This window comes from Fringilla coelebs, assembly GCF_963513975.1.
Source record: "Fringilla coelebs genome assembly, chromosome: 2".
In the NCBI taxonomy this organism is placed as follows: Eukaryota; Metazoa; Chordata; class Aves; order Passeriformes; family Fringillidae; genus Fringilla; species Fringilla coelebs.
Genome location: NC_140029.1, coordinates 88,824,129 through 88,968,307, shown reverse-complemented (window position 1 = coordinate 88,968,307; position 144,179 = coordinate 88,824,129). Strand labels below are relative to the sequence as shown.

At 41.4% G+C, this 144,179-nt stretch overlaps 1 protein-coding gene across 3 annotated transcripts; it reads right to left on the bottom strand.

The window, feature by feature from the left end:
- Positions 1-40,168: 40,168 nt before the first annotated feature.
- LOC311166730 (ephrin type-B receptor 5) lies at positions 40,169-106,477 on the bottom strand. 3 transcript variants are annotated; one of them, XM_084226858.1, is made up of 17 exons: positions 106,347-106,477; positions 87,501-87,719; positions 77,172-77,236; positions 73,926-74,622; positions 61,287-61,442; positions 59,944-60,282; positions 51,269-51,393; positions 50,050-50,212; positions 49,182-49,296; positions 46,371-46,426; positions 46,136-46,255; positions 45,493-45,740; positions 44,382-44,597; positions 43,199-43,348; positions 42,874-43,067; positions 41,482-41,637; positions 40,169-40,455 (listed from the first exon to the last, which is right to left on the bottom strand). In XM_084226858.1, the coding sequence occupies exons 2-17, from the start codon at positions 87,592-87,594 to the stop codon at positions 40,347-40,349; spliced, it is 3,003 nt and encodes a 1,000-aa protein (XP_084082984.1). In that variant the 5' UTR covers positions 87,595-87,719; positions 106,347-106,477; the 3' UTR covers positions 40,169-40,346. The 3 variants fall into 3 exon arrangements, with proteins under 3 accessions (XP_084082984.1, XP_084082985.1, XP_084082986.1); XM_084226859.1 differs by lacking the exon at positions 106,347-106,477 and adding an exon at positions 105,861-105,957; XM_084226860.1 differs by lacking the exons at positions 40,169-40,455; positions 41,482-41,637 and adding an exon at positions 42,315-42,421.
- Positions 106,478-144,179: the final 37,702 nt, after the last annotated feature.

Sequence of the window (144,179 nt, the reverse complement as noted above, 5' to 3'; positions counted from 1 at the left end):
ACCCCTCTTGTTCTTTGTCTCTTGTCTCTTGACCTCCCACCATGCACTGCTGAGTAGATTGTCTGCTGATATAACACTCTGCTGAACACTCACAGGCAAATTAAAGCAGTGAGAACCTCACTGAAAATAAGTATTTTTCCCAATGGTTTGAAGAAAGTTCAGGGGTTTTCCACATATAACTCAGTGCAGAAAACATAAACACAGACAATGCAGCGAGTTACTGTGGCTGGCTACTAACTCAGTTTTACGCAGTACCTGGAACAGAGCCCATGATGACTTCAGATCTTATTAATGGAGATGGTTTTACAGGGGGAATCACCACAAAATGCTATAGTAAATATTTCTTAACAATGAAAAGGAAGATGCCCAGGTCCTGTTACCCTTGAAGCTAGAAAAGAACATGGAACTGATATTATGACATGTAGCTCTGCTGGAGGATGTAAAAAGAAGTATTCTGTTAACAAAGGGAGCAATGGAAATGTCAATGATCTGTCATGTTGGGAACCAAACCCTTTCCACTTTATTCATGCAGATGCCAGGATGATTTCCAATATAACATCAAAGTTACACTACACTTATATTTAATTGACATGACGTCTTGTCAATTCCTAAGTATCACTCAAAAAAACCCACCCAAACACAAATAACAAATTACAAAAACAAACACAACCAAAAACCAACTAACCAAACAATGGAATTGAGAAATTGTGAGGAAAATAATGTGAAGATTATGTTTTCTTTGGATCTGAAAATAGTACTAAAGAATTTGCCCATTATTCTGGCTGAATCATTTTCACAGGTCTTGTCTAATCCTGAAGATACCCAAAAAGTCTTGACCCTGTGTTTCTGCCCATGAGACACCCTGATTTCCATCATTCTTCAACAAGACATGCATGCAACTTTCAAAAATCTGGCAGCATGGATTTTTAAAGTATTTTAAACCTAGAGGGATTCATAGATTCCCTGGGAAATCTCATGTGCAAAACATGATTGCCTAGATATATTCTTGGGTTGTGTTAATGCCTTCACTTGGGGGAGATGCGGTGCTACAGCTTTTATTTTCCATATCCTGTTTGAATTTGAAGTTATGTTTTCTCCACTGGCACATAACTGAGCAGCTGCCAATTATTTAAAGCTTTTCTACTTAAAACATCCCTTTGTGGGTCCCTCTCAAAACATAATGATAAAGAGGTCAGATTCTGGGCCTCTAACGTTACCCCAACTCTTCATTATGTCAGCTCAGTAAGTCAAAACATTTGCCTCTAAAAATTTGGAACTTATGCAAAATTTTGTTTGCCAAGTCTTTTAATTTTGTTACATTTTTACATTTCAGCCAACTAGAAAAATGTTCTAAAAAAGAAAACCAACCCAGAATTATAAGGAAAACAGTAGTTAGAAATAACTTTTAGCAAATAAATAAGGGGCATTTTTGTCATCAAAACATCATGAAGTTGTCAGAGACTCCTCATTTCACTTTCGTTCACTTAGTAAAAATGCACTTTAAAATTGGACCCCATGGTGTAGTTGTTTCATTCAGGCACTGCTATATTTGAAAACTACCTTGTTCTCTGCAGTCATAGTACTACCTGGGTATTTTCAGATGGCTTTGTGACTGTGAAACTGGAAATACAATAGTTTTAATTGTAAAGGAAATTTTTCTGCTGAGCTCAAATCTGCACTTGAGAAAACAAATTTGGGACAATCAAGAAATTATTTTCCAATCTAGTTCATTTCAATGTGTTTCCAAAAATTGTTTTACAAAGTCAAAGTTAAACCTAAGTAAACTTTCTCATGTTATCTTTTTCTAAAATCTATAAGGAAACATCAAAAAAGTAGACCCCTGAAAACCTTAAGATAAGTCACTTTGGCCAGGAATTTTGATATCATTCCAGCAGTCTGCAAGACTGAGAGCAATGTAGCTCCAAGCCTTGAGCCAAGGAATTGGGCTCCAAATTGGAGGGTTAGATGCAAGACAGCCGAAATGCAATTTTTAACTGTAAGAAGACAACTGTAGGTTCAGAGAACTGTCTGACTAGAACAACCAGAATTTCTCCATTCCATCTTTCTATTTTCTTGCATTCCACATTTCTAATAAACATGCTGCTTCATGTGGGAGAAGATGAAGGGAAGGAGAAGAAATAATAATCATACTAGAAATAGAGATATAGAAGACAGACAGGAATAAAACAGACAAAAAAGAGAAAAGAGAAAGTGGTTCCCAAAAAGTTTAGATCATTGTCTGTGTTTTATGCCAACATGAAAAGAAGGAAGAGTTTCTGTACCATCATCACAGGTGGTGGTGAGAGCTCCCCCTAAAACAGCCGGAACACTGTTTGCACAGTACAGGGGATCACAGACCTGCAGGGAATGATAAATTCAAACACTGAACACGAAGGCATTGCCTCAGATTCCCATCCTTCATTTTGCACAGGCAGGATGTGTGAGTTTGGTAACACCTGACTGAGATGGGTGAAACATCACAGTGGGAGCAGAAGAAAGGCAAGGCCCCCGTGGCCCACAGCCCATTTTGCCTTAATCTTGCCTTGGACGAGTGGAGCGTGCCATGGATAGGGAGCTGTGTGAGCCTTGGAGGAGCTTTGAGTTTCACAGGATATTTATGCATCAGCAAGTGAAGGTGTGTTCCACATCAGTGGCTGAAATGTTGTTGGAATGGTGATGAAGGAGTTGAGTTCATTCAACCTTGACTTAGCTATCACAAAAAGGGAAACAACTGCTGTACACATGCCAGCAGAGTGAGGATGAGCTCCTGCTGCAGACAGCAGAGCTAACCCCCAGCATTCATTCTTTCTCATCAAAGCAATGAAGAACATCTGAAATATTTTCTTTATTAGCTGAAAGGACAGCTTGGAGGAATCTGTTTAGAGTCCCTTAAGGTTGCTCCAGAGCTGTGTACATGATTTACTTTTCATTTGAAAAAAAATGAGAATCATTCCATCTGAAATGTGGTTTCAATTATTCCTGTTCTTCTACTGCTATGTGGCTTCGTTTTTGCCAGTTTTCCTTTCCAGAAACTGTTTCTTCTTTCTGTTTGCCAGACAGTACACAGGACAATAGACATTGTTTCACACTGTCTATTGTCTAATAGAACAATGTTGGGGGGCTTCCAGGCGTTATCAAAAGTACCCAGTTCTTAGAAAATAAAGGCACTACATACTCTTTCAAGCTACAACTCAGTAAAAGTAGGAGGAAAAGAAAGGAAAGAATCAATGATTTGTTAGGTCCAACATTTCCTATATTTATGAGAATGGAAGTTCAAATTATTTTCATTAATATACACTGAAATCCTGGCACAGCAGAGATCGAAGTGGATGGGATTAAGAGGCATTCAGAATGTTCCATTTGTGGCTGAGTTTTTCCTGATCAGCATCCTTGGCCAGCCCATGGCTAAAAGGAGCAATAAAGCTGCATCTCATGATTCTCTCCCAGCTCAGAGACTGCCAGTACATATGTGAGAAAGAGATGTTTCCCAGAGACATGCAGCAAATGTGACAGGAAACCCTAAAACATTGTGACATGAGGATGGATCCAATACATTGCACACATCAGATTTTGCCAGGCCTTTTGCTTTCTGCTTTGTGCTTAAGGCACAAATAGAAGAAAACAACAGTCTTCAGTAACTGGTCTGCCAGACACGGTGTGAAGTATTGCTTTGCCTTAACCTTAAAAATTCTTAAAGATAAAAGAACATAGGAGAGGATCAGAGGGGTTAAAGGCAGATACACTATTTATGTTTCTCCTTATGACTCAGTGACTCCAAAGAATGCAGAGATGAAAAAATCCTGCACAAGCTGAGGAAGGCAGAAGGAAGAAATAGTTCTGATTTCTCATTACAGACAGAGAAGTGGCCATGAGAACATGGAATGAAACTGAAAAATGCAAGCTAGAAAAGCTATTCATCATTGAGAGGGGGGACAGTGAGTCCTGGCTATTCCCACAGTGCTTACCAGGGACAGCAATTTCCCTACAGAAGATCAGAAAAATAAATGTTGTCCTCTAGATAAGCATGTAAAGGACTCTGGGCTTTGGCCTCATTCGTGTCTCTGTGCCTGTCACTTTGTGAATATTCATGGGTGCACACTCGTGTGTACGAACTCACTTTCAGCTTCTGTAATAATATTTTCCTTTCAGCACTTATGAAAGGTATTCAGTCTGGTGGCAGTCTTTCAGGGATGCCTTTATATCTTGATGATGCTTTTAGCTGAGTGGTGTCAGATTAAAAGCCTTTTCTCATAATAGCTGCCTAATTTACTTCATATACTGTCAAATTATAGTTGACATTTCCAGTACCTGTTCATGTTGGGCCATGTTAGTATTCAGATCTCCCTGCTTCAAAGAGAAACAACATATGAATCAAGCTTCTACTCTGAGGAAAATATGAATGCTGCAGAATAATAATGAATATGTTGAACTGGTAAAAAAAAAAAAAGGAGAAATTAAATGCATTTAGTAAATTCAATAAATTAGGACTCAGAACAGCAAAGTTAACTTTGAAGTTAAGTGTGGGAAGAAAGAGAGAATAGAATTTTTGTTTATGTGTGTGTATATGTAGGTGACTGCCGACTCTGCTCAGCTATTTAGAGGGTAATAGAAGAATGGAATAGAGAAGACAATGGGTTTACATTTCTCCATATTTCTGTCTTGCATACCTTTGATAGAAGTTGCTTTATAAATGTAAAACATCTTGAAAACATTGAGCTTTTTCTCTTGACACACAACTCTTCTTCAGCATCTGTCTCTTAGAGAACAATGTCAGAATTGGTGCTTTTAGGCAACAGATGCAGCTCATCAAAAGTCCTGTGCTACAGAGCTCCTATTCCCTGGCTGTTCTGGTGAAAGCTTTCCTCAATGAGTGGAAGCACATGCAGATGCCCAATGCAGGACATATGCTCCCAATTGTGATTGCATCTTGGTCTGTAAGACCAACTCATGCAGTCAGTTCTCCTGAAAACCTTCCTCCTGCTTGGTTTCAGGAGCGTGCAAATGTAACAAGCTTTCATCCAGCTTCCTGACAATTTATCTTGCCTGTTGAGTTGCCATTAACATTTTACATTTCTATATCCTTAACCATGCAAAGATGTCAAAACACTTGACATATCCTATGGAGTGGGCCATAATTATTCATCCTAGCAATAGTCAAATTCAAGGACTTGAAATGAAGACTCATTTAAAATTCCTGTACTTTAGAGGGAGTTTACTTTCAAATCCAGCACACAAGATCTGAAGACCCTTATGTGTTCAAGCTAAGTACTGTCCAAAATTGCACAAAATACTATTGGACCTCAACACAGAAAATTGCCTTTTGTTCTTACATGTTCCAACCACAGAACTCTCTTCCCATCATGACCTTCTGTAGCAATGTCGTGTGGTCCAGTTTTACTGAGATTTGTAATTTGGCTCTTTGTGGAGAGCTCTAGAAGGAGAGGAGGATCTAGGATAAGACTGACTGTCAGACTCATTAGAAATGAGCATTTCCTGTACCACAGCATGTGATGGAATGCAGAAGTTTGTCACTTTCCAGGAGCAGCAGGTAGGGTTAAATTGTTTAGTGGCAATTTTCCATGTTGACAATGCTCTCTTCAGCCCATAAATATCCAAATAATTTACAACTGCCTCTTTCCCAAGATTGTTTTTCCCATTGGACATGCAAGCAATCAGTAGTGGTGTTGTTTCTTATTCAGACAACAACTCTGTCTGCATGGGATCTTCAGGCAATGTGTCTTCTATTGTTTTCTATAGCCAGATCTTAAGTTTTAATAATAATTGTAAAATTACAGACTCCACTGATGGCTAGCAGCTTCCAGATGTACGAGGCAAACGATGCTAATGATGCATAGCTAAGTGAATAAATTCCTCTGTTTAGAGCAGTGATGTCCTAGCAATGTGCTCAAGTGGGGCTCTTTCCTCCAAAGACCCTTTGTGTTTGCCTTGTCTGAAGGCTCTTTGTTCAGCAAAGTGATGCAACTGAAGAACACATTAAAGTGCTTTTCCTTCATTCCTCATGTGCAGGTGATGTCAGTGTTTGCTAATATCATTATATTTAGAGCTTGTTTTCAAGCTGGGAGGTATGTTAGCCTTTTCTTTTGTTAGTGCAGAGAGGTGAAAGAGTCAGTGGTGCTAAATTATATCTACTGCCTGCCAGGAAGGGTCATGGAGGTTGATTCCTCACTGTAACTAGACTATGCTGCCATATAGTCCTGGTCACAAACTCATCAAACTTTAAATTAATCACACAAACAGCAAAAAAAAAAAGAAATCTCATGAACAAATGCAGGATCATGAAAAACATATGAAAAATGGCAATGGAAGCCAGGCATATTTCTGTACATGAGGCCACCTGCTTGATTCCATCTAAAACTGCTCAGGTAATTTCTGACATCAGCCAGTGATTTCCCTTAACTTTCATCATGTAAGTATTAGGAAACTGCTCAATGTCAGGTTTTCTCAATGGTCCATGGTGGGAGACTGCTCCAGGCAGGAATTCAGCCTGCTTTGAGAGCCTCTCTCAGTTAGAGTGAACTTGTTGGCTCTCTGATTAGTGACATACAGATCTCTGCCACTTGTACTGGCTGCCTGCCCCTGCAGTCTTATGCTTCAAAATAAATTTTCTTAGCACTCTCTTAGCAGGATGTCCCTGTGACAAGATATTTCTTACTCTTTAAACATGCATGTGTCACTTGTCTAAATTAATAATGACTGCAGGTTAGTGGTTTGTATGACCTCTGAGAACAGAAATAGTTAGAGGTACACATTTTGACTTTGACTTCTCTGGAAGTAGTCTACTTTTTAACAGCAATTTCACCCACTTGGGAACCCTTTCTATATTGTGGTAAATATTTAGACAGCTGCATTTGAATCAGAACTACAACAGCATTGAGATACTACATAAAACTTCACATTTCATGGTTTCCTTTCAATTTCCCTTTAATGGAGGTTTATTGTATTTCCCCTTTTTAAATGGAAGAACAACACATCTGAACAGGTGACATCTTTGAGGTTCCAGTGAAAGTGTCCATTTATTTCATATTTGCACTTCAGATAAATTGTAGTTACAGAAAACAAAAGGAATTCAACCCTATTGCTTGCCTCAGTATCACTTTGGAGATCTGCCATCGGCTTGGACCTCAGCAGCCTCATTTGCAGCATGAACTGAATGCTTCCAGATCTCAGCATTAGGGCTGCTCTTCAATCTGAGATCCAGAAGGGATTTTAAACCTGTCAGGAACACTTGCTGGGAACTGCTGGGCCTGTGGTAGCTCAGTTCTAACTCAGAACATTATTCCACAACTATGAGGGTATTATTTACTGTAAGTAACCCCCCTCCAAATGAGATAAAAATTTCTAATACTTTAAAACCAGCTCCCTAAAGACTAAATGAGAGACTGTAGTTACATTGATTTTTAGGATTATTTCCTCTTAATATTCTTGGTTTGTCTGTTTGGTCTCCTTTTCTTTTCTTTTCTTTTCTTTTCTTTTCTTTTCTTTTCTTTTCTTTTCTTTTCTTTTCTTTTCTTTTCTTTTCTTTTCTTTTCTTTTCTTTTCTTTTCTTTTCTTTTCTTTTCTTTTCTTTTCTTTTCTTTTTTCTTTTCTTTTCCTCTTTCTCGTTTTCTTTTTCATTCCCTTTTTCTTTTTTCTTTTTCTTATTTTCTTTTATTTTTTTCCCCTTTTTTTATTTCTTTCTTCAGAATTTTGGAGTTCTTCTACTTCTGGGTTTTTTTTCTGGTCTGTTTTTTCAGTTCTGTTTACTCACTAAGCATTTTCCCCTTTCTGAAGGTCTTTTGCTTTCTTTCTTCCATCAAAATCCCTCCATCTCTCCTCTATTTTTCATTATCCCAACTTTCTTTCCTTATCCTCAGCCAGCTATGAGAATGCTGCTTTAGGTTGCTCTCCCCATCTTCTACTTCAGAAAAGAGCAGGAGTTGCAGAGGTAACCAGGGTCATGGCCAGGACTTCAGCCCTTTTGGGAACCTGGCCCCAGTGACCTTCATGGTGTAATTGAACTGCTGAATGGGGTGTTGGGAGATAGTGCTTGAATTCTCCAGAGAAGGATTTGTGAATATCACCTTCCTCACGACATTGCTACTCCTGGAGTACTTTCTTTGTCAAGAAGGGTTTGCTTACTCGAGGTATTTGTTATTTCCATGCTTTAAAAATGTCAGCAAGCCTCTCAGGGAGGAGATCCATTATCATATAATTTTGAAAACCACCACAATTGAGTATATTTAATTGCTTTCACATCTGCCATACTTTACAAGGCTTTATTTTATAGGATGAAGAACATGAAGCAAGATTTCTTGCCTCTTAGACCTCAGGTCAAATTTGTAAAATAACACTTAATGTGGAGCTAGACATTTTTAATTTTCAAATGAAAAGGTTGAGTCAGAGAACATTCTACCAAAGAGTAGATTATGAGTAAGAAGTTCTGTGTATGCTCCATATTTGGGGTTTGCTTCCCAAAGCTGAATTGCACTTGAAAATGTCTGAACAAGAAAACAATAAAATCAGTGTCCTCAAGTCTTGTTAAAAAGGTCTGGGATGAGGGCAACAAAGCTGATCAGAGGGACCAAGCACCTCTTCGATGAAGATGGGTTGAGAGAGCTGGGGATGTTCAGCCTGGAGAAAAGAAAGCTCCAGGGAGACTCATTAGAGCCTTTTAGTACTTAAAGCCTATAAAAAAAAGCATGAATCACCTTCTGCACAGGCAGATAATGACAGGACTGGGGAATGGTTTTAAATTAAAAAAGAGAGACTTAGATTAAACATTAGGAAGAAATTCTTCACTGGGAGGTGTGGAGGCACAGGAACAGGTTTCCCAGCGAGATTGTGGATTCCCTATCCCTGGAAGCATTCAAGGCCAGGTTGAATGGAGTGCTGAGCACCTGGTCTAGTAGAAGGTGTCCCTGCCTGCAGAGGGTTTGGAACTGGATGATCTTTAAGGTTTTTTCCAACACAAACCACTCTAAAACTTTATGATTCTATGAAATACCACAAGTTTTTGTCTTGGCTGAGTTACGAAGGGAAGGGAGAAAATGGAAATGCAGGAATGAATCTTCATATAAAGTTAGCTAACTCCTGATGAAATCCTAATTGAGAGAAAGTTCTTGTTAATGTAAGTGTTTAAAGATAGGACCATAGCCCACCTAGGCTTAAACATGTATTGCTAAAGCCAGGGCAAAGAGTAACCTTCCTGCCCCCTGCAATAGCTCATCACAGCAAATTCCATATGTAAATAATTCTCCTTCTTTGCACAATAACTCTGTAGCATTTCCTACCTCTACCTCTCTTGCCTATGGAGAGTTGAAAATACTAAGAACATAAAGGTAATTTACCATAGTAGTGTTTGTGATTATCATTGAAGATTGGGAGCTAATTGGTCACGCTAAAGCAAATAAAATTTAGTGTTATTGCTCCCATTTTGTATAAGATGGAATTGAGATATAGAGCTGAGCTGCCCAAGGAAATAGCTGTACTTGGCAGCACAACTGCTGTCCCATTAATGTCACTTTAGCATACACCTGAGATAAACACAATGGTGTGGTAGGAAAAAGAAACATCTTTTCCTCAATCCATCCTGCTAAATATATGCAGTCTGCTCTGGATGGGCTCAGATGAACTTGAGGGCATGCAGCCATCCAGAGGGACCTCAGCAGGCTGGAGAAATCGGCTGACAGGATCTTCATAGAGTCCAACAAGGGGAAGTGCCAAGTCCTGTACCTGGGGAGGAGCAATCCCATGCACCAACATGTCCTGGGAGCCACCAGCTGGGAAGCAGCTCTGCAGGAAAGGACCTTGAGATTGGTCCTTTTGGGACACCAGGTTGGACACCAGGTTGTCCTTGAGCCAGCAATGTGCCCTTGCCACAAAGAAAGGCTGCATTAACAAGGTATTACCAGCAGGTCAAGGGAGATGATCTTTCCCCTCTACTCAGCTCTGGCAAGGCCACACTTGGAATTCTGTGTCCAGTTTTGGACTCCCCAGTACAAATGGGCATGCTGGAGAGAGTCCTGCAAAGGGACATGAAAATTATTAAGGGACAGGAGCATCCCTTGTACAAAGAGAGATTGAGATAGCTGGGACTTTTCTGGCTGGAGAAAAGAAGGTTCTGAAGGGGATCCATCAATCTGTGCAAATATCTAAGGAAAGGATGCACAGGGGACAGAGCCAGGGTCTTTCCAGTGGTCAGCAACAGGACAAGAGGCAATAGGAACAATATGGAACCCAGGAGGCTCTGACTGAACTTCAGAAAATGGACATTTCTGAGTAAAGATAATGGGCCAACTCTTCAAAGAACCTTAAGGATTGTTAGGGAGTGAGACAGTTTGTTGTGAGTAGGCAGGGCAGGATTTTACCAGTTCTAGTCCTTTTCCTGGTCAAAAGTCAGACCCTTGATACTTAATAATTTTTCAAGGGACTATTCTTCAGCTAAGAGGACTAAGCCAAATTGTGTTTGTATGGTTTTTCTCTTAAATGGTTCTGAGAACACAAGCATCCTTGCTCCCTAAAGGAAAGGCTGGTCACAATTATCAACAGAACAGTGAGACATAAATTAGGTTTGCTTGTGTGAACACACATTCCTACCTACCCTGCACCTGAACTTACCCAGGCCCTCACACGAGGGTCATGACGGGCAGCTAAACAATTCTGAGCTGCAGAGGCTCCCCTTGCCCCTTCGTTCATCTCTTTGGACAAAGACAGACCTCTCATCCTGGCTGTCCCAGATGCCAGGAGGCAGCAGAGGTTGATGTTCCCAGTCCCTAAGGTTCTCACTCTTGTTCATACACAGCTCCCTGCCACCAGGCAATTCCTTTGAGGGCAAAGAATCAGTCTGGTGTCCACGGGGGCAGTGAGACTCTCTGAGTTCACAGGGTTTGTCCTCATGCACTCCAGCAGACAGACTGCACCCAGACACCTCACTCAAGCCAGCCTGCCAAACCTTCAGCAGACTACAATAATTCCAACTCATGCTTAACAAATCTAAATGAGTTTTCTTTGATTTCATGATTAGAGAATGGAGCTGCTGTCCTTGGTTTATGGTGACAGCTAGATGATGCTGTGGCTTTGTTATGTCTTTTTAGCAAGAGCCCTGTAACCTAACTGAGCTTCACACATGAATTTTGGGTTGGTGCTCTTTGCATGCTCCTCCAGTTGAGTAGCATGAGAGACACGAGACAACAGCCTGATTCCTGGGCCCTCACAGGTTTTTTTATTGCCAATATGCCATGATCAAATTTTCATTCAGGGATAGCAAGAACCTGCAGGGATTATTGAGTAGGCATCACAGAAATCAGATTAAAGAGATCTTATGAAGATGGCTCCTTTTCAGTCCCTCTGCTGATATACTTTTGTTTTGATGGCTCAAACAGGGGAAAAAGAGCATCTTAAGATAGCTGAAGGCCATGGGCAGCTCTTGCTCAGGGCTGGGTTTTAAGCATGTGCAGAGGGGATGGCTATTGTCAGAAAAGGACACAAGAGAGAAGTTTGCCTAGAAACTTAAAGCAGAAGAGCTTCAAGCAAATCTTCACATTCTCCTGTCACTAACACTGTTCCTGCTTCTGCAGGCAGGGAAAAAACAAACCTGAAAGAGAAAGAAAGTGAAAAGAAGTGGAGGTAAATTGGAGCCCCTGACAATATTTGGTGCTTTTCTTGTAAATCTGCTGTTTATCTTTGAAACCCACTGCTGCAAATTTGTTCTGAAAGTCCTGTGTGGAATATAAATAAGACTATGGTAAGCACAGTAGATTTATTACAATCTCTGAAGAAAGCTGCCTCTTTTTAAAAGAGGGAGTAGCTTGGGAAAGAGGTGTGTGCTTGCTGTCTTTCACTCAGCAACTCTCCATCCGGCTGTCTGTCCCTGAAGCTCAGCCAAGTTGCATCCTTAGCCAAGTGTTGCAATTCCCTGACGCTCTTTTGCACCAACATTTCCTGCAGAAGCATGATTCCCACTTGGGAAGTCTTACCTCAGGTGGGGCAGCCTTATCCCAGGTGGCACAGGGGAAGTGCCATTGACACATGAGAGGGAAAAAGAGGTGGAGGTGATGCTTTGAGTTCAGCTGAGGATGGCACAGGACCGTGGAGATGGCCCTGCCTAAGTATCATGGGTTGCTCTGGAACTCTTTTTAGACACTTTACAGGGTGACAGGACTCAGGTCAGATGTCTGGATGAAATCAACCTACTGCAGCAAAAAATGTCTGCATAAGGCTTGCTGTACCCTTCTGCATTTTGCTTCAAGTTTTTGTGGGTTTTTGGATTTTTTTTCAGTATGCTATCCCCACCTGATGTTTACCTGCTTTCTGCACTAAACTTGCTCTGTTCAGACTGCTTGGAAACAGTTTTTCCTTTCATATATCATTGGGTGTTAAGAAATGGGCATTCCAAAGATGCTAAAAGCAAACTAAAGGACACTACAGCTCAATGGCATTGGTACTTTGAATTCAGCAGCTCCAAATAGTGAGGGAAAGCACAACAGAGGTCATAGGAATCTCCTGTCATCATTAATAGTTTGTGGTCTTGAGGGAGCCATACTCTGAACTTTGACCCAATTGCAACCAGAAATTTGGTGTGTCACACCCATGATTATCACATAACATCTCTTTCTCTTCTCTGCTGAAATGTTTATGGAGAGGGACAAATTTTTAAAGCATTTTAAAATTGTGTGACTGTGGAGAAGAGTAAAGCAAAGATTACAGGAATGTTCCATCATGCCCATGTAAGGTCCTAGGGGAAAAAAGCCAGTGGAAAGCTGTACTGGCCTTTCAGTGAGGCTGAATTTGTGTGGCCACAGTTGGATGAGGTTATGTGCTTTGAATGCCACGGAGAGCAGAAGTCTTCTCCCTGTGTCCCACCCCACCTACAGTCACTCATCACCTTCCTTGTGCCAGCACTAATGCCAATGTTGCTGTGCTGCAAGCTGATGAGGACATGTGAGCTTGTTGCAGAAAAGAAACCTGAGAAAAATATCTGTTTTCAGCTGAATGGGCTCTTGATGTGGTGTTGTGAGCTGAACAAGAATTAATCTCAGCACGAGGAGGTGCAGATGACTGCACACCTGGGGCGCAGACAAAGGTGAGGCTGAGCCCCTGGGTCTGCCCACCCCACCCCAGTGGTGTGCTGCTGCATCCCCAGACACAACATTCCCACTGCTGATCCATCTGGCTCTGCTGCCAGGCTTTTGGCACCCTTCTTTTCTGGCAGTGGCATCCTGTGAGGTGGGGGATAGCCAAACAGTTTGAAACTAGGCTGGCAAAGGGACTAGCACTGCAGTCTGCTTGGTGAATGGGCACTAAACTTGTTTCTTTGAGCTTTAGCTGTCTGAGAAGTATCTCACCCTTAATTGCAGGGAGCTACACATAACAATTATCATTGTGACTAATTTTCAGGATCCATAGCACAGGGGCCACAGCATCTGTGTTTCTGAAACAACACTTTGGTGAGAGAGGGGATGATCAAGGTGAGGTGCTGGGTGCTCAGAATACAACCAGAGGGGAAAAAGCTCCAACTATTGTCAGGATAAAAAAATCTTACAATCCTAACATAGTACCTGCTGTGGACCCTGTTCTTGCAAGGTATTTGGGGAAACTGAGTGCTGCAGTGTGGGTGATTATTTCCTGTGGGTGGCCAAGCAGGTGAATCACAGGACTGGCTTGATCAGCTATTTATTCTATTAAGGCTTAGGGTGTGCATACTGTAATTGTATCTGGCCTAATCATGATTAAGACTTGCACCAAGGAGCTCATGAACATGGAGGCAGTAAAACTTGGCTTGAGAAGTGAAGTCCAGAGGGCCAGTAATTAGTAACTAGAAGGTTAGCAACTGGAAACCTTTCCTCTAAGCCCTCCTACTCTATTACCAATTAATGCCACTGAATTAATGAACTGTTCAAAGCAAATAATGAAATTAATGGAATGTGTCTGAAAAGAGGAAAGGGGTGGGATGTTAGAATACTTCCATTGTTAGCAACTTCATTTTAAAAATTTTGGTCTATTTAAGAGTAGGAAGAAAATAACAATAGGAATATTGTAATGCTTAGGGCTGGAAGCAGCCACAAGCTGAAAGAGAAGTGAACAGTTACAGAGCCAACATCCTCCAGAAAATTTTCTCCTCTCCCAGTCTGTAAAGGAGTTCATTCAGCCTTGGTCATCATATCTTAATAAATGAGGTGAATGTAAGAATGGATACAAGAACTTATTTAAAGCATAAAGAAAATGTGATCCGTGACAGTGTTTAGATTGTTTGGTTCAGGAAGATTCGAAACTGGGTGTGTACACAGAGGGAAGATTTTCTAAAACAATAAATGAGAAAGGAGAGGATGATCCTGTTCTACACATCGTGGAAGAAATCAGAGAAGTTGTAAACAAAAACAAAATTTGCTTTACATAACAAATTCAATTTGCTTCTAAAACAGTAACTTTTCTACAATGAAAAAATTTAAACGCAGGAAATCTAGACCTTGGGTTTTTACTTTGTTTTGTTCAGGGTGTTTTTCTTTTTTTTTTTTTTTTTTTTTTTGTAAGGTAGATTATGTTCATACCAATGTCCAGCAGAGTGAATCTGTGAATCTCCTGCATGCAGTGGGAGATGCAAGAGACCTGTTGAACAGCATTCTCCAGGTGAAGCCCTGCCAGGAAAGGGACAGTTGAATGTCCTGCAGATTCTCCCATCATCAGTGCTGTTATGTGCTGCTGCACAGGACACCACGCCCCAGCAGGCACACTTCACTGCCTTATACACTTGAGTGTATTTGTGAGTTGTACCCACGAGTGCATCTGATCCTGATGTTGGCATTGAAGAAGCCTCTGTCATCTTTCTGCATGGTGCATGTCACTGGGACACTGAGTGAGCTGCCATCAGGTCACAGTATGGACAAGGCCACGTTACCCTAGTTCCACAAAATATGAAAGGAAAGCATCATGTAAACTTGAAATTTAATTGTAGTGAATGGCCTTGGATAACTTGTACTAGCTCTCCTTATTTTCAACCTTATACCCTGTAGTGCAGGGCTGCCCTTTTGGTTATCTCATGCCCCCCAGCACAGCTATGTTAATTGAAAACTTCGACCATATCTTAAGGAGTAATATATTGTAATTCTTGTATGCATTAAAATAGGACTAGGTTAGTTTGCCCCAGGATTTTATTCATTTAAATGTTCACATATATTTTGATTATTCCTGTTCAAATCATTAAGTACCATTAGATTATGCATATATCATTAGAACATGCATAATATTTTTGTCAACAATACCTACATTCCTAGTGTAGGAAAGGCCAAGTGCTATCAGCTTATGTTTCACCAAAGTTGTTTATTCAGATATCTAAAAAGCACCCCACTGTCCAGCAGGAACTGGAATTTCGTGTAGAACTGTCTGGGACATTCTTCTAGATGATTACATAGATAACATGCCGAGGAATGCAGCACTGCTAATGGGGTATTAGGAAAGTAGTCATTACCATAAATGACTGTATTTTTAAGAGTGACTTTTTCTAACAGGTTTATCTAAAGAGTTATTATGTAACACAAACAGCCCACAGCCGTTGCATTTTTATGAGGTAAATCCTACTCTCAGTGACACTGTCCAAACTCATTGACCTCAGTTAGCCCGTTCAAGTGGCTCCAAGAACAGGTGACCTTTTGGCCAGCATTCACCTCCTCTTCTGTCGTCTCATGAGGCTACACAAACAGTTTAAAGGTTTCTTTCGTGTTTGAAACACAGTTTAATTTTCTTTTAAAATTAGAATAGAATAATTCTTGTTGGAAGGTCACGTTGGCAATCATCAAGTCCAAACTTAACCAAAAGTTAAAGCGGGTTATGGAGGGCATTGTCCAAATGCTTCTCAAACTGGCAGGCTTGTGGCATTCACCCCTCTCTGGGAAGCCTGTCCAGAAGGATGCTGTGAGAAATGGCTTTGAAAGCCTTACTACAATCCAGAAAACCTTCACTGACTGTCTTTCCTTCCCCCAGTAGGCAGCTGATGTTGCAGCACAAAGACATCAGATTGGTTAGACAGGACCTTCCTTTTAACTCTGCCTGATTATTTTGTTGTTTCATTGCTCTCTAAATGCCTTTCAATAGCATCCTATATGATCTTCTCCATAATTTTTTCCAGGTGCTGAGGTTAGAGTTACAGTTCTGTGATTTCCTGTATGTTCATTCTTGTAAATGGGAATAATGTAGGCTAGCTTTCAGCTTCCAGTCAGGAATGAATTCCCCAGACTTCCAAAGCCTGTGATAGATGATTTCAGCAGCTGAACAGACCTGTAAACTGAACTGTTAATTTTAGTACTATCTCTTTGTTGGAAGAGAACTCTGATCTAGTAAGAAAAGATCATTAATATTATTTGGCATTCTGCAAGATTTAAATTTTCATGACTAAAGTAGAGGGATATTTGGAATTGTTCCTTAAAATTGGTTTAATCAAAGAGATCTAAAATTCGGTACAATAATTTAAGTGATTTTAAACTTAGACTGACTGTAGGCTTTTCTAACCCTGTATACCATCTTTACTTTTACCTGTGCTACATGGTTCTGAAGAAGGTAAAAGAGCACTCACAGTTAACACCTTGAAAAATAATTTATTCACTGTTAGTTTTTATTTTGAAACAAAGGCTGTGTTTTGAAGGTTTTCTTAATTGTCCCTGAAGTATTGCCCCAGATTTATTATTTTCAATAATACTTTGAATATAACCTGTTGGCAATTCTGATTCTGTTAAAAAGCAAGCAGATATGATCTCCCTCGTTACTTGTTCCTTACGAGAGGAAAGGATGAAGTAACTGGCTGTCCGTGAAGCAAATTTGGCTAAAATAGCCACTGTAGGATGCTCTGTTTGGCACTTATTCCTGAAAGACTCCTGGTGATGTAATGCTACCTTTTCCTACAGAACTGTGTAATCCAACAAAACACAATATTTATTTATATCTGTGAAAAAAATCCATGCTTTCCTAGGATAGAATAACTGCTACATAAGAGTTTACTAAGACAGTAATTCTAATCAATATGTTCTTCTTAAATTACATGTAGGTATGGAGAAGCAAGGCAAGGAAAGCAGCAAGAGGAGAAAGGGTGTAGACAGGTTTGCTTAATTTCATGCCAGCTGAGTCCCCACAGCACATTCAGAGTGATGAACAGAAAGGCTAACAGGAGACATTAATACATGAAGAGGTTATGTGTTTTGATCAGGAACAGATGTGCTGAAATGAGACTTGAAAGGGTTGCTAGCATCTACATCTTGGGTAAGACACACCGACATCAGTCAGTATATGTTGGAACTGTTCCTGATTAGAAACTGCATGGATCACTTGCAGGATCACTTTCCAGGGAACACCTACTCCTGCAAACAATGGCAGTGTTAGAGAGACACTTCTAGTCCTTTTTGTTATGAGAATGGTAAATGTCAGTGCAACTGCAAAAACCGTAAAGAGGTCTCTTTATTCATCTAGACCAACAGACCAATTTTTGATGGAGGTCTTTATTTCACTTATAGGAAACTTCAGGTATGTATTTAAACTATTTAAAACCAGATATATTTTACCTATGTATTATTGTTGTTCATATTGTGAACTCTGCAAGTTTTATAAAGTTCTGGTCTTTGAAAGGAAGTATAAATATAAAATTTTCTGTAATCAGACTTCTGTCTTCCTACTTGTTTTTGTTCTGTTGTGATTACCCATATGCAAGCCCTTAACTTCCAGGAGAGCTGCAACTAGCTTGACATCTCTGAGCAACCTATTCTGTGAATTCTTAGAAGTATCCACAGAAATTCCACTTGAGTAGCAGCTGGGATGCATCCAAGGATTCTCTGCTAAACCCCCCCCACCAGTGTTTTGGGAATTAGGTTATCAAGCAGTCGTGGCGTCACCAGTGATCTCAGTGGAGCTCAGAACATTCCCCAGCAGCAGAAATATCTGATAGTGTGGCGCTGCTGGTATGTTTAAGTATCCAGTAAGTTCTCTGAGGTAAGAGCCACATGATGCAGTGAAATTGCTCTTGAACCCTGTGACCATGAGGAGCACAGCAGGTGTGCCTGCAGCACACCAGAAATCCAGCTCTTTTCGGTGTGCAAGGCTCAGCACAGACTGCAGGCTGTGGCTGTGTCATTGTGTTTGTGACACAGGATTACTGTCAGAATGACATTTGAAAAGAGAACTCATTATTTCCACACTGTTTTTCATGTATGTTCTTTTCTGTATGAGTTTCCCCATCTGAAGTTGCTGTGATGCTGTGTAGAAGGGCTATGTGTTCTACCTTGTCACAATTATATAACAAACATGCCACCAAAGCAGTGCCTATTCTAATGATCACTTTCCTGTCTTCTGTCCTTCTTTCTCCCTTTCTTTTCCTAAATAACTTTTGCCACAGGCCTATGGAATATTTTTGCATTGGCTACCTGAAAGGGCATCGATAAACAAAACTTCAGACACATCAGTTCCATTGGTTGCCATTTGCCTTGGGTGCCATTAAATAACTGAAATGACTCACTCTCAACAAATGCCGCTGGGTTTGTGTGTGTAAATTTTTCCAGAAACTGTTTTAAAGGCTCTATAAAGGGGGAAGAAAAAAACCTTAAAATACAGCTTAACCTATAGAGACCTACCTAAAGTGGAAGGAATTAATCCAATAATAATTGGCCACATATGCACACAGATTACAGGGCTACAAATTGAGAGCAAACACTACAAAGCTAACTGCTGGTTTTTAGAATTAATTGTTTTATTCCAGAGGGACACAGAACCCTTTCTATGCTGGTTTCAGACAGTGCAGAGTGGTGAACAGGTGACATGGGAAAACAGAAAATTCTAGGCCCATGCTTGCTTGTAAGAGGATGTAAGGTAAGGAGACAGCACACAGTGTGTCTGGATAAACCTTTTAGGACCAGGGCATTGCTCCTGTTACTGTTTAGTCATTCTGTTAGGAAGATGGGGGAATGGAAAATGAGAGCAGGTTCTTTTGCCCCTGGGTTCTCTTTCAGGTTTCACTGTGAGCTTAGTGTAAAACTGGATGACAGAAAGATTAATGAAAAGAGACAAGGAGCAGATCACTGCTGCTCACTCTGTCATCAGCGCTGCAACAATGAACAGAATAAAGAGTAGAGCAGAGGAGTTTTGTGAGACACTGGGGTTTTTTTGGCAATCTGGATCCATACTTAGAGATGTAAGTCTCGTGTGGGTTGTTTTTCTGTTTTTAATAATACAGCTAAATAAACCAAGATTATCAAAGAAGAAAGCTACCTATAGCAATGGACAGGGTGTGAGGGGGAGAACAGAACTGAAAACCATTTTGGGGTAGTAGAGAACAAAGAAATCCACACGACAGTCAGTGTGAAACTCTTGGTGTGCATATTGAAAGTATTATGCAAGAGAAAGAATGTAAAATGTTAATTAAAATGTAAATTGTTAAAGCATCAGAAAAGTTAAAAAACTTGTTGACGGGAACTCTAACAATGAATCAATGATTGGGGAAACATGCCTGACATTGAAAAGCTTACAAAGTACAGTCCATACAAGTATTAAAATAAATAAAAATGAGAAGTGGCATGTTACAAGTCTTAAGTATCTCCACAAGGAGAAAATACCAGCCTGGCAACAGCTCTGTAAAGTACCTGAGAATGATGTAACAAGAAACAGTGGCTTGGAGCTTAAGCCGATGTTAATTTTAAACAAAAGGAGTGATATTATCTGTAACAGCAGCATTGATTAACTGGGGAACAAAATTCCTCAACAAATGGTAAATTTTTAATCCTCAACACTTTCTTGAAAACAAGCTCCATCTAGACACCTTTACCCAGAGCTCTGGTATGTGGAGAGTTGTAAGCATCTAAGATGTATGGAAGGTCAGCCTATGTGATTTTAGGGCTGCTTCTGGCCTTAAATTCTGATAATCCCCTTTATTTCAAAGGGAGAGGGAACACAAACTCTGTAAACATGGGAATAGGGGTGGAGAGGAAGGATTATGAGAAAACAGAGAGGGACAGCTGCACATAACCAAGTTCAGAACTTATTATGTACAAGCATCACCTTCTGCCAAAATGGTGATAAAGCACATTTTGTCTTTGACCTTGTACTTGTCCTTCTATGCTGGCTAAAGCCAGAGGTGGAGAGCACCCTGTGTTCTGAGGAGGCTGTCAATGCTGTGCTAGTCGGCCGGAGAACTATTTAGTCTGTAGGAAAAATGTCTGTGCCTCATTAAACTGTTCCCTGTATGTTGCAGTTGAAATTGTTTTGCTCTTTGTGCTACCATTGCTTTCTGTGTCCTGCCCTGTTTTATAAAATGGAGAAGAATTCATAGAATCATTGAAGTTTAAGGGGTTGGAAGGGTCCTTAAATGTTATCTAGTCCCAGCCTCCCCTGCCATTGGCAGGGCCATCTCCCACCAGACCAGGTCACTCAAAGCCCCATCCAGCCTAGCTTTGAACACAGCCAGGGTTGAGACATCCATCCACAGCTTCTCTGGGCAGCCTGTTCCAGTGCCTCATCACCCTCAGAGTAAAAGGTTTCTTCCTAACAACTCACCTCTGCTATGACCAGAGATTGTCAGTCACACCAGGGGTTTTGCTTATACTTTGAATCTTTGAAATGCTTGTGTGCACCTTGCCGGGTTAATCATTGCATATGAAGTTACCTCTTATAAGATTGCATCAAATAGTGATAACCTACATATTTAAAAGATAATAAATCTAGTGAAGAATTTCCAGTCTCTGTTTAGATAGGTTATTGTGCTAGCAGTGGTTGCACAGTGCACAACCAGCTGAAATGCACATCATTGCAGGCTTCTGTTCCGTTTCTGGATATTGGCTGACATTATAATCCAATCTTGAGTTTTAGTGATTGGGGTCAAGACAATTAGTGTCTGCTGTCTCATAACTCTTACGTGCTTCTTTACCTCACAGATTAAAGGTACTTGCCTCGAAAGTTACAGTTTAGGATTCTAGGCACAACTCTGTGCGACAGAGGCCATCCTGTATTTTATGGAAGAGTGGACTGACTAGAGCAAGGCCCATGTATGAAATAACTGTTAGGATAAGGTCAAAACTAATTTTAGATAAAATTTCTAATTTTTGGTACATAATATTTGATGATCTTTCCTTTTCTAGCAATGCTATTTTGATTGTGGCTGGGGTTGGGGTTCTATAACAAGAGCACAAGCCAAAAGAAGGCTCCAATGCCAGAGCCCTTTGGTGCCTTTTGTGCAAGAACCCATAGACCCTACATTGAGCTGGTCACTAGTCACTCTTTACTGATGGAAATTCTGTGCAAATATATGAGTAACAGCACTGGTGCAAGTGAAAAACAGTCTAAAGACATACCAATATTCTTTTGTGTTGCTGTAGAATTTCTCAATCAGCTTATTCTTCTCAGTATTTTAAAATTCTTCAAACTGTTTTCACATTTGCAAAAGTAAAATCTCATCTTTTCCTTCCTGTGTTTCGAGATACATGTGCTGTCTTTCTGAGTGGTAATCTGATTGAAATGTTTTTTTTTAAGCAAAGGACTAAATACTACAGCCTTGAGTGCTGTAGATCACAAGTTAGGAAGACAATAGAACAAAAACGTGTGAAGAGAGAAAAAAAATAGGAAGACAATAGAACAAGAAAGTGTGAAGAGAGAATCTTTCCCAGTGAGAAAGATTTTATGTAGGAATGTTTGTGCTAGGTTTGGTGTCTGGGATTTACTCAGCTTTTTGAGCAGCTTTTGGCACCTGTAGTGATGCCTGTGCTGCCTCGGTAGCATTTAAAGCTTGCTCAGGTAAATAAGCTGGAAGACACAGTTGTGACATCAGTTTAAAATCCCCAAGAAGGATAACATTTTCAGCTACTCAGAGAGAAGAACAGCTGTATTTGCTCTCAGCTTAATAGCTGAGCTGTTTGGAAGTGCAGCACACACAGAGCAGAGATGTGGAACTTGGGGCTGTGCAGCCTGTATTCAGAGCCGTGATGCATTTTGAAAATGTTTTCATTTGTATCTCCAGTGAGAGGCAGAACGCAGTGAGTGTCAATTTTCTGGCATTGGTTTAAATACTTCTCTGATGTGTAAGAAAGAGGGCTCATGCATCAAGTCCCTTAAAAAAATTGCTAAACCCATTCAATCCTGGCCTTTGGCATGTTGGACAGGTCCACACTCTCACTAAGGAAATACAAAAGCCTGCAATCACCCAGATCACAGCTGATTGGAAATAAGTATATATTCAGTGTCTATAATAAGGGAAGCAGAATTCTGGCACAAATGAGTGTAACTAATCTTTGAGGGATTGGCCTAGATGAGTTTCTTTTTGTGTAGAATCCAACTTAACTCTGCATTAGAAACACAACTCTGATTAGATAAATGTAAACGTTCTTAAGGGGGTCTCAGACATCTGATTTGAGCAGAGTAGTTTTAATTTCAGAATTGCTGGAAATTTTCTAATTGTTGTTATTCAGAATGAATTGCCATAAAATTATTAAAGAAAGTGTCTCATAAAACAGCACAGCTTCATATTTGCTAACATGGAGCCGTCTTGGGTTAAGAAAATAAAAAACAATTTATGTTTTGCTGTTATGGCTTCTGAACCAGAACTGCTTCAAGGGAAAATGTAATTTCAGCCGGTATGTAGGACACAGATATCAGAACTTTTCTATGTCCAGGTAGAGATAAAATAAATTTCTGTTTGACTAAGCATTTTCAGCAATGATTATCGTCACATTTGGCTGATCTGGTTTTCAGAAAAGCTAAACTCCTGTTAATTCTGATGGAGTACTTAGCCACAGAGCAATAGAGATCACCCATATAGAAAACATTTTGCTATTTACAAGGAGTGCATGTCTGCTAAACCCACTCACCCTATTGTGAGTCAGTGGAGAGAAATTATGCAGGAGCTGATGCTTATCATGATCCGATTGAATCACCTCCATCATTCCTTTCTGCTGCTGCCTGGAAAGTTCTATTGTGACTTTGGAATCTTGAGAACAAGCCCAAATCATCTGCTCATTTATGTAGGTGATTTTTTTTTAGTTACAAAAGAATGTAATATGTTTTATTCAAAGATGGCAGGATTTTTGTGGGGAGAGAGGAACCTCACTGAAAACTCTCTTTAAGGGGTCTTCAGTATCTCAGAATGCAAATCATTATGTACAGCAAGATATTCTTTTCTTCGAAAAGATCTTTTGGGCAAATCTTGTTCTATAAGTACCTGCCCCCTTCTGTGCAAATGGCTTCACTCCGAGCAGCACACAGGAGCTTGTATGGAGGGGCTCAGGGGCCAGAAATGTGACACAGCTGAAGAAAATGTAATTAAATTGGGCAGACAAAAAATGCTACCTTTTTTTAAAAAATCAATTATTTATATTACAAGAGCTCTGTTAGCTGATACAGCATTTTCAAACGAACCAAGAGAGACTCATTGTCTGAGCCAGGGTGCAGTCAAGCCTGGGAATGAGAACCAGGTGTGTAGTTTTATGGACAAACTCCCTGACATTTAGAGGTAGCAGCTGCATTCCAATGCTGTAAATCTGGCCTCATAAAGCCTGTGCACTTTTTATACGTGGGGTCTGATATACCCCCAGGTGTCAATGGTTTAGCCAAAGAACAGAGTTTAGGGGGAGGGCAGGTTGATGTTTGTAGCCACTTGAACTAAAACCTAGTTCAAATGGCTTGTGTTTAACTGGAATTGGCAAATACATGCCTTCTCCAAACAGAGATAAGCTGGACAAGTCTTTATACGCCAAGTTCAGGCAGAGATGAATTTCTTCAAGCCCTCCCTGTTCTCCACTCAAGTCTCTGCTGCAGCCTTGTGTTCATTTATTCTCACTGCAGCAGAATGGCTACATCCTCACCACGGCCTGCCCGTGGTCCTAGAGTGACCAGCAAGAATGAGAGTTTCAAGTTTATTTAAACATTTGAGGGAGTCATTTAAAGTAAACCTTTTTGTGCTGGGTCGGGCAAGGCATCTCACAGCTCAGCAAATTGTTTTCTAGTGTTAGAAAAAAATAAAATAAACTGTGGTTCCTGTCTCAGACCAAATTCATCACATTTACTTTCAAAAACATAAATCACCACTATATGCCATCAGATCTACTGCTATTTCAATGCTGGGCTTGTTTTCTCAAGGACAGTATCACTAAATCTTTGGGTGAGGAAGAGAGAAGAGAGAAGAGAGAAGAGAGAAGAGAGAAGAGAGAAGAGAGAAGAGAGAAGAGAGAAGAGAAGAGAAGAGAAGAGAAGAGAAGAGAAGAGAAGAGAAGAGAAGAGAAGAGAAGAGAAGAGAAGAGAAGAGAAGAGAAGAGAACCTCTCCAAACTAAAGCACTGCAAAAATAAACTGGTCAATATTTTGCTCCTGCTGTTCTCCTTGAAAAATCCATGTTGCTCAGCTCTGTGTCCTGGACAAAATTACATGTTTATCTTTTGCAGGCCACTAACACACTTGTCAGAACTGTTGTTACCTAAACTATCAGCCAAGTCAATCCCAGCTGGATATCACAAGGCAGCTACCAAAGGGAGCAGATGTTCTGTTTGCTCCAATGAAAGCAAGTGAAGTTCTCTTCTTGGTTAAATACTATGACACTGTTACAGTATTTAAACAAACATAAATGGAATGACAGCCTCAAAATCAGGAAAGTCTAAATGACAGTCAAACTGAAATGATAATTAGTGACCCACCATCAGGCTTTAAGGATTGCTTTAAGGATTAATAATTAAACAATGAAAAGATTTCACAATTGCATGAACTTCCAAGAAAAGTGACAGAATCTCACTGCTTGAGTCATCTTAATATGAATAATCAGTGAGTAACACAATCAAACAGGTCTGGGAAGAATAAATCTAGTGAGGCATGAGCAGAGATTAATTCCTCTATTGAAAGGCAAGAAGGACAAAAACACAGGGAGCTTCTCCTTTTTCTCTTCCTTTGTTGAGTGGGACTTCATTACAGATTAGCAATAACATTTCAGAGCATGAAACTACCAGTCAAGTGGTATTTTGATATTCTTCAATATAATTTTAATAAAAATATATTTAATGTTTCCTTAATAAAATCATCGGGCTTTAACCATTCTCAAAATTCGACTTTAGCTACCTGGGGAAAAAAAAAATTGTAACAAAAGGATGTAGTTTCTTGATTCCTGAATACTTTACAGGTAGTACAACAACACACACACATTCTTCCACAGCCCTGTTACAAAAGTTCATGAGATCTGTACAACTATCCACTCTTATGTGGATACACATACCCAATCAGGTGATGAGCACCTACATTAAAATTCACTCCAAATAACATAGAATATACTCTACAGAAATTCTGATGAAAGTTTTAATTAAGGGGTATTGCATTTACTGCGTCTTCACAAAATTTTAATAGTAGAATTTAAAAATTCACTGTAGGCATTTTAACATAATGAACATCCTGCTGAGAATAACGACAGAGAACATGTTAGGCACAGATGCAGACAATTTTAAGGCAAAGGTAGAATTATACAGACAGTGATCTTATCCTGAAAGATAAAGCAGTAAAATTGATTTGAGTGCCTCAAAAAAATCCAGGGAACTAAAGAAAATAATTAGGCAAACCCAGAAGATACAGGTAGAATTACAAAACATCCTTCAGCACAAATACAGTTCTATAAACCTGTGAAATAGTCTTTTTAAGCACAGAAGCACAAACATTTGTAACCTTAAAGATTTAGACTTCAGCAGTGGCAAAAAATCTGATTTTTTGACTACCCAGGGTAGGTCGCAACGAAATTACTTTCCAGACTTTCATGTCTTTTTTCTTCTGAGAAAAAAATATTATCTTAAGCTTGATTTTCGTCCGTATTTTAAATTTCCTGCAATTTCATTTTCAAAATATTAATTATTCTGTAATCAGCTCCCAGGGTGGTTTTTAACTAATCTTATAAATAATTCGGACTAAATCTGATTGAATTCTTGACTCTCTGTGGGAGTAACAAGTGACAGTAACAAGTGATCAATTTTCCTGAGGAACCTACTGAACTGAGGGACACCTACATTGCTGCTATCTGCATTTTGGCCCGTTCCTAACACTGAGGCTATCACAGTCTGCATGCATAGAGAGAGGCTGCAAAGACTTCAGAACAGCCCCCTTTCCCATGAAGTGCTCAGAAACCATGCAGAAACACATGAAGGGAACTTACAAGGCTTGGCAGAAGGGTTTCTCTCATCTTTTTGTGAGAACCTCATGGAGGATCAGGACCTACTTTCCACAATAGGTTGAGGGTAAATGATGAGCCCTATATCCTCTTTCAGTGTTTCTTTGGGACACGTGCATGATACCTCTGTTTCCTTGAGCAGAAAGGCAGCAAAACAGAGGTCCTGGGCTGTGGTGGGAGATGTTTATATTACCCACTGAACCATGAGGAACTATGACAACCATTTATCTTATCTATCTCTTTAATAAATCAGGAATTGCAGTGCTGGTAAGGATGAGTAGCTGACAGCACTACCTAGTGCTGTGCAGAGCCAGTGAATGCTGAACAAGTGCTGACTCTATATTCAAGTATGCTCCTGTCTCCTCATCCTTTTCAGCTCTTTCTTCTTTGGTTTCTGTATCACATTCTGGAGATGCAGGTCAGAGAGACACAGCTCTTTTCCTAATTTTGCTCTCCAGCCTTATATATCTGTGGTGTGATACCTTGTTGGCAAGACCTGCTGCTACCCCGATCTTGCCCTTTCAGCATGTTTGTCAGTAACTGCAGGCTTGACTTCTCATTTTCTTAAGCACAGCCCACCTCATTAAAAGCAGGCAGAAGGGTTTTCATTCCCTCCTTATGAAAAGCATGATGATGCATGTTGTTAGTACTTTTTCTTAGCATATCACCTTATTTTACATAAGTTAATAAAGAGATGAAGAAGAAGCTTCTTTTTTTGTTGTTGTTGTTGTTGTTTTGATTTTTTTTTTTTAATTTGGCAGATTAAGTTGGCTGGGACTTTACAGGCTGAACCCCTGTGGCTCTCAGTATCAGAGATAATTACAACGGGCATGCAGCCAACCTTTATGTTACTTAAAAATTATTTACTTCTCTTAACAATGACATCTTTATTTTCAAACTTTCCAGAGGGGTCATTATATATTGTATTGAGCTGAAGCTCCCCTGCTGGGATGGAGCAAGATGAAAGGCTTAAATCTTTAATTAGGATTCTTTTTTATCTGAATTTCCTGGTTAGAGCAGGAGGATGAGAATCAAAGAGACAGCTTTGTGTTCTGGTTGTGTATTTCCATCTGTCAGAAAGAAAGGATTTGGTTACTGAATTTTGTGCTATGGCAAGAATCAATGATCCAGTCTACTTGAAACTGGTTGGTGGACTTGAAATGGGAACAGAAATACAGAAATAACGTCAGGAATATGTGCAATTTCTGCACGGATCTCAGATGTCATGTGCTGGAAAATGCTGAGGCCTGGCCGTGTAAGATTGGAAGGTAATTTGACACCTTGTCCAAAGTCTAGTCAAGTACAATAAATGTGCAATAACTCTGGAATGCTGAATTACCACCCGAGCCAGAATTATGTTTCCTTTGTGACATCTTCATCAGCTCCCTAGTCATGTAAAAGCTGAATAATAGATCTTCTGGTTATGCAAAATGTCTGATCTATAAAAGGTGGATCATTTATATGAGTGTCTTGAGAGCTCTCAATACGTCCATTACCTTGAGAACAAAAACCTCTAACCAAGTCTGGTCTGCTGACGCAGCAAAACTCATTTCCTGTAACAAGTGTATTTATTTTAAGACTATGAATGGGCATTTTTTATTGTTCCAGGCTTTGAGAATCTCCCATGCTCCAGGCCTTGGAGGATAACGAGCTATTCAGAAACTTCTTGCTTGTAAAATCTGTTGTACTCCTGAGATGGTAACGCCCCTTCTCGTGCTAGTCTGGGCTGCAACATTTTTTTAGAAGAAAACTACTGGGGCCTCCCTGTTTGGGCAATGGGTACCAGACTGCAGCTGTAGCAGAAAATAAACTTGCCAGCAGGAAGGGGAAATGGCTGAACAGTGGGGACTCAGCACTGGGATGGTTAATTTATTAAAATGTCCCTCGGTGCAGCGGGGGAGGCAGCCCTGCCTTGTAGGATAGTGTGGGTGTTGCTCAGCTGTGACAGACACAGCCCCAGAACCTGTCAATGAAACAATGACATCTGAGCTGTAAGGAGGTATAAATATATGAAAGGACAGTATCAGGACATCCAAATCAAACATGGTGCAGGAATTGTCCAGAACCATGTAAGACATTCACTCAGGATCCCAAAGAACTAGTGAAAATTGCCTGCTCAAGGATGTTTTATTTTACTTACCCATGACTCAGTTTCTTGATACCTCTGAATACTTTGCTTTAACTGCAAGAGGCGGAGTCTAAAACACCCATGTCCCTAAACTGTGCATTTATGATGACCCAAAAAGCTGTAAGTCAATTTCATCCTTGGAATGTATCCCATTCTCAGCTCTTCTTCTTCATTTCTTTTTCCTATTTGATTTGTCTGGATTGATAATGGAAAAAGATCACACTGTGGTCACCTCTGCAGACATGTTTCAGTGCAGACAGAAGCAGTGTGGATCCAGATGATGCTTTTCCTATCTGAAGCTCGTTCTCACAGATGTTGCTACACAGGCCTGCCAGAGAAAGCAATGTAAACAGTTGTGGGGAGGAGGCTCCTCCCTGAACAAACACCGTTCATGAGAGGAGAATGCATCTGAAGGTCTTGTAAAATCATGGAGCCCTCAGGAGCAGTAATATTTATTTGTGGTTTTGCCTAAATTTCAGGATGAACACTACACTCACACTGTGAGTTTTTGGAGGGTCGCTTTTTAAAACGCTTTCATAGCAACTCTGCATTGTGTGAGAATTGCATCCACCTATTTCAGAAAAAGTCTAAAAAAGGTAGGGAATAGTGATTTATGTGTGAAACCTAGTTATGGTAAATTTCCTATCCATGGACAAAGATCTTGTGCCACAGCTTCTCCATCTGTAAAAGATCATTAATTATTTCAGAGCCATAAACAAAAGCTACTTCACTGAAATCTGGTGAAGTAGCATTTCCAAGTGCTTGAGATGCTCACACTTAAGTGTTTAGAGAGTATAAAATTATGACTGGGAACAGAAGTGGAGTAAACAAAGTGCTAAAACACTTAAATGAGAAATGCTGACAGTGAATTTGTTCACTCTGAGTGGCAATTCATTTCACAGATCTAATATCTGCCTTTGGGTCCAAACAAATTGAATCCTGCACAGATGAGAAACTAGATTAGATCTTATGGTCCTTCTCACAGGACAAAACCCAGACTGTCTTCTTGAAAGTCACTCCTAATATGAAAATGAGATGAGCCTTGAACTGACAATTTCCTGAGACTTGAAAGAAATCTTATGCTTCATCTCCCTAGTTTCATGGATATTCATCACTCATGGCCATGGAAATCTTTGACAATCCTGTAGTTTCCTATTATCTCTCAGTTTTCCACCAATGAAATTCCTGTGGCTGTGCTGTGGATTTCTAGTTGTTGAAGTGTTTCTGGCACATTTGATATGGTGTGAGAGACAATAAGGAAATCGTGTGCTGCAGGAGAGACTGCTCTTCGCAGTGCTGTGGTGAAAGAAACCCTCAGTTTGGTGAAGGTGATAATGGAACAGGGAGATGATGTCAAGAATCCTCAGGCCACTAAATAAATTTTCAGCCACAACTATTACAATCTCATCTACTTTGGTATTCACCTGTGGGTTAAACTGCTGTGTTTTCTTTATTTGTGACATGGGCGTCTCTGCAATTGTCCACCTTTTCTTCCTCTGTCAAATCAGTAGCACGTCTGTGTCTCTTCCACAAATTGTAACTTCAGAATTGCCAATGAAGACAAGTCTTGTCAGTGAACCTTTCTGCAGAAGTTTGGTCTTAAAAAAGGAAGCAGTTTTTTGTCCCTGTACCCTAATGGAACAGTGTCCCAGGGGGAAATGCCTGTCTGAGCCTGCAGGCAGCCTGATACAGTGAAAAGAAGCAGCAAACTTTAATCCTGTAAGATAATGGTACTGCCAAGAGCTGTTAATGACTTCACTGTCACCCATTACAACACTAGTACAACTAAAATGAAACTTCATACCATGCTTTCTCTCTCATACCGTGCCCAAAGCCATCAGCTCTTCATATGCAACTATGAAAATATTCTGCAACCTCAACTGTGAATAGAAATATGCAATATGAAGTTCTGATGTCTGAAAGTGATTCTAAACCAAAGTCATCATAAAAAAAAATCTAAAGAACCCAAAAGGGCAGATTGTGCAAATGCATCCTCATTGTTAATAATGTATTTAAATGGAACTGTTGTTCTGTGGGTCCAGATGTATTGTAAGGTAACATTTGACATCAGACATGGCTTCATGGTTTGCCCCTTCAATTAATACAGATGGCTTTGAGAAAGTGATATTATTAATTTAAAATTTAGATGTCTGAACATATGTATATATGAAATATTCATATAATCTCTTATCTACCCTTCTGAAATTGAAAAGCATTGCTTCAGAGTGCACAGACTTGTGATTTTCTTTCCAAAGCTGTCTTTCCAATTTGTTCCTCATGTGGATGCATTTCCTTCTTCCATTCTCTCCTATAGTCTTGGTGTCATGTCACATCACAGCATGCCACATCATCTCTTCTCACCTAATCATGTGCTTCAAAAAAGCATGCAACAGTCACAGACAGCAGATATTCAAAAAGGCCTCAAAAATACAACAAAAAAGGGGTTGAAATTTGATAAACAAAAGTGTGTGCTGAGTATCAGGAAATATTTGTGATAGTATGGAACTGGAGATATCAAGTGTTAGGCACTTAGCAGACAAATTCCTGCTCACTTTAAATTAGAGTAGATAAAGAATTATCATTAACATGCTAACACTCAGTAAGTCTCTCTCTTGACACAAAACATCTGTCTGTGATAAAAAAATTCTCTTTGAAATGCTGGAACACCTCTGCTGCCAGGATTTGGCAAGGCAGAGATGGAAGATCAGCATAGTGCCGTGTTGCAGGAGAGAATAATCTTTACATTATACTGTTAATCTGAATTACCCCTGAAGAGCAGAAAATCTCTGCAGGGCAGGTGGAAAAGAAAGCAAAACCAAACCAAATTTTTTTTATTTCCATATTTCATTTCTGTTTTCATTTCTCCAAATTCTGTAGCTTGCTTGTTGTATTGCTTCTTCCTATAATGCTGGGTTTTCCCCTTAGGATACTACTGGGCTGAATTGTCATTTGATACAAACTGGAATAATGCAATAAATGCCAGTATTGTATTTATGTTAGTCAATCAGCTGGCCACCATATTTAGTAACTGTCAATGCCACAAACTGTGAGTGTAAGGAAATAAGAAAATAAATTTACCATTACTTTTATACTGAGAGTTCAATTAATTTTTAAGCCAAACATCTGTGTGGTGTATATATGTATATACCTGTGGTGTGTACAGAAACATGTGTCCTTTGTGCTTATATATGACTGTACTATGTGTATATTACATTTTTGCTTCCATTTCTTCCCTGGGAACATCAAAATCTTCTCCTACTGGAACTAACATCGTAGATCTTTCCATCCCATTGATTTTTCAATATTCTGCTTTAAAACTGTTACTGGTCCATTGTCTAAATTCCAATTGAAAAAGCATGAAAAGTTCCAAAAGAGGGTCACTTATCTCTCCATGTAGATACTTAATAAAAACAATTTTTCAGAGAGTTAGACATTTTTCAAATCAAATCTGCTACAGATGGTGGTCTAATCTTGCTCTTGATTACTTCACTGTAAATATAGTGACATTTCATTGAAGTAAAGGCATTTTAAGTGAACTACTTTTATGAGGGAGAAAAATCTGTGTAAATAGAGCCATTATGAGGCTGATGAACTCCTTTACATCCCACTCACACTATAAAATAAGATAGAAGTGGGACGTAAGCCTTGCACTGTGCATGATGAACTTCTCTTACATGATGAATGCTAAGCAGGAGCATCCACTCAGGTCCTGTACTGCCCTGCTAATAGAGACCATGAGTAAGAGCTCATAAACAGGAGATTATCAACAGGAGTTATGATTAACATAAACAATTCCTTCCCCTTTTTTTTTGCCCTTTCTAATGTTTGTAAATAATTATTTTGTTATGCTTCCACTCGTATTTCATTGTATGAATAGTTCTTTCTCTCCATCCCACAAAATCAAGGAGACATTTTTCTTTTAATTCCTGCACTAAAATGAAATGCTGAAAAAAAAACCCCTGTTATAAATCCTGCCTCTGGCTGTACAGCTTTGCAGAAAGAGTCTGGGGATACTGATGGTCCCCAGGTTGAACATGAGCCAGCAATGTATCCTTGACACCAAGAAAGCTGATCCGGGGCTGCATTAAACAGAATGCTCCCACCAGGTCAAGAGAGGTGATCATTCCCCTCTGCTCAGCTCTGGTGAGGCACCACCTGGAGTCCTGCACCCAGATCTGGGCTTCCAAATTAAGAGAGCCATGTGGCTGCCACACAGAGTCCAACAAAAGGCCACCAAGACAATTTAGGGAGGGGAGCTTCTTTCCTGTGAGGTGAGGCAGGGAGAGCTGGGACTGTCCAACACATACAAAAGTCTGTAGGGAGTGTTTATAGAAGGCAGATCTGGACAGGCTCTTTCAGTGGTGTCCAGTGACAGGAAAAAAAAAAGCAATCAGCATGAACTGAAGGACAGCATGTTCCATCAGGAAATGTATTTTACTGGGAGGGTGATAAAGCACAGGAGCAGGTTGCCTAGGGATGTTGTAAAATCTAAATTTGCTGCATTTTCAGTCATTCTGAGGCTCTAAGCTCAAAGATGTTTCTTACTTTAAAATTCTTCAAGGGTTTGCTTGTTTGTGTCTTATGTATTTTCTTAGTCTCTAAGTTCTTATTCCCTTCATCTCCTCTTCTGAAGAACATAAATCTTTCATTTGCTCTGTCTTTACTCTCTGCTATGACTTAATTCTTGTCAAAATAATTTTCTCTCTCTTTCAGGCAACCCCCCCTAGATTCCTTTATTCTTTTTTGCCTTCAGCAAATAATTCTGGAATGCTGTTGTGGGAATTTCAAATGAAGTGGTGGTGTGTAAATGGAGACATTTGTTGACACAGAGCTCTCCCTCTGGATCATTTGAATGGTATTTTTCAATCTCATGGTGAAAAATATTCAGTCTTAGGCACTGGTGCACTACAAACTTGAAGAAAATGAAATTAGTTCTCCAATTTACATTAATGGACTAGGGATAAACCTATACTTCTTTTTTACCTATGCCACCATCTAAGCAGATGATTAAACAAGACAGAGGAGATCCAGGAATGGATCCTTGACCTGACTTGGTATGCCAAAAAAATGAAAAAGCAGGGGAGATTGATGACTAGGACATCATGGATACAAATGCTCAAGAACTTAAGAGTAGTTCAGTATTGTGGGATCTTGACTACGACGGATCAATTTGGAGAGGACTGGAAGGGGTGCATGTTATTTTTTATATCTGTAATCAGCTTAAAAGACTTGGTAATTCACATGCTCTATTCCTCTGTGAATGGCATCACGAATCCCAAGTGATGTATGGACAACCATCAAGGTGCTATGAGGAAGCATGCACATCGCAGCCCTGTGCAATCCAACAGCACAGTCAGTTTCATAACAAATGACAGGAGAATTTTACAGCCTGGCCATCCAGGTCCACTAAAAGATTTCAACACCCGAATGCCTGAGCCTGTCATCCATAGTTGCTCCAGCTAATCTATTTCAGTTTCAGAGAGGATGTAGTTTAAGAATTCCTTGACTGAGTTATTTTAGACCCTAGGGTGCTGCTGTTATGCTTGCCCATCAGATCACACATATGTGACTGAGAGATTATCTCATCTAGCTTTGCCCTGGCTGTACATTGTAGGGGACCTATCTTATAGGTACTCTCTCAAAGCAGAAATGGAAAAAATTGACAGGATACAAACCAGCAGTCATGAGCTAGCATTTGGCAGGTGAGGTGGTAAGGTCTGTCTTTGATAGGGGCATTAGGGATCCAAAAGTTCTGGATCACTTTCATTTTTAGACATTTTATATTTGTAAATTCCTGGTTGTAATTAAAAACTGCTATAGCAATATGGCCTAGGATGTGTAACTCCTCTGCCCTTTTAGTTTCACCAAATTGGAGTCACAGGTTCATTCCTTATTGTATTTAAGAAGGGCTTACAACCCAGGAACAGTTAGATGCTGGATTCTTCTGAAGAGGTGCTGAACAACCAAGGGGAAACTGTGTGTAGGGAGGAAGTGGCAGACACTGATATATTTTCCTTAATTCAGACAGCTCTTGTGAATACTTACTTTGAGTTTTGGATAGCAAGGTTCCCATACAATTGATCTTGCATAGTCCAGACTTGACTTATGGATCATTTTATGGTCTGTTAGATTGAAATACTGATTAAAAACTGCTTAGTATTGTAAAATGCCAAAACGGAGATCCATTTTTTTGAAAACCTTCCTCAAAGGGTAGTGCTTGGCAGCTGGGAAAAAAAAAAAAAAGTGCACTTTCTATCTACATAGAATGAGTTTCCTTAAAAAACATTTACGTCAGAAGGATCAGAGTGGCCTGATTGAGTCAAAGGACTCAATTGTGAAAGGCTTACTGTGATCTGTGAGTGAACAAGCAGCGAGCAGTCAGTGTGAGAGGCTGGTTTCCTGTCCATGTAGAGAATTAGCGAGACTGGTTCTGTCTGTTCTTGATATTCTCTTAGAAAGGAAGGCAGAAGATGAGAAGAAGAGAACCATAACAAGGATAGGAGGACCAAACAAGATGTGTGATAGGGAGACACGTAAATATTTCCTTTTTTTAGAATATAAAGAAGCAAGTTTGTGACCCAATGATGGGGGAAAGTGCAGAAGTATCAGATTACAAACAGCTTTTTATCCAAATTGGCTAGTAAACAAAAAGTGCCAGACAAACTGCAAATAAAAGTTATCACAGCCATGGGAAAAGCAGTCCAAGGTATCTTGTAGATTCATTATTCCTGAATTAACCAAGATTAGATACCTTTCTAGCAAAAATTCTTCAGTCAAATGTAAGTTAAACTCAACAGTGGGTCAAGAGGAGTGTACAGTGTACTGTCCTGGAGGGTAAAGATCAATGTTTCCTCTTCTACCTTAACAGTAGAGACAGTAAGGCACATTATAATTATTGTCTTTTCTAACAGAACAACATGAATAGATCTATTTTTAAAGAGCTTATTTCAGATAGTCCCTTGTAATTCATATCTGTCCAACTCAACTTTTCTTAATAAATCTGATTTTCTTATTTTTAATCTCCTGTTCACTTGCAGAGTTAGTAGGGTCTGAAGAAGGTAAGAGTCTCATCTCAGCAACAGAAATGCTTATAAATGATCATTCTGCTCCAGCTGTCCAAATGCATAGGCAGTAGTAGGTTTGGCTAAAAGTGTCCAAAATGTGATGAGATGTAACTCAAATTCCAGTTGTAGCCAGCAGCCTGTGCAGTTTCTACTGTCACTGTAAACTGGAAAAAATTCCAACCTTACTTAGCATGGTCTGAATTTAAAGGAATAAGTCTTCAGAAGCAAACAGCTTTATCACTGTCAGCTAGGCACACTTGCTCTTGCATAAGAAACACAAGTAACAGGCCAAACTATTAAGTATTGGGGGCATAGATGTCAACCCACTGCACTCATACTTGTGACTTGAGTAAAAGACCACGTTACTGTGTTTGTTTGAGGAAAAGAGGTCATGGAAGAAACCAGAAGGAAATCTCAGAATGTTTCCATGAATCTGCATGTTTCAGCTGAGAATATTTCAGAAAGTGAGTTTTCTCATCACCCAGGAAAGGGAAATGAAATAGCTAAGCTCCAAAGCTTTTTGAGGGCAGTTCTGTACTAGAGCACACTGGGACACTTAAGCTCTGCATTTAAGCACAGCAGGGGGAGTGATTCCTCTTTGAACAGGTCCTAGTTACTGCTCCACAAAGTCTAGAAGACACAGTGGCTTTTCATCAGCTCAGCACAGCCCTTTCAACAACACTGAAGTGGAACAGCTTTACACAAAGAACACAATGACCTTGAATGCTGCAACAAAATGTAAATTCTGAGAGAGGTGCCATTTTTTCCATATAGGTTTAAAGAGTGAAGGATTAGACTAGCTTTTAGGTAGAGCAATGAGGTTTGCTTTTCCATGCTGTCTTTTAATGATATTCAAAGATTCGAATTTATGTGTCATCTGCAATCCTCCAGATGCCTGTTACTCATGAATAGTTGCTAAATCAACACATGTGATCAGATGACTGCATTGCCCCTCTTGCATTACCTGGTTTCAGGAAGAGAATTTATCACTTTTGCCCTGAACCCAAATCTACTGCCTAGCTGCATTTCTAGATGTAGAAGACATGAAATGCACATAGAAGACATGAATTCTTCATGAAGAAGAATTGTGTAGCCAACTGGTGAGAAAATGTGCCACAAGCAGGATGGATTCAAGCTGGTTACCTTCACTTGGAATTGCCCTCAGGTAGACGTGTTGGCTGGAATCGTGACCAAGGAAGATCCAGTGGTAGGGACAGCTCTACCCTTGTTTGTTTAGCAAAGCCAAGTTCCTTGGTGGTGTTCATTGTTTCCCACCACACCCACAGGTTTCATTCAGCTTCATAACATATGAATTGTCTGGGACTGGCTACAGCAGCTTCTTTCTTTCTAGATAGCCCTAGGTGCTGAATATATTTGTGCTAAACAGTCTCTTTCAGCATTTCTCTCCACTGAGCAACTTGTGCTCCCTCAATTAGCCCTAGTACAGTGCTGTTGAAGCATGGACTAAGATTACACCCTTCAATTAAAAAAAACCAAACAAGCAAACAAGAAACCAGGGACTTCAGCCATTTCACCTGTACAAGCATTGAAGCTATTGGGTGCAAAGCACAGAAATCACTGTGTAAGTCATACTGTCATTGATCCTCTTCTTAAAATCATTTCAGGCATGTAAGGAATAAATCTTAGCTTACGTGCTTGTCTTTGAACACTCTGGTGAGCAGGGCCTGCTTCTGGCAGAAACATGCCATGGCTTAGTGAGGCAGGAGTGCACAGGCATGTAGCTCCTGGCTGAGAATTTCACTTGGCTGCCAAAGCAGCATAGGTGGGAACTTGCTTGCCCGACGTGCTCTCTGGCAGCACAGAACATTAACTGACATCCTGGTGCAGATCCAATTATCTGTCTGGGAGGCTGTCCAGCAACAGACACCAAAAAGACAGGTTCAAGGAACCTCATCAAGAATAATTACAAAACAGCTTGCCTTAAGGTGAAGTTTCTTCCTGTTTCCAGACAGTGAAAAGTTGGTGTTCAAGCACAAAAGACATTAATCTTTGAAATATATTCTTTCTAGCTATAGGCATGACTCTTCTGAGCTTTCTTACAAATGCCTAACACTCTTAAGAAGGTCTGTCCACTCATCCCCGTGCATTTAGTGTATTCATTACTGTTGTGCACTGCCTGTTGTAGAAATCATATGGAGTGAAGGTGGGCAATAACTTCTCCCATAGCTTCTTTGGCAAAGCTCTGCAAGACATTTTCAGTACCGTTTCTCACTCTCTGGTGAAGGGCAGATACCAGGTGCCTAGGTGAGCCCACTGCTTTCTCTCATTTCCATTCTATTAGGGTTGCTCCTATACTGCAGGATATCCCAAATGACTGTGGAAACAGAATATAGAACTTCTGGTTTCAGATGACTGAGAAAAGTAAAATCAGGATACTTCTAATGCTTTTGCCATGACTGCCCTTCCTTCATGCTTGCACAGTTAAGGAGTGACATGATGGCAAATGACACAAGTTGCATTGCAACTTGAGAACCTCTGCATCCCAAACTGTGTAAGAGAATAACTGTCTGAAAACTGGGAACACACTGGGAATAAAGAGAATGGAGACACTTCTTACAGAAAAGACTTATCCATTTGCAATCAAATGTGATGCCAAGCTTGCTCCTTGTGCAGTTCTAAGTCTCACTGTTAACACAACAGAATTCAGGCAAGGCTCCCATTTAATTTCCTATTGCATGAAGAGAGCAATGTTTCTTCTGCATGTAAGTTTCTACTAGGCTGAAAAGAGGCCATAAAATTCTATCTAGATTGCTAATCTCTCCAGTAGTCCTGACCACTCAAGGCATGGAAAAGAAAGGCTGCCTAGTTTCCCCAAATGGCACACAGAACTTCTAGAATACACTCATATATGAGGATGCATACATGCACTGTTGTCCTCTGGTGAATATATATGGAAGGTGCTAGAGACCACAGATTCCCCTCAACATCTTGTGCTCAATATGCTTTCTGAAGAGGACAACACTTGTTCTGTCTCAGATGCCGTGGGTGGAGCTGACAGTCAGTCAGCATACATGTGACTGGATGTGTGAGTATTACAAGTTTCCAGAAACCCCTTAAAAAGCACAGACTGAGATTTTCTAGGTTGGACTCTAGTCGGATGTGATTTGGGTTTTTTTTTAAATCTTCACACTCTCTTTGTACTGTCATGAATGTTTTATTCATGTTTCCTTTTCTTGTTTTTGTATTGACTTTTTTGTATCTTGAAAATGTGCTGCTGTTCTCCCTCTTCAGCTAAAAAATTTAAAATAACATTACTCTAAAGCTGCAACAAAGAGTCTGAACTGCATTGGCTATTCCAGTGAAACTATTCTGGAGCACCTCCCATCATCAAATTATTGGACTCTTCAATCACTCTTATATATGACTTCTTGGTCTTCAATTGTTGGGTTGACTGGGGGAATCTTTAAATCCATACAGGAGTAGTATGTGAAGAAGTTGTGATATTCTTGACACCTAGAGAAATACATGAGGTTCATGTTTAGTCCTCAGATGAGCACAGATCACAACAATTGGGGTTATTTCCTCTCTAGACACACAGAGGGTGTAACAACTGGGGTCTTGTTTACCTGGGCCATTTCCATTTCCCTTCCTATGTGCTGATGAGGTAGACAAGTGTATAGTTTATGAGTTCTCCTCTCAAGTTCAACTTCATAGGGATAGATAGATAGATAGATAGATAGATAGATAGATAGATAGATAGACAGACAGACAGATAGATAGATAGATACAGCCCCAAAGCTCTGCTCCTTCTTGAAGCAGTTTCCCATAAACAGGTACTAGTGTGCCTGAAGGGATACATAAGCTCTGCCATTCTGGTCATTCTCATGATCAACACTGTTGAATCCAAGAACACTGTTAGCCCTTTTTTAAGGACTGAAGTGACTTATGGGACTGGTACTATTCCCTGATCACTCTTGACAAAACCTTGTGAAAGAGTTTCACCTCACCCATTCCAACTGTCTTTTTGAAGCTGATTACTGCATGACTGCATTTTCTTAAAAAAAAAATATTCAAACTGTGCCTAATGGCTAGGGTGAAAAATAGAGGAAGTATTTTTCAGCAGCAAAGGGTTTCAGATTTTTTTTGTTCTGCTTTTCCTTGTACGAGGTTCAGAAGAAAACAAAACCCAAGATCTGGGTACTCAGGATTTCCACGTATCACAGGTTACACCTTTCCACACAAGAATGGGCTTGTGAGAACCAGAACCTATTTGTTTCCCCCTTCACTTGCAGGTCTTGCAGGACGGATTCTAGGAATTTTGTTGTTTATTCTGTTGCAGTCCCATAAATAGAGATGGACTGTTCCTGACGTCAGCACAAAAGATTAGCAATTCCCATCATGGAGCAGACCCAAGAACTGCACACGAAATAGCATTGAATTTCGATTCTTTACTCTGAACCTGAGTACCAGGTGACATCTGTTTTTGCTTACCACATGCTGTGCACTAGCTGGAACTTCAGTTCCAAACTGAGCTGGCACACCAAGTGATAGCCTGATGCTCATCTCCATCTGAGGAATAATCTTTCACACCACGATGGCATTCTTCTGAAAAAAAAAAAGCTAATTTTTTGTTGCCTTTATTATGTCTTTGCAGCTTTGCTGGGCTCTCAGCCATAAATAAAGCCTGCTGATGACTTTGTAAAGTTGTCAGATACCTTTTGTTGGCAGACAATAGGCAACAGGTGCTTGTGATCTGTCCAAGCCATTATTCCATCTCCACCCTGTGTTATTATAACCTTCCCTCCCCAAACCCATTCCCAATATATGACATCAGCCACATGTAATTGTCACCAGTCATTCAGTTCTGCTTTCAAATCACGGCAAGGCTTGGTTTTTGTTCATGGAACAGGACACGTAGTGTGCACTCTCTGGGTGCATTAAGTCTTCAAGTAGCATACTGACATCTTTTTCTTACATTAAAAATCCCTCTGAATTCCCCCAGGACCTTTCCAGAGTTTGAGACTAGTGGAATGAGGATGATGTAAACATCACACTTCAACTGGTTCAAGTTGATTCAAATGGACTCGCATGAGCTGGATGCTGTTGAGAATCTTCTTCTGGTGACCAACGAGGGTGATTCCAATACGCTGGATATCTCTGCAAAGGACACAGAAGTTGTTAAAATTAACTGCTTGTTCTCAACAGTCTCAGTCCATTTTGCTGTAGATGCAGATAAACGTGTATAGATCTGTGTGTGTGTGCCTCTCTATGTCTGAGAAACAGCTGACAAGGCTTCTGCTTTTGCTTGACAAATGTGTGTGGGTGGAGGGGGTGTCTGCAGAACTTGGTACGTACAAAAAGAAGCAGTGAAACTGGGCCATGAAAAGGATCAGAGGGCTGATCTACAGGAAAAAAAAAAGAGTTGGAGTTTTCCAGCCAGAAGACAAGGCTCCAGAAAGAACTTTCTCAATATATAAAGGGGGCTTACAAGAAAGACGGAGAATGACTTTTTACTAGGCCCTGCAGTGACAGGACAAGGGGCAGAGGTTTGAAAACTTTGAAAGAAAGAGAGTAGGTTTAGACTGGAAATTAGGAAGGGTGGTGGGACACAGAAACAGGCTGCCAGGAGAAATTGTGGATGTCCCATCCCTGTAAACATTCAAGGTCAAGTTGGACAGTGCTGTGAGCAACACCATCTAGTTAAAGGTGTCCCTGCTTATGGCAGAGGTGTTGGACTAGGTGTCTTTAAAAGTCCCTTCCAACCCAAACCGTTCTGTGATTCCAAGAATGTTTGTTTTCCTGGATCCTGTCTTTTACATAACACTTCAATGCAGCGTATGGTGTGGCTGGTTCTACAGATCTGCTTAAAAGTGGTTGTTATTATCAGTGCTAGCTGTCATGAACACTCTGATATAACAGGCTCTCTGCAACACTGACAATACATTTTCTGATGCACACTGGATCAGAATTACTGCTTATAGACACAGATTGCAAGTGCATCACAGCATGGATGCTGTCCAGAGACCCTAGTAATATGCAAGGAACAGTAGCTCCTTTGCTTTGGCTTTCCTCTCCTTTTCCATGTGTACCTATTTTCCATATAGCCAATTTCTCAGACTGCTTTCACTTTCTGCACAGAAAACTCAGCACCTGGTATCTGTTGCTCTCTGCTCTGTTACTTACTCGAGAGTCATGCGTGATATGACATCAAATGTAGCCAGACCGGCCTGGTCAAAATTCTCCTTGTAGCGACCCATCTTGATAGCATCCAACCACTCGTGGGCATTGCTAAGGGAAGGGAAATCTGGAGGACAGTTGCTCAGGAGAGGCTGAGATGGTCTGCAAAAGAGGCAGGTTCTAAAACCCAAGTTATGGGCATCAGCTGAGCCCACCAGTAAAGTAAGAATTATGAGAGGGAGAGAATGCAGCCTCTGAAGAGGACAGAATGAAGAACAATGACATTTGTTCTTCATGCCCTGGCTCCTGAAGTCCCACCTTGATGTGCTGTTTTTAGACTTCCAGTGTCCCTTTTTCTGCCTGAAAATAATCAACCAACCCAAGAAATTGATTCCCCCTTCCCATTGCCTGTATTCTCTCAGACACATTGTCTTCTTGTTGCCTTCGACACTTTCTTGGTCTAGACCTATTAGCTGGGAAATGAACTGCAGTGAGGAGGTTTCTGAAAGAGACCTTATACACCTTTTTACCTTTGTGACTAGGTCTCCCTCTCCTAAATGTTCTCTTTTGGTCAGATAGTGACCTACAACACAATGAGTGTGTTACTTCAGCTCCAACACCCACCAGATAAAAGAATTGTACTAAAAGGCTGAAGAGACCACTGTTTACATATGATATTTGCTCTTTTCCTCATCATCTGAACCTGTCCCAGAGCTTTAACACTCTTTATGTGCTGCTTTTAGTACACTGGGCATCACTAGACACTTTTCCTCTCCCCCAGCTGTGGAGGACATTCCACTGATACAAGATTTATAACCACAGGGAAAACCCCTCCAGGCCAGCAGGATGTAATTTCGTCATCAGCCCAGCAGCCAACTAACCTTGGCACCGTTTATCCCTCCAGAGACTTCTTCTTTGCTGACCTCCTGCCTCTTGTTCCATCAGACTGCAAAATGCAGTTGGGAAAATATGGGATGTAAGCTGCAGTTCTAATTATTCCCATGTAGAGACTTCCTTCCCTCCATAAGCTAAGGTCGTCATTTTTTTCATCATCTCTTGTGGTCACACTCTATGGTGTGATCACAGAATATCTTGTGCTGCTGCACCCAGATGTGTCCCTCCCTTCATCCCCTGTGATCCCTCAGTCATTCATCCCTCAGTGCAACTCATCGAGATTTATCTCCTGTCACATTCAGCACTCAGAGCTCCCCGTTAACTGAATCAGGATATACAGTCCTTCCAACCTGCTTCCTCTCTTTTTTCCCAATTCCTGTTTGTTCCCAGTCTCAAATGACAGGGTTAGGAAAAAAACTATAAAGCCTGATTTCTGGCTTCCCTTTCCTCATGATGCCTACTGAGAGACAAGTCCTGTTATTTTGCATTAAATCCCTATCTCACCTGCTGGTCCCAGTGCCAACGGCTTTGAGGGCTGATGGCTTGCGAATCATTTTATCCAGGGCACTGACTATTTGCTCAAATTTTGGTCTCTGGACCCTCTCCTTCTGCCAGCAGTCAAGCATCAGCAGGTGCAAAACAGTTGGGCAGTCTGGGGGTGGTGGCAAGCGATAGTCCTGGTCAATGGCATTAATTACCTGCAGGAAAAGAAGAACAAAGTTTTATCACAACTGGGAAAATAAAAGACAAAAGAGCTTCAACCACTCTGTGTGTGTGGCTTTTTTCTGCTTCAATTGATACGGGACAGAGAGGCACTTCCAAAACTTACATCCTGATTGGACATGTCCCAGTAAGGCCTCTCACCGTAGGACATCACCTCCCACATGACAATGCCATAGCTCCAGACATCACTGGAGGAGGTGAACTTGCGGTACTGGATGGCTTCAGGAGCAGTCCAGCGGATGGGGATTTTGCAGCCCTGGCAAGCAGACAGAGAGCAACCAGAATGTAGTGAGATGAGGACTGCTTGTGAAAACAACATCACTGAAACAATCAGATGTTAGCAGCACAACACAGCCTGGAGCAAGGAGTGACAGTCCCGTTGATTCTGTCTTGGAAACACTGCTGGTTTGAATTCATATTATGTTCAAGGTTTCCACCTTGTTTTGCTGATAAATATAAATGAAAAGAGAGAATCATGCCTCCTTGCTACAAATCCCATGATTTTATACTTTCACAGCTTTACTTTGCAGCATTTGAAAGTGGCATATAACAAAATCCTCTCGAGTCACAATCATTGGAAATCTAAAGCCATTTAAATAATGCCAAAAAGCAGCACTTAGGGACAGATCCACTGAGTAGCTAGCATTAACTCATTTCCCTTTCCATTTTAACCTCTCTAACTGCAGGTATGACCTGTAAGATGAAATACCATTCATGTGCTGGTTCTTCAAAATGCACAGATCTAAAAATTGTTCCACTTTTCAGTGACTGAATTCTTCATCCCCTTCTTTTTCAATCCACCTGTTATACTCCCACCCCGTTTGTAGTATGTGTGACAGGTGTCACAACTTCATAGGCAATAAGCTCATTTGATGGTTGGTTGTAAGCCCATAAATACACTTAGGTCATTTATCTTTTCTATAGGAAAAAACTCAACTCCTTCTTCAAAGAGTAGTAGTGCAGGATTGTAATCTCTCCTTCAGTCTTTTATCCTTCCTATAAAAAGCTAATGAAAGGGGGAAGATAATAGCTACATCAGGCCATGAGGTTTGACCTATTCACCATCATGCCACAAAGAACAGCACTGAGACTTCACATGGCAGAGTGGCTCAGATACTCAGTTATTTTGTATTTTTACTGCTTTGGAACAAATAGCCCATAAGACAGGAGGCTCTACTCCATGCTTCTCTATGGTCTTAAGATGGAATAAAGAGGGTACACCAAACCAAGCAGGAAGAGAGGAGAAATTCTGTCAGCACTACATAACTCCCACGACAGCAGTGACTCACCAGACCCCCAGTGTAGGTGGGGTTGGAAGCATCATCCTCCAGGAAGCGGGACAACCCAAAGTCCGACACCTTGCACACCAGGTTACTGTTGACCAAGATGTTCCGTGCTGCCAGGTCACGATGCACATAGTTCATGTCTGACAGGTAGCGCATGCCGGCTGCAATCCCCCGCAGCATTCCCACCAGCTGCAGCACACTGAACTGCCCTTCCTTCTGCTGCAAGGGATGAGGCAAACACAGGCTCTCATGGCCACAGAATATGAAGCCAACAGGGGAGACTATCAAAGAGCAAGGCAATAATGTGGATTTATGAAATGAGAGAACATACATCTTAATTTCAGCCCAAATCTGAAGGTTCAAAGACAACAAATAACAAAGGAGGGTGGGCTTAAAGCAATGAACTTCAAATAAAATCAGACAGTGATGAACTTTTCCTGAAGGCAAACCTCCTCTTTGGGCCACATCCCCCTTTAGCATCCTACACCTAACCTCACTAACTGCTAAGATGGCTAAATGAATGTGCACAGACAAATCTGCTTGTACTAAGATCTTTACAATGGCTTCTATGCAGCTCTACTCAATTTGTACCTGCCAAAGCATTTGTACCTGTGCTCATTCAGCACTCATGTGCTGAATGAGAACAGGAATCAGTAAAAAAGAAGTGAAGCAGCTATACTTGTATATATACTTGTAGACTTGTATCTATACTTATATGTATTTGTGTTTCATTACTAGAAAACTTGAAATACAAAAATAACTGCAAGTTTCATTACTTCATTACAATGTTAAAACCAGAAAATATTCTGGAAATAAAGTCTGAAAAACATTATTAGAAAGGAAAAATTTGGAAGATGCACATAAGCAACTGAAAGGGTGTGTACAAAGCTTTGGTACTGTTTACATTAATTACTGAGTTGAAGAAGTCTAAAGTACTGAAATTTTATATGGTTGTTGAGCCCTTGGAGTATTTTCACCATGTTGTCCTGAAACCACTTACTGTGGCTATTTGCTAAAATTTCTATTGCACCTGAAGAAGGCAACTGAGGACTTAGGAACACAGGAGTGAAGAAAGACGGGCAAAATTATCAGGTTGTGGGAGACTCTGTGGTACCCTGAGGAAGGAATCCAGCGATCCATTCTCCATGAACTCTGTGACAATCATGACTGGTCGGCTCTTGGTGACCACTCCCTCCAGGTGGATGACATTGGGATGCTCAAATTGCCCCATGATGCTGGCCTCGCTCAGGAACTCCCGCCGCTGCTCCTCTGTGTAACCTGACTTCAAGGTCTTTATAGCTACCATGTATTCACGCTTCCCGGGGTGTTTCAGGCGCCCAAAACACACCTCTCCAAACTCTCCTGTCATGGAGGGAAGAAACACCTCAAGTAAGGAAACACAGCAAAGAATTTTCAGATGTACTAAAGCACTCTACAGTGGACGACTTTGGGCAATGCATACAAATGAGGTTATGGGACTGTTTAGATCAAAGCAAAATTTTTGGTGAAGGTTGGAGACTACTACATCTTTGGGGTTCAAATGAGGAGTTTTGAGTCTTCAAAGGGTGTTTTAAATTTGGCTTAGAGCCAGCATCTAAGGGTTAGTAGTTAAAATGAATTTTGGTAAAAATGAAGGTTTAGATATCCTGGGACACCTGATGTACCATGGATCCATGGGTTTACTTCAGGCCAGTAGTGTGCCTGGTTTCAAGATGAACAAGAAGGCACTTTAAATATTCTGCAGATTCTCACACTACCTGATCCAATGACCTCCTCAATCTTAATGAGGGACACATCAATCTCCTTGGCAAATTCCCGAATGGCTTCATTGGGATCTTCATAGGTTGAAGGATCGATGTAGTACTTCACTCCGAGTCCTGCAGCAGGGGAAACAGCCCAAAACATCACCAGGATCAAACCCTGAGACACACAGGTGTTAATGAGTCCTGAAAAGAGACAGGCCCTTGCCATCTGCTGCTCAAACACGCTTACCTCGTGCACCGATATACTGCTGCAGGCGGTCTGTGTATGGGGTCTCTCTCCTTTTACTGCAGGACACAAAGGAAAGGAAAGTCAACACACACACAAGAGTCTCTCATCAGATGCTGGGGTAGGCTTCTCAGTGCAAGGCTCAGAGAATCCTTGAAATTAGGGGTAGAAGATGGATGTTAAGATCCTGCCCGTCTCCCGGTAACCAGCGCATGCTTGTTTTCTATGTGGTAGTTTTTACACCACTGTTGGCACCCCCACATTAGAAAAGACAAATGATAGGGCTTTCAACACCATCCTGAAAAAGAGTATTACAGTTTAACTTTACTGCCTTGGAAGTTTTATTGCTATTCAGGCTAAATTTGCATTTTAATTTAATTTAATTACAACAAATTATTCTTCTCAATTATAATGTATGCCTTCTTCTGTGATGCCTTTTAAGTTCTTCAAAAACATTCTAAGAGCCATTTACTCTAATGCTTAATATGTATAGATCTCCCCCAATTATTTTTCCTCCTGGCTTTGTTTAACAGCATTTACTTAGGCCATTCTATTCATAAGTATGGTACCCAAAAAAACCACACAGACCCAAACAGATGGAAATCTGTTCCTTGATGTGACTTTTGCATGTGCAGGTCAAAACAGGTATGGTCTTTATTATTGTAAGGTTTATTGCATATATGCATCTAATTTCCAGTAAGCATAGATCCTTCTCAGCACAGGCATTTCTCAGATTTCATTTTCCTTCTGAATGTGTACAATTCAATCATTTATTTCCCACACAATCTAATTATTTTAGAAGTTTCATTCTATTCTTTGTTTGCACTAAATCTATTTGCCATTTTCAAGCTACTTCCTTTGTTCCAAGCAGTGTTCAATTGAAAAAAAAAAAAAAGTATGTTTCATGCTAGTTTCCAACCATCCTATTAATTAGACCATACTGTAAACCAAACCCTACAGTATCCTGCAGTATCCCTGCTGTCTGCATGGATTTGTGTCAACTCATGTTTTGCTGTTTCAGCATGAGACCTTTTAGCTGCTGATTCAATTAGCATTTGAAGGCAAAGTATCATGAAACATTATGTTACTTTTCTTTATGAACATAAGTAATTCTGACATTCTAACAGCTAACGGTATTATTCTTACTTGTCAAGACTTATCTCTTTAAATTCTGCTTTCAAATCCACAGACAGTTTTAACTGCAAATTTTTCTCTCTTGTGCAAAGAAATCAGCTTTGCTGAGGGCCTATACCTAAGAGGTCTAACTCTGTTGTTGAACCTGAAAGTCAGGACTACAATAATGTTTTTTATAGGTTATCTAGAAAATGAATTGTTTTCCATATAAAAAGCCAACAAAACAATTAGCTAAAATAGATGTTTCACAGTGCATATTGCCTGAAAAATGTGTACCAACAATTTATAAAAACAAGCTAAAGTCATAGCATTTGACTCTACATATGTTCAACCTTTTAAGGAACTACTCATTTCATCTGGTGTTCCTCATTTTCTGCATCTTCAAACTTACTTATCAATGACAAGTTTAAAATAGAAATTCGGTATGTCCACTTTTTCTGAAAAGCTGTCTATTAACTGTACATAATTCTTTAAGTATAAATGAATGTATTTTTTATGATATTTCCTCATATGTATATTTTCAGATGCCATTAATGTCTTTCCCCAACACAGTTTTGGTAATATTAACTTATTCTGGGTTTGGTTTATTTTTTTAGAAAAATATATGCTTTATTGAGTTGTGCACATAATATCACATTTTCAGCTGTAACAAGAAATTGTATTTTTAACAGTTCTAAGCAACAAAAGGAGGCAACATTTAAAATATAACAATATGTGATCATTCTTTTCTTTCCAGAAAAAAAAATATTAAAAGAGAATATACAAAAGAGGAGAAAACAAATGTAGAAAAGGGAAGAGAACAAAAAAGAAATCATTAAAACTAGATGTCACTTTCTAAAGTTAAGTAGTTTATACATTTTTTTTTTTTAGGTCAGCAGAAAAAGCTAAAAAGTCCCTCTTGTGCAGAGGCACAGTAGAGCAAAGACACAGAAATCCATTACTGACAATCTAGGGGATTAAGTTCAAACCTCAGTAAATTCAAGGAGCGGGTAATGACTGTTTCTTTTCTTCAAATAACAAAACCCCCATTGTTTACTTTTGTACCTCTATAAAAATAGCAACCCGTACTTTTTTCTCTTTAAAATTTCTGTCCTTTTTATTTTTTTTTTGTAACAGATTATCTCTAAAATTTTTTATATGCCCTTTATTCTTTTCAAAATGGAAAGTGGTATTTGCTTTCTTTAACCTGTATTTTATCAGCTAGTGTTCCATGGAACCATTGGGGTTGTATAGATTTTATTCTTCAGCAAATGAGCCCTTGTCTTTTGGTCCTTGGTATTTATCACCTTCTAAATAACTGGATATGCATACCTATTCCACCAGTCCTTCTCCACTACATTGTTTCAATCTCTACTTGCTTGCCTAAAATGCAATTTACAGTCCCTCTTTCACAGCGATGCATTTAAATACCTTTTGAGTATCAGCTTTGAAATGCTTTCCTTGTGTTCATATTGCTAACTAGCCAAATATCAGCTAAGTACATGAGTGGTTTCCCAAAGGAGAGGCTCCTCAGGTAGGAGTAATGGGGCAGGATCTTTCCTTAATTAGAAAATGGCATCTCAAGGACATCTGGATAAATGCAGATCAGGCTGTTTCCCTTGGGACGGGGTTATGTTGCGGGGGGTGGGGGTAAGGAAGTTCCACTGTCTGAAGTGCACATGAGCAGGTCAAGGAATTCACCTCTTGAAGATGATGGCAAGGATGGCAATGGCAGCAATTACCAAGAAGGCCAGACCCCCGAGCGCTGAGCCCACGATCAGCGGCAGTCGGTCCTGCACCATCTCCGAGCGCTCCCCTGCCAAGGCAGACACACAGACACACACACGGATGCAGAGGGCACGAACTGTGCAGAGTTTCCCTTCTGCTCACCGAGATCTCTCCCATAATTCCAGCCCTACCAGCCCTTTGCTCCCCAGTGTCTGTGCTTCTCCAGTGCCTTCTATCCTACATGTGAAAAGCCAGTGCTCCCTCTGAATCCACCTTCTCTCTCTTCCCCTGGTCCACTGACAGCTGACAGGCGACTTAAGCACAAGTTAGCTCTACACCTGGGCTGTATCCCACTGTCCCCTACTAATGCAGCTTGCCAATACCTTTGATCCATACCAAAAGGATGGGAATCCTGCTGAAAGGCAAGCTTCTGCACATATGCTTGTGTCCCATCGAAATTGTGTCCTGTGTCCCATGTGTCTTTTACACATTCACAGAGTTTTCAGCTGTAAGCTGTCCCATGACAGCTGGGGGCCAAACTACAGCAGTACATAGTGCTATGTACTGCTACATCTCCCTAAAGAGATTTTTACTGGCACACTGCACCTGCTGGTCAGAGGAGCAGGGCTGGGGAGTATGGCAGTAGCATAAACAATACCCTGTGACAACATGAAGCTTCTCTGAGTGAACAAAACTGCATATGCAAATTATTATAAACAGAAATACAAGTTGAGTAGGAGTGTCAGGAAGCAGTCCTCCCGGAGATAAGCCAATACACTCAGGGACACAATGGAAGGTGATCATGTGCAGACCTGAAATGGCACAAAAAGGCAGCACTTACCTCCTGTTAAAGTCTGGAAATACATCTTCCCACTGTAAGGGCCGTAGCCGACTGCTGTCCTAGCACGCACTTGGAAGGCATAGATCTTGCCTGGGCTCAGACTTGATATCGTGGCCATGTTGGTCTCACTAGTTAAGGTCAATGAATTATCCTCATCTTCTGCCTGTGAATGTCAATGACCAAAAAGGAATGTGAAACTTCTGCCTACACTGCTCACTCTCCTCGTCACGGCATGACAGTTTCCATGTCAACCCAATATTCTTTGAACCTTTACAGAGCCTCCCAACAACAGCTGCTATTCCAGACCTTACTTCCTCTCACACTAGTCATTTCTCACTGCTGCTTTTCATTCCCTCAGGCCTGGGCTTCCCACAAAGCTCTGCTAAAGACTCTCAATCTAAACAAAAATGAAAGACAAAATCTTGTCCTGTGGTTCACTTTCTATAAACTCCAAACTCGTGTACTCTCCTAGGAGAATTCAGAGCAAGAACACATGTACAGCTGTATCCAGGAAGCTGCTATACATGTTATCACAAATAGCAGTCCTTTTTGCCACTAAAAAATCGTAGCCCTGCAAAATCCTGCAGAAGTATTTCTGTGAAAGACCAGTAATATTGAATGGGAGTTTGTCTGAACAGCCCCACACATCTCTTCTCCTCAAGTTAGATGGATTAGGAGTCACAAGACATGTAAATCTCATGTAAATCTCATGTAAATGGAGGACAAACTTGTATTTGCCACTCTGTAATTCCAGCACACAAAGAGGTATTTGCCACTTAGCGAATGAAAGAGGACATTTCTTCTCGTAAAATTTCATAGAGATGTCTGTCCAGGCATTAAAGGGGACATGAGACTTCTCCTCATAAATGAATGACAGACTTGCAGTGAATCCAATTCTAGTCAACATATTTAGAAACTTCAGCTCCTTCCACTGCTACCTGTGTCAGCTGATACTAAACTTATTGTTAGCTGCAGCTTTTAAGCCTAAACAAGTGTCTTCTCTTTTCTTAGAATCTGTCTTGTCCCTAGATGTTTCCAAGTTGGGAAATGCAGATGGACTGATGCCAGATGACATGGATATCACAAACGTTTGGTATTGCTAAAGTTTGTTCCTTCCTCATAACTGAAGCATTTTTTCCCACCTTGTTCATTCTGATGCAGGGGTGCATCACCCAGACAGGAAGTGCTCAGTATCCCTTTCTGTATCAGTATCCCTCACCTTGTCGAAGTAGCGTAGCTGGTAATCCAGGATGACCCCGTTGGGCTGGTCGGGCTGGGGCCACGACAGTGTGATGCTGTTGGTGGTACGACTCACCTGATGCATCATAGGCACAGCAGAGGGGACTGGAATAAAAGACAAAAAGGAGAGATTGCAAAGGGATAAGCTTAAAAATGAACCGTAACTGAACACTCCTTAGGATGAGTTAATAAGTTAGGCCAGCTCTTCCTTTAATTTTCCTTAATTGGCATTGTGAAGTATTTTGTAAAATAACCAGAAGAAATTCAGGCACAGTACTACTCCACTGGGGGATACAGTCATTGACAACTCAGACTGAAAGAAAATGAAGAAATCCACATCCAACTGATTATGCACAGGAGTTAAGAAATTACCTGTATTATAGCTGTAATACAATTCTGATCTTCAAATGTGCAATTTTTATGTGCAAGATGAGAAGGTGCTCCATGCCACTGCCTTGTCTTAAGATTACGCTTGGACAAAGAATATGACAGTGGTCAAAACAAAAGCAGAGCACATTACTTCTCCTCTGCTCCTCCCCCAGACTGTAATTATTTTCCTGGGGGAAAAAAACCAAGTATTGGCTACCAAAGTAATGGAGGCCTTGTATATGAAACATTCTAAAGAATGGAAATCCACTTCTACTAAAACCATTCATGAGCCCATCTGCACACACATGCACACTCTCCAGGTTCATGCAAAAGCTAAGAGTGTATGAGTTTCATCTTGGGATGAGATTTCCAAGCAAAAATTTCAGGATAATTTTAAGAGGATCCAGCTTTCTTTCCACAAAGCTCTTCTCAAGTTTTGCTTTCTCTCTGCAAAGAAAATGTCATGTTGCCAAGAAACCTACAGGTAAGCAGCTAGGGTATCCTCATTTTCCTAATGGATGCAACATTTTCAGCAACATTTAAATTCTCCAGAAAAAGCATGCCAATGAAAAGCTGCCACCAAACCCCACTGGTTTTAGAAAATAGACATAAACTTCCTTGATGTGAAGAATGAAGAGGAGACATTTGGCAAATGATCAAAACCTGCAGAATAGCATTTTCTTCCCTCATTAATCGTGAAAAAGATAAAAGGATTGTTTTTAATAACAAGATAAAATTATTCTGAAAAACATATTTCAGATGGGCTTCAAACAACTCAGGCAAGTGGGAACTAATTTAAAAATGTAAATGAAACAAAATAAGAGTCTAAGCAATAAAATACTTTCTCTCCTTGTTACTCCTTTCATTTTTTACCATCTCCTTCAAACAAGATTACACAATTACTTCACCTGCCAATGAGAATGGTGTGACAAGAATGGAAGAGAGCAACAATTAACCAAGACCATATGTAGCATTTAAGATGCAAATGAATAACACTGTATTAAAATGTCAGGAGGTAACTGGTCAGCTAACATTCGACCAAGACAGATTCTGCTACATTTAATGTTCCAAAAAGTTTAACTCTCTTCCACTGAGACACAAAACAAACACACAGAAGAGGTGCAAATCTAAATGCAGAGCTACATTGCCAGGGAACAGTCCACTTCCTTCTAAGATTTTACAGAATGATCAGAGTTAAATCTCCCCACAATTCCTCTCCTCCCCAGCTCTAACAGTTATTCTTCTCTTGCTTCTCATTTCTTCCCGATCCCCAATTTTTCCCCTACCTGGAAGAATTAATCAAAAAAGAAATAACAAAAACATCACTCAAGTGTATCTCTTGACCATGTGCCAATGAGCCACAGCATTCTAGAAAGTTCCTGTTATCCAGATATGTCCATCACTTAGGGTAATCAGATGGTGGGGGGGAGGAGGCAGCCAGGATACTGCAGTCTGTTGTATTAAAAACAGTAATTCTAGAGATTTGCACCTAATAAGCAGACACTACTTAGAGCAAAAGCCATTAAAAACTCTCAGAAATAAAACCAGCTATGAATCACTGCAAGGCGGATTGTCTTTAATCTGCCTCTCTGAGACATAGTTTAGATTTTGATATATGTGTGCCTCTCTTTTAAAGACCTAAAAAAATATGAGACACTGGACAGGGAGCTCTTCCATCACTCAAATTAAAAGAGATAAAATGATTTCTCTTCTGAAAATTTCATACTAACATGGTATGAATACCAATACGAAGGTGATGTGCAAGGCAAACATAATTGTTGGTGGAGTAAGTACATATTTCCTGTCAGAGATGTATTACAAGGTTATTCTCTCAGTGCTAATACATTGGGAAATATAAGGTTCAAGATTTTATGTCTATAGACATTCAAAGTTCCATACCTCTGCTGCTACAGAAGTGCTAGGTGAGTATTTTCCCTTTTTTCCATGCCAACTTTTAAAAATGTCTATAACAGAACTTTGCAATCAAAACTTTCCTTTGTATACACAAATGTGTCCAGGTCTATATTGATTTGTCAGTTTTATTCTTTTCTTTTTACATGAGGTTTATAGACATAGACATGTTAGGTCCCTGTCTAATGGCAACTGAAATCACAGTGCCTGATTCAATCTAATCTGGGCAGCTGGACTAGATGATCATTGTAGGTTCATTTCCAACTATTCTGTTCTATTCTATTCTATTCTATTCTATTCTATTCTATTCTATTCTATTCACTGAGAGCAAAACACATGCTATGAGATCAGATCTTTAATTAAGACTGAAAAAGCAGTTTTCATTGTATGCAATTTAAATAACAGCAAATGTATGGTAAATTCTTGCCCACATAAACCCAGTTAAAGCTGTTAAGAAGTCCAAACTCCAGGTAAGTACAACTCCCAGATTCTATATTTTGTGGGTTGTCAGTTGCAGGACAAATTTTTTCCTGGCAGCAGACACGTGCCTGCAAGACTAAAAATCTATCTCAATCAACAGACTAAGTAAGTAAGGAATGTGAAGGAAATGCAGACTCAGGTAACAATACATGGCAACCCCCACTTCTGCAGAGCACAGCCAAGGGCCATTCTCAACAGACTGTGAGCATTCCTGGCATGTGACATTCAGCCCATAATACATTCCATGAAGAGACTTTGGGAGAGCCAGTGTGACACCTTTGTGGTTCTGCCTGAAGGAGTCCCGTGGGGTAACACCCTGGAGGGAAGAGTGGCTCAAAAAAGCTAGTTCATGTGCATTACTTCTTCCAGGTGCAAAAGCACTCCATCCCAACAAGCACAGATTCAGGCAAAAAATGCCAACAGGCCTTGCACGTCTGAACAAGGAGCTCCTACCTAAACTCAGACACAAAAAGGAAGTACACAGAGGGTGGAAGCACAGACAGGTAGCCTGAGAGGAACATGGAGGCACTGTCCAAACACGTAGACACATGGCTAGGAAAACCAGAGCCCACCTTACATCTGGCTCTGTAAGTCAAAAGCAAGGAGGGTTTCTCTAAGTACAGAGCTGGTTGAAGAAAGAGGGAAAATGTGGGTGGTGCAGGGTCCTGGTGACAGTGCAGGGGTCCTGGTGATCAGTCTTTACCAGCAAGTCTTGCCTTTAGGAACACCAGGTTGTGCAGACCTTGGGGAAGTCTGCAGCCAGGAAGATCTTCCTCACGCCAGATCGGATGACTGAGTATTTAGGCAAACTGCTCCATCCCATGGACCCTGATGGGATGCATCCTTTGGGCTGATCTCATTTTGAGGGCACTCCTGATATTCTTAGAATCATATTTGTGATTGTGAGAGGTGCCTGAGGACTAGTGGAAAACAAATGTCACTCCTCTCCTCAATAAGGGAAGGAAAGAGGATACAGGGATATGCAGGCAGCTAAGCCTCACCTTCATCCAAAGGTGTTGTTGAGTCTCCAACCTTGGCAATATTCAAAGGTGTTCGGGGTGTGGTCAGGGGCAATTTGCTTGAGGTGACCCTGATGAGCAGACAGGGTGGAGAATATGTCCTCCAGAGGTATATTCCAAGCTTAGCCATTTTCTGATTCTCAGGAGACACCCTCATTTAGCAGTACTGACTAGATATCCATGGAGTACAAGAGGAGTTGAGACACCTGGCTCGTGGGTCATCACTCTGCCAGCATTCAAATTAAATCCTGCCAAGACTGTGTGTTATATCTAGTTATTTATGTGTTTTCTTCCCATTCCATCTTGCCCCACAATCTTCTGAAGTTATATGGTTTGATCAACCTCAGCTAGGCCTCTAATGTTCACTAACGTGCCCCTACAGTCTGTCAGGGTTATTTCACTTTTGTTACCTCTTCAGGTATCCTATTCTCCTCATATTCCAAGCAGATGATGTGAAGACCCTAGCTTTGTTCATAAATTTGTTCTAGCTTCCCAAACATCATCTTCTAGGAACATCAGTCTGAATGCTGCATGGAAATTCCCTTCTTGATGTGTTTATTATCTTATCATTATTTTGAAAATGTCCTACATTTTCCCACACATTTCAATTTAGTTCTGGCTCGTTCTCTAAACACCCAAAATCCTTTAAAAGTATCTTGCATTGTCTTCTGTCATAACCTTGTACTTTTGCTCCCTATGGATGAAGAGTGCTTTAAAAAGGCAAATTAGTTATTTTAACTTCCCTTCCCTCTCTTATTATTAGTTTTTGTATATGCATTCCATTCATGCTTAATAAAAAGAAAAATAGCCTTTATGACACAAGGTGCCATGTTTTACTTTGTATTTTATACTTACACTTGCTCAAAAGATTTCTGACTTCATTTGAACAGGAAGTGAAACTTGAATTTTGAAAACAAGCACTTTCGTTCTCTGCTGATGCTGCAGAGATTGGGCATAGTAAAAAGGGAAACTGGAATAATTCCTTTTTGTGGAGTGACCATAGAAACCATTATTGCTTCCCAGTCACAGCTGGGCAAATCTATTAAAGATGGCTAAATTGACAAATGTCATTAATATCACTAAGGGAAAAATTAAAACTTTAAAGAGTATCTTTGTTGTTCCTATTGAAACAGAAAACAAAAAAGTTGAATTCTTTGGGAACTTTGGTGAGTGCTCAGTGTTGGCAATTAGATCATAAATAAGCAAACAGCTAAGGACTTTGAAAAACAATGCATTTCATTCAGAGGACAATGAACACTCACACTCCACTTGCTGTACCTGCTGGCTTTAGCCTGGCAAAACACAACAGCATGTAGCTTTTAACAACTCTCTTCTTATTTCTTTCTTGTTTTGAACTAGAAAATGCCTTGCCTTTGTCCCTGATTTTTTTGCCAACTAAGTCTACTGTACTCTTCTGGCTCTCTTTGGAAAAGCAAACATCTTCAAGCAATTCATCATTTCCCTTCACAATCTCATAATCATACTTGGCATTTAATTCCTTTCCCCTTCTCACACCATTTCATGCGAAAATCTTCTGTCAGGTCCTCTTAAACTTCCTGGCACTACCCAAAAGTGTCCTTGTCCCCATTCATCCTCTTACACAAGCCTTCAGACTGTCTAGCACTCATTTCTGCAGTGCTACAGATTTTTGGTATTGCCAGATCCCACTGCTCTGATTTCCACTGATGCAGAAGGCTGCTACATATATTTTCACAGGTACAAGGCAACCTGGTCAAATAACCTTTATCTTCACCTTTATCTCTGCTACCTCTCAGAATGTCTGGACTCAGCTAAAAACCCCAATACACTTGCTTTTAAAAGTCTGCATTGATTTGTTCCAACATTTAAATCTCTGCTGCCTTTCTTTTTTCCTCTTCTTTCTAGGAATGTAAGAACTGCCTGAACAAATAAGTTCAGTAGCATTTCTCTAGCAACAGACATTACTACATGCTTCAGTGAAATCTGCAGGGAAAAAGTGGTAGCTACAGGTAGTTACAGCTGTGCATAGAATAAATTTTTTCAGTCCTTTAAATGAAAACCTGACTTCTGTCCTTAGACATGAGAAGAAATATTTGTTTATACCCTGATAAGTACACTTGAATGTGTTAAAATAATGAATAAAAAATTAGTCAGTTTTATTTTTTGTGATAATATGGTAGGAGTTTAAGTTCTTTGCATTTTTGTGTGTCAGGTTCACACCTGTGAAAAAGCATAACTTCATTAGAATTACATAATTGCCTTTCATCATGTGGTTCCTGCTATCTGGAACACCCTTCCAACATCTCTCTATACTTCCTGACATTTATTTAGGTATTCACCCTCAGCACTTCAAACCTGAGCTGAAAGCAATTCCCTTCTCTTGTCTCATCTCTGCACAGTTCTTCCGGTGATTAGCATATCATATTTGCATTTCACACTATTACTATCCAAACAGGTTTCATTACTGCTATCCAAACAGGTCTCGTGTTTCAGGTTAAGTCTTACAGTAAAGGAGGTTTTTCCGTGACAGCCCTTCTAATTCTGATTTCAGGCACATGGTCACTGAAGAGTAGGAACATCATAATCAGTCTGCCACAGAAAAATGTCATTCTGTAACCAAAGGATCCTACCATGCTCTGAAGAAGGGCCAGAAGACCATGAGGGGTAAGCAAACTCTTAGAGGAACAGTGTATTGGAGACAAAGCTGAAGAGGGAATAGGTATCATGGGAAGAAGAAAAAGTAGGACTGTTTCCACACAGTCCTACTGCCTAAGATACCTCTATCAAAGGGGCAGGAGTATGTTTTGGACCAGCAATTTTCAAGAAGAGAGAGAACTCAGAGTGATGTATGAGTAAGCAGAATCTTCAGAAACTGCCAGGACTGGAGGGTCTTTTTTTGGATCATCTTTAATTCAGTGGAGAGAAAATTTTTGCTATGGCTCTTTTGGTTCTTTATCCTGACACTGTACCTTTTTTTTTTTGCTTTTCTTTTTTTTTGCACCCTTCATGTTTTCCTGTACCCTTCTTCTCTCAGCATATAAAATCCTGAAAGTTCTATCTCTGCTTGTGTAATAATAACAACATAAATAATAATAATTTTTACAATAACACAACATCAACCAGCAAGACTAAAGTGAAAAGCTGCTGAAGGGATCAAAAGGAGGGGGTATGGATGAGACAGGCCACGTGATGGAGGAAGCAGGGCCTTGTTCGTATGAGCTGTCAGTACAAATCGAGGGCAGCTCATCTCAAGCTCATTCCTAACAATCCCAAGGAAAAGCAAGGAAAGAAAAAACTATGACCAAACACAAAAAGAAGCCACTCACTTCACACTGATGTTTAAGGAAGTTGTTCTACCCTGAAACAGCTTTACTGCACAAGAGGGGCACCTTAGAGAGGAGTACCCAACACACCCAAGACACCCAGAGACACTATGAGACACCTGGAAGAGGAGTGGCCAGAAAATTCAAACAGAAGCAGAAGAAGGTAGATTGGGTGATTCCGGGAAGGAGGAGGAAGCAGCTGCTCAATTAAGTTATCTCTGATATAGATAAAGAAGGCTGAGATGAGAAACATGAAGAAAGAGAATTCTGTAGGATGTTAATAGAACACCCACCTTTCTCCAGGAGAAGCCAAAGGAACTGCCTGGAATTACCATACAAATTACCCAGCCACATTTTACTGTAAACAAAAACTGATCACCCACTTGCAGCCAGCCTCTTAAGGGGACCAGGGATTCTAGAGGTGCTTTGCTGCTTGATGTCTGTCAGGTAACATTTCAAAGGGAACAAACAGATCAACCCCCTGGCATCTATTAACAGCAGGAAATTAGTTGGGGGGTATATATATATTCCCTTTCTTTCCATATAATCGAAACAGAAATGATAAGATGTGATTTAACCAAGCCCATGATGCCACATCTGGTTTCACAGCACTTCTCTGGAGCTTTACCAAAGCCTTGTTTTGCAGGGGTTTCCACACTACACTCTGGAATCTCATACGGGATTTGTTTCAGTTTAACATTTACACAACTCTAAATGTTTGCAGACATTTTCTGTCACTCAGTTCAAAATGTTCCCCCTCTTTCTCCTCTTCATCACATTATTCCTTATTATATCCTCTTAAACAAGCTGTGTATAATTCCTCTCCGTATTAGCTTATACATGCTTGTGAAGAACAACATATGCCCAGTCTCTTAATGCTGACATTTAGCAGAACACTATGCCTGGATGTATGTGTCTCTCTCCAGCTCCAGTCCTTGTAAATTATATTTACAGGAAACAGAACTCCTCTGACTGCCCACACAACCCATTAGTATGTTAGTTTAGTCATACCCACGGTTTAGTTTCTAGTTACAAGGATCACGACATCTTTGAATATAACTGCACAACACATTTTAATATTTCTACCATGTAAAGAGCAAAAAAAAAAAAAAAAAAAAAGAAATTGTTTCTTATTATGAGGAAAATAAGATGATGAAATGGAGAAGAGTAGGGGATAGAGAAAATGAATAGCTTCTCTGGCAAACTGATGCTCACAAAATCCTCATCAAACACTAGCAGTGTCCCCTCTCTTGCACAATGAAACAATGTGCTTCGTCCGACCCACAGCACTACATCTCCCATTGGAATCTTCTCCAGGGCAGCTTCTTCCCCAACCATCACACCAGCTGCTAAACTTGAGTTTTTCTGCCAAGAAGCAAGAATGGAAAGCCCATTTAGATAAGGCAGAAATAAGAAGGGCAAAAGTGAAACTGTGGAACTAGCAGGGCAGGATAAAAAAAGGCACGCAACACAAGCAAAAAGAAAAAACTCCAGGATTCAAAAGGTAAAAGCAAATCAAATGAGAGAGAAAGAGAAGTAGAAACTTTGGGATTCGGACGCAGGGGTCTCCTCACCTGACTGGCTGGTGCTGACATTGATGGTGGCAAAGTGGGGCGCCTCTGAGCTCAGCTCAGTGACCAAGTTGACGGCCTGGATCTCGAAGGTGTAGTGCACGCGGGCCAGGAGGTTGGAGACCTGCACGCGGCTCTCGGTCAGCCCCACCTGGCGCGGCTCGAACTGCACGCTGTCCCCGCAGCGCACGCACGGCCCCGCCGCGCCCGCCGGGCACACCTTGCAGATCACGTTGAAGAAGACATCCTTGCGGCCGCCCAGGTCCTTCGGCAGGCGCCAGGTCAGCAGCACGTTGGAGCCAATGATTTCGTAGCTGAGGTCACGAGGAGCAGAGGGGATGCCTAGACAGCAGAATGAAGGATCAAAATCCCAGGAAAGAATGGGAGAGAGGTGAGGGAAGCAGGAGGTAAAGCGAAGAGAAAAGAATAGAAGAACAAGTTGCTTCTTCTTCTCATTCTTACTCTTCAGCAGTTCTTTCTTTGAGCAAGGCTAAGAAAAACATACTCTGCTACATCAAGCACACACATTAACAAAGGAACAACTGTATTAGCACATTTTAGACAAACAAAATTACAAAGAAGAGTCTTTGTTTCAAGGGTGTGACTTTTTAATTTCCCAAAAAGAACAGCCATTGTTTAGGGAAGTGCCAATCCCTTGAAATTTTAAACTTTACACAAGCTTAGTATAGATTTATCTCTGCTGAGACCTGTAATTCTCTCCCTTGGCACCCAATATCTCTGAACTTTCTCAGACTTCAGTTAACCTGTCGCATTTGTTCCAGGAACTGGACACCAGTTTTGCCTGCAATTATTCCTGGTGCCAGCCACATTCCTCAATGGTATCAGAGGTAAACTCTGACAGCTGAAAAACTGCCCATTCTGTGCATCCAGCTCTTCCCTTGATGACAGAGACAGTGAAGAGAAGGAGGAAAATGCAGAGGGTGAGAAGAAGGCATGGGGATGAGAATGGGACAAGACACTGCAGCTAAAAAGCGAAAAGTTCAGAAAGGTAGAAGTAGGCAGCAGAATTGCACTGCTAAACCTGGGCACAGACACAAAGCAAGACTGGAAGGGGAGGGACAGAGAGGCTGAGCTCAGTAACAGGCAGGGGGAAGGGAAACATTATTTACAGAACATTTCCCTCTGAAGGCTGTAATGAAACCCAAGAATCATCATTCTCACCATCAGTCTGTAGTCAGGTGCAGGAGCAAAGGGAACTTTTGGGTTATTTCAAAGGTCTTGAGAACAGGGAAATTGCAAGCCCCCCCACCCCCAAATCATTTGGACACATTCTCTCTCATTAACTTCCCTTCTTTGATATTCAGACATTTCATCCAAACACTTACCAGTGCAGGGAGCATCAGAATTGTCCGAAGCAGATCGGTAGTACCGGTTCTGACACACACATTCCCGGGAACCCGGCAGTGGAGCGTGGCTATGGGCAGGGCACAGATGGCAGGGGTCATCTCCCACAGATACTTTAAAGAAACCAGGGGCACAGGCTAAGAGGAGGAAAATAAGAGAGGCAAAAGCAGGAAAATCATTAATTCAGATTTCAGAAACACTGTCATCTCATTACATTTAACTTGTGCTGCTGCTGGTGGGAGAAGTTACTGCATGGAGCTTCTTGTTTTGGTTCTTTATGGAGCATATTTTGTCAAAGTTGCCATTTCAAAACAGTTCATTTTATTCTATATGTAAGTGCTTAAATTGATTCACTGGCAGATGAAAGAGAACCAGTCCTGAGACAGCTTTGGCCACCTTGAATAATTGTCTTCTCATTATTCACTCAAAGAACTTTTAAATTGGAGAAGCCAAGGAGCCCAGTCAAGTGATTTGTCTTGAAATATCAAACAGTTACCCACACCTCCTTCCCCCCACCCAACACAGCCACAAAATTGGATTTTTTATGCTGCCTACAACAGTTTCATTGCTTAAAGTAATATACACTACCATTGCTGATTTTGCATTAAAACTAAGAGCAGACACTAAGACTGGCAGTCCTATTTTTTCCTGTAGGTCTGAAAACTTCCCAGTAATGGATAAAAGTATGTTAATTAGTCAAATTTAATCTGCAAATGCATAAGAACATGTATATGCAACATGCCGAAACAAAGACGGAAATACATCCTACAGGGAAAGAAAATGAAAAATGAAAAAATAATTTATTAACAATATGGCAGTACAGCACATTCTAGGTTTGGCAAAGATGCCTAATAGGAGGTGCCTGGACCTTATATAGAAGTGCTAGGATACAGCTTTAACTGCTTTTATGTACGTTTTCTAAAGCTGATTTTCTATACAAATAGATGCAGCTCTTTTAGATTTTATGGACTAACAAACTCGGGTGAAAGTTCATTTGCAGCTGACATTTGGTTCATTAATTTCACAATAAAGAGAATTTACAAGGAATGGGAAACTTTCAGGTAGACTCCAGATAAGCATCTGATATAAAAAGACATAAGGGGCACCCTCAAGAGCAGAACTATTCTACTGGTTACCATAAGCAGAATACTCCAGTGGATTGAGGATAGAAAAAAAATTACCTAAAAAAAGCAAAGCAAGTAAGAGAAGAATATTGTATAGAGGTGTTATATGAAATCAGAATCATATGTGTTCAATCCCCTTTGCAGCTACAGGCGCAGTCCAGAAATAACAGCCAATAACATCTGTGGAGTCCCATCAGGTTTGTGCCTCTTGTATGACTTCATCCTCTGTCAAAATTCTTCTTGGATGCACAGAGCGACCTCCACATGCACACAGATAATAAGAGTGGTAAGTCCTGGAACAGGCCAGACCATAAAGGGGACTTCAGTAACTCTGAATGATAGCTATTAGATAGGGGAACAATGTTTCTTTCCAGCGCTCAAAAAATGACCACTCAAAAAATTTACACTCAAAAAAATTACAACATTCAGGGTGTGATACATTGCCATTTGGAAAGGAAAGGGGAAGAAGAGACTGTAATTTTTCATGTGACGGATGATGGTTAAGAAAAGTGCAACTGCCTTTGCCTTCAGGCCTTTATCCAGCAGAAAATCAAATTATTCCCATACGGAGAGATACATCCATATGTTTGTATGGACAAGAAAGAGTATGTAAGATTTTATCCACTTCATAAACTATACACCTTTCACTCAATTTTAGGCTCTCTTAACAGCCACAGATGTAAAATATAATAGTCACACTTCTTGGTAAATGCATTTGCACTGAAACTACGAGCAGTATGAATGGGAAGTTCTCATCCAACACACTACAAAGTCATTCAACCAAAATTTCAGGGCTCACTTTTTCTTTATTTCAAGTTTGAGAATGCTGAACTTAACGTGAATGGCTTTAGTTTCTTAAAAAAGTAATTTTATCTCATCTGTTTTTTCTTGCATCAAGCTCCTTCTTGAGCTTTTGTTGAGTCTTAGAACGAATGACACATTCATTCTACTTGTCAAAGCAGACCCTGTAGGATGGTTAATTTCTTTCATTCGGTATCACAGCCTGATATCAAGCAGGACACCTTGCTGCTAGTCACAATAATGAAAATGAACAGGTAATGGTAATGTCTGCCATGCATGTGACGCTAAAGGGAAATCTCTAGAGGGTACAGACTTTACCCCTGAAGTACAAAACCCTATTTACCCTACAAGGACAGGGCAAAAAAGATTTCAGGAAAATTCACTCTTAGCCCAATTGAAAATCATATGGAAAGCTAGCAAAGCTGTGAATGAAGATTTGTCTGGTGTTTAGTAAATAAATTTAATTTTAAAATAAACACGTATTAAAATAAATAAACATTGATTTTTACACAGTTCTTTAAAGCCTACTGGCAACTTGCTGTTGAGTCTGGGGATGCAGGGATGAGGTCTGCAGAGATGGCACACTGTTGATGAATTAGCCAAAGGTAGTGAGCATGAGTGCAGTACTGTAGGTTTTATGCAATGGAACAAAATGGAGCAGCACCACCTCAGTAAAAAACAGCAGTCTGTGTAAGTGAGAGCACCTCTATTGCTCAAAAGGCCATGCAAGATTTCATCCATGTTATGGGCAGTCACTCCAAGTGGCCATAAACATTCAAAAGCTGCTTGTAAAAACCAACCACACTAACACACAGAGCAAGAACACAAGCCTCTGGACAGGGACATGGTGTCAGCTAATGGATAACAACATTATCTGCTTATATCACTGATGCTGCAGGAACAACACTCTGGAACAGGTATGTGTAATAAACACCAGTGGTCAAATACTTACACCTGTTCTTAACTGCCTCACAAAATCTAATTTCACCATCCATGCAGTGTGCTTGGCATTATATGTCTGAACCATATGCAAAAGTAGGTTATTGCTGTCTCTCCAAGCACTGCCCAGGGTCCAATGCCTTTTGTCTTCTGACACTGAGCTGATTCCATGCTACCTAAGAGATCTCTTACTCACTGAGGCTGCATCTATTTTTGAGTGCAGTCCCTGAACTGTAAGAGTCACTCAATGAAGAATTGTTTATTTAGTTTCAAGAGTAATGACAGCATGAGAACAGGTGACTTTACAGTAAATTACAGGTATAAACAAGAAGAATATTTCCACCAACTACAGTAGCAGGCTTCTGAGAAAAAACTTCAAATAAGAGCAGTGGACCAAATAAAAAAAAATCCCCAACCCCCCCCCCCACAAAAAAAAACAAGAAAAAAAGGCAAAAAAACCCTTTAACCACATTTAAGAAGGAACCTGGCCTGTTTACCAAGTGATTTTGATACAGTTGCCATTGACATCTCTTCCTTACAACACCTCCAGGCCAAATATTCCCTGGTCCTTTATTTTACTTAAGCAGAGTGAAGCAGCCCCATAGGCCCATTAATAAGCACTCCCCTAGAGCTGAGTAAACTAAGAAATAAAACTTCACTGCAGCTGTTCCACCAATGAAACAAATTTCAGTAATATGCTCACATGTCCTATGTGCTGGACCAGAACAGACTGATGCACTGGCTACACCAGATGGCATTCGATGTTTACCTGTAAAAAACTGGATGGAGCTCAGAGCTGACAGCTGGAATTAGCCTCCCATTCAGAGGCACCGATCCACAAGAGGAACTACAACCACCCTACTATACTAGAGGAGGAACACAGCAGGGTGTAAGGGCTCCAGGAAGTTCCTGGAAAGGATCGGGAACTACTTCCTGACCCGAGCAATAGAGGAGGCAGAGAGGAGAGGTGTCCCCCTGGACGTGATGCTCACCAACAAGGAAGGGCTCACTGGTGATGTGAAGGCAGCTTTTGCTAGAGTGACCATGACATGGTAAAGATCCAGAGTGCAGTGAGCAGAGCAAAAAGCAAGCTCACAACACTGAACTCCAGGAGAGGCAGATGTGACCACTTGGGCATTCTGGAGGAGTCCCGTGGGATAACGCCCTGGAGTGAAGAGTGACTCAAAGAAACTAGCTCATGTGCAAGGATTACCTCTTCCAGGTGCAAAAGCACTCCATCCCAACAAGCACAAATTCAGGCAAAAAAATGCCAACAGGCCTGCATGTCTGAACAGAGCTCCTAGAACAGAAAGGAAGTATGTGGAGGCAGAAGCATGGACAGGTAGCCTGAGAGGAACACAGAAGCATTGTCCAAACACGTAGACACATGGCTAGGAAAGCCAAAGTCTACCTGGAATCACATCTGGCACAGGATGTCAAAAGTGAGAAGGGTTTTTTTCAGAAAAGAAGTGGCTCAAGGAAGACTAGAGAAACTGTGGGTCGACTGCTGGGTGACACAGGACAAGTTCTTCACATCAGTCTTATCCAGCAAGACCAGCCTCTAGGAACTCTAGGGGTCCTGGACACCTCAGGGAATTCTGCAGCAAGGACGATGATCTTTGGCTTCTACTCACCTTTGGTGAGGGTAGACTCAGCACTAAACTGTGTTGAGTTTTAGGCTCAACACTAAACCGTGCTGAGTTTTGGGCTCCTCAGTACACTAGAGACGTTAATGCATTGGAGAGAATTCAGCAGAGGGCCACAAAGATGATGAAAGGGATGGAGTATTTCCCACAGGAGGAGAGGCTGATAGAGATGCGACTGCTCAGCCTGGAGAGGAGAAGGCTTCCAGCAATTTCATGAATGAGCACAAATAATTGAAGGGAGGAAGTGAAGAGGAAAGAGACAGGCTCTTTTCAGTGTTTCTCAGTGACAGGTGAAGAGCACAAACCAAAACACAGCAGGTTCCCTCTGAACACAAGGAAGCAGTTTTTTACCATGAGGGTGACCAAGCACTGAAGCAGATTACCCAGAGGGGTTGTAGAGTCTCCTTCCTTAGAGAAATTAAAAAATAGTCTGGACCTGCTGCTGGGCTACTTGCTAGAGGTGACCCTGCTTGTGTAGGGAGGGGGTTAAGGTGTACTCCAGAGATCTCTTCCAAGTTCAGCTATTCTGTGTTTTCCCTTAAACAGAAGCCAATTAAAATGTGTGGATAGAGCCCTGTGGCCTTGGTTGCCTCACTGCCAGATCATTCATCACATACATGATTGTGGGTGGGTGGACAAGGAACAGTGAATGGAAAGTTCTTGACACTAGACGACATCTCATTTCAGATGTTCAGAAGTGAAATGAGAATAGGATTGTCAGGTTCCCTCCGAGGGAGGGGCCTGAGAAAAGACTTTAAACAAGACGGAAAAGTGTCAAGAAAAGCAATAAGGGAGGGATTCTCTCGCTCGGTTCCACTCCCATTACAGAAATTGCACCTGAAGAAATGTGGAGTGGAATACTGAGCAACTTAGGAGGGAAGATCTCTCCAAAGCGATTATTTTTTATTGTCTAGTGAAAAAAATAATTACTACATAAACCTATAATCTCACGTTGTTATTTCCAGGAGGGATGGCAGATATAGTGAAACAATCATGCTTTGAAACTCTCATTCTGCCCCTGGGTATTTCTATTTCCAGAAGAAAAACAGCAAAATGAAATCACATAGCATACTGCAAGCAAAGCAGATTTACAGTGATTAAACATGATTCACATCTCTCTCACCTTCCTAATAAAATATGGTTGGAAAAATAATATTATGGCCTAAATTTTGTTGTTGCTTATATTTTACATTTGTAATTTTGGCCAAAATGGCTGGACTGAATAAAGGAGACATTAACTGGCCTCAAGCAACAAGAAGCTAAAGAATGGCTTCCAAAGGCAGGCACTGCAGCTATCACAAACTTTCTGCTTCCAGCTGAACTCTGCCTCTGTATCCAGTCAGAGAGCTGCTTACATTCACAAGAACCTTTATCCCTTTCCAAAATTGTCTAAGATAGGCTGCCCACAGCACTCATGACTTCAGCCCACAGATAGCAATAATAATTGTTCCCAGGACATGGAGCTTTTCCTGGCATTGCCTCAGTCCAGTCACTATAAATAGTATATCGAAAGTCAAGTCAGGAGGAAAGAGAAAAAAATTCCCTGGCAATCTAAATAGGCAAAAGCCACTTCCTCTAATTCAAACACTTACAGTGAGCCTAGGGCTGTCTTCATACACACAGAGAGAATCCATCTCTCATTTGTTTCTGAATGATCTTACCTAGCATTCCCTTCCTACTGCAGATGATGGCATCAGGGCCACTTGCCGTGGTCCTACAGCCTCTGCAGATGACTGTGCTCTCTGGAGACAGTCGTAACAAATGTTCAGACTGCAGCAGGCCACTGCCACCAGGACTAGGATGTTTTCCTTTAGTGAACAATACCACTTCAGGACCATCCCAGAGAAAGCCTGAACAAGAGCGGCTTCTCCTGAAACACCTCCACTGTGCTCCTGCAGAACAACTTCACACAGAACAGGAACACCAGCTAAGCCACAGGCCACAGCGCAACTTACCATCCCCCAGCACCAGGACTTTCCAAGAAAACGCAGATCTAGCTCTGATTGATGCACAATATCGGATGCAGGGACAGAGGGTTGCAGAGCTAGCACCTCAGGGGGCAGAGCAAGCTGCCACTTCCCATCAAGTCAAGCCCGCTACGAAAGGAGAAGGCAGAGTCTGGAGTGCGCAAGCGCCTTTCCCTCCGCTTGTCTCAGTCATTTTTCGTATCTTGGCACAGCGTCAGAACGCCACAACAGTTCAGCTGGGCACAGCTCATCTCAGACACTGACCCAGTTTTCCTCAGCTCCCCCTACAACACTCGCCCCTGTGCTGCCTGTGTTTGCCTGACTGCTCGCTGGAGACAAGTTCCACCCGGGAGGCCAGAGGAGCAGCTTCTGACAGACTTCTAGCAATAACAAGTAGCAAAACCAGCAGAGAAAAGGGCTGGAATCATGGAGTGGCAGTAGGGAGAGGGGTAAAGAAAACGAAAATGAAGCGAGGACAGACCAAGAACCAAAGAGGCAGAGAAAGAGGCATTAAAAAGCTCACTTGGATAGTAGGGGCAGAGAGGAAATATTTGGAGAATTAAGCAAAATGCAGCAAGAGGAGAAGGACCAAGAAAGGCAGCTGGGAGCTTCACCAGAGCTTTAGGTACACCCAGCAGTCACTTTAGGGAATGTGATACAGGGGACACAGACTTTCTGTACGCAGATACGACTTGGAACTGAACTGAGACACAAGAAGACATTTAGAAGAGCATAAAATTGCTCTCTTCTTGACTGAGACAAGTGATCTGTTTCTTGTGTAGGAGTTCTGCTCCCAGGTGTACTGTGGGGCAGCAAGAATCAATACTAGAGGTGAGAGTATTGAAAATGAACAGTGTCAAAGCTGGAACTGGAGTTAACCTGGGAGGGATGAACGGACAGAGATGGTTTTGAGGCCAAGGGAAAACTGGATGTGCAGAGCTACAGAGGCCCTCAAATGAGAATGACTCTAGGTAAAGGGAGGGAGTTTGGCACTTAGAGGGCAGGATGATGGAAAGGAGTTAGCAACCGATAGTATTGTAGAATCGTGATGCAGACATTTAGACACTGCACTTCTCAAAATGCTAGAAAGACAGCACAATTAGCATGCAGAAAACACACTAGAAAATAAGAATTGTGTCTTTTAGATAAAAGACTTCTTTCCCCCTCCCCTTCCCATAAATATATCTATGGCTTGCTTATGGTGGTAGTAAATTCCTACTGGGCCAGGCTATTCCACAGCCACTGCTACTGTGCATCTTGCATCTTGTTCTGAATAAGGTGGAATCAGCCTGCAATAGAAGCCAGGCACAGTGATGCAGTGGGGCCTTGGGTTGATCTAGAGTTTCACAGTTACTACAACTGTTTGGGTGGGGAAGAGAGACTGGAAATGAAAGAAACATAAGAAGAGAAAAGTGTCTTTTGAGTCTTAAAGAGGAGCATCAAATCAACTGAGATAAAATAAATGAAGTGACTAAGAACTCTTTCCTACTTAACTGTTGATAGGAGATCAGTTGAGTAAGGGATTTTTTAGGTAAAAGAGGTGGAGCTGAAGCAATTACTGCCTAATTATATTTGGGAGAACTGCCAGGGAATGGGTTGTGTGAGGGAAAAAAAGGCAAAAACACAAGAGGAAAGATCTGGGCAGGGTAGGACAGAATATGAGTAGACAGCAAGCACTTGATACAGGAAAAGAAGCAAACTACTTGAAAAGCACCAAAATGTACGTGCAAGTAGCAGAAGGAGGCCCAAGAAGCTGACAATGGCAGCAGTAGGGAAGAAAAAAAAATTGAAAAAGGTAATCTAGATCAGGGCACCAAACATTGTTGCCAGCTGTGAGTTTACCTTGAAGTTAAAGCTCTTACCCAGGAGAGGCTAAGAGCCTGGGTTTGAAGCAGAGCAGGCTGTGGGGCGGGAGCTGATGGCTGTCATCAGCCACCTAATGGGAGGATATGAAGAAGGTGTAGGCACGAGGTGGCAGAACATGAGATAACAGACACAAGCTGTAATAACCTCTTACTACATCTTACTAAAATATTCTTCTACATAGGAAAAAGTAATTTCACCATGGGTGTTGTCAAATATTGGAACAGTTGCCCAGGGACATTGTGTAATCTTCATCTTCAGTAATAACTAAAACTAGAGTAGAACAGGCCTTGAGTGACCTAACCCAATTTGATCCTGCTTTGAGTGTGGGGTTGGAGCAGATGACTTTCACAAGTCCCTGCAACGTAAATTATCCTGTGGTTTTAAATGAAGCATCCTTTAAGTGATTAAAATTTAAGAAAAGCTTATTGTGCTCTTTTTTCCCTTTGCCACTAGTATACGCATATTTTTAGCAGACTATCAAATCTTTTAACATAAATCTTAACATCCTTTTAGCCTCACACACTGAAAAAGGTTTATCCAAGATGATGTGCAGGGGCATTTTTTAGTAACACAAAAATAATCATGCAATATTCTTCCCAAATGAGACCTCCAACAGCTCCGTGCACAGTTGCTTGCTCCTGTAGTTATCAGTAATACAGATGTGATTCCTTCTGCAATCAGAAGGGACTGCATATACCAAAGGACATGGGCAATTCTATGGAATCCTTACATCAACTACAGATGACAGGCAAACCTTTTGCTTGCTAAATACTCTTAGAAACAAACATCCAGAGAAAGAAGAGAGTAGAAGCAGCCATGTGGATGGCTAACCTTGGTAAACACCCAAATGCCCACCCTCTTAGTCTCCCTCCTCAGCAAGACATAGGGAGAAAATTAGGTGAGAAAGCTCGTGGGCAGAGGTAAAGAAGTTATAAAGACAGGGAGCTTGTTTACCAATTACTATCGCAGGCAAGACAGACTTGGCTTGGGGAAATTTAATTTATTGCTAATTAGCATAGATTTGGGTAATGAGAAAACAAAAACAAACATTAAACCAACACCTTTCCACCTCCCTCTCCCAAGCTCAGCTTAAAGCTTTTCACTCCGAACTTGTTCTTTCCTCCTCTTTCTGGCTAGTATTTTCTGTCTCTGGTTCAGTATGTTTGTACAGAGGTGCCACACACATGGCTAATCAGCTCAGCTCTGTCCAGAGCTCTGTCCTTCTGTATTTGGAAGTCAGCTTAGCACTTTATCGGGCAGTCATTCCTCTTCTCTTTTTTGTCTACACTGTCATTTAAAAATATTTTTTAAAATGTCCCAGTCATAAATTCTAAATATTATTTTCAAAAGCACCTGGTAATCTAAATCCTATATGATTTTGCATGGCAAGACACCCTGTGTGCAGACATCTACAGAAAGAAAAGGAACTAAGGTCCCAACCTTCTTTTTTCCTCTGTAAACTGCCATTCTCTTTTTTTGACTGTTCAGCATGACAAGTCTAATCAGATAAAGTGAAAAGTGAATCCCACACAGATTGCACCCCACATCACCCAAAAGACTTGCTAAAGGTTGCTGTTTCACTCTTCTATTTAGCTGCAGAAATCTGCCACATAGTAACACAGAGCAGGCAGTCTTATAAAAATAAGGAAAGAAAGTACCTTAAATCATGATAGGGGGCAGGGGGAAAAGAAGGGTTTTCTATCTCTCTGCTCAGAATGGCTCTTGGCAGATTTGTTGTTCTAAATAAAGAGATAACAGCTGGTCCAGGAAGGACTCCACAGGCTTGCATATGGTGAGGGGGAAGGCAATGCCCACACACTCTTCTACCAAAGTGTAAGGAAACTTGCTTCTCCTCCTTATCCTTGGTTGATTCTTCAGTCTTATTAAGAACACCTCTCTGCATAATCATCAGCAGAAATCTGCCCTTGAGCTATTGCTTTTGTTCTGTGTTTCATCTAGAACACCGTGGCTGCTCTGTATCAGGGTGGACATCTGCTCTTAGGAAAGGAGCACACAAGCACAGAGGAGATGGGCTGGAGAGGAATCCACGCAGAGGAACACCAAGCAAGGGGACACCAGCCGAATGTGGCTTCATTCAGACAGGACAGCAACATGTTGTTAGGAGGAGAAGAGATCGGCAAGGATGATCAAGCCAGAGGAGTTTACAAGAAACATGATGAGGAAAGAATACCCTTTAACATTATGATTCATATTTGATTGTCATTGGCTGCTCTAGGCTGCTCATGGAATCTCGGGAAGTAAATGACAGGAACTGACTTTTGTGGCTTGATAGACTGTCATTATTTCAGTTATTCCTTAGAATATTAACCATTTTCATCTGTCTCCAGCTTCTGTGACAATGAGGCTGCAAGGAAGTATCAGCTTTCACTGAATACTATGGAAAATAGAAGACTTCTTTTTTAAAAAATCCTTGTTTTTATTTGGAAAGCCAAATTTCTTTCCTTTTTTTTTTTTTTTTTTGACTGCTTAAGACTACTATCTGAAACTAAATTATTGACTGGTGGTTTATTTAGACTGTGAACTAGTCATGCTACTGATGGAGACAACAAATTTAGTGCCATACAGAGCTGCTCTATGTCAAATCTTACTGTCTCTGAAGCAGCACTAAATGAATGTAGTTACATTTTTCTCAGAATGAGCAGGATAAAAAGGCACACATATTTTAATTATTCTCAAAGTTTAAACAAATGAAAAGCACTTACCAATTTTAATTGCTTTTTAAGTATCCAGTACAATGACCTGTATTTTAATAAAGCTAATTTTTTGCATGACCCAAATCCCTTCATGAAGCAGGAATTTAAGGTAATATTGACAACATTAATTATTTGTTGCATTTGCACTCTGGTGTTAACCAGAGTATTTGTACGTTCCATGTCCAAGTTGAACTCTTGTTTGAATAAATCCAACTTTTAAATTTTGTCTGCAGCCAAAACTGTGTTCCACATGACATTTATTTTTTTAAAGTACTAAGTGTAGTGCAGCAACATTTTAGACTGCTGAGAGATTTTGAGTAGACGTGCATTAAAACATTTTGAGTAGATGTGCATTAAAACAAAGGAAGCACCAGAAGAACATCATACACAAACTATACAACCAACATAAGCAGTTTGCTCTAATGGACTGTCCTAACCTTAAGATGGGAACACAGTCATGACATCAGACTGGGTGCTCGGGCTTGGCCAGAATTTAGCCCAACACCACTTCTGGGTGACACGTGATGTACTTTACTTCCTCCTACAAACATATCACAGAAACACCACTGGCCCTGGGGCACAGAGTACATTATTGGTAATGATGATACCATTATAACTGCTTTTTCTAGTCAGGACAAGCTCAGAGCCACATTTTCCCTCTCCCATGACCAGGCTGCTGCCCTTTCCCTTTTTTTAATTTTATTACTATACACTAGCAAAAGGGCCCAAAATAACTAGGACAGAGAGTGTATTAGCTCTGGGCTCAGCTCTCCTTCATGTGGCATCTTCCTTCTAATGCTGCTGCCTCTTGGTAAAGAAGTGGAATTATGGTAGATCTGGCTAGTACAGCTCCTGCTAGTTCTGTGTAAGTACCTTCAGAGGCTGTCTCTGGTGGCAGCTGTAACTAAGGCCTGAGTGGAGTTTCCAACCATATTCTTAGCAGCAAGCAGTTGTGTCCTGGTTTTGGCCAGGACAAGGGCAATCTCTTGCATTAGCTGAGAGTGGGCATGGCTGTGGGGGTGTAACCAGGACCAGATGTTACTCTACACCATCTCTTATCATTGACAAGGGGTGGGGGAAGGCACTCACACTCTAAGGAAAAGGGCATTCCTTTCTGTTGGGAGAAAACCTTTTTGTGTTGGAAAGAACCAATCAGATCAGTATTTGTTTATGGTAATTTCCCATGTAAATCATCTGTCTTACACCTTTGGTTGTTATTACTGCTCATTTTATTATCTCAGTGCTGTTTCCAGTAAACTGCTCTTATCATAACTGATGATCTTTGCCTTTTGTGCTTCCAACTGGAGGGGGAGCAAGTGGCAGCAAGTGGTTTTAGTGGCAATACCAAACTGGAGAACACCATTCCTAAGCCATGACAAGTGGTCAATCCAACTCCAGTCTGAGGAGGTAAATGTGTTAAAAGAGGCTTCTACAAGGCGATCTCTGTGAGAAATTATTTACTCTCCCAGCTCTGTGAAATTTTGGCTAGGGCCAAATATTGCTGACACAGAGAACCACTGAAAAAAGGGCTGCCTAAGGGGAAGAGGAAAAAAGTTCTCTCACCTTGGCAGGCTCGTTCATCATCCACAGGCTGGTAGCCAGCCTTGCAGGTACATCGTCCGATGGCCACCATCCACTCCCCTTCCCCATTGCAGTGCAGCCGAACACTCGAGGAGCCCGTCGTGCTCGTCTCTTCAGCGTTGGGCACACACGTCCCCGGGGACTCCACCAGTGAGGTCCTCTCCCCGCCAGCAAACGTTTCAGGAAAGGAGGCAAACCCTTTCACCACAGCTGGGCACTTGTAGAAAAAGACTTGGACTGCCACCAAGGACATGCAGGCTCCCGAATCTTGGAAGGCCAGGTAGAAGCCATGCTTGGTGAGTGGCCCAAAGCTCCGTACTTTAACATTCATCTTGACCACCTTCCCAGTGCTGTCCACCTGGGAAAAGCTTTCATCAGCTGCAATAGTATCCACTTTGGTCCAGGGGCCCTCACGCCACTCTGGCATGTCCTGAGAGGCAATGTCAGCCTCCGACTGGTGGTAGTAGAGTGTGAAAGTCTCCTTGCAGGAAGAGGCCACGGTGCGCATGCTGGCGCAGTCCCGCACGGAGAAGCGCAGGCGGACGTGGACGCGGTGGGCGCCGCGCCGCTCTATGAAGTGAGTGCGCAGCCAGTTGTTCTGACCTGGTTCAGCCACGTTGCACACTTGGAAGGTTCGGATCAGGCGCTTCTTGTCATCCAGGACACTTACCTCATCCCACTACAATGGATACAGAGGAGAAAAAAGAAACAGTGATAAAAAAACGGATTCAGTATTCAACTGCACCAAAAATACAGGACAGGTCTTTGTCTTCCCCCTCTCCTTGACATGTCTATGACAAGATTTGAACTTGTTGATGGTATGTGCAGCAGAGCCTTCTAGACAGAGTATGGCCCTGTAAAGAAGAGCAGTCAAAGCTCTGAAGTAAGAATTGTTGTGACAGAAAACATAAATTATGCAAACGTGGTCACACGACATCAAGAATCTTAAAATGCGAGAGTCACACTTTCTTCCTTCCTATTTTCCCATCTCTTATCTCCAGAGACAAAACAAATGACACAAACAAACGAGACAGAGCAAAAGACACTGTTCTCTGGAGAACACAATAAAGCAGAAGTCCCTTCTACCTAGCTTTACCACAGTGAGAGCTGTGTTCTGACATCTCCTATGCATTTAAGCCACTCAGCATGGCCACTGCAAGGGCAGGTCCAGATATGATTTGTGGCTGCAGGAAGGCACAAGGGAGGGATAAGGAGGGGTGGAAGCAGGTTCCTATATAAAACTGTAAAAAAAAAAAAAACCCTCCTTACCCTCTCAACAAGCTTTACAGAATAGGTACAAGGCCCTGGGTATGACAGAGGACGTGCAAAGTGAGATAGAAGAGAAGGAACCTGCTCAAGCATTCTCATGAAGGTCTGACCAAACAACTTCTCACAATAAGATCTGCATTAAGACCATTTGCCAAGAAGAAACAAGTTTTGGTCACAGGGAGGTGACTCCTCCTGTGTGAAACAGAAGCACCCTTTTACTGATTGGAACATCTTTTCAGGCAAGTGCTGTCTCCCTGGGCCCTAGTTTAGCTATGGTCACCAGATGATGGAAGAGCTTAGTACAGCCTTCAGACTACTATCCACACCTGCTTTTTCACATGGGTACAAATAATGTTCCAACAAAAAGTGTGAAGTTGATCAAGAGAGTTTTCAGGGCCTGGTTGAAATGTTAAAAAAAACAGGAGCACAGGCAGTGTTGTTTTCAATTTTTTCAGTAGCAGTAAGGCACATTTGAAAGACAACAAATGATGCCAAGACATCAATACTGGCTTCAGGACTGGTGCCTCTGCCAAAATGCTTGGGTTTGTAACCACTGAAGAATCTCTGAGACATAGGGTGTGTTGGGACATGACAGGATCCTCTGTCCTGACGGAAGAAATGTATCTTTGTTCATAAACTGGAGGAACTGATTGAGAGATTTAATCTATAATTGATGAATGAAGGGCATACCACCAGGAGAGCTGAAGGTAAACCAAGGGCTGGCATGGCATAGACTTAGGACAGCAGCGCCAGCTGGGATCATGCATGCTGCTCCTGGGAGCATGGAGACCTCAGGAGCACAACTGAAATGTTTGTACACCATGGGAGCATTGAGCAATCGTTCATGGCACAAAACAAGAACAAGTGCCAGCTCCTGCACCTGGGATGGAGCAACTGCAGGCAGCAGTACAAAGAGTGACAGCAGTGTTGCAGAGCGCCCTGCAGGGAGGCCCTGGGGTGCTGGGGGCAGCAGCAGCTCAGTGAGAGTCAGCAGGGCGTGCCTGGGCAGCCCAGAGGGCAGGAACCGTGTCCTGGGGGCATCACCCACAGGCACAGCCGGGCAGAGGGGGGATCACCCGCTGTGCTCAGCGCTGCACGGCCTCACCTGGAGTGCTGGGAGCAGCTCTGGGCACCAACACTCCAGAGGGGTGAAGAGGGAAAGTCTCAGAATGTGTGCAGAAGGGGAAACAAAGTGGTGAAGGGGCTGGAAGGTGTGTCCTGAGAGGAGTGGCTGAGGGCTCTGGGTTTGTCCAGTTTGGAGAAAAGAGAGGCTGAGGGGTGACCCCCTTGCTCTGCAGCTGCCTGAGGAGGGAATTGGACAGGGAAGTGCTGATCCCTTCTCCCTCAGATCAATTATAAGATGCATGGGGATGGTTCAAATCAGGGGAAGCGCAGAATTGACATCAGGAAACATTTCTTTACCTAGAGCATGGTCAGACACTGGGACAGGCTTCCTAGAGAGGTGATCAATACCCCAAGCCTGTCAGTGCGCAAGAGACATTTGACAGTGCCCTTTATAACATGCTTCAACTTTTGGTCAGCCCTTAAGTGGTTAGGCAGCTGGACTAGGTGATTGTTGTAGGTACCTTCCAACTGAAATATTCTATTCTATTCTATTCTATTCTATTCTATTCTATTCTATTCTATTCTATTCTATTCTATTCTATTCTATTCTATCCTACTCTGTTCTGTTCTGTTCTATATATGTATGGAGGGGTGCCTGGAGAACTCTTTAGTATCTCTGGAGCAGAGGTGAAAGAATAGGGTAATGACATGGCAATAACATCCCACTCAGCACCCTTCTCTCTTAACAATCTGGCTTTGCAAAACACACTGTTCAAATTCTTCATATGTAAAAAATCTATAAACCAAGTCTCAGAGTTTCCCTTTCTTCATCAGATGCATGCATGTCTTCCCAGCAGACACAGAGTCAAGAAAAGGGACAAGGGAAATGCTTACCCCATCAGAAGGGTGTGCAGTCCAGCCAATCTCTGAGGTCTCTTGCGTTGTATCCAGAAGTATTTCTGTTTGTATTTAAAAAAATTAAATAAAAAAAAGTATTTTGTGCTATTCCAAGTCAGACTAAAATCTTATCTGTTCCTCTCAAGATTGTCCTGTAGAGGACTTCCATACACCAAAAATAAACATTCATGTTTTGAGACTAAATATGAAAGGTTATGTCCATACTAATAAATTAAGAAAGGCCAAGACAAAGGCAGAGGCACTGGGCACATAATCTGGGCAAAGTATCAGCACACTGACAGCATGGTGCAGGGTTATCATAATGAGCAGTTCAGATGAGGCCACTCTCTTTTTGGAAAGGAAAAGGTGGGACACAAGATGAGCTACATGAATGCATGCCAGTCTCATTAGGACTATGGTTGCCCATTTTATCTGCACATGTAAGTGTGGACACAAGGCCAAATCACGTTTGTTCCCAGTTCTGGAACCAAATTTCTTTGGGAGTTTATGACCCAGCTGATCCTGTAATGGATTATTTTTGTTCTGGAGCTGGGAATTACATTGCAGGACTGTTTAGGAACCCCAGTATTAAATAATCTGTTGCATTATTACACTGCTCAAGAGTAGGGTACATGGAGAACTTCACAGGACTAGTTTATTCCCACAACTAGTCTGCATTTCCATTGTTATTGAATCTACCACTGGAGACAGATCAGATATCAGCCTTGACTGCTCTTGGACAGTTATTCTCTGCTTGGCTAAAAAGAAACACAAAAAGAGATTTTGACAGTACAAACTATAAACATAGTATTCTCCGAAAGAGAATGTCAGGGTCTGAGACCACTGTGGTATGCAAGCATGTGCTCTTCACTCTCAGAGAAAATTAGTCAGTTGAATAGGTATTTACATGTGTTGATATATACTGTATAAATCAACTGGCTTTTCTTAAATTCTGGGAAGCTTTATTTGCTTATTTTGATTTTCATGTTTCTATCTTATTGCTTAAAAAAAAAAACCTGCAAAAAACAAGATTAAGAAGTCCAACCCAAAACCTAACAGCCAGCTTACTTACAAATAAGGTTCATGATCCATTATTAAACCTTGCAAAGGTTTAGTAATATGATTGTTCCATGTTTTATGCAGGAGGGAGATCCTCAATGGTTTTTATTTCCAGTTATGAATTGCTTATGTCACTATCCTTACCAATACACCTGGGGATTCACTCCACATTAATCACTGGAAAGACTCATCCTAAAGCAGACATGATCAAGTGAGCAAGTTTATACAGACTTCATCGAGGTCCCTGAACTATATTCCCTGTACTCCTACAGGACATTTTATACTTTTTAGACCTCCCTGAGGATGCAGCTCCTTGACTCAAAAGCAGTGCAAAATACCAGGGCTGGCTTGCCAAAACTGGAAAGAACTTCTGGTAACAGCTGAAGTACAACCCCACTAAAATTATGTAACAGACCTCAGGAAATGCTGAGCTGCTCAGTTCTCAAGGATAGCTCAGCTCAGACAGCCCCACTGAGCAGCAGAACATCTGCAAAAGGCCTATGCTTCCCTGAGGCACAGTCTTCCCTAGGCTGTCCTAGCAGCAGAGGAACTTGGCATTCCCCCATGCCCATTACCTTCTCAATTGCACAGTCTGGCACAGGGATTGCACAGTGTCATGTCATTACTTTGCCACTGGGATCCCAGACATAGCCTTGATATGCTGAAATAATACACAAGGGCATTTTTCAACAGAGAAAGAACTTTTTTTTCTAATCAGATCTGAGTCTCCCATTTACCAAAGCACAATGCTTCTACCCCATGGAAACTCTAGAAGAAAGTAAAATACAGAAAAGTTAATCAGGGCATGGAAAGCCATATTAAAATTGAGAAAGGAATGGAGAAGAAAGGAAATAGAGAAGACTTGCTCAGTAGCCCATGCTCTGCCATGTCAAGCATATTGTCCAGACAGCTTCTCACCCGTGAGCAAGGCAGTATTTACCAAGCAAATGAGTATTTTACAAGCAAACAGAAATAGGCAGACAGAACTGTCCCTTTCACAGTGAATACTTTAAGTCAGAAACCACTACAAAAATAAGAAAATACACAAGAATTTTGTGCGCATAAATCTCATTTTGCAACCTATGGCCAAAAGCCCCTCACTATTTTTGTTCTTCCTCCCTTTCCTACTGGCTGTATGCCTGGAATCACATCCCCAGTCACACTAGCTGCACGCACACTCATAAATCTAACAAGCTGTTAAACTGCTCTCCAGCTCTGAGGACAACAGGCACAGTATGGTTCATGTTCCCATGGCTAAAAATTCCAACCCCACAGAAGTGCACAGCTGCATCCAAACCACCTCCCAGGAATGGTCCTCAGTCCATCCTAACCCCTGGCCTGTGTGTAGGCACTGTTTGTGATAAGATTATTTGGCATGGGCCAAACAAACCCATGGCTGTGCTCATAATTCAGCAGTATTAATGACTACATGTGTACAGGTATAAACCTTCACTCTGACACTTTATTGGCACTGATGACTGATGCAGCACTTCACATCCCCACTGGGCTGGGCCAGACCAGTATTCTGCTGCTCTTCAGTGCCGACAGAAATGATCTGTTCAGCTGAATTTATCACCTTGGAAGAAAAATGGCTTAAACCCTTTCAACACTGCTCAAAATCAAGGGTCTTGCATATCAGGTTAGACTCAGTCTCAGTCCAACCCAGGATGCTGCTAGGGGCAACACTGATTGAGGTATCTCAGGGTGTCATTGGAGCAATATTCCACTCTGCATTAAAAATGAGCAATAGGCAAGGTATCTTGAGCAACCTAGAGGCTTTGAAACACACGAAATTATGACAATTCTACAGTTCTTTTTCCACTCCTGGTTTAATCTCAGTTTTGAAGAATGATATTCCAATTTCATATTACAACTGTTATTTTACTTCAAGGAAGATAAAAACAACCGATGAGAGATTCTTCTGTATGTCTCTTCCCTAAACTAAAAAAAAACCAAAAAAACAAACATCACTTTTTATAGAAGAGTCAAATGGGTTCATTACACTCAGCAAAATCTAAACTCTCATTTGAATATCCTCAGTTCTTGCTGGCCAGAAAGGGTGAAATAAAAATCCCGAATACTTCAGCTAGTACTATTCTATATTTACATCACAAACCAATCTCTTGGGCTACATTATGCTATAATGTCAACATCCAGAGAAACTGGGTAAAGGCTGGAAGCTATTACAGATCAGGCTGTTCAGAATAGGCACATTAATAATTTTCACATTTTGGTCTGCCTGTACTTTCAAGCAAGACTATTAAGCGCTTGTGTTACAGAGAAAATGATCCCCTGATGCAAGAGGATGACAATTCACCCAAAGATGACTGACCCTTAGACAACCTTCATGGAGGCAGAGATGGCCTAACAGCTTTCTGGATTGAAGAACATTTGCCCCTGGAGTCTTAACAGTGCAAGAGGGAATTATACAACCAAGGCCTTGCAAACTACAGCCACGGACAAGAGAGCTGATCCTGAGAAAAGAGTAAAAGAATCCCTTTACCTGTGTGATGAGAATCTGCTACTAAAACTGTAGAATCACAGAATGAAACAAGCTGGAAGGCAGGTACAGAGGTGATCTTAACCAACACCCCGCTCAAGGCCAGGCTAAATTACAGTAGACTGCTCCAGACCTTGTCCAGTTGAATTCTGAATTTATCCAAATGTATACTGATGGAAGGTAAAGGGTACTATGGTAAAAGGTAACATTCAGAGAGTTTGCTTTGCTATGGAGCTGAATGCCCCAAGCAGCAAAACTTGCTTGCTTAACAGATTTGAAAAGAACTGAAACATTTCTGAGCTTATTCTGCCTTCCATGATCATTCCTTGAAAAAGTAGGAAGGGTGTGAATGCTCTCTAAGAAGGCTGGGAAGAGAAAGCATTCCCTGGGCTTGTGCAAAAATAGTGTTAGGAGCTGTCAAATCCAGTAACCTCACACAAGCCAGGCTGCTGCAGCTCCGTGGCCCCAGGCACAACCAACAGCAGGGTTAGGTGGGTATTCCCAACAGGCACACACACAAACACATGCAGGCATTGCAACCCAGGAATGGCCAGCCACAAAGATCAACACTGACAGAAGCACTCACCAGTCATGCAAACAGAAACAGCACCACCAGTGGCCTCATCCTGCTCCCCTGTCTGGCTGGTCAGGATTAAGGTTTGTTAGTGGGAAATATATATGCATGTGTACACAATGCAGATCTCTGCAATAACTGTCCTTAAAGATTTAGCCTCCTGACCTCTGGATCTGTGGTCTCTCCATCTGCTGGCACCTGAAGCTCACCTGAAGCCCCACTCCTGGTGTGAGTAGCCAGGCAGGTCACTCACTGATACATCCCTTTACACACACACACACACAGAGGCACACTATGGATCCTCTGCCAACTGGATTTAAGGGGGCACCCTACCCAGCAGCTAGACCTGGGTGCTTGCTCTCCTGTTGCTATTCTGTGGATCTCTCCATGAAGTGGTCTTTGACACTTGGCCTATCCAGGAGTTGCCCTGGGATCATCTTGTGTCCAGGTGCACTGAGACACACAACACATAGAGAGTACTCTCAAAGAACCCTTGGAATTTATGGTGACCACAATACCTGACCTGGACCTCCTCACAGTTCTTCCCTCACTAGATAAACCCCTTCATTTGTCTCACTCATAGAGACACACACACATTTAAACTGGTGTCTCATTCCTGCTCCAGACTCTGCTCTTTCCCTGCCTTGCCAACCCACTAACTCCACCATCAAGCTAGTCTGGCTTGCTATAGAGATCACAGACTCACTAATACAAGCTCACTCACTCCACCTGCTTGCATCACAGATGCACAGATCCTATGACCTGTGGTCCACCTTGAGCTCCTAGCACTGATTTTCATCCATTCCATGATCTTCAGCTGCTGCTAGAGCTGACTCATGGGCCACTCTGACCTTTGGTCCATCTCTAGTAGTTGGTATATAACTTAAAAAAATGTGCATACACACACACATGCACAAAACAAAGCCCCCTCACCCAGGTAAACTGGTGAAAAATGGAATTTAGTAAGAAGATAGGATAGGCTGTGGTGATCAGATGCCTGACAGCCACACTGACCTGCAGCTGGTGTATGTGACTGGCCCCTTATCTCTCTACTTTCTCACACTTAATCCTCCCTTTCCACACCTACAGTTACTCCCCTAAACAACCCACAATAAATTTTGCAGATTATCTCCCCTACATCCCATAATAAATACCATGTCCCTGTTGGCAATAATCTCCTTCAATCTGAAAGGCGTTCCAGAGGGCACTTCCACTGATTTAACTTAATGGGGTCATTCCCACCCCATGGAATGATCACACTCCCCTGATAGCCCTGGGAGAAGCTGGGTCAGGGCACTTATTTCTCTGTTAGGTTACTAGGGTTCCCCTGCCTTTCCCTGTTCCCTTTTATCAGGAACCTTTTATCACTTATATAAAAAAAATATTTTTTCATGGGGTCTATCATCTGGAGACAAAATACAGTGAAACCTTTGGGAAGCCTTAAATAGACTAGAATGTCTTCTAAAACTAAACAGCAATTGTGGTGAAGTAAATAATATGTCAATAGCTAATGACATATGCAACTGTAGTAAGTGTTCTTTTTTTAAAAAATGAGTTGATGAAACAAGTAAAAAACCAAACAAAAATAGCCCAAAAATCCTACCTGTTCACAACTATCCAACACAAAGGTTGCTGTTATTTTCTAAAAGAAAATGTCTTAAAGATTAGCTATGACTTAATATGAAAAAATAAGCGACAGAATTATAGAATATGCCTCCTGATATAAGAGAATATATATAAAGCAAATCTATATGAGACAAATGAGTTAGAATTTTTTTTTATAAAGTTATAATGTCAATCCTGCAGTGAATGATCCTGTATTACTTCGGCAAAGCTACTTCTCAAATGCAATTAATTTTAGAAAAGCTATTTGGAATCAATGGGATATGTGTTTAGTAAGTTCCATGAAGTATAATGTAATTTAACTGCTTGCAATGTCAGAGCAAAATGCTGACACTATCAGAATATCAAAGTTGTCATCTGCAAGGAGGAATTCTCACACTCCAACCAGGAGTCGTGTACCATCTGTGAAAGAGAGAAATGACAGCCAAATGGTGTAGGATATGGAAGTACACAGCTTTTTGCAAGGTAACACAGTTTTTAAGCTTTATGAATGATTGTGTATTTTTCTCTTCCCCGGCCCCTTTCTTTTGTTAAAGTTCTAAAGAAACTGCTGGGATTAGCATGTTGCACTACTACTGATGTCAGAAAATGCAGACATCAAGAAATTAAAATAAAAAAAGGTCCAACTTTGCATATGAAATCCAGTTAAATTACTATCTACAACTTTCCTGGAGATACAATATAATATCAACTCTTCCACAGCTTAAGAAGTTCACTCCTCAAAGACCCACTATTAAGTCTAGAACTTGGGCCTCACCGCCACTGCCATCAAACCAGCTACTTTTGATGCAGCACAGCGTGAGTTTTAATGCTTATCTACATTCTCCTGCTTGCTTTTTTCCATAGACATTAAGAAGGGAACTTATGTCTTCCAAAGTTTTACCAAGGCATACACTGAAAGTCCCGGTGACCCTGCATTACAAGAGCACCATTCCTTTTCTTTGAAGCTTTAATTAGCTTTGAATATAAACAGTGTTAGTTGCAGCATGAATAGTCTCTCCTGTCCTACTGGCCTCCAAGCAGCAGACTGGGAACAGATTCAGCACAGGACATGGTACAAACCTGGGAACAGGGATGTCCCTAGCACAGGAACTACACAGGAATCTGTTATGGAAGAAAATGAATGACATGGAGCTGCTGAGACTGACCAAAAGGATAAACCCCTCTCTGTTCCCCCTTTACAAACAGGCTGCACATCCAGCCTGGTTTCATTCACGTTCTGTATGCCTCCAACAGGATATTCCTCTGCCCTGGGCTTTCCAAGCATGTAGCAAAGTTTTTGTCATGCAGGAGAGCACCAGGAAAGAACTGTGAAGAAAACGCTTGCTAGGATTTTAATAACTCATGTGAATCACAAGCAATCAAACTATAAAAGTTAATTTCACTTTTTTTTTTACCCCCAGAAATAAAATGACACTAATTTAAACCTTTCTTTGTATATACTAAACTGCATATAATAAACGAAAAGACAGCGGGATATTTTTCACTCTCAAGATTCCCTCTGAGGAAGGTATATTTTCCTCCACTTCAAAGGCAAGCCAATTTGAGCAATCAATATATTATTTTCAACAGCCCAAGACTACAACCAGTTAGTAAAAAGAAGAGGGGAAAAATGAAATAAGAATGTCTGACCTCACTACCTTTTTTCTTCCATATTCTCTTTAGCCAAAGAGATACTCTTAATGCAAAGAGGTTTTACCAAAGCAGAAGAATTATTCTCTCTATGTCTTGAATTTCTGGAAGATACCTAGAAAGATTGTCCAGCTATTCTGCAGGCTTGAGAGCTTGTTGTAAAACAAATGCAATCACTTGCAGACAGAACACATCATTTCTCTGGAACATATTTAATGAGTTCTACAAAATGAACTCTGCTTGTGTTTACAGCTGTAGTCATTTATAACTCCATCAAAGCAAAACCAATATTCCACATAAAATTGATCTCAGTGCTCTAGCAAGAGCTATTTCATTAACAAGCTTTCACTTGCTCTCACCTGTCTTGACTGCAGCCTGTCATGCATTCTTAAATTCTAAATGTTTCATAAACTTTTAAAATCAGAAAGGTTAACCTAAAATGTTAACTATTCAGCGATAAACTGTAATTACATACATGCATAGATTTTTAAAGAAATAAAATTACTCTATTTCTTTATGTAGCTTTGAGAAAAAGGAAAAATCCATTACTTCACCCAGCATGTAGCTCAAAAGTAATGCTCTCAAAACCAAATCCTCAAAAACTCTTGCAGAGCCATAAACACTGAGAAATGTGATCTTAATGAAAACTTCTGTGCAATTGTGTCTCCTTTCATAAAGCTAACCCCCCCGCCCCTTCCTCCGTATATAAATGTTTTCTGTTTGCAAAGCAGTCTTCCCTCAAGTTTCCATTCAGTTTTTTTTTTTTGTGTGTAAAAATCATGTCTGGAAAACTTTGCACAGACATGCTCTCTCCTGGTAAAATCAGTGTGTCCAAACACTAGAGCTAAATTAAATAAATTCAGCCTAATGTCTCCTTTTTATGCATTAAAACCAATACCAACAAGATAATTTCAGTTGCTTACAAGAACTTCTTTACTTCTGAGTCATGAGGATGTTTAAAGTCCCACTAGGTCCTGTAAAAGCATGCTGCCTTCTTTCTATCTGAGAGGCATTCTGCCTAAGAAGTATTTGCTCTCTTCATAATGCATATGAAGATAATCTGAATCTTTTGACTACTTTCCCTCTTTACAGCTTCTCTCTCTTTTCCTAATGATTAACAATAAGGTTTAGAAAATTTCAAAGTTTGAACAACATTTAGTTTGAGACAAAATATGATTTGCATTTAGATTTTAACTCAAATGTCCGAGAAACACTAGGAAGAATTGATCGATTCATTTTCCCACTCAGTCAATTCTCTTTAGTTGGAGGTGAAATGTATTTTAAACACCATCCAAAACTTCTACGAAGTTCTACAAAAACGAAAGACCACACTGGATATTCCCTTTATTTTTCAACTTAAATCTGAAACCTGAATTTCAAGTTTCTGCTATATATAATAATGACTCAACAAACAAGCCATGGGCCTTTTTTCTTCCTTATGGACAACTCTGCACTAAAGCAAAGCTTTCTACATAGTTATCATCAGACTTTCCTCCCCTACCATATAATTTTTATTTGACTTTTGACCACAACAAAAATACTTACCTCTGAGATGCAAATCAGCTTTAAAGTGCAAGCTTAGGACCATGCAGTACAGTCACAATGAAGATGCTGACTCCCCTGACCCTGAACTGAGAGCTGAAGTTTGGCTCATGGACACCTTTACTGTTTCCTCTCCACAGGCAGAATTTTACTGTCCTATTTTAATCCAGGCAGGTCAACTATGTGATCTGTGAAGCTGTATCACACAGTACTTTCAAAACTCTTTTTATCTTTACAAACTTTCAGGACTGAGCACTGAATTTAAAAAATGTTTGCTTGTACAGGCATCACCCAGTTACTTCATATTTGCAGAGAGAATTTCTATCTCAGCTTCTCTACCAGTCACATAAGGAATTACACAGTAATTTTTAATATGATTTTAAAATCAGCAATTCACTGAATTTCAGAGATTTAAGAATTTGTACAATAATCTTACATTAATTATTTAGCCTCTGAACTTCCCACACACACTGTATTCCCCTTCTATTAAGAGAAGGGACACTTTAACAAGCTTTCCTCTTTTTATTAGATCTCACACTATTCTCCTTTCCTTTTCTCTAGGTCTTTCCTTGCTTCCCTTTGATTCCATCTCTCCCTCCTCCCCTCTCCTCTTTCAGTGGCTTTCAGAAATGCAAGAGATGAACATTCATCACGAAGCAGTACAGTTCACTGAGCACATGTAGCTGCAAGGATATTCTTGGAACAAACAAGGGGACTGTTTACAGTACCTCTGCCCTTCTCTAACTCTCTGCCACAGCTCTCATCTTATCTCCTGCTCCCATCGCCCTCCCTTCTATCATCTGTTCCTTCTTCTACCATTTTCTTGGCACCTCTTTTCCCCTGCCTACCTCTTCCCTACCCTGCCTCCAGTGCTTTCTCCCTCCTCTCTGTTGGCTGAATGTGAACTGCCTCTTTTTGCTGATGCAAAACATTCTCTCCATATCTATTATTTGAGGCAAGTTTTTCAGAGGTGAGACAAAAACTCTTGATTTCAGCCCACTGGGTGCTGTCTTCTTGAACAGTATAAATGTCCAGAAATTGTTTCACAAAGCAAACATGGTGCAAGAACAGAAACACAAGAATCAAATACGTGCAAAGTATAAACAAGGAGCTTATTCCTGGAGAAAAAAAAAAATCTGTTCTTTGAGGCAGTCACTTCTGAGATAGTTAGTAGTAATGTTCACTAATGATCCTTCATAAGAGGGTTTGCCTCTCCCACCAGAAACAATACTAATAACTTTTTAAATCCCAAGAGATAGTGATCAACCATCAAACAGAAAGACATGTGCTCAGTGCTCATCTGGACTAGGATATAAGCATACTGGAGAGCACACTTTTCTTTTTTTTAACCTCTACAGAAAACTCTTTAAAGTTGATGTGAAACATCTGCTCTTACCTTCTAATGAGGTGACTAGATGAAAGAAGAAGACCATCCAGAGCCAACCCATTCCCGATGCTCTTCTTGCACTGCTGCCAGCATTAGAATCCATGAAGATTCTCTGTAAATACCATCATCTTCAACAGGCACACACCGCTCCCTTGAAATGGTCTGAGATTTCTTGGAGTGTTTCAATATCTTCCCAAATTAAAGCACAGAGGTCTTTGCAGAGAAATACTGTTTAAGAAAAAACAGAAGGTAGAAACAGAAATCAGGTCACTCTAACAAAAACCTGACAGTTTTTATACCCCCATTCCATCATTTACTACTTCCAAGATATGGGTGAAAGGGAGTAGCACAGACCCAATATTTTCCACATACCCATCCCTCAAGACTTCAGTCAGTCACAGGTGTTTTTTGCACTGCCAGTACACACAGATTTTGGGACTTTCAAGGCATCAGGGATGGTGTGGTTCCCAAATCAACATTAATCTCTACCACAGTATAAGCTGTACTATTACTGAAGTCCTGATCCTTTCTGCATCTTTGGCAACGTTTCTTGGAAGGTGTCCATTCCATTTCCCCTGTATGCTTTTCAAATTCTGTCTCTTGTAGTTTACACTTTGCCTTTTAAGGACTCTGCAGGGCAGTAGCCATGACAGGAGAGTTTTTGCCAACACAAATCTGCACAGCTGACACACTTGTACTGCATTTCAGATGCAGGAATTTGTCCCTTTAAGCATATGACTGCACAACACTACTAAGTTGGACAGGATTTTTCCCATTGATAAGTTGTACGTGAAGAAGCAAACGCTGTGATATTTAAGGTCAAATAGGGAGCCTGCATTACAGCCAGAAAAAGCACACAAGTCCAAGTTTATTATCTTAAGTGGGAAAAAATCCAAATAAAACTCCACCACTACCATTAAGAACCTGATATAAAAGCTTATCTTACAGTAAGGGAGCAGCATGTAGCCTAATCCAGCACTGCATTAGATCAATATAGCACAACAATTTTGCTAAGCAAGGTAATTCTAGCTCCATCTGTCCAATTCTCAGCCCACCAGAGAAATATCACAGTAATATGTAGGTTGCATGCAAAAAGCCAGTATGTTTTTTTTTCTTCAGGTGCTCTTTGAGCAGAGCATTGAAAATGCTCCAATGTCTTCAGTGAGACAGTGAAGCGTAGCTAAGGAGAAAGAAAAATGTCTCAGGCAATATACAGAAATGGCTCAATAACTTGGCTGAAAGAGGGGAGGAGGGGGGAAGAGTTGTAATTAAAAGGGGCAGCCTCAGTGCAATTATCTGAAAACCTTGTAGTAGGGGATTTGAGCAAGTTGGGCATAGCAAAGGAAAAAGCAGCCTGGGGAGTAAGGGAAAAGGCAGCAGAGTACAATTAGATTTGCTTTACTGGAGAGGGAGAGATTTGGGCAGCATGGAACAGTTCTCTGTTCGGCTGCTCTCAGTGAGAACCTAGAGCACCCAAGACAGATGAACCAAAGGCACTCTGGGCATCACTAAAATGTAAGGAAACTAAAGGAATTTTACTAAGAGTCAAAAGTTTTGATTCATGACTTTTGAGGAAAGAGAAAAATAAAATCATTAAATATTACTGAGAAAAAATTGAGATTAAATGTGAGGATGGATACAGCTACTGCTTATTACTTTATGAAGCATGTATACAACACAACACCTCACAGAATAAAAATGCCACTGGATGCAACTGCAAAAAGGAGAAAATTTCAGGATGAAAAGTCAGGAAGTCCTTCTTCACAGAACCAACTACCCAAGCACAGCAGTCTCCTAGAAAAGGAGTAAAAATTGCTGCCTGAGCCACCAAAGCTAAGACTGGGCACACCAAAATCTATGCAAGACACCTCTACCTGGAGACAGAAATACTCACCATTTGTACTGGCAGTCAATCTATAATAATATCTATACGTTTTTTATTAGACCAGTGAAATCCTAAGAGATGGGGACTTTTAAGCATTCATAATGAAGGCAAGCAAATGCAGAAACAAAGGTCAAATAAACTGAAGAATACTTTCATTTCAGTCAAGGGGCCTCATTTATCTGCAGAAGGCTTGAAAACAGCTCGCAATTCAGATATTGTCATGTCACATAACGTCGGAGTCACAGAGGTGAAAACAGAACCCAAATACATTTTGGCTGCTGGATCTCACACCAAAGCATTGAAATTACCACAAAACGGATATAACTAAAAAATCCCTCGTACACAAAACCAGACACAAAACAATTTCTGGCTCCAAGGAAACCAACTTCTGTTGTTCTTCTGCTGCCCTCCTCACCTGCACATCTCCCTTACAACACCTATCTGTCTTATCCTTGTTTCCCCTGTATCCCACCAAAGTTACATTGCTCTTCAAGAGGAATCATGCAGCCTTTGTCTGGATTAGATCTGTAATTATTTTCCTTAAAATAAACTGTGGCTAAATAAAAAAGCTGGTTGTGATTTAGCAGATAAAAAAGGTAATTTTTTTTTTTAGTTTTTTTTTAGGTTTTGGGTTTTTTTAAATTTTTATTCCGCCTCTTCCACACCTCAATGAAAAATGCTTACTCCACAATGAAGGATAGAGAGAACATTATGGAAGCATTTAAGGGAGAGTAGGAGGGAAGCACTAGCCTCTGTGAATTAAAGAGTACCAAGCCCCTAAATTGCTAACCACTGCCCTGCCCTTCCCCCTAGCACTTGATGTGTACAGAATCTGACTACACCCAAAGACGCTCATCTTCCATTCTTTAGTTCTCCTACTACTTCTACCCTACACCAAACTACGTAAACAGAAACCTCAAACCATCCCAACTCTCAAACCACCCTCTCCTCCTGTCCACACAAGCACCTTTCCACGGCCGCCTCAGCTAGTTACTTGTTCCAAAACTGCTTTCAGCAAGATTACTTCTCTATGCTATGGAATCCACTATTCCCCACACTCCTCCAAATCCAACTGCAAAGCAATACATCTTCTGTACACAGGATCCTTCAATAAACTTCCTTAAATACCCCTTCTCTTCCTCCCTCGCCTCCAAGTACATGAACTTGCCACTCATGTACCAGCTGTCAATCCTCTTATAACCTATTTTTAGGCACATATTTTCTTAGCTAAGTGGAATGATCTCCATCTCCTTGAAGTCCTGAAAATTTTAAACCATCTGAGAAGTGACAGTTCCTGAGGATCAAAATGTCTTTTAATGACTCAACCCTATAAAACCGTGAAGATCCCAAGCAGTCAGAAAAGACCACTCATCTTTACTGCAAATCTAAGCTCCAAGAGATGGGAGACGGAAGTTTCTGTGTTGTCTCCTAACATTACTCACCAAATCTATCATGGCTGTTTACTTTGGCACCATCACTGTGGTACCTAGATTACCAAAATTAATGTTTGAGATCCCAGTTAAAGAGATAAATACAATCACTACCAGTATTTTCAAGAATCCTGGTTTCTTAGCTGAACAACCAGCAAGGGAGTTCCTTAGGAAGCTTGTCAAGGTGAGTTTGGAACATCACTAAGGATGGAGATTCCTCAACATTTTTGGGCTTCTGTAGCAGCACTGAATAGGGAAATTTTAATTTTTTTTTTTTTTTAACTGGGGATTTTTTTCTTCTTTATTTGTAGTCACAATCTCCTTTGCTCTCTTTTGCTTTCTGTCTCAACAGGAGAGAGTCAGCTCTTGCCAAGCACCTCAAAGCTTCTTCTACCCAAGACTGAAAACATAAGCCATTTCAGCTGGAAAGCCTTGAATGTGAAACAGCATGCCTGGCTTGACTGGCACTGTTCAAGTCCTGTTTATTCTCACCAGACAGGGCCGGTGCTGTAATTTCTCACTTTTTCTGAACTCAGCCTTGAAGTGGGAACACTTCAGTACTATCTCCAGGCAAATGATGCTCAGTGCTACAGAAGAGATAGTGATAGTGCTCCCACATGTGCTAAAACAACTGACAGTAGTACAGTTCTGTGCTTGTGAGATTTCTGTCACAAGAGGGCTGCTGTCTGTCCATGCTGTACCCAAGCTGTGGCAAAGCATTTCATGCAGCCAGTAGCTTTGCAGCAGCTTTTTTATGCAAATAAAAGATTCCCTCAAAGTTCAAGCATTGTCAGTGATGACACCTGAAGAGCCATAGGGCACCAGTACTGCTAAACAGGTCAGCATTAATTGAGCATTCCCTTCCATCAGTGCATGTGGGTTTTTTTTAGAAAGGAGGCAGGTTTGTGCAGTCACTTATTTGAGAGCACCCCAATGGTATAAGTCTGGAGTCTTGATGGAGGTGGTCATGGATGTGACAAACCTAAGCGGGATCTCCTTAGAATGAATGGACCGCTTTTTTATTCTTCTGGGGTTTGCACAGCACTCTGAGACTGATCAAAACCAGTGACAGCTAGATAACCTGTGTTAATTCTGTGCTGGCCACAGGTTCTTCTGGACCTAAGCTTTGAACAAAACCCCTCCTTTTCTCAACCTTTTCACTCCAACCATAAAACTTTGGGCAGACCTTCACTGAATCACGTTCTAGCTTACTGCATAGACAATATATAGTCACAGATCAGAAAGTGAAGTACAGTGACCCTATTTCCCTCTGACAGGTACCATCTGCAGATTGATACTTGACACTGAATAGCATTAACCACTCATCAGAACCATGCATCTGTCTGGCTTCCACAGGAGGAATTCAAGCACGTATTTCAGATTAAGAAAACAGCTGGATTGTTCAGGTACCGCACAAGCTTTCTGGAGAAAAGATGAGGGTCTGAATATAGCTGTTTCTTTGAGTTCTACATTTCAACACATAAGAAAAAGCAAAAGTAGATGAATGGCCACCTAAGCCAAGTTTTCTCTGTGTCTCCAGCACCAGGAAGAGGTACTGTGTGCAGATGGCTTGCAGGCCTGACCTCTATGTGACCCACTTCCCTCCTCTTCCTCCGGTATCTACAAATTTAAGACAAAGATAACTAGAGAATATCCCCCAACTGATTCACTTTAGTATCTCTTAAGAAATTCATCCAATCCCTGCTTTGAACTTCTAACAGATTTGGAAAGATGTCCATCCTCGTGCAGCAAAGTATTTTTATGTATTTTATATTGTTCTACTAATAGAAGCTGAAATCGTAACAGTGCCAAATTTTTTGTGCTTTCAATTCTTCTTATCTGTTCCAAGAACTTTTCCAAATCATCTTGTTTCCTCCCACTGGAACAATGCTTCTTCCTCATACATTGTTAACTGACTCCTCTAGGCCTATTTCACAGTAGAAATCATTACATGGGTCTAACTTCCCTCTGCTACACTTGATTCCACAAATTTTCCCTTTATTTGTCATACTTCTTCCTCACACAAAGGATTTAGATGCAAAATAAATGCACCTCAAGAATTCTCCAGGGTAGAGAAAATGCTGTACCTTTGCAAACACAGTCTTTCCTCCTCCTGCACATTTTGCACTGTGACTCATATCAGCTTAATATTATCTCTCAGCAAGAACCATTAAAGAGATAAATGAGCACAACATCTGGGAGAGTCAATAAACTACTATTCCAATTAATTTGTGCTGCACACTGATTCATCACATTTAGGCAGAGTACAAAAAGTGGAATTAATACCTCTCATTCATGATAAATAGGGAATCATGATAGTGTTACACATCAAGCAAAAGGCCTCCCCTCCTCCTTTGTTGCCCCGGTTCTATCCTACTATAATTGCTCCTTTGCCACTGGGATGCCCTTGCAGCAGTGGTCACGCTTTTCACTGGGATAAAATTCACAATGCTGTTGTGAAAAGCTGTCACTCAGTGCCTGTCCAGCACTCTGAGCATGACATAATATTGCCTACCTTCTTTCTTAGACAATAATTACAATAACTGCTATTCATAGAAATCTTTCTACGCCCCAAACAGGAAGTGAATGGGGGGGGGGGGGGAGCAACACATAATTTATTGCTCAGGGTTTTAATATAATGAAGTTAATGTGTTTTCTTCAAAGATTCTACTACTGGGACACATAAAGCACCACAGAAAAACGACTGGTTAAATAAACAGTCATTTTGATAGCTGCTATATATCCTTTTATCCTCTGTTACTAATTGAGATTATTTTTAATGACTCCAAACTACTTTGAAAATATCCGAGACGAGAGTAGGATTTATCAAAAAACCCTTGTGGATTTTTTACAGTCTGTTCAGTTGATTCATTTAATTTTGAGAGAAATGGTCAAGATGAAATGTATAACTAAGTTTAAAGGAATACTTCCTCAAGAGCATACTTCATAGCTGGCTTGATCATTTGCTTCCTACAGATTATCTAGATAGAGTTGTGTTTGTGTCTCTTGGGATCCCTTAAGTATACAATGACACTCCAAAAGCTGATTCTGAATGTTCTGCAAAGAAAGGCATTTATTTCCTTGTTTACCATGGAAACACCAGGCGTTGTGAAGCTGATCTTCCATGCTCTGATTATACATTTCCTAGTGGGATCCAAATTAAGAACTTCCATAGCTCTTAAAGGGAAGAAAGAGATGCTTATTTTCATGAATTTTTATTAAACCCTTGAGGCTCTAATAGGGTGCCCAACTTAGAAGCATAATCACTCAAATGACCTCTACAGTCAGTGGACTGAGCTGAATCATGTTCACCAGGGTAACTAAGATCTGCACTAATTAAAAAGGGAGCTCTGGACAGCAGAACAGCTCCCTCCCGATGGCTCCCCAGGTGCAGCCCGAAGGTATCTGGGGAGATTCTGAGCCTCTCTGCCATCTCCCAACCCACACAGGAGGGCAAGCTAGCATCTCTTTAGATAACTACAGTGCTTTCCCTTAAATCTCTCTTCTCTGCCATGACACATACTTGGCTAGAGTAGCTTTACAGCTTAGCTTGTAAATCTAGTCTTTCTTCCTAAGTAAAATTCATTCACAGCTGCCCTGTGTTTCCGAAGCCTTTCTCAATGCCTCCACATCATGTTTTGCTATGCCTAACAAAGATGGACACTGATGTCTTGAAACTACAGCAATTTAAAAAAATATTCTAATTAAAGATACAAATTATTTCTTCCATCTATTATGTACTTGAATTACATACATATTAAACACAATTAAGTTTCTGAAAACAATTTCTTCCCACCTCACAAGATTTGACTTCACTGACAATTTTTATAGTGATTTGTGTAGTTTTCAAAGAAACATTGGCAATTATAGTCAAGTTTCTAACATTAACACTGGGAAGCAAAATCCCAGCTCCAGAATATTAACTGCATTATAGAATGAAAAATGTGAAGAAATTAATTGTTATTTATGCTATCCATTAACTTGCCTCTTCTCTAAATATAACAGGAAACTCTTCTAAAATATAACAGGAATTGAAGTGATACAGAAATTACTCCCTTTGAATTTTCATACTGTAAATAAACGAGACTACGCAAACAGGGAGAAATGAATTAACAGCTGTCCATCACATTTATCTTCTTTGATGGAAAGAGAAGATGACAACTGTACCCACTGGGTATGGTTTCACTGTCCTTTTATTGATTTTACTCTAATTTCTCAGGATATTTCTCTCAGTGCAATGGTGCACAGGCCCCTGCACTTTTATCTATGTAGACATACACATGATGTTATCAACTTCGAAGTATAATTTATCTTCGACAATTATACTTTCATATGTACAAAAGCAAGACATAAGGCTTCAGCAAGGAAAAAAATAGGCAATTCACAAACTCTAGGGCACAGCTGCAAATCTTTGTTATGCACTGTGTAAGATGTTGTATTTCCAAAATTCTAAGCACAGAATTTCAAGTTTACAATACTAGACTCAAGTATCCCTGAAGATCACATTATTAACTTCTAGGTGAAAGTAATCTGTGGTACTAAAAATTCTTTGAAAATTGACATTTCCTTCTCTGATACAACTTAATTTTAAACAAACACTCAAAATTCACTGAAATTTTATAATAGAAGACATCTGAAAACAAGAAAAAAGATGCATCCTCTTTTGGCATTTAAAAAGGGAAGGGAAATAACACATTTTCACAAATGGTTATTAAACAAAGAATGTTTTGCTGTCCTGGTTTTGGCTGGGATAGAGTTAAATTTCTTTTTAGGAGCTGGCACAGAGCTGTGTTTTGGATTGAGAATACTCTTAATAACACAGATGTTTCAGTTGTTGCTAAGTAAAGCTTACTCTAAATCAAGAACTTTTCAATTTCCCATGCTCTGCCAGTGGGGAGATGGACAAGAAACTGGGAGGGAGCACGGCCAGGAACAGCTGACCCCAACAGGCTGAAGAGATATTCCACACCATGGAACGTCATGCTCAGTGCATAAACAGAGGGGAGGTGGCCAGGATCTCTTGATCATGGGTCAGGGATGTGCTGGGCATCCATCAGTGGGTGGTGAGCGACTGTACCATGAATCACTTGTGTTTTTTGGGATTTATGCCTCTCTCCCCCTTTCCTTTCCATCATCATCATCATCATCATCATCATCATCATCATCATCATCATCATCATCATCATCATCATCATCATCACCATTGTTATTGTTATTATTTTAATCCAATTATTAGACTGTTCTAATTGCTGTTATCTCAACCCATGTCTTTCACCTTTTTTCAATTCTCCTTCCCATCCCACTGGGAAGGGAGGGGTGGGAGGGTAGGGGCTAAGCAAGCAGCTGTGTGCTGCTCAGCTGCCAGCTGGGGTTAAACCACGACAGTGACGTAAAGAGAATGTCCCTAAAATCATGTTCTCATCTACTCAGCAATGCTGATCATGCTTTTTTTTTCAAGTGAAATTAAAGTTATTGTATACCAAGTTCTGTTTGCTGATGGGTGGAAAGTGGTAAAGAAGCCAAGCATAGTGTCTGCAATGGCCAGACAAGGAATGCCACAAATCAGAAAAATAACCTTGATATTTGGTGACCAAGTCTGCAAATGCAACTGCAAATCTGCAAGGACAACCCAAACACAGAGCTACACAACAGCCTTAAAGGCATTCTCAGGACACTGGAAAAGAAATCAAGGGCCTGAAGGGTTGAGCAGGAGTAAAAGTGAGAGTGGCTTGCAACACTAAGATATGAATAAGTCTAAGAAAAGAGATGCTTTATACTAATGCTCTTTCCCATTGAGATTTAAGAATGTAGCCTTACATGGCATGTCTAGAAATATATCAACCAAGATCCATGCACAAACACTCAAAAGATACAATGGAAGGAAAACAAAGAACAAGCTGAAAATACTTTTCTAAAACTGCTCATTGTGGACCAGTTGGCAAAATCCTTTAGTAAGGATTAATATTTTCTTCAGCTGCAGTAAAGAACTTCATTTTTTGCAAAAATATGCTTACTGTCTTCATCTCTAATTTTGCTTTTGACTTCACGAGGGTTTTACAGTAAGAAATATTTAGCATAAGCAGAAAATGCATGTTATTCGTATTCACAGAATCCAAGGTTATGTTGTCTGTTGGGATATAGTGGCAGCACTGACAGCTGGTTAAAAGATAATGTTCCTCTTCTATGGGAATTCCCATCATTTTGAAATTGCCTTTCATTCCATGGGAGAAACTGTCATTTCAAAACAGATTACAGAAAGGACTAATAATATTAAAGCATCTTAATTTAAGTGCAGCTCTTTTTATTAACCTCCTGTCTGGCTTCAATGAGGCAGCTTGGGTTTTCAGAGAATGTGCTTCATAATTTAAGGGTTAATTAAAACTACTTTTTTCCATTTTAATCAGTTTCACAGCCTTGGGCTGTCATAGAGCTTGGTTCACAAATTGTTGGCTTCATGCATTTGCAGATAGAGGCTACTTTTAAAACTATTTAATTACTAGCATTATTTATCATCACTGTTTTTATTCCTGTTAAGAGAAGCAAGAATGCTTCTTTCAAGGCAGAAAAGCACTGAAGCACGATCACTTTACTGCCTTTTTCACTGCTTTGACCTTGCTGTCCAAACCTACTCTCCTACCTTCACTCCATGCAGATGATTACCAGGTAGCTCCCATCTAGTTATAACCCCATAGAATTACAAATACCAGTTTTTGAGTTCATAAGGTTGCCCCAACAGAGGGCTGTAACATAACATATTCCCCAAATGGTAGTGAGAATAAAAAATTATATTCAGTCAAGTTGACTCCCTTATGTTTTGCTGACTGCACCAACAGGCTGTACAATATACAAGCTTCAGCTTCAGCACGTAAATTAGAGCGTTTGATGTGGAAATATATGCACAAAACTAGGAAGCTATGAGGGAGGGAGAAAATGGCTCAGAGAAGAGCTCTACAACACAGCCTTCATTCTTTTATGACCACTGTTTGCCAAGATGGGAATTCTGTCTGTTCTACCATTAGTTTGAGTCTCACACTCATGTTAGGTATTAAAACATCACAAAACAACCCTGCACTGCACTGGTCATACTCTGAGAAGTGCACACCAACACTTACTATGGTCTACAGACATTTTTTGCAGGTGTTACTTCACTGTGCAGTAACAGGCAATTAGGGAGCTACCTTGGCAGCAATCTCTTGAGAACACAGAGAAAAGAACTATGAGACCTCGAACATAGGCAAGAAAATAGATGGTTTCTCCAGTTTTGCTGTCTTCAGTTCCAGTCTTGAAATCCATAATATTCATACAGATTCAGCTGTCTTTCCCCTTAGTGCTTTGGTCTCACTGTTAGAATGACTGAACTGAACAACAAGAACAGACATTACAAAAGTTCTGTTGGACTTCAGAAACATCTCATGTGGTCTTTCACACTAAGTTTCTTTTAACTTTTGTCAACATCTAGATGTTTATTCAGAGAACAACACTAATGATTCATGCTGATTCAAGGCTTCAACCAGGTTTTCACTTTAATTTTGGGAATCACGTTGCCCAAAATTGGATCTCATCTACGAGACAATCAAGAGGGAATTGAAGCAGAAATGGTAGCTTGAAGAAAAGAAGTCAGATGAAGGCTGCAAAGAAGAGGTGATCTGAATGGCAATGACTGCTTGAAACGATTACCTGAGTTCAGTGAAGCATCAGAAAGAGCCCATGTGTAGCAAAAGTGGGTTAGAGAGCTCCACCAAAAATTTGAACTTGCCACTGGCAGAGCCTGAAGAGCAGCCAATTTTGTTCTCAGGTCCTTCCCTCCTCCTCCATCCTGCATTTCCAGTTCGATGTTTCCACCCTCAGGAAATGGGAACATTATGTGCCACTAATACTTCAGCAGAACAGAAATAGTCTTAAGAGGAAAAGGGAAGGCCAAGCAGGTTACGGTAGAAAGATATTTCAGGCTCATAGCATCTCTTTCTAATGCATGTTTGTATTATTTTTCGTGCCAGAGATGAAAGCAACAACACATAATTCTCAGAGTTCATCCTGCCTCCTCAGTGTCTCAAAGGCTTATTTATATTTCAGTGTGGATGCTGGAGCTCACTGCTCTTGTTACATCCACGTCCAACCTCAAAACCAAAGGACTGCATTTAAAATGGAGTGAGTACAATAAACCACTTCCTTTCCTTATATCAACCAGCCTTGGTCCTAACAGAGCAGATCCAAGGTACATTTTCTGTCAGGAAGGTAGTCCCTCCCCCAGCTGTTGGTAAGACTATAATTATAGAAATGAAATAAGGGGGATGGGCGCCTTTATTTAGACAACATCTGGCCTACAGCCCCATGTCAACTGCAGGATTTTTGTCAGTGTATTTCTTTAAGCTTCCCTAGTCATATTTTTAAATGTCATTAGCAATAAGGCTTCCATGACTTTCTACCATCTATGTGGGCCTTTGCTGGAAGAAACCACACCTTAATACTGAACCCAAACCCATCTACTTTGGGCAATTTGAGCCAGCCCTTTTCCTTTGGCCAGCACATTGCCTAAAATCCCGTCAATTGTCTTTTAGGTACTCTAGCCACTCCAGAGCAAACTCTTTTCACTCATCAGTAAGCTAGTGCTTTTTAATAGCATTTTAAAAATTCCCTGTAGTCACCTAATCACTTCTGTTGCTCTTCACTGACTCCCAGTTCATCAGTGCTGTGGCACAGAAGTTCATGCAGTTAAACACAAATAGTCTCTGTGCATTTGCATTAGTACCATAAAGTCAGGGACTGTCCAATTTTAACACCACAGGTTCAGAGGCACGGAAGAAAAAAAAGCAGAAAATGCCAGGCTGATATGCTATGATCTGAGTGGAAGAGGAGAAGGCTAAGCCTTTAAAAAAAAAATCATCTAAAAGCTACTTTTAAAAGAACTTTCCAAGGATTTAGGGCAAGTTCCCCTTCTCACTCTGATTTCCATATACACAAATCTTTTCAACACTGGCCTGGTACAGTGGCCTGGTACAGACTATCAGCCAAGAGAAGCAGGAAATGTACAATTCAGTGGACCCTATTCTGATCCTTTTAATTAGGACTGTCCAGTAGGTGTTAATTTATCATGCAGAGTAAGATCTGTTTTAGCTTAATTCTTTTAAAGAATTTAACATTTTTACTCTGTTTCCAAAGACTGATTTGCTTCTTCGCACTCTGCCATCATGCAAACTTTTTTGGGGGTAACCCATTAGACAATAATCAAAAGAACCTATTTAGGAGACACTTTTAAAAACTGTTCTTCTCAGGTAACAGGGATCTAGTCACTAATTTGATTTCACAGAGTCACAGAATGGTTTGGGTTGGAGGGGACCTTAAACACCATTCGATTCTGACCCCCTGCCATGGGCAGGGACACCTTCCACTAGACCAGGTTGCTCCAAGTCCCATCCAGCCTGGCCTTGAACACTTCCAGGGATGGGGAATCCACAGCTCCGCCAGCCAACCTGTTCCAGTGCCTCACTACTCACTGAGTAAAGAATTCCTTCCTCTACACCAACCCTTCAAGTCTGAAGTCTCCCAGATATTGTATTGCTTGGTCCTTGCCAAAAGTCCCTCTCCAGCTCTCTTACAACCCCTTTAGGTACTGGAAGGCCACAATAATGTCACTGCAGAGTCTTCCCCAGTCTGAACAATCCCAGCTCTCTCAGCTTGTCTTCAGGACAGGTGCTTCACCCCTCTTCACCCTGGCCTTTTCTGGCCCTCCATCTTCTGCCCAAAGATGTCCTTAGTTCTTCCAAGAACCTGCAGTTCTCTTAGACCATCTAGAGCCACTTCTAATTCAAGAGTGGTAAAATTACCCATGAGAAACACACAACCATCAACACCATTCTTGCAGTCTGAGTTAAGAGGACTTCTGACTGAAACAAGGAGCACAAGTCATGCATCATTCCCATTACGTTATTTCACCAAATGTCTTTCTGGTGCTCAGCCTGGGGCCCCAAGCAAAAAGGTAGCTACAGTGAGGCTCAAAATGAAGACTAATTACTCTTCAGCACCTGACTCCACATACATGTCCCAGCAGAACAAGGCACGCGCAAACTAAGAAAATTCCCTCTGTCAAAGCCTCTACCTATCCCCTAGATTTTAACAGACTAGTGATTTGCACTCAAGTCACCAGAATTTGTTCTCACATCACATGAGAACATCTTTATGTACTTCTAACATGGTTAGATACTGGAAGATGAGAAGACCACTAAGATCCTCTCTGCACTAGCAATGAAACAAACATTCCTCAACAGCACTATTCCATTCCTGATACCATAGTGATGGCAGTGCTAACTGCTGATATGGTAGCCCCTTTATGGACAACACATGCACCAAATGGGATTAGTAAACTCACTGAAAAGTGAAAATGTCAGTACATATTTGCAACCCCATTGCTGCTGGCACCAGCTGAAAGCCTACTGACATTAGGAAGGGAAGGGACCATCTGGGAGACAACTGCAGGCATGCATCCCAATCCAGCTGCGCTTCCAGCAGCTTCTTCCTGGCTCAAACCCAAGAAGGAGTAATTTCAAACATCTTCCTGGTCCAGAAAGCATTCCAGATTCTGCATACTAGAATGAAATTGATCCTAGCTGTGAGTGAAACCTAACATTTGGAAATTCAAACAGTCTTATAAACAGCCTAGTTTGAATTTCCAAATTGAAATTATTCAAAACCTGCCCAGAAGGATCTGTAATATTGTCCCTCCTGTGACATCCCACTCTCTTCTTAGAGAATAGTTAAGAAGATAAGAGAGTTCTGCCAAGGAACCATGCTTCCATTTGCAGACATCCCCAGGATCTGAGAGAACCTGTGGTAAGCCTGATGCTAAAGGCTTCCACACAGGCGTCTGTATCCTACACACTGCCTCTGAAGTGGTCAGCTGGGCCAAACAGATTCATATCATGTGAGTGTTTTGCAGTAAGTGGGAGAGAGATCAGGTCATTTAGGGAGCTTTGAAAGCTTTACAGTAACTTGGAGAAACATCAGTATGCTAAAACAGAAATATCTTACAAAGAGTCAGTAGTTCTCAGTCTTTAGCTTCTAGGGTTTAATTACATGATTTAGACACGTTGGATATTTTCCAGAGACATGGCACAGAGCAAAAAACTGTACTTGGAAACTGCAGAATCAGCAGAGGAATCATTTACTTGGCAAGCTTAAGGAGACAGGGGTAAAAAAAAAAAAAGCCTGTCTGAAAATGAAGTCATGTATGTTTCAATGTGCAGGTCTGGGCTGGCGAGAATTTCCATCCTAAGGTGAATCAAGAGCTTAAGGATTCAGCTTTCACATGTAAGACTGCACTTTTCAGGCTGGAGAGGCTGTGTTCTTACAGTACCCAGCATCTTCTCTGCTGCCAGGACAGCCCTTTTCTCTGCTCTGTGCCGGCAGCTGTGTGCACACACGGGCATGCGCACACGCGCGTGCACACGGGCACGGGGGTGTGCATGTGAAACGTCTGAACAAAAATCTTCTTGACAAGCAGGCCTGAGTAGCAGAATGCACAGGGCCTCTGGAGGCATGGAAAATTGAAACCAGTGACTAGAAGAGCTTTTCTCAGAAGTGGTCTCAAGAACAATCTTCAAGTAGGACCTCTGTGACAGAAGCACCAGCTTGCTCCATGGTGACTTTTTAAGAGGCAAGACAGTGACTTCAGTATAAAATAAGGTGCTAGGATCTCCAAAAAGTACACACATTTTAACTGTATTTTTTAATACATAACATATAATAACAGTACTCTTCCGAAAAAATTCTATTTCTGGTGGCAGAGGAGTATTTCTTGAAAGCACAGCAGAGTGTCTCTGAGAAGGATGTACTAGTGTACTTCTTTGTTAAGTTTAAAACTCCTTGTATAAATCAAGTGTGAGAAGAGTGACAACATGAAATGGCTTTTTCTTACTCAGACTTGCTGCCCCCATGTTTGGCTGCTGTGGCTGACATGAGCAATTAAGGAGCTTTTATCCTTTTGGGGGTCTGTTTACGTAGCAGCACTGGAGAAAAAGTGCTAGCTTGCTGTTGTACAACATCTACAGAATTATTTACAAAATACACCTGTGTTACACTTGTGTACACCCCTGAAGCCCATGACACTTCATGGCTGCCAAAGAACAAACATGGAGAGAAGAGTGATATCCACCCCAAGATTTACCAGGTAGTAGTAAAGTATAATAAGGTCATAATGAGTTGGAAAACTGCCGAATGTGTGCAGTCAGTAGCTGGAAGAAATACCTTACCTGTATTTCTGTAAGATGATATAAAACTTGCTAACAAAATCAAAATCAACAGCACGATATAACTTGCTGTTATATAGTAATATAATACTATGTATAGTATTATAGTAATATAATACTATATATAGTATATAGTAATATAATACTAAATCGGGTTTAAGGAAAAAAACAACAGCAAACAAGAATAATAATAACAGTATTATAGGGGCTCATCAATTTCCCCCTAAACCTTTAATCAGCTTTTCACAGAAATAAGTCATTGAGCTTTTTGAAAAAAATCATCACGTATTTATGACCAAAACCAGACAATCTGGAATATTCTTAATAAATACTTCTTAATGACAGCACCCTTTTTAGAATACACTGCCCTCTTGTTTGGTGTCTGAATAACATTATAAAGCTCTAGCTTGACCACCAATTTGTACTTCTTCCACCTTCTTTTGTTTATGTGTGCAGTAAACATATGCAATACAGCCACAGAAATTAAAAATATATTGTGCAACCTTAAGTGTATTCCAAAAGCACTCTGTACTAATCTGTAGGGACTTCAGGTTAACCCTCTGCACAGGGACTGCTGATGGATAGTGAAATACAAGGAAACTAAGGTTTTAGGAAGAGCAGATCTGGAGACAGGAGCATTCCTGAACCAGAGGAAAAGCATGCATAAATCTTCTGACAATCCAGGGAAGGAAAGCTGGCCAAAAAAACAAAACTGCCTTAATTGGAGGCACATGAGATAAAGGGGGGGGGAAGAAATACACTCATCTCTTACATGATTCTCTGCATATGGCACATGCAATATCAGAGGGGAGAAGGGGAAGCCATCTGCACCTGGACACAAAGAGGGATCCGCACAGTGAATCCCTACAGGCATAAGGGGGACAATTCTCAATGGGCTAAGGGATCAGCTCCCTTGTCAGACACATCTGCTGGCAGCCTATGGGAGCATGCTGGAGAATAAGCAGCTGTCTCCTTGAAGTAACCAGCTGCCTTCCCCCCAAAAAGGATCTATACTGTGCCATTGGTCAGCCTCCAAGCAAAATACAGGAGGCAAAGACAGTAGCAGCCTTGGGCAAAAGAAACAAGAATTAGACATCTCCTCCCCAACCCCCTCCAAAAAGTCTCCACAACCTAAGCTGCTCATGCTACAGATAACAGCTAGGAAGAGCTGAGAACTTCAGAACACATGACTTTCTGTGGGGTGATGAAATTAGAAAGAGATACAATCCTATTTCATACAATATCCAATGCCCCAAAGTGATGCTTCTTCCAAAAATCAAAACACATGGCCATGCAAATAATTCTGAGCAGCTCAGTGCAAGAATGTCAAATAAGAGAGAATTCAGAAGACAAGGAAAAAATGTTTAGTGGCTAGAAGGGCACACAAGTCAAGGAATTTAAAACTGCACATGCATAACTTGGCTAAGAGAGCATACACGCAAAAGGCAGTAAAGGAAAGGATGCAATTAAGTGCAGTAATCTGAAGCTTGCCAATACATTAGTAAAGTAAACTGAAGTAGTGCAAGGTGTTGAATTTAGGGAATGAACTTCTAGAGAAAACCAGTATTTTTTTCTGCAATGAGACGGGGTGAGAAGGATTATTAGATTGTGGACTATCTTTTCCTTTCTTTCTCCCAAAGGAACATCAGCATTAGAATTATTTCAAACTGGGAATGAAGAAATACCTAAAAGTAGCCAATAAATCCTGTATTAATGGCTTAGGGCAGGTGGATTGGCTGTGACTAAACATGAGGTGCACCCACACCCAGTTCCATGTTTTGGATTAGAACCTATAAAACAATGAAAAAGGAAGCCTCCTCCTTCACTGCAGCTGAGGCTACGAATTTGTCTCTGTAACAGACGTGTCTGGTGGCAGCTAATTCTGTTTGACTTTGTTGTTTCCATTTGCCCTCTCACTCTACTTCACCATGAATCTGCATGACTTGGTATCACTGCTAGTGAAGGATGCCCCTTGGGAGATTTGCTTCCCCATCTTCACTCTCTGATTTCTGGAACTTGTAGGAAAGGCAGGTGACACTCACTCTCCTTCCCAGCCAAATGAGTGTGTAATAGCAAGAGAAACTTCAGAGTAAGTGAAATCATCTCAGTGGATCCCACAAAAGGCAAAATTAAAATTACCCTTCACAACAGCCCCTCCCACATTCACAGATTTATTTAGCTTGAGTAGTAGTAACTTGCATCATCTCCTTGAAAAATAGCCTAACATGGCTTTTCTCTGCCACAAGCACTCATACAGCCATCTGTCCCCCACAAGAGCGCTGAGCAACCCTACCCACAGACAAGGCCACACAGCCTTCCTTGTGTCGTTCCACGAGGATCGGGCACCCACACCAGCATCCATCAAGCCCCACTTCAGAGACTTCAAAGGCACCATTTCCCTGTGGCTCTCCAGGGGGCTCGAGAGAGGGGAAGCGCCGCTCTCGGGAGCGGGAGCAGACCGAGCGCACCGGGGCCGTGTGGAAGGGCTCTGGGGGTGCGGGCAGTCTCCGTGAGCGGAGAGGCCGTGACCCGATTCCCCACATCTCCTCCCCGTGCCCACGGCCGGCACCTGACAGCAGACGTGCGCTCGGGGGAGGGTCCCGGTAACGCCGCCTTTGAACAGCACACACCGGGAAAGGAGGAAAAAGAACATCGCCTGAGGAGTTTTAACCCCTTTCGAAGTAGTCCTCGTTTGTTCTGTGCTCCCTTCCCCGGATGGCAGAGACGCGCGGGCACCCGCCACCACGTCCCGCTCGCACCGAGCGCTCCGGCCGGACTCACAATGCCCGTTCTCGCCCGCCCGCCACGGTACCTTGTGCAGGACTCCAGCAACACCCCCTCCACTTCCCAGCATTACTCGAGCGGTGTTCGCAGGAGCCCTTCCCGCTAGAGCCGTGCCGCCCGGCCTCCCGGCATCAGAAAAGTTGGACAAAGACCATTTTCACCGCGCGAGTTGCACCATCCCGGCGGGCCAGCGCCAGCTCCCTCTCGCTCCGCGCCCAACGCCGCTTTGTCCCCCGGCCCCGGGCACAGCCTCTGGCCTCGCTCGACGCCTTTCAACAAGTCGGATGCTTGTGAGCAGTCCCGATCTTTGCGCTCCCCTCCAGGCCCTTCACTGGGAATGTCCTCCCCGCCCAGGTTCCCCCTCCTGCAGGAGTCTTTCTCTCGCTTCCCAGGATCTGCCTTGTCCCTTTCTCCGGGCTCCTCTCTCTCTCTCTCTCTCTCTCGCTTTCTCTCCCCCCTCCCTCCCTCCCTTCCTCGCCGTGCCCCTCCTCCATTCTCTCTCCGCCCCCCCGACCTGCTTTCCTTCGCAGAAGCCCAGCGACGGCAAATGGGGGTGGGGGCGCTGCGAGATCCCGCACTCCGAGGCGGCTGCAGCCACTCCTGTCACTTCCGCGGCCATCGCCATCCTGCGTGCCGCGCGCCCCGCCGGCTCCCCCGGCCGCCGGCAGCCTCCCCTCCGAGCCGCTCCGCTGGGCGGGTCGCTGGGCGGCACCGGCTTCCCTCCGCGATCCCAAGCTGTGCTGCCGAACCCCTCCCGCTTCCCGCAGCCAGCCTCTTCCCCCCTCTTGGAAAATCTTCAGAGGGGGATTTTCCAAAAGGGTCTTCCCTCACCGCCTGCTCTTCGGGGATCCCGAGCGCCGCCGCAGCTGTGCCTGCCCCAACCTCTAGCCGAGCCCCTGCCCCAGCCCCTACCCCTGCCAGGTTCAGGTCAGGAAGGACGGTGTGGCTGCTCAAGTCTGATCCTTGGTCAGTCTCTCTTGACATTGTTGAAATCCCTGTTACTGTGTGCCATCTCCTGTTGGTCTGTATAACCCAGCCTCAAGTTCTTACATCTGTGCTTACTTCTACTCCACCTCCAATGCTTCCTCTCTACTCAGCTCTGAAGAGGCTCCTCTGGATTGCTGTGTCCAGTTCTGGGCTCCTCATTAAAGAGAGACATGGAGTTCCAGGAGCAGGTCCAGTGGAAAGCTACAAAGATTATGAACAGGCTGGAACAGCTTTCTCATGAGGAAAGGCTGAGGGAGCTGGGCCTGTTTAGCCTTTAGAAGAGATGCTTGAGAGGGGGCTCGTCAGTGTCTACAAACAGCTGCAGGGAGGAAGTTGAGGATGGATCCAGGCTCCTCAGTGGTGCCAAGCACTGGGACACAGGGCAATGGGCAGAAACTGATGAACAGGAAGTTCCACCAAAGTATGAGGAAGAACTTCTTCACTGTGCAGGTGACTGAGCACTGGGACAGATTTCCCAGAGAGGTTGTAGAGTCTCCCTCTGGACACAATCCTGTGTCGTGTGCTCTGGGATGATCCTGTTTGAGCAGGGAGGTGGGACTAGATGATCCCTCCTGTGATCCTTTCCAACCTGACCCATGCTGTGATTCTGTGAAATGTCACAGAGGCAAGGCGCTTCCTTGATTCTAGGTACTGACAAACCTCAATCATATGGGTGAATCAAACAGGGTTTCTCAGTTCTTCCAAAAGAGAACCTCACCTTCCAATGTGGAAACAAAAGACTGAAAGCATCTTTCTTGAAGAATCTTTCTGGATGTCTCCTGTTTCCTGCTAGTGCAAGAACAAGAGTCTACCTACTCATTCTGCAAATGTCACTGGGCTGCATTCAGAGAAATGCCAGTGAATGAGGCACACAGCATTACCCTCTGCTCGTTCCTACCATTCAGTGGTTACACAGCTGAGTGGCAGAAAATGAGGGAGGGTGCAGTGAGCTAAACACAGCATGCATTAGGACTGGACAGAAAAATATCAAAACTCAGTGCCTTACAATTCATAAATGCTTCTGTGATAACACAGAGCAGAATTTTGGCCTTCTGTTCCCAAAGTAACTCCCTTAGGTTTGAAGTATGAGCTTCACAACACACACAATAGAAAGTGACCGCGATTCCCCTCCACACAAGACACTGGTACACACACAAAAGGAAAAAGCACATTCAATAAAGTTCTGCTTAAAAGAAGTACTATCAGCAGACAGTGACACATCTCAGTGTTCAAAAAGCAAGGGCTGGTTTGCACAGCCTTTTCTAGCAGTTCTGTATATATGCAGAGTAACACAAATACCTACTTCTTCCCAGACAGCATAGTTTCTTTCTTAATCCTCTCTGTGGGGGTTTCTAGACACCAATTACAACAGACCTCTTTCCTTCCAACTTCCCTCTCTCTCCCTCCCCCAATCTGATTCTAAAAGAAATTCACTTCAGGAGAAATTGCAGGTATTCAGCTCCTCCTGGAATCTGGTCCTTACTAGCTGGGTAGTAAATTTTTGCACATATGTTTTTCTTTCTTCCTCGTTTTACTACTATGAGGAGCATCTGGCCCCTAGAAAGGAGCAGTGGGACTGTACCATTGCACCGGGGTCGGGAAAGAGGTTAACTAGCTGCTTTGTTCAATAGCTGCAGAAACACTTCCTCCCCTTTATGGTAACGGAATATTCCCCCCAAAACCTCCTCCTCCTCCTTCTTTTGGAATGAAAGCCAAGCATGAGCAAACTGCTACGCTGAATGGGGAAGTCTGAGAAAAGTTCCTGTGCACGCGTGCACATGCAACATCCAAACCCTCTTTAAAACTTCACCTGGTGAGAGGATGGCTGACAGTCAGTCTTTTACGAGGGATTAATTTTTACATCAGCATTTAAATGGTTTTTCTCCAGTGCTGCAGCATTTTGCAATGCTGCAGAATTTGTATGTTTAAAAAAAAATTTCCAGTTTCTGAAATCTTCCCTCTGCTAGGCAAATTAATGCACTCTACCAGAGAAATCTCAGCCCTCTCAATATATAAACAACCACAGCAGACATGACAGAAACAGAGAAGAAAAAGCTCTCAATCCCAACTGCCACGCATGGATCGGATTCGCAGGAGAATCTTAATTGTGACAGAACCAGCATATCTCATGCAACAGTGTGGCTTGAATGATAGAGAGCTGTGATCTCCAAAGAGAGCTACATGCACCCCAAAGGGGTATGCAAGGCAACCCACTGGTGTGCAGGAGGAAAGTAATAGAACTTCAGTAGAACATAATTTATAAGTAAGTAAATGTATATATAACGGGGGTGTATGCTAAAGCCTTTTACCCAGTGGGATACCTGACCAAGAAAGTTTGGAGGCACTGGTAAAGGCAATCATGTACTCCAAATTACACAGACAGACATTCATTTTATAGACACGATTCCACACTATAGTGAGTTTCAAATGTCCAGACGTACAAACAGATCTTGTAATATTTAAAGCTGCTGTTATTAAAACAATGGTCAGAGCAGCAAAGCATAATTCATTTATCAAATCCTCTCCTCACTGTGTGAAACGTGTTAGGTCTTGAAGAGAAAAGAATTGGAATGTGCAGGGCAGACCACACAAACCAAAGAGACGAAAACCACCCATGAGAGAATAGCTGAGGAGGATAAAAGGGAGGGGTGAGGCTAAGACAAGGGGAATAGAGTTTCAAAGAAAAAGGAGAGAAGAAGGAGGGTAAGAGTAAGAGAGGTGGGAGACAGAGGTAGAGAAAGCAAGATACACACAGAGCAACTATAAAAGACAGACAAGGAAAGAAAGGGATGTGAAGAAGAAAGGGAGGAGCTGGGAACAGCAAATAGAATAGCAGGCAGAGCAAAGAATAAGAAGTGTACTATTTATACATGAGAGAACATGTTTGACAAGCAGTTTTGAAGCAGAATTATTTAGTGGATAAAATCTTCAAGAAGATTTTTTCAAGGGCAGATTTATCACTGCGACTGTCTGAAATAGCACATTTTCCTTCACAGATTTCTGAAAAATAATCATACAGATCAGTAAACTAAAACCTTATAATATCCTTCTGGATGCCCTATATCCAAAGCCTTGTTGTTTTGTTTGTTGCTGTGTTTGGTGAAGTACAAAGGTATTTTCCCCCGAGGAAAGCCTGGCACAGAAAGAGGAGAAGCTTACAGAAAATTCATAAGAGATAACTGAAGATAATTTGGGGAAGCACAGAAGTGCAAAGGATTGAGAGGCAGCTCAAGATGGAATGAAAGACCAGACCCTGAACTTTTACAGTCTCCACACTGGCTCTTGCAACCACCAGTACACAGTCATGTTTTTTAATTTTTTTTTTTAATCTTTATCACAAATAATGAGATTTTTTTTTACCAGCAAGAAGGCTTCTGAGTCTCAGTTCTCCCTTGAAACAAGCAGTGTTCTTCTGCTTACAGACCAGGCTTATTATCTGCTTTGTTCCTTCTTTGCTATCATTCATTTCTGCTCAGGGCTTTGCTTATGTGCTTTAATGGAAATAAATGCCAGAGAGGAGAAGAACCACAATCTACATTAGCTGACTATTCACCCACCTGTATTTTTAATTATTATTTTCATTAAGTATGTGTATCAGTTGTTATGAAAATTATCTTCCTTGACTATTATATCAACCAATCTTTATAATGTAACAGTGTATTACTTTTGTTAACATATATTATTTCACATTCTACACTGCTTCACAAAGTCGTGAAATTTTACTGAGGTTAGTATTGGTCCTGCTTAAGCAAAAGAAATGAAAGGGTAACCTAGTCCTGGAAATATGGACTTTGACAACCAAGATAACAGCAGCATCTTAGACCACATCTTGCCAGCATCTTCTGGCATCAGAGCAAGTAATTATAGCAAGACTGAATCCAGGGATGTCTGGATCAACAGATAAGCAGTAAGAATTCTGCAAAAATGCAGGTGCTTTGCAGAGATTTACTGTTATTAATAATCAGTAGTGTGGGTGTAAGTGATTAGTCAAATCATGTATTACCTGAATATTTGAAGGGTATAAGAATTGTGTGTAAAACCACATTCAGGTTGGCCCAATTTGGCTGGGACACCTCATGCACGTGAATTAACATTTGCCCATTGTAATTCCATGCTTTGCATCCTAACCTCTCTCCTCAGTTGGCATGGGCCAGTTGCAAATTTTCATGACAGTCTCAAAGGGAAAGAAACAGCTAGACGTGTGCCAGTTCACCAGAGCTACAGTCTAAATGTGAGTTTATCTATCCATTTTCCAGCATCCTACCTGTGCAACCTGAGTGTTCTAAAACACTCATCACACAGACTAAGTGCCAGCGTTCATCATGCTAACAGCCAGAGGGAAAAACATTTTTGCTGTGGACCAGGATTTGGGGAACTTTAAAAAGAGAAGTGGCTGCCTGGAAATCCATGACTGGTTTTACACTAAGCCTTGTTCCTGGCTGGGACTGGACACTATTTAGTCAATTCTGTGCAGACCTGCAATCCAGCTGTGTAAGTTCAATACTGCTACTAGGTTTTACCTGAATGCCCAGACCTTGTAAATTAATTTTTTGCTTACTGGAACATGAGACACTACAGGGTTTCTGAAGCTGCCAAAGGGAGAAAAAGTAAAATTCATGAGCTCTGCAGCCATGGCTGAGGAACAGAAATGTGCAGTTAGAGAGATGTATATTTATTTTGTATATATTGTTATTAAAATCCTATGAATTCCTTAGAAATTATGAATGTATAGGTATATCTTTTACAAAGGGATTGAAGTTGTGAACTTGTACGTTTTACAATCTCCTCTGTATTCTGTAATGTACCTGAGACCAGCCCTGTCCATCTGCTGATCCATGTTGATCCAAGCTTCGCTCATTTCTTTGGATGTGTGCTGTAACCACAGTTCTTGACCAAGCAAGAAATTTCTAATTTCTCCTTGTGAAAACCTACAAACTCCTTTTGGAGTTGCACAGACAAAGTATCACTGTATTTTTTTCAGTATTGTCTGTTTGATGTGGAAGCAAGAGGGGCTCAAGTAAACTGCAATTATCCTATTGTTCTGTTGCTTCCATAAGTGTTTGGAAATATTCCATACTTCAAGGAGATCTGTGCTAGATTTGGGTGACTGTTGCTCATCTGAAGAATGACTCCAGAAAGCTGCAGAAGATTCCAAAAAGCTCTGTTTCCAGTTGCATGCTTATGGTCTAGTGGAAAAAATGGACCAACAGTTACATAGATGGAAAGGGAAGTTGCACTTCTTAAGTGCCCTGGGATTTAAGCAAAAATCCCCCTGCTAAAAAGATCACATAACATACAACTTATTCTTGGAAGCCCAGTAGAAAAATAAGGGCATTAAGTTACTGACATTGAAAGGCAGAGAGGTGAAGGCTTCACACCCTCAGGAGGCTGAAAGGAATGGAGCTGAGCTTCTCTGAGAGAACGTAAGGTACCCACAGGAGTTTTCTTTTTGGCTGCCAGAGAAAGTGACTGGTGCCACCCTATGTCCAGACCCATCAGTAAAGGTCTGTGAGCCTGCCCAAACTTGCAGCGAGGGGTTGCATAAATGACTGCCTTTCTCATTTAGCTCTTGGCTGAAAAATGAGTAGGAAAGGAGAACTACAAATTTAGTTGGGAATAAAATTATTTATTTTCTTTCAGAGAGAAAAAGAACGTGGGAAGTGTTAAAACAATTTTGTTTAGCATGAAGCTCCACTTAATGTAATTATTTCAGGAGTTTTTAGGAGAAGGGAATGAATGGCTGGATACATCTCCTGGCAGAAAAAGGGTTTCATGAACAGAACCGGTCTGTATCCTGGCAGCTCCTGGGTCTCAGTCTGAGCCAGTTTCTTCCCCAAGCAATGCTTAATTATTTGTAAGACATGGAAACATCTCAACAGAAAAATTAATTTCTCATTCAATCTCCCATGCACAGACTGGCATATTCAGGAACCCAGAAGTGGCAGTGTATTTCTGGAAAACAGCTTAAAAGCACTGTAGTGCAAAATGGGAATTTACTTCTAAGGCTGTAGTCCCATAGATATTTCAACCCCACAAGAATATTAACCTCTACAGAGACAGATAAGCTTACACTCTTTTTTTCTCTGCCCTTTCCTCATCACCTTCCCAGTGCTATCAGCAAAGATTTGTGCAGTGATCTGGATCAAAGACCTGATCTGTCTGAAAACTAATTCATCAAAAATTAAATGCACAATTTTGGTGTACATGTAGGAGACTTTATGGAATTGAATAAAATGCTACAGCTAGAAGATGGATGGGAAGGCAAAGGGTGGGCAGGTTGGGGAGGGACAGTCAAGAGAGTTGATGTTTGTTTTAAGTGGCCATATGCCAATCCCCAGAGTATGAGGCCTTTGAAACTGAGTATCCCATAACAGGGATGTGTTTTCAGTACCCCTTGCTGTTGTGGTCTGTGTATGAAAGTGTTCTCTTCCCACCAAAAATAAAGTTGCAAAAAAGGAAGAAAGAAAATCGCAAAGAAACTATGCAAGAAAATAAAGCTAAACCTGAAAATGCCTCTAGAAATTGTTGAAATGCCCTTGTTGAGTAAATCTGGAAAACACTGAGGGTGTGCAGGTGTGAAGTCACACAGCTTTAGCCACAGGGTAACATGCAAAGAGTAAACCCCCAATGCATTAGGCAGCACAGCTGCAGAAGGGGAGTAAGCACCTTGAAGGTAACAAAAGCAATGAACAGCTGCTTATCTTCATCATGTTGGGAGTAATCTATTGTTGTGATTGTCACAACAGCTCTCTTGCTTATCACCCTGAATCATAGAATTATACAATCAAAGAATTATAGAATCACAGGATATCTTGAGTTGGAAGGCACCCATAAGGATCACTGAGTCCATCCCCCTGCTCCTCACAGGACTGCCTAAATCTAAACCATATGACTTAAGCGCTCCTTGAACTCCAACAAGCTTGGGGCCGAGACCGCTTCCCTGGGGAGCATGTTCCACTGACCAAGAGTGCTCTCAGTGAAGGAATTCTTCCTAATGTCCAATGTAAACTTCCCCTAACACGGCTTCATATAATTTCAGTGGAATGAAAGGACAATAAAAATGTCTTTATAAATACATCAGCAACAAATGGAGGGCTACGGAGAATCTCCATCCTTTACTGGATGCTGCAGGGGAGAATGCAGTGACAAAGGATGAGGAAAAGGTACATAATGGACCTTCCTTGCCTCAGTCCTTATTAGCAAGACCAGTTGTTCTTCAGGTACCCAGCTCCCTGAGATGCACCCCCCATAATCCAATGGAAATGCTCAGTCACCTGCTGCAGACACACACAGGGCTTTGGATCCAGATGGACCTGGATCACCAGGGAGGGCGCAGGTGACTGGATGTTGATAAATGTGATGCCCATCCAAAAGAAGGGCCAGAGGGAAGATCCAGGGAGCTACAGACCTGTCAGGCTGAGCTCAGTGCCTGGGAAGGTCATGGAACAGCTCATCCTGAGTGCCATCACACAGCATGTGCAGGGCAGCCAGGGCTTCAAGCCCAGCCAGCATGGGTTCATGCAAGGCAGGTTCTGCTTGACCAACCTGATCTCTTTCCATGACAGGATTCTTAGTGGATGAGGGAAAGGCTGTGGATGTTTTCTTCTACCTGGACTCCAATAAAGCCTTTGACACCATTTCCCACAGCATTTTTTTTTTTTGGCAAAACCTGGCTGCTTATCACTTGGACAGGTGTACTTTTCACTGGGTTAAAAGCTGGCTGGATGGCTGGGCCCAGGAAGTGGTGGTGAAAGGAGTTGGAGCTGTCCACTTGGCAGCTGGTCGCCAGTGGGGTTCCCCAGAGCTCAGTCCTGGGGCCAGTCCTGTTTAATAGCTTTACTGATGATCTGAACAAAGGGATCAAAGGTATCCTCAGTCAGTTTACAGGAGATAGGCTGGGTGGGAGTGCTGACCTGCAGGAGGACAGGAAGGCCTGCAGAGGAATCTGGGCTGAGGCCAATTGTGTGAGGTTCAATAAGGTTGAGTGCAGAGTCCTGGGCTTGGGTCACAAAATGCAGAGTTCCAGGTTTGGAACAAAGTGAAAGGAATGTGGCCGAGGGGAAAAGGACCTGTGGGTGTGGCTGAACGGGAACTGGCAGTGTGCCCAGGTGGCCAAGAAGGCCAATGGCACCTGCCCTGTATGATCAATACTGTGGCCAGGGCAGTGATCATTCCCTATCTCCTTGGCACTGGTGAGGCCACACCTGGAATCCTGTGTTCAGTGCTGGGCCCCTCACTACCAGAGAAACACTGAGGGGCTGGAGTGAGTCCAGAGAAGGAGCTGGGGAAGGGTCTGCAGCATAAGTCCTCTGAGGCAGCTGGGGTTGTTTGGCCTGGAGAAAAGGAGGCTCAGGGGGACCTAAACACGCTGCACACCTGCCTGAAAGGAGGGCGCAGCCAGGTGGGGGTGAATCTATTTTTCCATGTAGCAAGCAACAGGACAAGAGGAAACAATCTCAAGTTGTGCCAGGGCAGGTTTAGATTGGAAAATAAGGAAGATTTGTTCACCAAAAGGTTTATCAAACACGGGAACAGGCTGTCCAGGAAAGTGGATGAGTCACCAGCCCTGGAGGCATTTAAAAGACTTGCAAATGTGGCAGTTAGGGACATGTTTTAGACACAGACTTGGCATGTTTGGTTTATGGTTGGATTTGATGATCTTAAAGGTCTTTTTCAACCTTAATGATTCTAGATTTGTATCTTTGGTCACCAGGGAGAGAAGATCAGCACCTCTCGGGACCCTAGCTGGTCAGAGTGACCCTGAGATGAGTTAGAAAATCTCTTTTCCCTGCCCAGCGGTGGAAGAAGTCAGAACTCTTCAGTTCTCGGTCTCAAGGCTGTTGATTGTGTTTTATCTATAAAATCCTTTCTCCTGTCCAGCTGAGGTCTGCTGAGCAAGACAGTCAGAGGCACTCTGGCCTCCCCCAGGGCAATGTTATCTTTACACACTAAAAACTACGAGTACAATATTTACCATAACTTTCCAATACCTATCACCTGTGTTAGACAGTGAGCTTCTACTTTAAACCATCTAAAAGTGCCACCATCACAGCAGAAGATGGAGGCCAAGAAGAAGAAGGAGAAAGGCTGGACACGGCGAGATTCCTCCATCTTGCCCCCTGAACCCCCATTCTAAAAACCCCAAAAATCTATTTTTCACCCCGTGACAAACTAATTATTATTCTACATAGACTTTTGTGGCCTGCAGATCTTCATATAAGGTTGGTAATTTGCTCCATGGGTCATAATCAGAGTCATAAAGTCATCCTGGGCTCTGTGCCAGGGTCTCTGAGCCCCCTGGCAGGGGTCTTGGCAGTCCAGGACAGCCAGAGGGATGTCCTGAATTCCGACAAGCACCTCCTACTCTATTTACCCCATGAGGAAGCTGTAGGTCACTCCTCAGCCTTCTTTAGGCTGGACAAACCAAGTGACCTCTGTCTCTGGAGCTCTTGCATCATCTTGGTCGCCTTTCTCTGGACACACTCTAATAATCAGACGTTCCTGTTCCATTGTGGTGCCCAAACCTGCGCACAGAACTTGAGGTGAGGTCACATCAGTGCGGAGCAGAGCAGGACAATCCCCTCCCTGGCCTGAAACTCCCCTGGACCCAGTTAGCCCTGCCAGGGCACTGCTGACTGATGCTCCACTTGCCATCAACCCAAACCCCCATATCCCTTTCCACAGGGCTCTCCAGCCTCCCATCCCCCAGTTTGGATGTATCAGAGTCCAGGCTGTGAACAGAGCGGACTAACATTTGTGAAAAAGGTACGAAAAAGAATTGAAGAAAACCGTGGAATAGGGAGTACAGTTTTGAGCTAGACTCAGGAGAATAGAGAACAAGTGATAAATAAATTCTTCCTCGCGCTGAAGTCTGCACGCAGGGTGAGGATGCTGCGTGGAGGGCCTGGCTCTCGTCAGGCCGTTCCAGGCGCTCGGGCGGCTGAGGGGGTACGGGCACCCGCGGGGGCCAGTTCGGGGCGCCCTTCCGCGGCTCAACAGCGCCGCCCGGCGGCCACAGCTGGTACTGCACCCAAGGCGCCGGCTCGGCTCGGCCCGCGGGGCTGCGGCTCGTCCCGCGCTCCCCAGAGCCGGGCGTGTGAAAGCATCGAGTATTCAAATGTCAGAAAGCCCATGGAATAAAAAACACCAAAATCTGGGACAGTTCTAACCCTTTCCTTTTTTGGGTCTGTGAAATACAAAGCTGTGTTTCGTGTCTGGCACAGAAAGGAAATGTGTGTATTTGTGATTGCGATATGTGTGGACGCCGACCATGGGACGACTGCAAATTCTAATAATAACTGAGGAAAGTAAAGCATGGAAGAGGGCCCTTGAACCCAGCCTGTGTTTGCAATTAACCTGGATTGATGCAGGAGCATTTGAATTACAGCATTCAGGATGTTGCTCTTTGCTTGTAGTCAGGCCTTAAAGAGTGCTGTAACAGTAACCTTTTCAGGTATAATTTTGGAATATTGATTGTATCCTTGAAACTATAGCTTTGGAATGCATAGAAAGGAGTGCTTATCTCACTCCTTAACAAAAGTGAGAAAAACAGCTTGAGAAAGGAAGATGGACATCATCTCAAGGATTTACAACTCTAAGGGAAGCTGGACATCACTGATTGCTGTAATAACAAGGGGGACCCACATCTGGGGAGCTGGACTTCACCAGATGGGATTCGTCATTGTTCTTGCAGAAACTGGACCAACATCTTGGAGGCTGCCACCACCATTTGGGAATCTTCCTTTTTTTTGGGACACATCCTGAGAAAAACTAAATCACAATAGTGTATAGAATTATGATGTATACAAGTAGAAATAGAAACTGCTGAGAAAGCTTCTGAGTACCCCTATAAATACCTGTAAGCTCAAATATCGGTGTGCAGTCGGAGGGAAAACTGCCTCCACTGTACCCAGCGCTGTTTTGCTCACACTTTACCGTAATTAATTAATAAATTGATTGTTGCTTGAATATTGGCCTAGCTTCTTATTTATAACAGGTCATCACTAGCACTGCACAGTTCAGGGTAGTGAACTCAGTGGGGAAAGTAATTTGAAACTACCTACCTAATCCCTAGCATTTCTGGGATACTCATGGATTCTAAGTGGCTACGACTGATCACTAATCATTAACTACTATCCTGATGGGCTTTCTCTGCTGCAGAAAGTACCTTGAAGCAAGTCATCATTGAAGCACCTTGTTTAAAGTCATCATTATCCTACTGATGCAGTGTAATGCTGCATGTGGTTTAAGTAGATACTTTTTTTCAAAGTCTGTGATTTCCTCTGTGATGCTTGTTGAAGCTGTACTCCTTCAGCCAAGACAGTCAGGGTCCTGAGTGCACCAATAAGCTTTAATTGTTCTAGACAAGCTCACCTGCACTCTCCAACAATGCAGTCTCTGTCCCTTGCCCCAAAAGCTGTATTTAAACTCAAATGTCAGCACACATCCCTTGTCTAAGCCATGCTGAGAGCAGGTCTTCACCTGTTGGTGTTGTTGGTAAGATGGGTGAGATGCACCATTGGCCTGCAGGTCCTGCCTTGCATTTGTTGTTAGAAAAAAGCTCCAGAGATCTTTTATGGACCATACTTACAAATTGCCTGTTCTCATGTTGGCAGTCTTCTGCTCATTTAAAGGCTTTCTCTCCTACTTAATGACCACTGGACTGATGCATAAAGAGCATTTTAAAGGCAGAGTGTCACTCAGGAAAGGTCAGCTTAAGGTTTTTGCCACTGACACAAGTGGCTATGTTACATTGCCAAAATACAGACATTTTTCTCAGGTCCCAGTAGCATTACTGAGACAATAAATCAGTCCATGTACAGGCAAGAGCAGGGAAATGTCATCCTAAAGAAAACTGCAGGTTTTATGGAAAATGTCATGGAGCTACTTCTGCAAGGTCTATCAATCAGAGTCAGGCTTGTGAGGACCCCCCATGCAGTTAGATCTCACCTGTACTACAGCTCCCTTGCTGCATAAAAAAAGAGTTAACAATTTTGACAAAGTATAACCAAGTGAATAATAAAGAGTTGCAAGGGGGGAAAAAAGAAAAAATGGGGAACTTTCTACTGTGCTTCACAGCAAGATTGGACGGGTCATCCTAATTAATTAATTAATTAATTAATTAATAATGTGTACATGCAAAATGTGTGGTACAGTTGTTGTTTCATTACAGCTGATTATGTGGACATAGCAAATAGCTTGTCTGGGCGCAAAATGCGGGTGAGGAAGAGGACACCTCTCCTGAAGCAGCTAATGAAGGCTGCTCGCAGTGAGGGGCTTTCTGGTTTCACATTCAACAGCATGAACCAGGATGTGGTTGAAAGATTTCTGTCTGTAACTGCAAGTTTGAATCCTTGGCTAAGAATTCTCTGGCTCAGAGAAAAAAATAGCTTCAAGAAAATGCTGTGACTTCAGATAAATGCAAGACTGTATTTGAGGGTCAGCTCTCAAATTGTGGCCTGTAAAGAAAGTAAAGCTGTTTTGTCCACAGTAAAGTGGGTTTGCTTTTTTCTCCATAAATAAACTAGCCTAACGTCTTGCTTCTAATTCAATGTCCTAGGGACAGACTTTAATCCCAAATTACCTGTCTTTTGCTTTCTACAAGTCCATTTTTCTTTTTCATTCACATTTATCCTAAAACACAGCCTGTGTCAATCTGCCTTACAATGAATCTGTGATGAGTCTACTCAGGCAGTCTGGTATTTCTACCTACTGACTTTCTGTCATTCCCTTCATTATGAAGTGCTTTTTAATGAACTGCTGAAGTTCTTCATTTTCCTGGACTGAGCTACTGCACGAGCAAGACTAAATCAGTAAATGTTTTGAGCTAATCATTTAAGAGGAGATGAAGTTGCCACATGCAAAGACGTTCGTGCAGTTGGTTCAGGGTTCAGCATCCTATACTCAATGTTATAAATAAGAAGCTTGACTAGGCCAATATTCAAGCAACAATCAATTTATTAATTAATTATGGTAAAGTATGAGCAAAACAGCGCTGGGTACAGTGGAGGCAGTTTTCCCTCCGACTGCACACCGATATTTGGGCTTACAGGTATTTATAGGGGTACTCAGAAGCTTTCTCAGCAGTTTCTATTTCTACTTGTTTACATTACAATTCTATACACTATTATGATTTAGTTTTTCTCAGGATGTGTCCCAAAAAGGAGGATCCCCAGATGGTGGTGGCTGCCTCCGAGATGTTGGTCCAGTTTCTGCAAGGACAATGACGAATCCCATCTGGTGAAGTCCAGCTCCCCAGATGTGGGTCCCCCTTGTTATTACAGGGGCTGTCAGTGATGTCCAGCTTTCCTTGAAGTTGCAAATCCTTCAGAGGATGTCCATCTTCCTTTCTCAAGCTGTTTTTCTCACTTTTGTTAAGGAGTGAGTAAGCACATTTCCTTTCTGTACATTCCAAAGCTATAGTTTCAAGGATACAATCAATATTCCAAAATTATACCTGAAAAGGTTACTGTTGCAGCACTCTTGAAGGTCTGACTACAAGCAAAGAGCAACATCCTGAATGCTGTAATTCAAATGTTCCTGAATCAATCCAGGTTAATTGCAAACACAGGCTGGGTTCAAGGGCCTTCTTCCATGCTGTACTTTCCTCAGTTATTATTAGAATTTGCAGTCATCCCATGGTTGGTATCCACACATATCGCAATCACAAATACACACATTTCCCTTCTGTGCCAGACACGAAACACAGCTTTGTATTTCACACTCAAAGAAAATAAATTAATGTAAAGAATTGTAAAGAAGAGAAAATAATGTGAAAAATTCATGTTTAAGGTGCATTTATCTCTTCTTTCAAGATGGAACATAACAACTCATAAAAGGAATACTCCAGGAAAATGGGACCGGTTTCATAACCAGTTTTTCAGTAATTCTCTGGTAAAATGATTCTCTGGAAGTGGAATGTTGAATAAAGCACCATAGGAAAAGCATTAACTTCAGATTTTTCAGGAAATTGAAAAAATAATTAAAGAGGGAGAACTGGGAATAAAGGGAGAGTCCACAGCATAACCAAATAACAAATGCAGACAAGTGAATTAATGTAGACTGGGAAAAGTGAGGTTTTGTAGGGAAAAATAAAATCCAGGCAACAGATAGAACACCTGGCTTCCAAGTGCCTGATATGTCCTGCTGACATCACGGCAGTTCAGGACAGGAAAATGCCGACATGGTTGTTGTTGTTGTTTCTCTTTACAGCTGCTGAATGTAGGGACACACTGTAAGCTCCTGACTGGAGCTGTCAGGACCAAGAGGCGTGTCTTCTCCTTTTTCCTCCTTCTTTCAGGGCAGCGCTCTCAGACCTTTTGGTAGCCTCCCTCTTCAGCTCTTCAGCCCCAGGGATGATCAGCGCAGCTTTTTGGACAGCCGCAGCGGCACTGCTCCTCCCAAGCTTTCGCCGCGCTCCGCCGGGACAGTGGGAGCATCCCGCCGGAGCGTGTGGCGGCTGCTCGGCACAAGAGGCGGCTGCCAGGCGGCACACGGAGCTCCATCGGCAGCGACACCAGAGGGGTGTCACCGCTGCCCGGAGCCTCATGCTGAAAGCACACGAAAACACAGCTCTGGCACGGAGCTCTTGGAGGGCTGAGCAGAGCTGGGCTGGTTTCAGCTGGCACTTCCCAGCCTCGCTCAAGGGAGGTGCCCCGGGCTGCTTCCTGATAAATCCGGGCTGTTTACCTTTTGTTAATCCTGGAAGCCGAATGAAAAAGGAACCTTTCATTAGTAAGGTCATTTCAGAGGTTTTGTTTCAGATCACAAGTACAATTACAAGTTTCAAAGAAAATTCTGAGTTAATCAAAAGGCTTTTTACTGATTTTTCCCCAAAATCTCTGGTAAGTTTTGTGTTTTTTCATTGCTATTTTACATATGAAAATAAGATTCACTGGAAAATATAAAACTGCCTTCTCCTTGAGAGTGTGCTTAAAATCCGAATTTTCAGGATGTATGGAATGTGGTTCATCCACCTCAGTCTAAGGAATGCTTATCAGTGAGAAATCCATGGAAAGGTGAGCCCTCAAGTGTGTTCATGCCCTAGGGGAAGGGGAAATAGGATCAGCCAGCTCTCAATCGGTTTAATTATGTGTGGGAGGGACAATTTCTTTTGACTCACCCTGCATGAGATTTTATTAATGAATAGGGAACAGGTTGTTCTTAAATCTCGGCATTGTGCCTGTTCCCTGAAATCCTGCTCAGGAGCTGGCTGGTGCTGTGGCCTGACGGATGCTGGGGGCAGACACTGGGTCTGAGAGAGCGCCAGCAGGCAGGACAGGTGCCCAGGAAGGGGCAAGGGGCCATTATGCAGCCACTGTCACCTGCAGATCGCTGGCACCTGCAGCCATCCTCTCCGTCTGCCACTTTCTGCACAATCTGCTAATTTATGGAAATGATTTAGACCAAACCTCCAGGATGGAAGATATAAAACCATCAGCTTACTCAGAGTGTGTTTGGAGCAGACATAACAGCAGCTGGATTGCTGGGACTTCCGTGCTTGCCGCTGTTTCATAGGGGATGCCCGAAGCATGACGGAAGAGGAAGGATAAGCACTCTCACTATCCGATAAATGACTAATTAATTTTTTTTTCCTTGTAAGGGCATGAATTTAAAATTTTGGGTTCCAAGATTTGAAACCGTGTGATTTGAATGCTGAATAAATGAATTCCTGTGATAGACTACTCTAGGCAAAAGGGGGTCGAGCCGCTGTTTGTCAGACTGGCTGCATTTCTTTATGAGCTTATGAAATAAAATTTAGATTACAGGTATTTTATCCTGTAAATTTGAATTATCCCAATGGACCATGACCAGACATTTAATTTGACAGCACCTGACAATATTGAGTATGTCCTAATGCTGTTCCATCTGCAGTCTTTTCTAGAGATGCTTGACATTTTCCCACAGGTCGAGAAAAACTAAAAGGTAAATGATGCATAAGAACTTGTTTTAGGGACAGAAAAATGTTGAAAATTTTGAAGTAGAAAAAACAGAGCTATAAATAACATCTTCCCTGGGCTGCTTTATGAGAGGAAAGCTCATGTCTTTACACACAGTTGGATGGGTGAAGGTACGGGTGTTCACGTCTTTGAAATGGGTCTTCATGTCTCTACTGACTTAGGGCAGCAGGTTTGCTGCAGAGCCCTGACACCTTGGCTCTGAAACAGACAAGGGGCTGCACAAGCCTGAACCTCTGAGCTTTGGGGTAAAACAGCAGGTTCAAGGGGGCAATACGTGGTAGGGGTTGGGGAAGGCTGTACCTTCCTAATGCCTCAGCAATGGGGAAAGGAAGAGGGCAACGTGTGCCCGGGAGTTTGGGAACAAAGGAGGCTGAACCCTCTGAAACCTCGAGAGAGAAAACCCTGAGGGTGTGTGCCCCAGTGGACTCTTCCCCTTTATTCAAATAAAGCTGAAGGACTCCCCTGCCTCCTTTTTGGACAGAGACCTCTGGCGTTTGTGGATTTTCCTGAAAATTATACCAGTTTTTTAACATAAATAAATTTTGTCTTCTGATTTCTTTTAGAGTATCTTAATACAAGTTTAACTATGGTGAATAATATGAATAGGAAAATATCCTTTAGCCCTACTGCTATTAGAAATTCAGCCTAGTTCTTCTTAAATCATCATATGTAACTGCAGAAATAAGAGATCAATTGATTTCTAGTGTTTTTTTGTTCCTCTTTGTCTGCTTATACTAATTTATTGACATATATTTGATGCCAACTTTTTATCACAGTTTGAGGGAAAATTGTGTTATCACATTTTGCATGTACATCAACATAAGTTCATTCATAAAATCACATTGCTCCCCAAGCTCTTTTTCAGCTTCACTAAACAGCTTCAAAAGCTTGTAAAGAAAATGTAAGAAGGGTTTTTACTTGTGGATTCAAGTATATTTGTTAAAGTCAATAGTGTTAAAGCAATGGAGAAGCTCACATATTTTCGAAGGGTGAGACAGAGCATACCATTTAACTAAAATGTAACAGCACAGTTATAGAAATTTATCAATGCTTATTGAAAATCCTTAATCTTTCTCTATGAAAAAGTTGTCAAATACTCAAGTTGTCAAATGGAATAGTAAAGTTTATTTGTACTTTATTGTCCCAGTTTCAGCTGGGGTAGAGTTAATTTCCTTCCTAGCTGTGGCAATGCTGCATTTTGGATTTGGATTTGGAAAGAGAATGATGTTGGTAACACACTAATGTTTTGGTTTTTTGCTTTATCCTGAGTCAAAGCCTTCTTTCTTTTTCCATGCCTCATGCTCTGCCAATGAGGAAGTACACAAAAGAAGCTGGGAGGGAGAATAGCTGGGACAGTGGACCCAAACTGAGCAGAGGGATATTCCATAGAACCATAGAATATCATGCCCAGTATTTAAACTGGGGGGAGTTCATGGAACCACAGCCACTCTGGGGTTGGTGAGAGGGTGGTGAGCAATTGCATTGCAATGGTGAGCGCATTCACTCATTTGTTTCATTATTATTATTACTTTTTAAAATTATATTTTACTTCATTTTCAATTATGCAACTGCTCTTATCTCAACATACAAGTTTTACTTTGATTCTCCTCCCCAGGGGGAGGTGTGGGGAGGAAAGGAGGGGGGCGAGTGGCCATGTGCTGTTTCATCTCCAGCTGAGCTCAAACCCATGACAGTCCTTTTTTGCCAAAGTGGGGCATGAAGGGTTGAGATAAGGACAGATCCAACTAGAGCATGTTGTGAGATTTTTTTTTCTTTTTTTTTCTTGGTACTTTGATTACCAACACAACATCAAATATCACCACAAAGAAAGGTGCTTGTGGACTTTACTATTATTTATGATCCCCATCTTCTTTCCCAGAGAAGAAGTGTGTTCAAGCAAGTATACTAACTGCATGAGTTATTTTCTCAGGATGTAATAAGAGTTATGAAATATAACAGGGTTTGTGTGCATTTTTGCACAGTAAAAGTGGCCTGACAGATCATGCTCCTCAAACTACATAAAAAGTTTTTAATGTCACTCAGATTCAGCTCCCCTTCCCCTGCATGTTTAACTGTTCACAGAATCAGCTTCTAGGTTATTTAAGCCAGTATGTAATAATATTTTTGGAATAATCTGAACAGTAAAAAAATGGATAGTTGTGACAGATACAGAAACAGTAGTACTCTTTCTCAATCACATCCTATTACCAAACATATAGTTATATCATTAATTAAAGCTACCTTAAATACTGTAGGGTTATACCTCTGTGTTGTAGTATCCTCAGCCAGAAGGATTTCTTCCTTCTCCCATACAGTCCTGCTAGTATCATAAAACACAAGCTGTGTTTCTTGGTCCTGCAGTATGAGACTCTCACTTTATTCACTGCCTGGCTATATGTTATTTTTATGTTGTTTGCAAAGTCAAATGCTTTGGTTTTATTTTTTTATCATATGGATAAGATTGGCAGCAAAGAAATTAATTTTATTTGGTGGTTATATGTGAGATTTTGTACAGATGTGCCAGAAAGAAAACCCTGCAATTAAATACTTTTATCACCATGTGATAAAATACAGTTTCAGGCTGGTTTTAAGGTTTTGCTGACTTGTCTTCTTTCCTTGGTTTTTCAGTAAACTGTTGAATAGTTAATGAGCAGTATCTTCTACTCAAGAATGTGAGGCAGCCAGCATCCTTTAGGTTTTATTTGCAGCTGTGCTGTAAAGCATGCTTCTTGACTTACTTGAGAATTTAGAGGTCTATAGCTTTTGCTTCCTCTGCAAATTATTTTATTGACTGCATTGACAGCAAATATACACAAAATCAATACCTGGAATGTTAAGCATTGCTTAGGTGAAGGACAAGCAGCTGTAATTGCTGCATCTCGGTCCACAGCCTTATAAGTAGACTAAACATCCTTTCCTTGGCTTTATATTCTCTTTATTTCAGCCTCCACCTATCTCTCTTCTGGCTAAGGGAATACACCTGTTGGTCTCCTGTCTGCTATTTCCAGTTCTATCTTCCTTCTCACCAAAGTGGTTGCATAGTTAGAGACAAGAGGACTTAGCTTTATGCCAAACTTTCACTATTCGACCCCTAATGCTGCCTGTTTTCCCACTGGCTCTCCTTTCTAAAGCACTCAGCAGCTGGTTTATTAGTGAGAAGCAAAAGATCAGTAGGGCTGCAATATGCTTGATACCAGCAGCTAAAATAGGAGGCAGACTAATAGGAGTTGTGATCAGCTGCCCAAGGAGCCTCAGTCCTGCAGGACAGGATATTCATGGCTTCTGAGTCGTGTGATATGAAAGACTGAACCTGGAGGAAGGTGGGAATGTGCTTTATCCTGGTGTGGAGTGCCAAACAAAGGAAGGCTTTCAGTGTAATTCCTCTCACTCTGTGTGGTTGAAAGAACAGAAGGCAGAATTTGCACAATGAGGTTGTGGAGGCCAGGTGAGTGGGTGGGGGAAGCCTGAGAGTTTCTTGTGTTCTTAAACACTTACAAGATGACCAAAAGTAGTCACTTGAAGGTCTAATAATGGAAATTTCAAAAGGTTGCTTTGTTATCTGGAGACTAACAAAAGCACAGTCTGATCACAGCTGTGAGGTTTGGCAGGCCTTGATGCAAAAGGGCACAGGCACAGAAAACCTGTTTAGAAATGATGAGTTTTAACTGAGGAGGAAGAAAAGCAAGAAATTTGGAAGAGGGGAGAATGGAAGTAATCTGTAAGAGTGCTGTATGCGACTTCTGGAGCAAATTAGGGATAAGCTTAAGGTTAAGACAAATGGCAGTGGAAGATAGAAAGTCTGAAATGGTATGAGATTACCTGCCTGAAGGAAAATTACCTGAGATCAGTGATGTTTAAAGAAAGAAAGATACCTGGGTGGCCATTGCTTCTGCTTTTTATCACGACATTCACTAAATACATGAACAGAAAGGAGCTGCTGTGCATGAGAAGACTGTCTCCTTTCTCTGGTTTTGTTAGTTTGTTTTGTTTGTTTTACTCCTTCCCTCTTCCCTTCTTTTTCAGGTGGATTCTCTGATTCTCCACCAGGAGGGGCACGGAGACAATCTTGCATTTACTGCTTCCAACAACCAGTTCAGGCAGTTTTGCGTGTTTTAGTGCAGGCAGCAAAACAAGGGGAAGTTTAGACTGAGTATAAAACCACTTTATCAGTAAAACAGGAGACCCAAAAACACTGGGGTGCATTACAGTGCCAGGAGCCTTCAGTATGACCAAGCATGTGCAGATCCTGCAACAACAACAAAATAATCTCCTTTACTCTGCCTGTGAGTAGCTGAAGAGACCAAGTTTCTGTCAGTAGTCCAGTTTCTTTCCCTTCCCTCACCATCACCAATGGATGTTCCTGTGATAAACAGTCCATTCCTAATTCCATTGTATTTGCAATAAGAATTTAGAACTGGTTCAAATGAAAAAAAAAAACCAAAGAAGCCATCCTAAAAAAAGTGGATTGAAATTCTAGGCCTGAGTAGGAGGGCTGTAGCACCAAACCTACATTGCCAGGGGCTTAACTGAATGTCAGCAATCTTGTGCTCTGCTGAAACTTCCATGACCCTCGCTGAGCAACACACAGGATTCTGAAACAGAGACACTAGCAAGAAGTTTGGGTCCTCCTGAAAGGTAACTTATCATTCAGCCCTGAATAATAGTAGCATTCAAATTTCTGACAGTGAAGAGAGCTAGGAGACCTGTGATTTATGAGATAAATATTTTTACATCTCTGGATGTTACGAAATTCATGCTGAAACCCACACTGAAATCCTTCTCTATGTAACTCATCCTCACCAAAAGTGCTGTGTGAAATTGAACTGACCAAGAAGAGCTTATGGAACATGCAAATTATTCTAAATACCATTATTATGTCTTTGTCAAATAAAAATAATGTCACAACACAAGTCTGAAACAGCTGTCTTACAGACAGGAGTGAGTATTCTCTCATGTAAAATGTTCCTGATACTCATGACTGGAAGGTGACAAATGTAACTAATTTAACCAATTTTTAAATAAATTTGACAAACTGAAAAAAACAATTGGCTGTTTTCTACATTTCATCTTGTCTTTTTTCCTGACAGGATAATAGTCAGGGCATTAGAACAAATAATTTTTTTCCTACCCCCCCCCCCCCCCAAAAAAAAAAAAAAGAAGCTCAGTATTTAAAAATAATTATTAAATTATTTAATTATTTTAATTAACAATGTCATTTTTTTCCTGAAAGATGTATTACTGTTTACTGGATCAGTTCTACTAATGTTGCTACTAATAACTTTTGCCACATCTTGTAATTTCAGTGTCACACAAAAATTTAAACAAACATGGCTGAAAGGTTAATCATGACATTTGTTGAGAGTGAAGCCCATGTTACATGTGTTTATTCCCATTAAGAAGAAAGTAAGCCTGTCACAGCACTGAGCTGATCATTAGGTGGTTATCAGCCATGCTATGCTCAGAGGGCCCCAGTGAGATATTTTGATGCCTTTATTTTTGCAACTTCATTGGGAAGACCAACTCAACAAACTCACTGGCGGGATTGATTAGGTGATGAGGTCGCTCTCTCCAACTGCCCACACTTAACCACTTAGACTTAACCATTGGTGTGCAGCAGGATGTTGTGAGTCATATTTTCCTCTTGAAATTCTTTCACTTTGTATTAAGTGAATGCATACTTAAATAATATTTAAATATTTATTGAATAAATACTTAAATATTTATTGATGAAACGCAGAATCTGAAATCTAAGCTATAAATTTGTATTTTTTATACAGTAGCAAAAAATTAGTCATTAATCCCTTTGTGATACCTTAACAGCACAGTGCACTAGAGAGCTGGCTTGTCAGGATTGAGATCTTGTCTCAAAACAGCAACATGGGATTTGAATCTAGATATTGCTCTGAAAGGTTTTACCTGTAACATTGCTGTAGACCTCCTCTGCCTGCTGCACCATGTAAAACCCAGAGGAAAACTGTGTTCTGAGTGAAAAGAGCTTTCTCTTCCCAGCCCATTTACCTGGATCTTAGGACAGTTTTTACAGCATATCTAGTTAGGAACTTCATCAGCTACTACACACACTAGCTCCCTTCCTCATCTGCATTATGTTTTTGAAATCCCATTCTCACTATCGCCTCTGATATTTTTCTTGTCCAGATAAAGAACCTGTGTACTTGTGAGTCAACACTTTCAACACAGCATTTCACAGTCTCCAGTTTAATTGCAGACATATATATCTCTGGTACATTAGTTCCAGCCCCTTTTCCATGAATATCTGCAAATGCAAAAATAAAGATCTGTGAAAAATAATCCTCTAAGGATCACTGTAAACACCCCCTCACTCCACCAGATGGTACCCTTTCACTTAAATAAGAAAGAATATTTTCAGTAGCACAGATCTTTTCTTGCTTGATGTGAGCACTGGCCTCTGAGGCTCTAATATATATACTTCAAAGCTATAAATGGCAAATTATGAATAGTGTGATGGCTCCCATTGTGCTTCCAAAATACCACGGTGGGACAGCAATCAATCTTCTTAATACAGGTTAAATGTTTGTGTCAGAATCAGTGGTATCACTCTGGATCCTGCAAGATATATATGTGTATATATATATATATATATAATATAATTAGTACAGCTACTGTTGGCCCAGAAAAAATGTTACATATTTTCTTCAGGAATAACCCAGTTTTCCTTCATTTTTGCTTTGTGCTAAGGCTGCAACAGGCTCCCATATAAAGCTCTCCCCAAAATAATATGCTTGTTCTAACAGGTGCAGAAAGAAGGAAAAAAACTAAGTTCTGAGCATAGATATTGTATTTTTCCTGAAAGAAAAGATCCATCAGTTACCAATACAAAATGAAACCACATTATTTGGTTGCGCTAAACATTTTCACATTTTCTGGTTTATTCTGGAAACAAAATATCAAGAGGTAAAAAAAACATGCAAGGGTAAATAAAACCACAATTGTTATTGGTAAAGTATGAAAAGCTTCCAGATGAGTCATTTTGAAATTTTCTGTGTGTTTTCAACACATGCACTTCAAATACGGTGTTTGCTTGAAATTTCGCAGGAAGGAGCTTGTTTTTCAGCGTAGGTGTAGCTGTTACAGAGATATCCGCTATCGGTTTAGGGGAAGCAGGTGAAACGGATCTGTGTGAGCCATATGGGGTCAGTTCACTGACTGCCGAGGCAGAAGTGAGGATGTGGACGGCTCTGTGTGTGGCAATGTACTTCTTTGGAACAAGTAAGGAATCGGTGGAGCCACAATATCTGCTCTGCTGCTGGGAGAATGTGGCTTACTTGTTTTACTGTGTTTTCATTTTGTTCTGTTTTACAGGAGCTGAAATCACCCAAACCCCAAGTCTTGTGGTGAGAGAAGATGAGAACGTTACCCTGAAATGCAGTCAAAATGATAATCACGAGTCTATGTACTGGTATCTGCAGCAGCCAGGGAAGGTGATGCAATTGATTTATTATTCCTATGCCCTAACTCTAAAGCAAGAGGGTGACATCTCAGCTGGATTCCAAGCTAACCGGCCAAACCTTGCAGAATTCCATTTGGATATTTTGTCTGTGAAGCTGAACAACTCAGCCACCTATTTCTGTGCCAGTAGTTTGGACACAACACTTCAAAGTCACTTGCTTTCTTTACATAAACCTCTCCCCTTTCAGCACCCTCCGTCCGAAGGGAGCCGCCCCCAGCACAGGAAAAGGGGGTGTAGGGCAATCATCTACTCACAAACCAGGGGCTACTGAGAAGGTGGAACAAGAGTAGGTAGAAATAAGACTGAGGCAAAATAGGCATTTGAAGTGTAGGCTAATTGCTGAACTCCTCTTTCCTGATCAGCTATTTATCCTCCACCTTATCAGAACAGTCAATAAAGATGGTTAACCAAATGCAGATGTAAAATAAAAGAAACATAAATTGTAATTGATACAGCCACAAGTTATTGTCCACTAAGACATTTTCATACCTGACACAGAACAGTTGCCTGACATACACAAGTCTGAAATACTTTAGAGATAGTGACTTCTATGTGCACTCTCATTCCTTCCTGAACCACAATGTTTTTCACTGTGCTTGGAAAGGTTACCCTAATCACAAGAAAACTAGAATTACTATTTTCAATGCTGATGAAAAGGAGTCTGAACAAAAAATGATGAAGGAATAGAATCTATACAAAACTAATATGCAACAGACTGGATTAAAATTACAAAAGAGGAGTCATTACTATGGCTTGCAAGTGCATAGACAAAGTCCTGAAAAGCTGTATGTATATGGAGGGTATAAAGTGGGAAGGTAGGTAGTCAAAGTATTCCAGCTTGGAATGAATTCACATTCAAGAAAAAAATTACATGTAGATTTTCATTTGTTCAGAAATTGTTCTGACTATGGAGTTTACTTCTGGCTGCATTGTGAATCCCATACCACTCTGTGTGTAACATCTATCTCCTTATTTCCTTCTCTCACAACTGAATAAGCAGCAATATTCAGTATTAATCTGGTTGATTCCTTCTCTCTGTGACTGTGTTCTGAGGGCATTTTTTATCCAAGGCAACTTTGTGATGTTTCTCAAGGCCTTATAGATCTTTCTGAGTGTGAGCCATGTCCTGATATGAGCACTGCTCCAGAGAGCATCTGTATTCTGAAGATGAAAAAATAGAGAGGGATGAAAAACAGGATGTAAATTTATATACTGCATAACCTCTCCCTGACAGGATATTTCTGGTTTGACATGAAGACTCTTTCGTGCCACACAAAAAGACTTACCAGTGTCTTTCCATCACCACCATTCTCCCAGATAGTGTAATTGATGCAGTGGGATTAGTCATAGCCTGAGATACTCTTTGGTGTAAGCCTTTCATGGTGATAATGTAACAAATTGTCTTAAATTGTTCTAAACAAAAAAAAGCACTAAGCAAGGTTCTGGTTCTTGTGATGTGTAAAAATCACCCGTATAATTTGCTAGTTCTGAAATAAAGAATGATGATGATGATGATGATGATGATGATGATGATGATGATAATAATAGTAATAATAATAATAATAATAATAATAATAATAGTAGTAGTAGTAGTAGTAATAATAATAATAATGTGTTTCCAGTTTTGGAAAGGTTTAGATAAAGGATGTAGAATAGGAAGATTCCATAAATAGACATAGCATCCACACTGTGATATTATTCTTATCCCAGTCTGAACTATGTCAGAATATATTGTAAATGTTGTAGGGCAAAGGACTATTACCATGCATGCAGGATAACCATACTGCTCTTCAAAGGAAATTTTCAATTTGTGATTATTGTGCAGTGTTTCTTCATTGGGACAGGAATTATTGGACTACAGGCACATCCCTGGAGAAAATGCAAAAGAACTTTTATATGAATCCTTTAAATATCAGCTGACTGGCTAGGAGAACCACTTTGCAGAACAGTAATTAAACATGAATAGGCAGCAAGGCCTTTCAGCAGTGAAGGCTAGTTGCATTTTTGGTTGCATTAGCAAAGGTGCAGTTGACATGTTGAAACACCCTTGAGACTACATCTGGAGTACCACCTCTCTAGTCCACACACATTCCTGCCCTGCTCCAGCCCCACTACAACAGAGATATCAAAAAATGTAGAGTGCAGCAGAGGGTCAGTCACTAAGATGATCAAGGGACTGGGGCAGGAACATGAACGAGGTTGAGGGAATTTCCCCATGGAGAAAAGAAGACTAAAAGATTAGTAATTGCATGACTCCAAATGCCTAACCAGAGTTGTAGTCTTAGAGGGCCACAGTGGAATCAAGTAGGAAGAAGCTGCAGCAAGATAAACTCTGATTAGACATATTAAAAAAAGTACTTTCTCTTGATGATGCTTCCACAATAGAAAATGTTTCTTGGAGATTTTGTCAAATCTCTGTCGTTGAAAATATTCAGAAATCGCCTGGACAAAGCTCTGAGCAACATGAGTGGAAGCATTGGAGTTAGTCCTGTTTTTGAACAGAAATTTGTATTGAGACACCTCCAGAAGTCCCCTCCCATCAATTTTTCTACAAGTGTATGATTTTTATTGTCTTGATTTGTTGATTTGAGATGCATAGAAAAAGGATTAGAGTTTTTTAAATTTGTAAAAGCAGGTCAGTAACTCCCCCAAAACCACAAATCTTTTTTTTTTTTGTATATTGCACAACAGAAAGAGCAGCTGCACATGCAGGACCCATCTGTTGTCTTGAGTAACAAAAAGATTTTGTGATAACTTGAGGCAAAAAACCCAACAGCTTTCATGAGATTGTTTATGTGTCACTTTTTCGGCCCAGCTGTAAAATGGTGAACAGAAAGCCACATCCTGTGTATTGTCCTGAGAAGCTGGGGTGGTGTTGTGGTAAGAGAGACTGATATGTTATCAGAATTGTTTTCTGAGTAAATGTCAAACCGCATCCTGTTTTGGCAAAATTTAACTGCTGTTCCCTTAAGAGAGATTTTCCAGCGCATTTTGGCACATCACCTGCTCTCATTCTGAGGTACCATTTTCTGCTGAGGCATTCAGAGACAGTTTCCTCTGCTGCTGACTCTAGGTTAGACAGAAACTCCCTCTAGGACCTCTGCTCTAAGCCTCTTACTTCTCCTGCCTGGCTAGTACATTCTCAGGTCTTCTGCTTCCAAAGCTTCACAAGTGCTCCTCTACCTTAGACTGCATTACAAGTGCTCCTCTACCTTAGACTGCATTATTCATACATCTATGCAAGAAATATTTATACATCAAATGTATGCCACCATTCTTCATTTAGTCCTGTGCGAGCTTCCACTGTGAACTACCAATGGTTTAACTTGTGGTGTGAGAAAACAATGAGATGCAAAGTGGATGACAGATCCCCAGAAAGACTCTCCACATTTACTAATCCCTTACATTTATAGTTTATGGAGCACAGAAAAGGTCACCACAAACACAGTTTTACAGAAACACACTCTGGTTCCCTTTGTTCTCATCCACTACAGCTTAGATTCTTTTCTGTATCTCTCAACTGTATAACTTTTATCCTATCTCTGAGTGATGTATTTATTTATTTTCATTCTTGGTTTGCTTTTCCTACTCTTTATTTTCTTACTCTTCCTAATTTTCCTTTTTATTCCTTCCTTTAAATGGTCATTGCAAGTTTATCATGCTACATCTATCGTCCAGTGCACCTGGCATTCTCTCCTACTTTTTCCTAAAATCCCCCCCCTTCATTCTCACTAGCTGGTCCTCTTGAAAATTATAAGAGACACAGTGCAATTGTAGAGCAGTGGACTTACATAAATGTTACCCTGAAGCCATCACTTTCTCCAAAGTGGTCTCCTGTATGGCTAGAAGGAGTATCAACAAATGGGTGCAGAGCAGAATTCTGCTTCTCTCCTTGGACTTAAGCATCAATCCCATCACAAACATTCTCTGTACAAAACACTCTTAAAAAACAGCTTGATGGACAAAAGCTTTCCTTTAAACACACTTCAACTCAAAAGAACAAAAAGAAAAAGGAGATATTATATGAGCCCAGACATGTATGTGTCTCTGTTTTAAACTGCTCTCTCTGCACAATCACCTCTCTAATCACAGGGGTGTGTGGGAATGGGAGTTACATGGCTTGGGGCAAGCTTGGAAAAGAACAGGATTGGAGTGCTGAACTTGGTCTCAGTTTCAGTGACTGAGAGACAGGAATTCAGTGGGGGAACATTCTTCTTATTCCAGAGTCTAAAGGGAAGTCTCTGTCATTTGCCAAATTCTTTTCTTACATAGAACCACTGAGTTGTGTCCCTCCTTCACACCACAGCTCGTCTGCTCCAAAATTCCTATGCCCAAGTTTGTCCTCTGTTCACTTTGACCAAGTTCTGCCATGACCACTCTGAAAGTCTCTGTGTGTGAGGACAAGATTGATCTGGGGTTCTTCTGACAGCCCTGATAAATGCAGCCATTTTCACCAAATGTCCTAATAAATTATATTCATCCTAATGTGTCTCAGGCTGAGCTGGAATTATATTTAATACTCCATTCTGCTGTGCTCCAGACTATTCTAACTTCACATGGCACGAATAATTGGGTCATCCTGGGACAAGAACCCATCATCAGAATCCAAAGATGTCTCTATTTGTTTATCTTTGTTATACCCCCTGAAATGTGCCCCTTTGTACAACCTTCTCATGACTCCCACTGGCTGAGAACTGTTCCTTTTCTTTCTTCTCCTAAGAGGAATGGGACACCTTTTCCTAGACCAGGGAGTTCACATCTTGTGAATGTAAGACCCCTTGAAGCACTTTTTTAAAAAGTATTTTTCAGGAAACAGTTCTCTGTTTTATTTGAAGCAGCCTTCAGGCTACATAAGTAATTTCTCTACTCAGAACACCAAATAAATCTCTTGGTTCAGTAGGGTATTTTCTCCTCTTCTGAAGTGTTTGGAGGAGATTAAAAGAGAGTCAAACACAGAGCAGGAAAACCAACTGCATTTTACAGCATTATACCCATCTGTCCTCTAGCACTAAGATGCAGGTTTTTCTTTAATGTCATGAATAGAGGTATGACAGCTTCCTCTCAAGTCTCTCATCAGATCCTTTTGAAAGAAATGCATTAAATGTTAGGTGGTTTTTCATCTATTCACCAAATTTTTCTTCACTGCCACAGTGCATCTGGTGTCTTCACCAAGATAATCCCACAAAAGAACCAAGTGAGAGAAGAAAGGAGCTCCCATGCCTCTCCCAAAAGGATGTCACTTCTCATCTGGCTGGAGTGCTGTTTCCTTCTCTACCACCTTTGAATTGTGCAGCTGTTCTGGCTCAACATCAGCCCCTGTTGAGGGCCAGCCTCCAAAGCCTGCAGCCCTGCTCCGCTTGTTGGCACACAGAGTAAGCACTGGATGAGTCTCTGCTGTTCCCATAACAGATAAGTTATTACTACAGGGATTGTCAGTGAATGATCTTTAATGAGAGTTCCTCATGGCTCTATTCATCATTGAGAGGTGTGTGCTAGGACATTATCACTACAGAAGACCAAATTTAAACACAACTACTCAAGCTTTTCAAGGGAAAAGAAGCAAAAACTTTATTCCTAAATCAAGGTGATGAGTTCTCAGACTCTGAACATTAGGAACAGGCTGATTTTAAAGATATGTTACAATGAAATATGATACATTAAATATGATATGGAAGTACAGGAAAAGCTCAGCAGAGATTACAAAATAGTGAAGAACAGGTGGCAAAAGACAATAAGAAAAAAATCATATTCAGAAGTTCGTAGAAGCACAGATATTTTTGCTATGGAAAGGTAGCGAACTTGTCATGTTCCTGCTGATGTGATGACAAGGGCTCTTCATTTATTCTCTAGATAACTTGACACCAGTCTAATTGAAAACAAAATGGGATAAAATTAGCAGAACGGTACAACAGTAGAGATCACAGCAACAACCATCACACAACAGAAACAAACACAGGAATTTGCTGGATGATCTTGCCCATGGAGCTGCCATCCATGGTTGGATATTCCAGCGGCAGTCACCCACAAACAGTTTCCCCCGAGGGTCTGTCCTGGGGCCAAAGCATTTTCCAGCTTTCATCAGTGTGTCACTGTCCCTGGGCTCAGTGCACCCTCAGCAGGGTCACGGGTGGCACGAAGCTGTGGCCATCCATGGGTGTGTTTGGGAAGGGATGCCGAGCACGGGGCCCTGGACAGACTCAGAGCGCGCCCGTGTGAACCCCCAGCGATCCCACCGGCACTTCTGTGTCCAGCTCCGGAGGGGCCAGCCCGGGAAACTCATGGACATGACCCAGCAGGGCCCCAAGGATGTCCCAGCCCTGGAAGTGCTGGAGGCCTGGCTGCACTGGGGGCGCTTTGAGCAACCTTGTCTAATGAAGGATATCCCTGCCCATTCCAGAGTGGGGATGGAAGTAGATAATCTCTAAATGTTCTTTCTAACACCATCCATTCTGTGATTCATGGATTCAGTAATGGACAAATCTGCCCCCTCCAGTATATCCTTGGAAAAGGACCAAAAATACAGCCGAGTTTGTCCTCATCCTTGTCCTCAACTCTTCCAGGTCACTTTTCAAAGACATTTCCCTGATCTTCTTTTATAGAGTCAAGGGCTGAGACTTCCGCTGCTCTCATTTTGTGGATGTTCCCACCGCAGGAAAAACTTACGAATAAAAAGCATTTCCTGGCAGTTGATTTATATTACCCCATTTCCTCAGATTGATCCCACTGTTCATTATAAATCTTTGTAAACATTTGTCCAGAATTATCCCCTGCATCACTTCAAAAACCTGCTTAATATTTTCACTGCAGTTGTACACCCTTCTACAATGGTTACACAACTGCACGACATATTGGCTATTTCCCTCATTTACTTTCTGGGCAACTTGTTCTTAATTCTCATCGTTTTCATCTGTTTAAAGAGGATTGTGAGAAGGAATTTCTCTGCTAGATAGCATTGGTTTAATTTGAGTTCTGGAAAAGAGAAAACCCATCCCTTGTGGTTCTTCAAGCTGAACTGCACAAAGCCTGGCAGAGCCCTGCTGGACAGCCACACCTCTGAGAAGAGGCTTAGCCTGCATCCCCTGATCCTTGACTAGCGAGTAGCAGCGCAGCCTTCCAGGGCCACTCTGACTTACCTTGGCTGTCCACACCAGCCCACTCACCAAAACTGCATAGACCAAGGCCTTGCCACAGAGGATGAGGTAAGTGAGCTTCAGGGAATTTCCATAGCGCAAGTACGACTCTGCAAGTCAAACACCATTTCCATTTCTGTATTCAGTTTTCATCAGCATCATTACAAGAGGGTGGTTGTAATGGAGCTTTCATCAAATGAGAACCCTTGATATCTTTGGCTAAGCAACATAAAGGAACTAGAGCCAAATGAGAGGCTCTTTTGACCCCAGAGAAACAAGGAAGGGACAGAACAGAATGAGTCAAAGAACCAGAAGAGAAAGCAAGTCCAGGAAAGACAGAGATTGGCTTTATGCAGGGAAAGTATTGAGTTCCACACCTTCTGATGAACTGGGCTGTTCATCTGAGTTCCCTGTTAGCAATACAAAATAGGCTGAACCAAAAGATACCAATGTTTTATTTTGTCTCCTTATTGCCAGTGGCCTTATGAGTGCTGCTGATGTATCAGGAAAGTTTTCCAAAGCCCAGAATAACATGGCTTCTAGAAGTTTTATTCTTGAAGATTTTTTACTCTTAAGGGGTTGCTATAGTATTGAGATACAAGATCGGTCTTGGTTCAGCCTTAAGATTCCTGAAGCATTGAAGAAATTCTGGAAAAACAGGAGTGTGCAAATATGTGTACAAAGAGGAAAGAAATGTAATTTGTAATATGGAAATCCTCCATACAGGACAGCAGTGTGGAGGGGAATGTGACCTGTCATGGGAATTGTTTTGAGTTTGATACTGACAAATATCAGAATGATATGATTCAGAATATCATCTCCTGAATCTTGATGTCAGAATCACTTGGATTAGTATGGATAATTTCTTTCCTGGCTGAGCAAGAATATTCCCAATGCAAGTCAGTTTCTAGGACTGGAGGAGACGATAAAGAGTAAATTACAGTCTACAGGAAGGTACCACGACTTCTTCTATTTTCAAAACAAAATCATATGGGAGAGCTAAGCCCCAAAGCTGAGCTACATACAATATGCATAAACAGCCCTCCAAAAAACTTTTCTTCTTTTGATTTTGTTTTTTTTTTTTTTAATATAACATACAAATCACTTACAGGAGAAAGTAGAAGCTATTCCTACAGCAGATATCTCCCACACGCTGTACTTAAGGTCAGTAAAACTGGCATTAAAATACACACTGATAATTGCCTGAGAGAAGAGGCAAAATTCCCTTTACGTGAGAAGCCACACGTACCTTCTGTGAGGGCACAACCTGAAAGAAAAAAATGAAGTGAAAGTCACGTTTCTCTTCAGAGCAAACACAATCCAGGTTTGAGAAGTGCCAGTTTACCAAACAGTGCCTCATTCTTCCTACTACACTTGGTGTTTTATGACACTGAGCAATTTACTCTACTACAGAGATCTCTCCGTGGAGAGCCTGAAGAAACTCTAGATGTAGAATGGTAACACAGGGACAGAGGCCCAGGAATGGGAGGAGACATATGCTAATACCCAGCTATTGAGGGATGTATTTGTGCCAGAAGAACACCTTGCATGGAAGCTATCTATAGATGTGGTTCATAGCTTGACACTTGCTCTTTTGATTTCTGATTTCTATCACATTCAGCATGGTAGGAGATGTTTGTTACTCACCAGCATCACCATGGATAAATTTGTTAATTGATGCTGTTCCATTCTGAAAAAAATTGGCAACACACTCGAAGCGATTCAGAGGGTTGAACCACTCCCAGGCTGGCATCCTCAGCCGGCTGGTCAGTGAGTAGGTGTTCCCGTCCCGGGTGGAGGACTCGTCTGTGCCCACCCCTTCGGTCCTTTTCACACCATTCACCCTCCAGACCAGAGTCAGGTGGTCAGGGTAGAAACCAGAGGCCAGGCACACCAGCGTGGCCTTGCTCTTCTGCTGGATCTCCTGCTTTGATGGGGAAAAGATGGCCACAGCTGGAGGTATGATTTCCTCATTCTTCCCTGAAACACAAAGCAACATGGTCCAGAGCCTCCGTCCTCTGTTCAACCAGACCCCCCTGGGAATGGTCCCGAGTTTGTGCCGTGTTACTCCTGAAATACCTGGCCTTCTAGCTGCTGTCTCTCAGACAATTAATGTCTACTGGATATGAAACACCAGGAAGGTGGAGGGATTTCTTTTCACTCATCACACAGAAACATAAAGGGTCTGGCTACAGAAATGCACAAACACATGAAATTCTTGAATTGTCTCTGCCAGAAGAAGACAAAGCAGGAAAGAAACTGATCAAACAGATGGTCAGAAAAGTCCCCAGTTTTGCTGTAAGGCCTGTATTTGCATTATTGTACTAATAGTTAAGGGCGTCTCTTGCAAGGCACAAACATCTTCAGGAAACTGGGTTGAATTCTTTGGGATGTAGTTAAGATGTGTTGGTCATTGCAGTGTTCAGAATTATACTGTCATGGGATACCCTACTTGGCCCTGCATTTCTGAGATAACCTGGAAGGAAGGAAGGAAGGAAACAAGGAAGGAGCTGATTCTTCTCACTGTCTGAAGGGACAAACAATTCAGGCAGGTAACATGAATCTGCCAGGGATGGGTTTTGCCTTGGGTCTTGACCAATCCATTTTTAAGAACATTAAACATGACTTTATGTAATTTAATTTTTGCATTATTGTAGGTATGAGAAGCTCTGATCCTTGGCTACACGCCATCCCAGATTATGCAAGATTCCATACACTTGCAAACCAAGAGCTGTTCCCTCTCCTAAAGTGTTTAATACCTACTTGTAAGATTAGTGAGAACAGACTTCAGTCAAAAGGACGTACAAGGCAGACATGAGAAGTTGCTCAGAAGCCAAGCAGTGACCCTAAAAGACAGGGGGGTTTCCATATTCTATATCAAAATGCCTTTTTGACTCATCTAGCATGAGAAACACATGAGGTCTGTAGAGTGCTGCTGGAAAAAGGAATGGAGGGAAACTATGGAGCCAAAGAGAAAATTATTACTCTGGGATGTTTTTTCTGTATGGAGGCACTATGAATGGTGGATGTTCTTCCTGACCACTCTCTCCTTTGCAGAGGAAGAGAGGTAGCAGAATGAGCAGAAATTAATATCTTGCAGAGATCTTTTCCCCTAAGCCCTCGTGTTTGCACTCAAATGATGCCTTAATAGGGACCACCAGAGCTTGCTCTGCAAAGATCCCTGGGCTGCTTCTGTATGAGCTTGTACAGCCTTCAGATGTCCTGCATATTAAACAGAGGTAACTCTGAGAGGGTTTAGCACTGCTCTGCTTTCCTTTCAGTCGGTATGAAGAGAGGTTGATCGCTTCTACTTCTCCCTTCCAGCACTTGGTGTTATGATTTTTTTTTCCTAACCTAGAAGTATTTCTGACCAATTCCTCAGCTCATTGCATTAACGGCTAATGAGTGAAGAGATGGAAACAGAGAGGAGGGCAAAATAAAAAGGAGAAATTTAATAGAGTAACAAAAGAAAGTGGGAGGTAGGTGAAAAAGAGAGACAGAATGAAAGAATGATAAAAGTATTGAAACTACTGGAAGGACAAATAAAATCAGAAAGTTAGCATGCCTGAAATGGAATAAAGGGATTGGCAAAAGCAAGAACTAGAAAACAAAGTCTGATCAGCAGCCCCTTGTGTTCTGGTCTTCCTTTCTGCTCATGCTAGACACTGACCCAAGGCTCGATCACTTCCATGCATAAAACTCATTCCCTGTCACACGGACTTCACCCACCCGAGAGAAGAAGCATCTCAGTTCCTCCCTTCTCATCATCACAAGGCCAGTTTCATAATTTCTTGTTATCTTTCACCCCTCCTCTCATTTTAAAATCATCTGTGCATATGCTACATTTCATGAACACAAGGGCAATTTTCCCCTGTCCTCCACACTGAGCCCTTGGGTTCACACAGCTCCTTACCTATGACTCTGAGCACAGTGCCGACTCCGAAGTGAAGCTGCTGGTTTGCACAGCTGTACAAAGTCGGGCTGTAACCCCCAGGGTCATTATGCTCTTCCTGCCAGCCACATAGCTCCTCAAAATGGTTTAAAGGAGCAGGCACCAGTGAGCATTTCTACAGTTTCCTTTCAGATGGGGAAGCAGTTGATGGAAGAAGTTACTTTGCCCTGTGATTCCGACATGCCCTGATATAGGTGATGTTAAATCCCTTGTTGGGATGGGAGAAAACAGGGAAAGAAAAAGGGGAAAAAGAAAAAGAATAGAGGAAAAAAAGTATGCAGAGAGAAAAACAATACAGTCCTTGCTGGGCTGTAGAAGTTGTGAGAAGGATTGTTTGCAGAAGCCAGCATCCCAAAGCATCTTTAGATAGCCTGCAAACCATCTGTGGAGAGGCAAGTGCCAGTGAGATTACTCCTTCCCTCCATGGTTCAGCCCACAAGAGAATCGAGACTCTACCTCCAAAATGCTGCTTTGGATCATTACACAGATAAACTGCAAAAACCTGCAGACCAGAGAAGCATTTTTCATTCCCAACCTCTATAATATTTCCTTGAAAGATGGCTGAAAATAAAATTATCTATTCCCTTCTCCCTACACGAAATTAAAGACAAAGTCTGCAGACACAGAGATCTCAAAATCTTTGCCTTCAAATTCTACAGTTTCATAGTCAAACCTCCCATTTAAATAAGCAACCAATAAAGCATTAATCCTGTTCTCATGGCTGCATGAACAATTATCATTAGTAAGCTTTTAATTAAGAATGTTCTTGTCCCCTAACCAGTATCACAGAGATCACAGAGACCGGACTTACTTACCTATGACCGTAAGTTTTGTCCCGCTGCCAAAGAACAGTCTATTATTATTCACACCAATTTGCAGCTGCAGAAAAACCTCTCCTCTACTCCCAGACCTCTGAGCCAAGCCTGCGGACTAACCCTCCCCTCATGTGGTACTAGAAAATCTAGTAATATCGAGTACATTTCTCTCAGGTCTCCTAGAAAACAGGTCTGTAAGGAAAACCACCAAATCTGTGTCTAAAGAGTTGAGATCAATATCAGAAATGCCCTGTTGAGGGCATTTCAACTAATTGTTGGAGGTTCCACCATTTCTTTGGATGATATTTATCTATTTATCTAGGTGTCATATTAGAATATTTGATAACATGTCCCATATGTCAACATTCCCTAAGATGTATTTCTCTTTGAAATGAACCATATATTATTTTTCTGTGGTTTTCAGGGGCTATTTAGCACCTATTCTGAAATAGTAAGACCATTGTCCTCTGTGATCTTCCTATCACCATCCTGGCAAGCCAGTTCAGTAGAAAGAAACTGGCTGTGCTGTGGAGAGCTACTTTTTATAACAACAAGGACTTAAAAATCTGCAGAGAGATTTTAGTATTGCTTATTATATAGTTGGGTATTTATTAGTGCCTTCTTTTTTATAAATGAAAAAGTGCTGGCACATGTGTTGTTCCCAGTTATCTGAAGCAACACATTCCTTAATTCATCCTTGGAAGAGCCAAAGTAATTTAAACTTGTATTGTTTTGTTTTCCAGACCCCTTCAAAGTGTTACTGCGAGTCAGTTCTTTCCAAACAGACAGCTTTTCATTCACTTGTCCTTAATCATCTCTAGCCCCAGCAGAACCAGCATTACAGAGTAGCTATACTTTTGGGGAATTTTCTGCATGTGTTGATTCATTAGGACAACTTTTTTTTGTGTCATGCACACATTATTTGACCCATTCCTTATCCTCATTCTTTCTAGGGACAGCTTTTTCCTTACTGAAACACATTCATTCCGCTCTCCAAAATGAAAGGTGTGTCCCTACCTGGAGAACCCAACTTATTCTATTCTCTGCAGTAGAGAGAGTTACTAACACACACCAGTTTAAGAATGATAGGGAAGTTAATGATGATGTTCTGTAAAGAGAAGACATGGCATTTGAAGTGATTTAAAAGAGGAAACAAAAATTTCTTACCAATTACTGTCAGTTTGGTGCCACTGCCAAAACGCATATCAGCACTGCTCACAGTGACAAAGTGATGGATCATAAGCTAAGAGAAGGGATGCACTGCAGCTGCCTTATTAAAGCACAAGCTTTAGAAACCCTGACTGTTTTTGGCATGCCTAACATCACTCATTCTTTATTTGAGGTGGTTTGTCTTTGGCAGTGAACTAACACAAATCCCTTTGTTTTCCCTTCCATGGCATTCCAGCGGTCTTGAACAGTCTTTCAGGATCCCGTTCAGTTTTCTGATAGGTTAAATTAATCCACACCAGGAGAGCCCAGAAGAATCTGTTGACTGGTCCCAGACAAACCCTTCACAGCCATTAGGAAGAACTGCAGTGAGACAGCGGGGATAGGGATTACAGGAAACCTTTGTTCTCACAGGCATGAGTCAGTCAGCAGATATTGGAGGATTATTTAAGAGAGAAAAGCCCAACACTTTTTATGTAGTGCCTCTGAGAAGTACCTGCAACAGGTCAGAATTCTTTCTCTAACAATTATATCACTTTAGAAAGCACCATTTTGTCATCTATTGCTAACATTGGTGCATCGGGAAAAAAATAATAATTCCAGCTTTGCATGGTTGATAGGCTTTAGGTGCATCTGCAGTCACAGTTTGGATTGGTGAAAATTAATATAGATATCTCAAAATTTCCTAGCTTGCTTGCCAGGGAGGGCAGGCTCAGTTCTCAGATGATGAAAGTAAGTCCCAGCAGAGAAGGTCTGTTAAGAGAAACCAAGCCAGAACTCGCCTGCTCTGCTGCAGGATTCTATGCAGCTGCCTTCAACCCTCTGCCACAAGGCTCATGCACCCATGG

Bases quoted from the DNA above. Each gene is read 5' to 3' on its own strand.
- LOC311166730 (XM_084226858.1), bottom strand. From the start codon at position 87,594: ATGGATTCTAATGCTGGCAGCAGTGCAAGAAGAGCATCGGGAATGGGT. The intron at 77,237-87,500 runs GTAAGAGCAGAT...AAATACAAACAG, and splicing joins TCTAGTCACCTCATTAGAAG to AAATACTTCTGGATACAACG. The intron at 46,256-46,370 runs GTAAGCGTGTTT...CCCCTGCTGCAG, and splicing joins GCAGTATATCGGTGCACGAG to GACTCGGAGTGAAGTACTAC.